At 47.6% G+C, this 142,514-nt stretch overlaps 2 protein-coding genes across 2 annotated transcripts; one reads left to right on the top strand and one right to left on the bottom strand.

Annotated features, from left to right (window-relative positions):
• The first annotated feature begins 71,099 nt into the window (after positions 1–71,099).
• On the top strand, positions 71,100–124,765 carry Larp1 (La ribonucleoprotein 1, translational regulator). Its single transcript, XM_052757566.1, has 19 exons — positions 71,100–71,486; positions 102,839–102,900; positions 103,129–103,194; positions 104,026–104,200; positions 104,774–104,902; positions 104,980–105,186; positions 105,285–105,447; positions 106,416–106,560; positions 110,685–110,859; positions 110,970–111,139; positions 112,418–112,810; positions 113,723–113,846; positions 113,941–114,146; positions 114,564–114,670; positions 115,441–115,592; positions 118,011–118,155; positions 119,691–119,800; positions 119,909–120,036; positions 121,259–124,765. The coding sequence occupies exons 1-19, from the start codon at positions 71,129–71,131 to the stop codon at positions 121,463–121,465; spliced, it is 3,222 nt and encodes a 1,073-aa protein (XP_052613526.1). The 5' UTR covers positions 71,100–71,128; the 3' UTR covers positions 121,466–124,765.
• Positions 123,760–136,043, bottom strand: LOC128122598 (fatty acid hydroxylase domain-containing protein 2-like). The gene is made up of 6 exons (XM_052758238.1): positions 136,015–136,043; positions 134,483–134,636; positions 129,264–129,469; positions 128,751–128,856; positions 128,307–128,473; positions 123,760–126,701 (listed from the first exon to the last, which is right to left on the bottom strand). The coding sequence occupies exons 1-6, from the start codon at positions 136,041–136,043 to the stop codon at positions 126,503–126,505; spliced, it is 861 nt and encodes a 286-aa protein (XP_052614198.1). The 3' UTR covers positions 123,760–126,502.
• Between the last annotated feature and the right edge of the window lie 6,471 nt (positions 136,044–142,514).

Raw genomic sequence — 142,514 nt, 5'->3', positions numbered from 1 at the left:
CTGTCAGAGAAGGCGAGCCTGGAACCTGTAAGGCTACAGTGACTCACTTCCTCCCAGGAGGCTTACATCCTTTCCAAACATCGGCGACAGCTAGGGACCGAATGAGTGTCCAAATACATGAGGACAGTCCACATTCAAACCACAGTGGTCTAGCCTGGGGAATGTGTGTCTGACGGTCTCTGAGTTCTTGGCCCTAGAAAGACAGGGTCATAAGAGTCTCAGAGAGAGAGGAGTGGGCCAAAGCAGAGGCTAGCCCACCCCCCACATATTCACCCCTACCTCCCATCCCCCACCCTGTGGAGGAAGCCAGGCCAAAGGTGGGCAGCGTTTCCTGTTTACAAAGCATTTGGTAATGTCTACATGACTGGCTGATTTGGGGGGTTCTGTTTGATTTGTTTCTTTGGTTCTTTTGAGATTGGGTCTCACTGTGTAGACCAAGCTACCCTCCAACTCACAGACATCCAACTGTCTCTGCCTCCCCGGGACTGATATTACGATTCTGTGCCACTGTGCCCGACTTGTTTTTGGTTGGTTGGTTGGTTGATAGGTTGGATTGCTTTCTTTCTTTCTTTCTTTTCTTTTCTTTGGGTGTGTGTGTGTGTGTGTGTGTGTGTGTGTGTGTGTGTGTGTGTGTATGTGTGTATGTATGGTTTTGGTTTGGTTTTTCTGAGACAAGTCTCTCTGTGTAGCCCTGGCTGTCCTGGAAAGCGCTCTGTACACCAGGCTGACCTCTGCCTCCCAGTTCTGGGATTAAAGGCACGCACCACCACCACCTGGCTTTGTTTTTATTTTTTGAGGTAGGATCTTGCTACTTAGCCCTGGCTGGTTTGGAACTAGTAAATTCCAAGCCAGGTTGCTTTTATTTAAGGCAATTCTCCTGCCTCTACCTCTCAGGTGCTGAGATTATAAGCATAACCCGCCCCCTGGCTCTGTCCTGATTATTTATTTTTCATTTCTATAGTTTCAAAGAAGACTTGGAGTTTATTAAGATATTTACAGTTTTTTAGTTTCTTACTGCGGGTGTGTGCTGACCAGTTTATTTAATTATTTGTTTGTTGTCAACTTGACACAAGTTAGAATCCCATGAGAAGGGATTGAGAAAATGCCTCTAAAGCTTGGTTTGTAGACAAGTCTGTCTGCCATTTTCCTGATTACTGATTGAAGTGGGAGGGCCCCATCCCCCTGCTCAGAGTGCCTGTGCCAACCACCGGCAAGTGTTCCCAGATTCTACAAGAAAGCAGGTAAGCAAGCCAAAGGTGAGGGAGCCAGTAGGGCAGCACTCCTCCATGCCTCTGCACCGTCCTGCCTCCAGGGTCCTGCCCTGAGTTCCCAACCTTGCTTCCCTCGTGATGGAGTGTGACCTAAGAGCTGGACATTGAAATAAATCCTTTCCTCCCGAGTTGTGGTATTTATTACAGCCATAGAAACCTAACTCGGGCGGGGGGATACTAACTAAGAGGTGGGGAGTATAAATGCACAGTACTTGAGTGTAAGTGTGGGGGGGAGAGATACCTACCTAAGAGGTGGGGAGTATAAATGCACAGTACTTGAGTGTAAGTGCGGAAGGAAAATCAAAAGTTCAAGGTCAGCTGAATGTAGTGGTTCATGTCTTTAGTCCCAGCACTGGGGAAGTAGAGGCAGGTGGATTTCTGTATCCCTGTGAGTCCTAGGCAAGCCTGGTCTACACAGAGGAAAGCCAGCACTACATAGAGAGACCCTGTCTCAAAAAGAAAGACTAATAATACGTTTTTATTTTAAAGGGGTTGGACAGTAGTGAGAACATGAACTGCTCTTGTGGCGGACCTGAGTTCAGTTTCTAACACCTGTGTAGGGCGGCTCACAACCTGTAACTCCAGGGCATCAGACACCCTCTTCTGGCCTCCTCAGGCACCTGTACACAGACACACAGACACACAGACACAGACACAGACACACACACACACACACACACCAAAATAAATCATTGAAAAAATTTTTAAGCAAGCAAAGCAGTCATGATGGCACACGCCTTTAATCCCAGCACTCGGGAGGCAGAGGCAGGTGGATCTCTGAGTTCAAGGCCAGCCTAGTCTACAGAGTGAGATCCAGAATAATTAGAGCTGCAGAGTGAGACCTTGTCTCAACAACAACAACAAAAGGAGATATTGACAAGCCTTGACACATGTGCTTTATCATGTATGACCAGTAGGTGGCAGCAAAGACAGGCAGATGAGGCTTCTCAACACGTAAATTTGGTTTTGTTTAGGTGAAAATTTATTCCTGCCCCGTTTCCCTAAGCATTTAAGGGATGCTCTTCAGAAACAGACAATTGATGAGACATAGTTATGTGCACTCTCATGTCCATGAGAGTGTCAGCGCTAGTTTACAAAGCAGGGGACAGGCTAGAAGTTGTCACTCCCCAAGATGACAGAGCTATAAAGTGTAACAGTTGAGTTAAACATTTGGTGTGACTGGACAGGGTCTCCCTGTGTGGCTCACTGGCCTCCAACCTGTGGCAATCCTCCCGCCTCAGCTTCCTCAGAGCTGGGTTTACAGCCCTGAGTCGCCACGCCCTACAGAAATCTTGTGTTTGGCTTTTGCTGGGGGCTGGAGGAGAAAGCTGAGGAAATACTGGGGAAATTGGAAAGCAGACGACACCTGACTCCCGAGACTGAGTGGGATGTGGTGTGAAGCTCCAGGGAGCAGCTGATTTAAAACATGATATGAACTTCCTCCCATGAAGCAAGGCACACATAAGGCCCCTCACCTGCAAGGGCTCAAGCTGACTCATCTCCAGAACCAAGACAACTGACTTTAAAAGCTATTTTTGAAAGGTGTAAGAAAAGGAAATGTAAGAAAAGGAAATAAAAACCAAAATTAAGATGGAAGTAGGGTGGGGACATAGCCTGTGCGTAAAGTGCTTGCTTACAGAAGTCCTGGCTTCATCCCCAGCACCACCTAGACGCTGCACGCTGAGACAAGCGATAACCCTAACTCTCTGGAGGGAGGGCAGGAAAGTCAGGAGTTCAAGGTCATTCTTGACCAACTAGAGAAGGACCTAACAGCTTGGGATATACGAGATCCCATCTGGAAAAGGGTGGGGAGCAGCTAGAGAAATAGCTTAGAAGCTAAGAGTGTTTGCTGTGCGTGTGTAAAGACCTGAATCAGGTTCCCAGCACCCACACAGCTGCTCACCAACATCTGTATCTCCAGTTCCAGGGGCTCTGACACCTTCTTTTGACCTCTGAGGGCACCAGGCACACATGCAGGTCAACACACTTGCTCATAAATTTTGTTTGTTTGTTTTGTTTTTCGAGACAGGGTTTCTCTGTGTAGCTTTGCACCTTTCCTGGAACTCACTCTGTAGCCCAGGCTGGCCTAGAACTCACAGAGATCCGCCTGGCTCTGCCTCCCAAGTGCTGGGATTAAAGGCGTGCACCACCACTGCCCGGCCCATAGATTTTTTTTTTTTTAATTAAAAGGTGGAAGATAACAAAAAGCAACTTAATAGGGAAAAATGACCGAAGAAGACCAAGTGTGGGTACAGCCAACCTGAGGACAAAGAAATTCTTGTTTCAAAATTACATTTAATGTTGGGCAATGGTGGTTCACTCCTTTAATCTCAGCACTTCGGAGGCAGAGGCAGGAGGATCTCTAAGTTCAAGACCAGCCTGGTCTACAGGGCAAGTTCCAAGACAGTCAGGGCTAGGAAGAGGAAGAGAATGCTTGTTTTTAAAAAAAAAAACACACACACACACACACAAACCTGGGCAGTGGTGGCACAGGCCTTTAATCCCAGCACTCGGGAGGCAGAGCCAGGCGGATCTCTGTGAGTTTGAGGCCAGCCTGGGCTACAGAGTGAGTTCCAGGACAGGCACCAAAGCTACACAGAGAAACCCTGTCTCAAAAAAAAAAAAAAAAAAAAAAAGCAAAACAAATAAAATTACATTTATTTTTACTCTTCTGTGCATGAGTGTGGAGGCCAGAGGATGGCTTTGTGGACTCTGTTCTCTCCTCCACATGTGAACTCGAGGTTGTCAGGCCTGTCTGACAGTCCTTTTACCCACTGGGCCGTCTCGATAGCGATAGTAATCCTGAAAAGAAAGTGCTGAGTAAAAATCACTGAAATTAAAAAAAAATAATAATAATCAAGAGCTAGGATGACGTGTGTGAGATGCTTCCCCCGGCTGGAGCTGCCTATCACTTGAAGCCTGGCTCCCCCTCTGCAGGTGAGCCCTCCAAACCAAGCAGAGAAGGGGGGAGGCTCCAGCCCAGGGCTCTCCTCCCTCCTGCTGGGGTCCGTATTGGAGGTCCCAGTGTGCAAGTCCCACGACCACAGCCAGATCAGACACCCCCACAAGTTGCTTCGAGGCTTTCTTTGACCCATGAGAAGTATACATGCTTTGGGATGTGGCTGCCGCAGGGAGAGGACTGGGGACTGCTGAGAAAAGCGGCTGGCAGGGGAGAGCAGGTGGACTTTCCAGCCCCCATCTGTGATCTGTGACACCCTGACGGCTCACAGGAGAGAAAGCGTGAAGCGTCCTTGTACAAGAATGGGGATTTCCAGACTAGAAGCTCTTCCTGGAAATGAGTCCACCCACCTCCCCACCCCGCCACACACACACACACACACACACACACACACACACACACACACACACACACCCCTGACACTGGAACGCCCTGGCTGCTCTCTGAACCCACTCAGGCATGAGCTCTGCTCTCCCATTCTACAGATAAGGAAACTGGAGACCAGAGAGGTGGAGGTAATTACCAATATGTGGGAAGTGGCTGCCGGGTGTGCTGGCTAGAGTCTGTCACACCAACACTTGGGGGACGGAGCCTACCTAGCAAGTTCCAGGCTAGCCGGGGCTACATAGCAAGACTCTGTCTCACAAAGACAAAATCTCAGTCTGGGATAGAGCCCACTGGGCAGAGTGCCTGCACAGCAGGTGGAAGGAAGGCTTTGCTTTCCGTTCCAGCACCACGTAAACGAGGTCCTAGAATCCCGGCACTCAGCAGCAGAGGCAGACAGATCTCTGCACGTTTAAAACCAGCCTAATCTACACCAGAAATTCCGGGACAGCCTGGTCTACAAAACGAGTTCCAGGACAGCCAGGGCTACACAGAGAAACCCTGTCTCCAGAAGAAAAGAAAGGGGAGAGGGGATGTGGAGATAGGAAATGAAAAGTTGTGAGTAGTGCTGAATGGGGAGGTCGTAAGTCCAGCTTATTGGCCTGGAGGGTCCTCTCTATCTTCTGGGGAGAAACAAACATTCCAGATAGATTCCCAAGGCCCCTGAAACGGCATCCACACTCCCACCCTTTCCTGGGGCTGTAGCCTTCGTGAATACAGCTGCAGGTTCTCACCTACTCCCACCCTCCCTGGCAGGGGCCTCTGACTTTTGGATGTGTAAACAAGCCCCAGTGGCCTTCTTGTCCAGGCATTGCAGTGCCCAGGCAGCTGTGCATGTGAGCATGTGGGGGCCAGAGGGTGCAAATGTGTCTCTGCACGTCCTCTGTGGAGCCAGGTGGAGCCAGGAGCCAGGGACACCTAGGCACTAGAGATGGTCAGGATGGTGTCTGGACCCAGCCTCCTTCCTTTAAGAGAACCAGGCTGCCACCAGGAAATCCAAGAGGAACCTGAGGACCAGAGAGGGGCTGACTTGTGCCTAGACCACACAGCAGACAGATGTGGGCTCAAAGACACAGGTCACACCTTTTCTGTCCTGTGGGGTAGGGGACCCCCCTGTCCCAAACAGCTCCAACTGCCCATCTCCCTACTGCAGACCCTACCTTCTAGATCTTTGACTGCTCCCATCCTCTGCCTCCACCTCCTGTTATCAGTGGAACCTGGGAGCCTGCTGATTCTCGGGAGGGACCCACCCTCTCTGGGAGGACCAGATGGATGGGCTGCTGTGGCCTGATATGCACCAGCTGGCCTAGAGGGCTTGGGGCTCCTGGAAGGCACCCAGCACTGCTTAGAAGAGCAGGAAGAGAGGGCTCTAGGCCTTAGGCAGAGCTCAGCCTTTGCTAGTACAGATGCACGCCTGCACAGGAGAATGTGTGAATTGCTCTCTGAGGACCAACCAGACTGTAATAGATGCAGACAGGACAGAAAATGAATGAGCCTGTAGAGCCATCTTTCAGACAGGATCCTGCAGCCCAGTGTGGGGCCACTTCTCTGTGTTTTCTTTCTACTCTCAGATTAACATTCTGAGATATTTTCTCAACTGGGGCTATATAGTCCAACAGTGTTGAGGCTCAGCGCACTGTAGGCCCAAGTCACATGACTCCTCAGATGTCAGGAGGCACACTGCTTATCTCCCAGAGCCTCCAGGTCCTCCCACGGAAAACTGATCAAAATAAACAAAAATGGCCTCCAGGTCCTCAGTGGGCAGGAACCCACCGCCCAGACAGTTCCCAGGAAACTTCAACTCAGCGGCTGGCATTTGACAACTGTCCTTAACTTCTTTTTAACAACTTAATGTTTTGGGTTTGTTTTGTTTTGTTCTTTTAATTAAAAACAGAGAGGCTGGAGAGTTGACTCAGCTGTTAAGGGTACTGGCTGCTCTTCCAGAGGACCCAGGTTGGATTCCCAGCACCGGGGTGGCAGCTCATAACCACATGTAACTATTTCCAGGGTGATGGGCAACCTCTTCTGGCAAGCATGTACCAGGCACACAAGCAGTACATAGACATACATGCGGGGAAAATGTCTGTACCTAAAAAGTAAAAATATATATATTTTAATTTTTAGTTAAAAATAGGGCCATGGAAAGGGAGTGGTGGCACCCATCTTTAATCACAGCACTAAAGAAGCAGAAGCAGGTGGATCTCTGTGAGTTCAAGGCCAATCTGATCTACATAGTAGCTCCAAGGACAGCCAGGACTACACAGAAAGACCCTGTCTCAAAAAAACAAAACAAAACAAAACAAACAAAAAAAAAACCCAAAAACAAAAAACAGAACCAGGAAGATGATTCCATGGGTAAAGATGTTAAGTCTGACAACTGAGTTCTATCCCTGGAACCTGTTAGAATTCTGCCCTCACTCCAGCTACATGACCGCACATGCTCAGTTCAGGAGTTAAGCAAAGGGTCTTGGGTCTTACGTCATCAGTGTGCACTGGCGACTACGTGCGTGGCGTGGTCACGCAATCAGCGCATGCCTGGCGTAGCTCTGTAAGCCTGCTTCACCCAGAGCCCTTAAAAAGCTGGACGCAGACTCCACCCTCTCTCTCTGCTCTGCTCTCTCCCCAATACCCACCATCTTTCTCTCTGCCCTCCGCACATGCTCTTTCCCAGGCCTGGTGCTTCCCCCACCCCTCCTCCTCCTAATAAAGCTCTAGAACTAATACTGGGTTCTGTCGTGACCGTGACCTTTCCACGGGGTATCATTCATTTCAGAACCCACATGGTAGAAGAGAGAATGCCTGTAAGTTGTCCTCTGACCTCCATTCACAGGCACACATAACAAACGAATAAATAAATATCTTAAAATAAAGTAATTATTGCCTTAAATTAAAGCATGGAGTGGTGGCACATACTGAATCACAGTACCTGTGAGCTGACGACTAGCCTAACCTACATAGTGAGTTCCAGGCCAGCCTGGGCTACACAGTGAGATCTTGTCTCAAAATTAATTAGTTAATCAAGATAAAAAGTCAAGTCCGGTGGGGCAGTCTTGGTGCACGCCTTTAATCCCCACACTTGGGAGGCAAAAGTAGGCTGATCTCAGTGAGTTAGAGGCCAGCCTGGTCTACAAAGTGAGTTCCAAGGACAGCCAGGAAGGTTACACAGAGAAACCCTATCTCGAAGGAAAAAAAAAAAAAAAGTCAAGTCTGAGGGTGTAGGTCAGTTGGCAGAGTGTTTGCTTAGCATGCATAAGGCCCTGGTTCAACCACCTACACTGCGTAAACCAGGCTGGGACATCCCTATAATCCTAGCACTTGGCAGGTAGGGGCAGGAGGGTCCCAAGTTTGAGGTCATCCTTGCATGAGATGCTTGAAACCCTGTCAGGAAAAGAAAAACCAAAAAGGCAAAGAGGAACACTGTTTAGTGGCTATTTTCCTTACTCGGGCCTAGAAATGGAGCCTAGTCTCTTCCCTTCTTAAAAAAAAAATTTGCTTTATTTTTAATAATGTGCATGTGTGAAGTTCCCTAAAGAGGCCAGAAGAGGGCATCAGGTGCCCCAGAGCTGGAGTACCAGGAGGTTGTGAGCTGCCTGACATGGGTGCTGGGAACTGATCTCAAATTCTTTGAAAGATCAGCCAATGCTCTAAACTGCTGAGCCATCTCTCCAGCTCTGTTTGTTGTTGTTTGTTTTAGTAAGATAAGCTCTCTTATAGCCCAGGCTGGCCTCCAACTTGCTAGGATGACCTTGAACTCCTGATCCTCTGCCTCTACCTCCCCAGTCCCAGTACTGGAATTGTGTGTGTGTGTGTGTTTGGGACAGGATTTCTCTGTATAACAGCCTAGGCTGTTCTGGAACTCCCTTTGTAGACCAGGCTAGCCTAAAACTCTCAGAAATCCACCTGCCTCTGCTTCCTGAGTGCTGGGATTAAAGACATGTGCCACCACACTTGACTAAAATGTACCCATCTTAAGAGCACATGTTGTGTGACAGAACTTTTCCTGGGGAGATGCAATGCACATGTCTACTCACCCCAGGTGGGGAGCAAGGTAGACCAAAGTATGAATATCACCAAAGTCCATCTTGGTGAACCAATGAGTTTTAATGGGGTTACTTACAGGAGTATGGGGGAGGGGTTACTTACAGGACCAGAAATGACTCAACAACAACTGCCTCACCAAAGCCCACCCCCATCATGGGTGACAGCTCACAAAGCTGGAACCTGGAGCACACTGCACTGCCTGAAGGCCACTCAACAGGCTGGGGGTCTTCTTTCCAGCTGCCTTAATTGGTCTAAACCTCTTCCAGGAGGCTAGTCTGGTCTCAGAGTCTTTGAAGCTTTGCTTGTCTGAGAGGGACTATCAGCATTTAGAACTTACTCTGGCAGGGGGCGGGGCTAATAAATCTGATCAGTTTCAGGGACTTACTGAAGCTAGTCTATGTTGTTCCTGCTTTAGGAGCTTCCTGTAGAACAGAATGTTTTCGTCACTGAGGAAACTGTTCCACAGCAGCCCAGTACGATACATTTTGAACAAGTTTGCGCTGTGTTATCACTGCTCCAGGGAGCTGCAGAACTTCATCTTTTTTTTTTTTTTTTTTTTTTTTTTTGGTTTTTCGAGACAGGGTTTCTCTGTGTAGCTTTGCGCCTTTTCCTGGAACTCACTTGGTAGCCCAGGCTGGCCTTGAACTCACAGAGATCCGCCTGGCTCTGCCTCCCGAGTGCTGGGATTAAAGGCGTGCGCCACCACTGCCCGGCTAGAACTTCATCTTTTGACTGTTCACCTCAGGCCCACTGCTGTCCCCAAGTACTTTCTGCCTTGTCTAAAATAACACAGGGGTCTTACAGCAGGTGACAAGGGGTGAGGCTGTTCTTGCAGTGTTATAGGACCAACAGTTCACAGATTCTGTTAAACTTTAATTTATTATCAATTATTATTACTATTATTATTATTAATTATATATTGAATGAAAATGAGGACATAATGTCCTAGGTATGGCTGAGAAGGTTTTATTGTAGATATGAGGAGAGTTCAGCCAGAGGCATCTGGAAGGGTTCAGACTGAACCAGGCCATGAGAGGACGCAAAGAGGGGGAGAGTGAGAGAGGAAGAGAAGAGAGAGAGGAGAGAAGAGAGACAGGAGAGAAGAGAGACAGGAGAGAGGAAAGGGCGCTTGGACCAAGAGAGGAGCCAAGGGTCAAGAGGCCAAGAGAGTGCATTGCAGAAGGTTTTTATAGGAAGGGGAAGCAGGCAGGGGGGTGTGTTGAAGACAAGCCCCTGGACTTGAGAGGTTTAGGGTTGGGGTGGGGGTGAGAAGTACTGGGAGGAGCCACAGGTGCTGAGGGAGACTTGTCCCTGGTTTCCTTGGGACCTGACAATAATTTTTGGTTTTTTGAGACAGGATTTCTCTGTGTAGTCCTGCCTGTCCTGGAACTCAACTGCTATCCAGGATGGCCTCGAACTCACAGAGATCCACCTGCCTCTGCCTCCTGGTCACTGGGATCAAAGGCGTGCGCCACCACACATGGCAGCATCGTTATTTTACAGTTCAGTCAGTAAACTCTGATCTATGCCCAACCCCTTGGCTGTTTTCTCCAGAAAACTCTGACTAAAACTCCCTGTCTCAAAAAAACAAATAGGCAGTCTTCTCTGAGAAACCCACACCATATTCTCACACTCATGGCTGTGGTGTGTTCTTTCCCAGAGCAACTCTGTTTATTATATACCTCTGAGCTTAAATCTATCTCTAAAAGCTCCTCTCAATAAACTTCAATGTGGCTTCAAAAAAAAAAAAAAGCCGGGTGGTGGTGGTACCTGCCTTTAATCCCAGCACTCGGGAGGCAGAGGCAGGTGTGTTTCTGTGAGTTCGAAGCCAGCCTGATCTGCATAGTAAGTTAGAGGGCAGCCAGGGCTACACAGAGAAACCTTGACTTGAAAAATCCAAATTAAAAAAAATAATAATAAATACATAAATAAACTCCAATGCTGTTTCCAAATAAATAAATAAATAATCCTGGCACGATGGCTTAGCCGGTAGAGGCACTTGCTGCCAAGCCTAATGACCTAAGTTTGATCCTCGGAACACACGAGGTGGAAAGGACAGAACCAACTTCCGCAAGCCGTTCTCTGAGGGCCTCATGCACATGCGCAGACGGGCACACGCTACAATAAACAAGCGAATAAATAAATCAGAAATAAATTAGACAGTGAGCAGCGTCGACAACACGGCTCAGGATTCAGAGATGACCTGAGCCAGAAATTTGCTCCTGGTGACGCCGGTACGATGTTCCACGCTGGCGACTCCAGGCCTCCCTCTGCTTCATCCCCACCTTGCCTGGCCCCCACGAGTGTCCATCACATCGGCCTCTGCCGAGGAACATGTGTGACTGCATGCAGGGTGTTCTCTGAGTCCAGGACAATCTCCGTGTGATCACACCCGAAAATGTGAGTTTTCCCCAAATCACTTCTGGTTCCAGGAATTAGGGCTGATGTCGTTTCTCAGCCCTAATTCGGGTGACAGGGCATGTACTCCTGGGTACTTGATTTAAACTCTATGTGTGTGTGTGTGTGTGTGTGTGTGTGTGTGTGAGAGAGAGAGAGAGAGAGAGAGAGAGAGAGAGAGAGAGAGAGAGAGAGAGAGAGAGAGAGAGAGAGAGAGAAGCTCTCTCTAAAGAAGAGATGCTGTCCCAAGATGGAAACAGATGAGCAGGTTTTAGCAAGGGTAAGAGTATCCTTGGGAGTGGGAACACAGGCACAGCCTAGAGGGTCTCACAGTAGCCCAGGCTGGCCTTGAACTTGCTATGTTGCTAGGGAAACTTGGAACTTCTGACTCTCCTGCCTCCTCCCAAATGCTATGATTCTAAGACTGTTCACCACCACACCTGATAGGATTTTCGTCTTTATTTTAAGAATGTGGAGAAACCACTACTGGGCTCTTGCTCGGGGTGTGACCACACCTTCTCAACTATCCTCTGATCATTCCGGCGGGCGGCTTCGAGGAGAGGAGGCTGTGGAGCAGGTGCAGGAAGAAGCAGGAGACGGCGGGGGCTGCTGGAATAACCCAAGGGAAGAGGGCTGCTGCTGTGGGTGCCTGCTGTGCTCAGGGGAAGCGTGCAGCCTGCCACAGACTAGAAGGGACAGAAGAACTCAGGCTGTCTGAAAAAGTAGTCACAGCATTGTACCGCCGACAGAAACCTGAGAGGTCAGTTTCCAGTTTTGGAGAAACCATATTCCAAAGAGGGTCCTGACCTTTACCTCCCCACCGTGGTGAAAGGCTGGAGCTAAGGCATGAATTCAATGAACTCTAAGAGACCAAGGTGGCCCCAGGCTCCAGGGAGGCTTCCTGGAAGAGGTGGAGTGGATCAGCATCCAGATAGTGCTGGTAGGTGTGGCTCATTATCTGCAGGCCGATGGCCAGAGTCACCGGTTCCAGACCAGCCTGGGCGCCTGTATTAAACCCCTGACTCCTTAGTGGGATAGTCCAAAGGGTAAGGATGCTTGCCTTACAAACCTGACTGTCTGAATTCCATCCCCAGAACCCACATACATGTGGAGAGAACAAACTCCACATGTGCACCTTGACACATGTACCCACATACACGTGCACCCACATACACATGTGTCATGAATACACACACAATAATACAATGGTGGTGGTGGTGGTGGTGGTGGTGGTTTTTCTTTCAAAACGGGGTTGCTCTGTGTAACCTTGGCTGTTCTGGAACTCACTCTGTAGACCAGGCTGGCCTCAAAATCAGAGATCCTCCTGCTTCTGCCTCCCAAGTGCTAGAGCTAAAGGCATGCACAGCCACCCGGCTCAATAACACAATTTTTAAAAAGACTCTTACCTCATGTGTCAGGTCATCAGTGATCAATCCCAGGAGCACCTCAGAAAGGCCCCCAAAGGACAGCCAACGGGAAGAAAGTAAACAAGGTGTGTGGCCTTCCCTATCTGTGGCTTTGGGCTCTCACATCTCACCTCTTCTTCCCGGTTCAGGAGCACCTGAGGCCTGTGAACTGAGTGGAAACCGTGCCTAGAAGCTTAAGTGGCTCAAAGATTTGGTGGGGTGAAGAATGTAAGTGTTAACTGGGTGTGGTGAGAAAAAGAAACTTACCAACTCCATAAATATCACCAAATCTAGACAAATAAAGTGACTCTCGTTCATTAACTGCCTGACACACCCTCAGAGATTTTGACCTGTGTCTTTTGGCTGTGTGCCCTAGATCACACCAAGAACTTCCCTCCCACTGCTTTGGAAGGGCTGGGGCAGCTGAGGGGCCCTTAGGTTAAGCCTCGGGAACTTAAACACACACACACACACACACACACACACACACACACACACACACACACACACGTTTTGCTTTGTTTCGTTTTGGTTTGGGTTTTTTTTTTTGAGACAGAATCTCACCATGTAGTCCTCCCTGGCTGTCCTGTAGACCAGGCTGGCCTTGAACTCAGAGATTCACCTGCCTCTGCCTCCTGAGTGTTGGGATAAAAAGATATGCGCCACCCACTACTGTCCGGGTTTATATGTTATTTTAATTTAACTTAACTTTTTTTTAAGCAGAGTCCTGGTGTTTAGCCCAGGTTGACCTTTACCTAGATACTCTCTTGCCTTAGCCTCTGAAGCACAGGGAGTATAGGCATTCAGTGCCACAACCAACTACATGTATATTCTGTCTTTTTGTCTTCCTTCCTTCCTTCGTTCGTTCCTTCCTTCCTTCCTTCCTTCCTCCCTTCCTTCCTTTCTTCCTCCCTCCCTTCCTTCTTTCCTTCCTTTTTGACAAGGTCTCACTGGGTAGTCTGCTGGCCAGGAATTCCCTATGTGGATCAAGCTGACCTCAAACTCAGTGAAATCTACCTGCCTCTGCCTCCTAAGTGCAGGGATTAAAGGCATAGACCTCCATTCTCAGCCAGACTGTTTTATTTACAAAAATGAAATCATGCTTGGGGTGGCAACAAAAAACTTTAATACTAGCACTTAAGAGGCAAAGGCAGGAGGATCTTTGTGGTTTCCAGGCCAGCCTAGTTTTCTTTTCTTTTCTTTCTTTTTTTTTTTTTTTTTTTTTTTAAGATTTATTTATTACGTATACAGTGTTCTGTCTGCATGCATGCTGGCAGGCCAGAAGAGGGCACCATATCTCATTACGGATGGTTGTGAGCCACCATGTGGTTGCTGGGAATTGAACTAAGGACCTCTGGAAAAGCAGTCAATGCTCTTAACCTCTGAGCCATCTCTCCATCCCCAGCCTGGTTTTCATAGCAAGTTCCAGGAGCACCAAGACTTTAGAGAGAGACCTTATCTAAAAATCAATAAATAAATGAGCTGGGCAGTGCACAACTTTAATCTCAGCACTCAGGAGGCAGAAGCAAGCGGATCTCTGTGAGTTTGAGGCCAGCCTGGTCTACAAAGGGAGTTCCGGGACAGTCAGGACTGTTACATAGAGAAACCCTGTCTGGAAAAAAAACAATAAAGAAACAAACAAATAAAGTCACATAAACTCCTACAGCATAAAATGGAACCACATGGGCCAGACCCTTTTCCTTGGTGTTCTCGCTGAGCCAAGAAAATCACTTATAACAAAGTCCACAGCTCAGATCCAGAGATGGCCAACAGGCTTGGATGCTGACCTCAGGCATCCCCTGTGAGTCCAAGGATGACTGTGAAAACCAGGAAGTGTGTACATAATGTTGCTATGAGTTTTCTGTTTGGGTGGCTCAAAATTGTGTTAGGAGCTGGGGAAGTAACTCAGGGATGGAACACTCATTTAGCATGCTTGAGGCCTTAGCACTCTGAGACATAAAGTATGATCAAATATAGATCTTCATTCTGGGAAGCTACGGCGACAGCATGAGGGGGGACCTGAGTTCGATCCCAATGACCTGGCTCACTGTGAAATGCAGCTGAGAAGGCCAGGAGCCTGTGGATCCTACGGCCCTTTATCAGGTCTATCACCATGAGCAAGCACAGTCATGGGGTATGTCTCCTGTCTCCCTTAGTAACGGGCTCCTGACTCTGTGGCTGACACAGTGCCTCTTAAGGGCTTTGGGCAGGCGTGTGCACAGTCCTGTCCCTCAAACATTTGGGAACCTTCACTGAGGGCATTCGTCCTCATCCTCCACAGAAGAGAGCTAAGATAAGCTAAGGAAGAGTCAGAACCAGGACAGGGGAGCGCAGGGGAGGTCCTGGTGTTTAAGACCCTTTCCTACTGAGCCCATGACATTCATCCCTGTTACATCCTTCCTCAGAGGGCAGCCTATGCAGGGCCTCCTCCTTCTCTCCCAGTCCCCCACCTACCTCCCAAAAGCCACTGTGGGGAGCAGTCCACCATGTGAACATCATAGCAGATGGACAGATCTAGAGATACATCAAGGCACACAGTGCTGGGGGGGGGGGGTGGATCTCAGTGGTATGGTAGAGTTCTTTTCCAGTATGTGCACAGTCCTCAGTTTTATTACCAACAAACACACACACACACACACACACACACACACACACACACACACACACACAGAATGTGAACACAGCACACACACACACAAATACAACACAATCTTACAGAGACATATGTGGATCCTAACAAGGACACTGACAGGCACACACCTGAATTTGCAGATTCAGGACCATACATATATTCAAACACAAACTCAGGAACCTGCGGATGTCTTATGCACATACTTAACACTGAGTGTCCCAAGACACAGACACACAGGTACATATACACATTCCTGGTACACAAAACTTGCACACAGCTACTAATACACTTATTTATATAAAGTACAGCTATGCACACTTCACTCAGTGATAGATACCTCCAAAACACATGTGAACAGACATACAAAAACATTTTTTTCATTTTCATTTTTTTTTCTATTATCAGCTTGATACAGTATAAATTCCTATCCTAATAGTATGTTTCACTGAGACTTGCCCAGTAATTGAGTAAAACCAAAACTTATTATAAGCCACAATCATCCTAGGGTCCCCCCCTGCTATGTAGCCTCCCTGGTTCTGTGGGTTGCAGTCTGATTGTTCTTTGCTTTATATCTAGTATCCACTTATGAGTGAGTACATACCATGTTTGTCCTTCTGGGTTTGGGTTACCTCACTCAGGATGATATTTTCTAGTTCCATCCATTTGCCTGCAAATTTCATGCTGGCATTGTTTTTCTCTGCTGAGTAGTACTCCATTGCGTATATGTACCACATTTTCTTAATCCATTCTTCAGTTGGCAGGCATCTAGGCTGTTTCCAGGTTCTGGCTATTACAAATAATGCTGCTATGAACATAGTTGAGCACATATCTTTATGGTATGACTAAGCATTCCTTGGGTATATGCCCAAGAGTGGTATGGCTGGGTCTTGAGGTAGATTGATTCCCAATTTTCTGAGAAACTGTCATACTGATTTCCACAGTGGTTGTACAAGTTTGCACTCCCACCAACAGTGGAGGAGTGTTCCCTTTGCTCTGCATCCTCTCCAACATAGACTGTCATTAGTGTTTTTGATCATAGCCATTCTGACAGGTGTAAGATGTTATCTCAGAGTCGTTTTGATTTGCATTTCTCTGATGACTAAGGATGTTGAGCATTTCCTTAAATGTCTTTCAGCCATTTGAGATTCTTCTTTTGAGAATTCTCTGTTTAGCTCTTTAGCCTATTTTTTAATTGGATTGTTCAGTATTTTGATGTCTGGTTTCTTTATATACTTTGGAGATCAGTTCTCTGTCAGATGTGGGGGTGGTGAAGGTCTTTTCCCATTCTGTAGGCTGTCTTTTTGTCTTATTGACCGTGTCTTTTGCCCTACAAAAGCTTCTCAGTTTCAAGTGGTCCCATTTATTAATTGTTGCTCTCAGTGTCTGTGCTATTGGTGTTATATTTAGGAAGTGGTCTCCTGTGCCAATGCGTTCAAGAGTACTTCCTACTTACCCTTCTATCAAGTTCAGTGTAACTGGATTTATGTTGAGGTCTTTGATCCACTTGAACTCGAGTTTTGGTGCATGGTGACAGATATGAATCTATTTGTAATCTTTTACATGTTGACATCCAGTTATGCCAGCATCATTTGTTGGAGATACTTTCTTTTTTCCATTGTATAGTTTTGGCTTCTTTGTCAAAAATCAAGTGTTCATATGTGTGTGGGTTAATGTCAGGGTCTTCAATTCGATTCCATTGGTCCGTATGTCAGTTTTTATGCCAGTACCAGGCTGACATAATTTAAACTAGTACAATTTGAGCTGAAGAGATGGCTCAGCAGTTAAGAGCATGTACTGCTCTTCCAGAGGACCCAAGTTTGAGTCTCAGCACCCATGTTAGGTGCTTCCTCTACTTCCAGCTGCAGGGTACTCTGACACCTCTGGCTTATGCTGGCACTTGCATATACTCACATACATCATACATACATAACTGTTGGTTTGTTTTGAAACAGGGTCTCTCTACAGTTCCAAGCTGTCCTGAAACTCACTATGTAGACCAGGCTGGCCTCAAACTCACAGAGATCCACCTGTCTCTGCCTCCCAAAGTGCTAGGATTAAAAGTATGCACAACCACACTCTAGAGATTTTGTTGGTTTGTTTTGCATTTTTTGTTTGCGTAAGCATTCAGACTCACCCCTTGGGGACCTGGCCAATATGCAGGCCCGCACTCAGGGTCCTGAGAGCTTCAAGCACCCCTTGTGAGTCCCTCTCCCCAGCTCCGTGGGGCACTTTGGCCGAAACCACCAAGGTCTCTCTTCCGCTGTTTTACAAAGTTTGTTTGTTTTTCCAAGGCAGAGTTTCTCTGTTTAACAGCTCTGGCTGTCCTAGAACTTGGCCTCAAACTCACAAACATGCACCTGCCTCTGCCTCCTGAGTACTGGGATTAAAGGTGTGAGCCACCACCACCCCCACATTATCACCCCCACCTACCACCACCACCACCACCACCACCCAGCTCCAGAGATTTTTTTTTTTCAGTGTGTTGGCATAAAGCCTGTAAACCCTGCCAGGCAGTAGTGGCACACACCTTTACTCTCAGCACTTGGGAAACAGAGGTTGGTGGATCTCTGAGTTCAAGGCCAGCCTGGTCTACAGAGCTAGTTCCAGGAGAGTCAAGGCTATGCAAAGAAATCCTGTCTCAAAAAAAGTAAGAAATTAAAAAACTTAATTTAAAAAAAAAGAAGGCCTCTATTCCAGCATTGGGGTGGAGACAGGGGTGAAAACTCAAGGTTATCTTCAGCTACAAGGTGAGAGACCCAGGCCAGAAGAGCTAGATAGGTGAGACCCTGTCTTAAATAAACAAATAGGGGCTGAAGAGATGGCTCAGCAGATAAGAGCACTGGCTGCTCTTCCAGAGGACCCAGGTTCAATTCCCAGCACCCATATAGTTCCTAACCATATATAACTCCAGTTCAGGAGGATCCGGTGCTTTCTTCTGGCCTCTTCAGACACTACACGTGCAAGTGGTACACACACATACATGCAGACAAAACAGCCATGCAAATAAAAAAAATATATATAGTTTGCCAGGTGGTGGCGCACACCTTTAATCCCAGCACTCAGGAGACAGAGGCAAGCGGACTTCTGTGAGTTTGAGGCCAGCTTGGTCTACAGAGCGAGTTCCAGGACAGTCAAGACTACACAAAGAAACCCTGTCTCAGGAAAAAATAAAATAATAAATAAAAATAATAAATAAATAAATCCACAAAATGCTATGTTTCCTTGACACATTCATCTTTTTCTTGTTATTTTTGTTTTAAAATGCTTATGTAACACTAGTTGACCTTGAATTTACAGTATAGCCCATGCTGGCCTCAAATTCCCAGCAATCCCCCTACCTCCTCCCAGTAGTCCAGGCTGTCCTTTCCTAGATCGCCTTGCCTTTGCTGGGATTAAAGGCATGCAATGCCACACTTAGCCTAAAAGATTTTAAATATTAGTTTAATTTTCCTACTTTATATTTTACTTTGAGGGAGGGTCTCACTACGTAGTACTAGCTAGCCTGAAACTATGCAGACTAGGCTGTTCTCAAATCCAACCATTCATCTACATTACAAAAACATTGCTGTGAAAACTTCTTTGCCCGTGCTTTCCAGATTCAGCCGGGAGGCAGATCCGTTTCACTTTCAGATCCCACCCGGGGTATGCGGTGTAGACCGCCTCAGGCAGCGCCCCACCCCACCCCCCCGGGTGCCAGGCTCCCCAGGCCTCCGCAGCCGGTGATTACCGCGGGAGGCCCAGTCCACCCTGACAAAGGCAGGGGGCTGGGGGTGTGGCCAGGGCGGCGCGTGCACAACCGGCGGGGATGCGGCTGAAAGGAGAAGAGGCGTGGTACCCAGCTCGCCTGCAGCTTCCCGAGCTCTCCACCTCACCCTGCCTGCGATGAGCGCTCAGCTTCCAGAATCAGGAGGAGCTGTGCTGTACCCCCCGCCCCCACACACTCCCGGTGCCCTCCCATCTCCCTCTCTGAATCCTTCGGTCCTCCTCCTTCCATCCATCCCAGCCCTACTCCCACCCTGGCCGGTCCCGCCCTGCGGCTTGGGCTGAGTCATCGCTCCGCAGCTCCCCAGAAGCTAACAGAGCACCAGAGAGTCAGTTGGGACTCTGTCAAAGCACTGGCCTGGGACGGGCCACCGCCCCGCCCCGCCCCTGCAGCAGCTGCCGTGAAGTAGTCTTTGGAAGGTCTCCCACGCAGAATGGACCCACTAGAGTACACTGAGCGGAGAAGGGTTGTCCGGGCCAGACATCGCACCTGGGCAGCCCAAGGACACATCTGGCCCGCACCTGGCTTTGCCCCACACAGTGTGACCAGTTGCTGGTATAAAAGCACCATATATTTGGTAGAAAAAAATCACGTTCCCAATTCCAATAAAGATAACCTGTTTCTAGTTTAGTGGGTTGTTGTTTTGTTTTGTTGTTGTTGTTCCCCCCCCCCCCGTGTGTGTGTGGGGGGGGGGTGTGTGTTCAGCCAGGGTCTCCTGTCTCAGGTTGTCTCTCAAATCATTATGTAGCCGAAAATGACCTTGAATTCCTGATCCTCCTTTCCTCCCCTCCCAAGTGCTGGGATTACAGGAATATGCCATCATCCTCACCTTTCTCCTTTTCTATACAAAGCTAAGACAGGAAAATGGGCCGCAGAAAACGATGAGGGTGTCACAGTGAACCCCAATTGTTAGATGGTTTGGCTCCATAATTAACCTGGAGGACAGAACAGCTTCAGTTATATTCCAGAAAGAGAGCAGGGGCTGCTGGGAGCCTTAACAGGAGTGTGGAGTAGGTGTTCCCCACACTTTCCCTTGGAGTAGCCATGAAGACAAGCCTGAGACAGACAGGAGGGTAACTTGACAAAGGATCTGGCTGCCACACGTTGTTTCCTGGTCATCTGGCCAGCGAGGGTCCAGGGTATGGTCTCAGGGTTGCAGAGACAATGGCTGTTTCACTTGGCTTTGGACATGGAATACTTCTGAGCTTGGAAAGAGCAGGTGCTGAGGTGGTAGGCCACACAATGAGGTTAGGCAGTTCCCGACTCTGCCTCAAGTGGTAAGGCCCTGGGCTCCAGGACTCTGACCCAGGGTGGACGGACCCAGGGGTCCTGGTGTGAGTAGCCAGCCAACCCCTGCGTGTTCTCCCATTCAACTGTAACCAAAACCCTTCCTTCCGAGAACAAGACTGAACCGGTGTCTCCTAGTGAGAGTTCTTTATCTTTAACTTACTATTATTTTTTAAATTATCTTGAGTATATGTGTTGAATGCAGGCATGTTCAGACCACAGTGCCTGTGCAGAAGACAATTTTGGGGGGAGTTGGTTCTCTCCTTCAACCGTGTGAGTTCCAAGAAGTGAATGCTTGTGAAACAAACATTTTTGCCCACTGAGCCATCTTGCCAGCCCTATTTATTAGTTATTACTCCTATTATTATTTGTAGCAAGCTTTTTGTCAGACTACCTTTGGACCAACAGCCCTCAAGTAATGACACAGAGACTTATTATTAATTATGAAATTAATTTAAACCTTCCCCCCCCTTTTTTTAAATCTATGTTCTTCCATGAGGCTTAGTTACCTCTTCTTAGTATGGCACGTCCAACTTGCTCTGAGTCTGCTGGTGAAATCAGGTACCTAGATTCCTCCCAGTTTCTCTCTCTCTCTCTGTCAGGAAGTCCTACCTGTTCTCTCCTGCCTAGCTATTGACCATTTCGATCTTTATTGATTTTTTTTATTTTTTTATTTTATTTTATTATTTTTTTTCTTAGACAGGTTTTCTCTGTGTAGCTTTGGAGCCTGTCCTGGACTCACTCTGTAGACCAGGCTGGCCTTGAATTCACTGAGAGATCCACCTGCCTCTGACTCCCAAGTGCTGGGATTAAAGGTGTGTGCCCCCACCGCTCAGCTCATTTAGCTCTGTATTAAACCAATCAGAAAGCACCTTAGACAGAGACACATTTTTACAGTGTAAACAAATATTCCACAACATTTCCCCTTTTTTGTCTAATTAAAAAGGAAAGGTTTTTAACTCTAATATAGTAAAACTATATATATTAAGTGCAATTATTAGGTATTGTCTAAATAAAAAGGAAGGGTTTTAACTCTAACATAGTAAAACTATATGCACTAAGAACACTTATCAGGTAAGAATTACATTTAAAATATCCAGTCCATTTGTATTTGGCAAATTTGGAGGAATTACTCCATTATCTATCCTATCTTAATGACTTCAAAGTTTTATACCTAAACTATTTTCTATCATAACTTGTATTACCAACCTAAAAATATCTTTTTAGACCTAAAAACACTTTCTTAGATAAACAACCTAAGTTTTGGGGGGATTTTATTGTTGCTGTTGTTTTTATTTTTCAAGACAGGGTTTCTCTGTGTAGCTTTCCTGCCTGTCCTGGATCTTGCTCTGTAGACCAGGCTGGCCTCAAACTCACAGAAATCTGCCTGGCTCTGCCTCCTAAGTGCTGGGATAAAGGCATGCACCACCACCACCCAGCCTCCATCATTCTCTTTTGAAGTAAGTTGGTGCTGCCAGGAGCAGACATGTCTCACTGTCATGAAAAGTCTTAGGTTATTAAAGCATCTTAAATGCCACATTCTGTACATGTCTGAAGTATTTGAAGACCATTTAAAATATATCTCTCTTTGACCCTGAAAACTTACCTACATGACTACAAGTTTGATTGTTATAACTAACTACTAAACTACATTTATTAATTATCCTAAACATTTTGTAATAATAGCCTTTAAAGATTAGAACTTTACATTACATTTTAAATGAGCTGCATAGGTACAATACCTTAAAAAGGAGTGAAAACATATATACAGTACGTTAAACAAAAATAAGTTTAAATTTATATCAATATACAAAAATCCATATTTAAGACTAGTAGTTGCTGTTTTGGTTTAAAAGTAGATTCAATAATCTACCCTTTTATCCTACCACTTCTATTTCCCCCCCTTCTTTCTTTTCAGAATGAGATCCCTGAATCTAATCTGTAGTAGAATATTATTCTAAGGTGTGTTACTTTTGTTTATGCTGCATTTGTTTAACTCTGTGAAGCTGTGTTACTGTGCCTGTCCAAAACACCTGATGGTCTAATAAAGAACTGGCCAACAGCAAGGCAGGAGAGAGGATAGGTGGGGCTGGCCGGCAGAGAGAATATATAGAGGGAGAAATCCAGGAAGAGAGAAGAAAAAAGATGGAGGAGTGAAAGGGAGAAGGAGCCAGAGAAGGAGGAGGACTCCAGGGGCCAGCCACCCAGCTACACAGCAAGCCAAGGAGAAAGAGTAAGATTTACAGAAGTTAGAGAACGGGAAAAGCCCAGAGGCAAAAGGTAGTTGGAATGAGTTAAGGAAAGCTGACAAGAAACTAAGCCAAGCTAAGGCCGGGCATTCATAAGTAAGAATAAACCTCTGTGTGTGATTTATTTGGGAGCTAGGCAGTGGGCCCCTCAAAAGAGACAATAAACAGTAAAAACCCACAACAGCACTAATCACCTTTGCTCAGCTTTCTCCCTGACCATGACCAACAACAACTTGCAACCAACCCCACTCTCCATAACCCATTGAACAACCAGAAACCATCCTACTTCTTGGGAATGTGGGCATCATGTTTTCTAGACTGCTTCCTGTATTCTGGGAATGACAACTTCTTTAGGGGACCCTGAGAAAATTGAAATAATGGTCAAGTCCTGGGAGAGTTAGCTGTATCATTTGTTGTCCAGTCTCTGTGAAATGGGAAAGCACAGGGCTTATCTAAAGTCCTGGTGAGAGTAGTCTGTGAGGCTGGACCATCTCGGCTAGCAGCTTTGAAGATGTTCTGGATGCAGAATTTTGAGGAAACTGAGAGGCATTCTGAGAGGCTGGATCACCTGGGCTACTTGTCTTTATCGGTGTCTGGTCCTTTTTTCTGAAAACACATAAACTTTTAAAGGTAACATATACATCAGTATTAACACAAGTGTGGAATATGTGGTGTGCACAAGGCAGCTAAAGATGATTTCTGTTTTATGTTTGAGCAGGTAAAAGGCATCTGTTAACTTTATAAGTCTGTTTGGACATAACCAAACCTCTATTCATGCCGTATGAAAGGATGGCATGTAATAATAAGTCAGGACTCTGTAGCCAACAAGATTTATCATGTCTCATCCATTCTCATCCAGTTCCCATGTTGAGAGATCAGCATATACATCATCTGTCCTGTAGTTTTTTGTTGGAGCCCACTAGGTTTCCTAGTGGCTGTACCCAGCAGGACTGCCTAAGAGGTTGATTGGACCACAGGCCTGGGTACCAGGTGATTGTAACTAGCAAGGGTGAGGTCTTTTGCTCCACCCCTTGGCATTGTTATAAATAGACCTTTGGAATAAAGTTCTGGGCCGCTAGTTAAGGATCCAGGCCCACCCACGTCTATCCTGTGTTTTCTCTCTGTTTCTCTCTCTCCTTATCTCTAACTAAGTCTCTTATCCCTCAATCCTCAAGAGTTCCTGGGGTAAATAAGTGTGGGATCTGGTCACCACAGTTTTTCTTTTGTTTCTTTCTGTTTGTCTGTAGCCAAGATTTTCAGGAGGTCTCTCCTGATCGAATCTGGTCTTTAATTTTGAAAAAAATCCATGGTTTTTTGTTTCCTGTAAAAACAAAAGCAAAGCAATGCTCTCCCCCAATGCAGCATATTTTCTGACTTCCATTCTGAAGTTAAGACATTCTTAAAATATATAGGTTGGTTTAATTTAGCAGTTTCTATAATCCAATGCCTCTCAGCAGCTATTATTTCTTGTTCATTAGCATTTAAAAAATTTAAAGTCAACAAAACACCATACAGGATCCAGACCTGTGTATTTCCCATCTTTATGTGACTTTTTCCTTTTATATTACTTTTCTCTCTTTAAAGATTTTATTATTTTTAAGCTATTTATTATTTTTTTCTATGGCTGTCTATGCCCATTTTCTTTTCTTTCTTCAGCATCTAAGCACATTTTTAAACATATTATATCTGTTTAGAGTTTTTTTCTGTCTGGACCTGACATTTTGTGCATCTGCAGCCTTTTCTAACCATGGCAGCCAAACCTTGAACTGCTAAGCAGTGGCTAGGCCCTCCTGTAACACAAATTGCTAAACAATCTTATTAATAAAAAACCTGGAGCCAGATATTAGAGTGAAAGCTGAAAGATCAGAGAAATAGAACAAGCCAGCCACAAGTTCTTACGGCTAGGAAATCCTCAGCCCAAGACAGAGCTACTTCCTGTCTACTCACACCTTATACACCTTTCTGTGCCCTGCCATCTGTGCCCTGCCATCTTATTTCCTCTCTCCACCCAGCTACATCACTTCCTGTCTATCTGTACAGACCTCTATGGTTAACTAGTGCTGGGATTAAAGGTGTGTACCACCACGCCTGGCTCTGTTCCCAGTATGGCCTTGAATTCACAGAGATGCGGATGAATCTCTGCCTCCTGAATGCTAGGATTAAAGGCATGTGCTATCATTGCCTGACCTCTATGTTTACTATAGTGGCTGGCTTTGTCCTCTGATCCCCAGACAAGCTTTATTTGTTAGAGCACAAATAAAATATCACCATACCCTCCACTGCTAGCACATGACCTGCGGCTGGTCCATCCCCTTCAGGTTGGTGAGAGTGGAGCCTCATGTCTGCAGAGCCAACCTGGAGCCAGTCTGTCCATCCATCCTAGCTCTGGGAAGTTTCTGGGTCCATGATGCAGTAGGCTTTTCTAGTCTCCTGCCGCTGAGTAGCGTACTGCCCATTGCTCATAAACCCAATTCAAGTGCTCGGTACCAGGGCCTCTTAAAGGAACCTCGCCTGTGTGTGCAGCAAGCACAACAAGCCTATTGGAATTTTTTTTTCAGTGCTTTCTCAGGCCCTGTGACGATTTACATGCTGCACTTTGGACACCAAATGTTTTTTTTGTTGGGACCATCAGCCCACAAATAATGACTCAGAGACTTATTATTAATTATGAAAGCTTGGACTTAGCTTAGGCTTGTCCCACTAGTTCTTTTTTTGTTTGTTTGTTTTGTTTTGTTTTTAAAGATTTATTTGTTATGTATACAGTGTTCTGCCTGTATGCCAGAAGAGGGCACCAGATCTCATTACAGATGGTTGGGAGCCACTATGTGGTTGCTGGGAATTGAACTCAGGTCCTCTAGCAAGAACAGCCAGCCAGTGCTCTTAACTGCTGAGCCATCTCTCCAGCCCCCACCCCCACTAGCTCTTATCATTTAAATTAACCCATTTTTTTTTTTAAACCTACATTCTTCCACATGGTTCAATTACCTCTTCTTAGTACTTCACATCCAACTTACACCAAGTCTGCTGGTGAAGTCGTGCACCTAGATTCCTCCTCCCAGTCCCTCTCTCTCTCTCTCTCTCTCTCTCTCTCTCTCTCTCTCTCTCTCTCTCTCTCTCTCTCTCTCTGCCCAGAAGTCCTGACTAGCTATTGGCCATTTAGCTCTTTATTAAACCAACCAGAAGATGCCTTAGGCAGAGACACATCTTTACAGCCAGATATTCCCCAACAATTTCTGACTATTATTACTGTATGTGTAATGTATGTGTGCCACAGTGCACATATTCAGACGAGAGGACAATTTTGTGGGTGAGGAGCCTGATCAGGAAGGGGGATAGAGAAGAGGCAGTTGACAGTCAAACCTCTCTCTGGGACCCTCCGGATGTACTATCGCAATACCCTCTTCCCATCTTTGTCCTCCCCTCAGACACAATGCCTCTCCTTAGGTCCTCAGGGGCCCTTGTAGTGTGGTTTAGTTAGAGCTTGGCGTTTGCAGGTGGGAGGAGAAAGCCAAGGCCACTCTGCTGTTCTGTATCAGCCTCTGCATGAATTAGAAGAGAACACAGCTCAGGCAAATGAGCAGGATGTGAGCTCTTGCCTGCTCTCCAGAGTGAGTACCTTTGTGTTGTGGACAGACTATACAGCCTGGTGTGGCAGCTGGTACCACTGCTTCCCTGGTGAGATCTACTTAATCCTCTTAAGGCCTGCTGGGCCCTGTCTTAACATCTCACAGCAGGAAGCATCTTGAGCCTTGTACTGGCTGTTCTCTTCCTCCCCGCGGCCAAGTTCCTGACACACAGCTTAAGGCAGGACCAGGACATCAGCACCTCTTGAGAAGCAGAGCATCCTGGTGGCAGCAGCGTCTGGAGGGGGCTGCTCACCTCACTGCAGGCAGGAAGCAGAGGGAGAAGAAGGGACTAGATATGTTTCCCAAAGTCCTGCCCCCACTTACCTAATTCACATGTGGTATTGATTTTGGTGTTTTGAGTTCTTTAACTCACAACTACTTACCCCACTCCTGCTGGCAGAAACCTCTATGCTGTAGAAGCTGCTGAGATTCTGGCAAGGAGGTACAGGAAGCCTGTTCTGGGGCTTTGAGAGGTTCTAGTTCAGAGATGGGTGGGGCCAGGATTGGAAAGATGGATAGATGGGCAGTGCTCCCAGAAAGCTGGAGTGTGGTCCTATAAGTTGCTGATCAGGGATGCAGTGTTGACATTGAACATGGTTTTATCTAGCCTTGAATGTTTTCAACCTCAGGCCATTCATAACCCAGCAAGGTGTTCCCTCTGCACCCTCCAGCAGAGCAGGGCACCCCGCTTCCTGCCTGCCCAGCCTTACCATAGCCAGAGATCATTGCCTTAGCAGCGCTCAGCAGACAGCATCAAACTTCCTACCGGAATGCTGCCCAACAACTATCACTACCTACCTGAGCTCCTGCCAGAAAGCTGTCCCTGAATCTAGCCTAGGTGTGTAGGAAACAAGGGACTGGAGGAACCCACTAAACACACAGAGGCAACTAGAGAATCCTGGAATGTGGGACAGTTCATAAGGTAACTGCTAGGGTCTCTTTTAAAAGATCTGTTGCAGGGCAGTGGTGATGAATGCCTTTAATTCCAGCACTCAGGAGGCAGAGGCAGGTATAGCCTCTGTGAGTTCAAGGCCAGCCTGGTCAACAGAGCAAGTTCCAGGACAGCCAGAGCTACACAGGGAACCCTGTCTTGAAAAAAAAAAAAAAATGTGTTTATTTCAGAAGCTAGAGAAATGGTTCAGTGTTTAAGAGCACTGGCTGTGCTTCCAGATGATTCCCACAACCCACATGGCAGCTTATAACTGAAGGTAACTCCATTTCCAGGGGATCCAGCACCGTCTTCTGAACTCTGCAGATACTGAGCATGCTCCTGTTACGCAGACATACCTGCAGGTAAAGTGTACACATGAAGACAAAACACTCATACACACAAACAATAAAATAAATCTAGCCAGGCAGTGGTGGTGCACACCTTTAGTCCCAGCACTCAGGAGGCAGAAGCAGATGGATCTCGGTGAGTTCAAGGCCAGCCTGGTCTACAGAGCAAGTTCCAGGACGGCCAGGGCTACACAAAAAAACCTGCCTTGAAAAAACAAACAAACAAATAAATCTAAAAAATGAGGAGAGTGAGACATGATCTCAGTCCTCAGTCCTGAACATAAAACACCTAAAAAAAATTTTTTTTTACTCATTTCAATTTTGTGTGTACAGATATGTTGCCTGCATGTATTGCTGGGTACCAAATCCAAGTACCCTAGTAGGCCAGAAGAGGGAGATGGATTCATTGGAACAGACGGGGTGAGTCACCATGTGGGTGCTGGTAACTGAATCTGGGTCTTCTCAAAGATCAGCCAATGCTCTTAACCACTGAAGCATCTCTTCAACCCCTAACTTCTAGGATCTGAAAGTCAGTAGTGGCCAGCACTGGAGAGGCTGAGGCAGGAAGATCCCTGAAAGCACAAGGTCCTCGTGGGCTGGGCTACATTAGTGGTTTAGTCACACACACTCAAAAAGTCCTAAACATTCATTTACTTAGCATGTACATGTGTGCATGTGTGTATATACAGGTGTGCAAGTGCCAGAGCTCCTGTGTGTGCGTGTGCGTGTGCGTGTGCCTGTGTGTGTGTGTGTGTGTGTGTACATGTATGCAAGTGCCAGGGCTCCAATATGGAGATCAGAGCATCTTGTAGGAGTCCCCCCTCTCCTTCTACATGTAGATTCCAGGGACGAAACTCAGGTCATCAGTCTTGTCAGCAATCACCTTTACTTACCATCCCAATGACTAGCTCGATGGCCCACAGCCACAGATTTTCTATTAGTGAAATCGAGTCAATACTGACACACAGTACCTCTGTACACACTAATATTAGTCCTGCCACGAGGATTCCAGAGAGCCCCTGGGGATAAAAGGGACAAAGTCAACTATAATAATACATAAAGTAATTTATATATGATCTGATTGGTAGATTGGTTGAGTGACTGGATCAGGATCTCCTGTAGCCCAGACTGGTTTTTTGTTTTTGTTTTGTTTTTTTTTTCAAGATAGTGTTTCTCCATGTAACAAACCTAGCTGTCCTGGAACTCACTCTGTAGACCAGGCTGGCCTTGAACTCACAGAGATCCACCTGCCTCTGCTTCCCGAGTGCTGAGATTAAAGGCCTTTGCCACCACCACCCAGTCCCCAGGATGATCTTGGACTGGCTCTGTAGCCTGACCTGGCCTTGAACCTGTGAGCCTCATGCCTCCACACACTCCCTTAAAGTGCTGGGATGATAGACTTTCTATTCCTTCTAGGTAAGTACATGTTTGTGTGGTTTGTTTGTTTGTTTGTTTTTGGTTTTTTGAGACAGGGTTTCTCTGTGTAGCTTTGCGCCTTTCCTGGAACTCGCTTTGGAGACCAGGCTGGCCTCGAACTCACAGAGATCCGCCTGCCTCTGTCTCCCGAGTGCTGGGATTAAAGGCATGCTTGTTTTCTTCTTTTTAATGTCCATTGGTGTTTCACCTGCATGTCTGTCTGTCTGTTCAGAAGCCCTGGAACTGGAGTTACGGATAGGTATGAGCAGTTATTGTGGGTGCTGGGAATTGAACCCAGGTCTTCTGGAAGAGCAGCCAGTGCTCTCAACCACTGAACCATCTCTCTGGCCTGGTTGTTTTATTAGGATTTATTTATTTTTTATTTTATGTATGTGAATGTTTTACCTGCATATATGTTTGCCATGTTTGTGTATGGCGCCCCCAGAGGCCAGAAGAGGGCATTGGATACCCTGGAAATAGAGTTACAGACGGTTGTAAACTACCATGTGGTTGCTGAGAAGCCAACCCAGGTCCTCTTCAAGAGCAGCCAGCGCTCTTAACCACGGAGTCATCTTTTTTTTTTTCTTTTTTTAGACAAAGCCTCATTATGTAGATCAAGCTGACTGTGAACTCACAGACACCTGCCTGCCTGTCTCCTGAGTGCTAGGATTAAAGGTATGCCCCCTTTCACCTCCCTTCTTGTTTTTTTGTTTGACATGGGGTCTTGCTATGTAGCACTAGATAGCCTGGAACCCCATCCACAGACAGGCCAGGCTGTTCTAGAACTTGCAGAGGTCTCGTCTCTGCCTCCCAAGCTACAGGTGTGCACCATGGCTGGCTTACATATACTGTCTATGAGCCTGACCTGTATCTGTTCACTGTGCTCAGGATCGGATGATGTGTGAACACACACATTTTAACTGAATTTTAGTGGTGTCATCTACGTATGGAGGGAAATGGTTTTTTAAAGCAGAGCTGGGGAGGTTGATAAAGATATTTTAATATAGGCTTAAACAAGAGAGTATTATGAGAAGTGATGTTGAAGCATGCCTTCGATCCTAGCACTTGGGAGGCAGAGGCAGGTGGATCTCTGAGTTTGAGGCCAGCCTGGTCTCCAGAGTGAGTTCCAGGACAGCCAGGGCTACACAGAGAAGCTCTGTTTCAAAAAACAGAGGGGGGGGGGAGGAAGGGAGGAAGGGAGGGAGAGGGAGAGGTGAGGGGAGCACTATGAGGAAGAAGGTGTGCTCAGAAAGGATCAGTTGAAAGAAACCTGCCACACTTCCAAAGCCTGGATGAATTCCCTGGGTGTGCTCACTCCACACTCCCAGGAACCTATTACTGCACTAATAAGAAACCTGAGAATTCAATGAATAATTCCTGAGCCTGTCGGGCCTTCTCTGGAAGGAGAGAACCACACAGGCAATTTCTTCCCGAGAGAAGTGTGGGGTTGTAGGGTGAGGGAAAGCCAGGGTTCTCAGTCTGGGAAAGGGCCCTGGAGACCTTATTGCCATCTGGTTCTGTGGGGACTTAAGTGGCTTCATCTGACTGCTCCTCTCCAGACGGGGGCATAGCGGCTCCTGTCATCCTAGCTCTTGGAAGGAAGAGGCAGGAGGATCAGGAGTTCATGGTTATTGACTACATCATGAGTTTGAGGCCAGCCTGGGCTACATGATACCCTGTTTCAAGGAACAGAGATAAACAAAGAGGCTCTCAGGAGTAAGTTCATCAGCAAACATGCTCTCGTGCCAACATGTTGGCAGAGAGGAAAGAAGAACTTGTTCAAAATACTGATTCTGGTGGTGGGCGAGACGGCTCAGCAGTTAAGAGCACTGGCTATTCTCCTGGAAGACCCGAGTTTGAGTCCCAGCACCCACATGGCAACTCACAACTGTCTGTAACTCCAGTCCCAGGGGATCCAACACCCTCTGGTGGCCTCCAAGGAAACCAGGTACTCAAGAAGTACACAGACCTCTGAGTTCGAGGCCAGCCTGGTCTACAGAGTAAGTTCCAGGACAGCCAGGGCTACACAGAGAAATCCTGTGGGGAAAAAAATAAAAATTAAAAGTAAAAACCAACAAAAAGAGAAAGAAGTATACAGACATACCTGCAGGCAAAACACCCATATGAGTAAAAAATAAATAAATAGTAATTCTGAGACCAGAAGTATAGCTCAGTAGTAGTGTTTGCCCTGCATACGTGAGACCTAGATCCGATCTCTGACCTTGAAAAAATAATGCATTTGTTTATTTACTGTGTGTGCGTACAAATCTCACTTCCTACCTTGTAGGTCCTGGGGATGGAGCCAGGTTGCCAGGCTTAGCAGAGGCTTTTACTAGATAGCCATCCTACTTTTCTTTTTGTTCTGAAATAAGGGCTATTGTAGCCTGGGTGGCCTTGGGCTGCTGAAGTGAAGAATGAGCTTGAAGCTACGGTCCTTCCCCTGCTAGCTATGGAGGGTCTGGGATCACAGGGCTATTTGCCTCCACTACCCCATTTTAAGCAGTGCTGGGGATCAAACTCATGGCCTCTGCTTTGGTAGACCGGCTTTTGCCCCCTAAACTATACCCCCAGCCTGGTGTTTTCTACTTTGAGACAGGATCTCATTATGTTGCCCTAGATGGTCTTGAACTCTCTATGTAGCCCAGGCAGGCCTTAAACTTTGCCTCTGCTTCTAGAGTACATAGAATTTCAGATGTTAATTACTCCAACAGGCCTGGTAGAAACTACATTTTATTTTATTTTATTTTATTTTTCAGTTAGTTTTTTCTTTATCAACTCTATGGGTTTTCTGCCTTTATTTTTTATTTTTTTGGTTTTTCGAGACAGGGTTTCTCTGTGTAGCTTTGCGCCTGTCCTGGAACTCACTTCATAGCCCAGGCTGGCCTCGAACTCACAGAGATCTGCCTGGCTCTGCCTCCCGAGTGCTGGGATTAAAGGCGTGCGCCACCACCGCCCGGCAATTTTTTTTTTAACACTTTAGTGATTCTTTGTGGATTTCACATCATTCACCCCAATTCCACTCATCTCCTTGTCCCCTCGTATCTGCCCTTGCAACCTCCCCCCTCAAAATAAAATAAAATTAAAAGAAAAATCTCATCGTGGAAGCTGTAGTGTGCCACAGTGAGTCACACAGTGTACCCTTTAGCCCATACGTCTTAACTTGCAAGTGTTCATTGCAGTGAGTCACTGGTCTGGTTCGAGGCCTCTGGCTTTTTCTACACTATCAATACTGGATCCTCCTCTTGGACATCCTGTTGCTGCCCTGTGTCGTGGAGATCCCACAGCTTTGAATCTGCAGAACTGGCCCCTTCATGTGCTCCAACAGGAAACTGCATTTTAAATAAAGCTCTCAGGCGTGGAGAGATGGCTTCCTGTTCTTCCAGGGGATTTGAGTTTGGTGTCCAGCACCCACGTTAGGAGGCTTACAACTTCCTGTAACTCCGCTCCAGGGTATCAGATGTCCTCTTCTGGCCTTTGCAGGCACCCACACGTAGACACATAAGTAAAAATTAAACAAAATAAATAACTAAATTAAGTACTTGAGTTTGGCATGATGACAAACACTCGTGATCCCAGTTCTTGGGAGGCAGAAGAATGGCCATGAGTTTGAGTCCAACCTGAGCTACAGACCTCCAGGCCAGTCTGGGTCATAGAATGGGATCGTGTTTTAATACATAAATAAGTAGCTGGGTGGCGGTGGCACACACTTTTAATCCCAGCACTCGGGAGACAGAGCCAGGTGGACCTCAGTGAGTGGAGGCCAGCCTGCTCTACAGAGTGAGATCCAGGACAGGCAGCTAGACAGAGAAAACCTGCTTCGAAAAACCAAATAAATAAATGAAGTATTTGTGGAGCCCTTGACATTGGGAACCACTGTGAGGTCAGAGTGGAGAGAAGGACTTGAAACATGTTCACTTTCGCTGGCAGAAAAACCCCAGTGGGGGTGTGTGCTTTGAGCTCACAGAGATGGCTGCCGTGATTCTTGCTGGAAAATACTGAGAGTGTGTGAAGCTGCTCTTGGCTTAACTGATATGTTTCCATTAGCCACAGAGACACTAGGCTCTGCGTGCGTTCAGAGGCACAGCCCCTACCTCACTAATCTAGCTTTCAAAAGACAACAGAGACACCATTTTGACACCTGTTGGTGAGGAATTAAATAGGAGAGAACCCAAGAAAACTGCAGCTGCATCTTGGTGACCCCATCAGTGGCTAAGCGCCCTTGAGACCTGGAACAGTTTTCTCCACTATATGAAAAACTAAAGCACTAGGATGTTTTCCCACGTTTTCGTTAATGAAGGGTCTGCATCCTCAAAAGCCTGGCTCATTAGCATACACTTACATTGTAGATTTGACTTCCCTGTGGGCTTTTCTAGCTGATCATGGGAAGAAATACCCAAAAGGGATGTCTAGTCTACCATGGTTTAAGAGAGAAAAAAGAGCCAACTAATAGTCCACCCACCTCATAAATATTCATAATTTTAACAACCCAATGGAGAATCCTCTGTACTGCACCCCATCTTGGGGCTGCCACCCCAGTCTCTGTCTTCTCTCTCAAGTATATTTGCATAAGCAGGCTCTGTCAGCAGGTATATATGTGCACCACGTGTATGCAGTTCCCAAGGAGACCAGAAGAGGGCATCAGATCCCCCAGAACTGGAGGTACAGATGCTTGTGGGTCACCATGTGGGTGTTGGGAATTGAGCTCAAGTCCTCTAGAAGAGTATCCAGTACTCTTAATCTCTGAGCCATCTATCCAGGCTCAATCCAGTCTCTATTTATAGTGTCTGCTTCGATGTATGAACTTCTGCTTAAGCTGTTCCTCTACTGAATTCTTTCCTTCAAGGAGACAAGCACTGAGAGATACCTATAATCATGTGACACACAGGTTTATTTTCTCTCCAAATTTGGGCCACTCTTCATCTCCTAAAGCAAAGTGTCTTAATCAGTGTTCTATTGCCATGAAGAGACACCACGACCACGGCAACTCTTACAAAGGAAAAGCATTTAATTGGGGCTGGCTTACAGTTCAGAAGTTTAGTCCGTTGTTATCATGGTGGAAAGCATGGCAGCATGCAGGCAGACATACTGCTAGAGAAGTAGCTACATCCAGATCCTCAGACTGCAGGAAGGAAGAGACACTGAGCCTGTCTTAAGCTTTTAAAACCTCAAAGTCGCCGGGTAGCAGTGGCGCAAGCCAGGCTATGGTGGCACAAGCCTTTGATCCCAGCACTTGGGAGGCAGAACCAGGCAGATCTCTGTGAGTTCGAGGCCAGCTTGGTCTACAGAGTAAGATCCAGGACAGGCACTAAAACTACACAGAGAAACCCTGTCTCAGGGAAAAAAAAAAAAAAAAAAAAAAAAACAAGCCAAACCCCTGTGACACACTTGCTCCAACAAGGCCAGACCTACTCCAATAAGGCCACACTTCCTAATCCCTCACAAGTATCATCTCTCCCTAAGGACCACACATTTAAATATATGAGCCTATGGGGGACATTCCTGTTCAAACCACCACACAAAGTAAATCAGGGCTGGGGATGTGGCTCAGTTAATAGAGGGTTTGCCTACCATGCACAAAGCCACTACGTAAAATAGGTGGAGTGTCACACATCTGTAATCCCAGAACTCAGAAGGAGGAGACAGGAGAGTGTGAACTGCCCAACCTGAGTCCTAGGAACGAGATTCTGGTCCACTATAAGGGCAGCAAGTGCCCTGAACTGCTGAGCCTCTGTGTTGACTTTTAGCCTGGTGCTCTGGGGCCCGCTACAGCAGCTAGTCCAAAACAGTGGCTTTGAATGTGATGACGATCTGGCTTTGGTATGTGCCACCTCACTGAGCACCAGGGTTGATTCTGCTAATCAGATTGGCTAGCATCTGCAGATGAGGAGAATGAACATTCCAAGCTTCCCAGATGATCTTTGGTCAAAAGTATATAAGCAGGGGTTGGGGATTTAGCTCAGGGGTAGAGCGCTTGTCTAGCAAGCGCAAGGCCCTGGGTTCCATCCTCAGCTTCGGGGGTGAGGGGGAGGCAAAATAACAAAAGTATACCAGCAGCTGTGCTCCCCCACCAGAACCTCCAAGCAAGCACCCCCCAGTAGTAGCCCCTGTAGGTTTTATCTGACAAAATCCAGACACGGAGGTTTTGGGTCACAGAGTGTACCCAAATTGCACTCAGAAGTTGTAGTTATTTATTCTCCCAGCAGCTGGGGAACCACACCCCATCCTTCCCAAATTGAGATTTGTCAGAGCTAGCAAATGTTAGCAGTTGAATAAGTGCGAATGAAATGGTATAAATACATTTAGCTCCTCATAATAAAAATTATAATAAAGGGAGCTAGAGAAATTGTCCAGAGGTTAAGAGTACATACTGCTCTTTCAGAAGACCCAAGTAAGATTTCTAGTTCTCACCTCAGGCAGCTCACAACTTCCTGTAACTCCAGTTCAAAGAGATACGACGCCTTTGGCCTTTGTGGGTACCTGTACCCATGTGCATACTCCAACTTGATTAAAATTAAATGAATCTTGCCAGATATGGTGACGCGCGCCTTGAATCTTGGCACTTCAGAGGCAGAAGCAGGCAGATCTCTGTGGATTCGAGGTTGATCTGGTCTACACAGAGAATTCCGGAATAGTCAGGGCTACACAGGAAGACCCTGAGCTTTTTAAATGGCTCAGTGGGTAAACTGCCTAGCCCGACAACCTGAGTTCAATCCCCAGGAATGGCAGAAGGAGAGAACCAACTCCTACAGACTGTTTTCCGACCTCCATACGGGTGCCGGAGCATCCACACGCACAATAAGCATTTTATTTTATTTGCTAAAAAGAGAACTAGAAATTCCAACAAAAATATTTTCATGTCTTACTCAAGCTCATAAGGAAAGTGTCTATTTAAATGGCATATTCTGTGACATATTTACCATAGCTAATTTAACTGTCTTTAGTAGTTAGACATGACAGACTTCTCAAGAGAAAATATAATCCTTCACTGTTTGGTGTTTTCTAGGATAAATGGCAACCTCGGAAAAGTGAATAAAGCTGTGTCTATTTAGGGAAAAAATTATGAAAATTAAGGACAAATAGTGTCTTCCGACCCGTTGCCGTGATTTTCCTTGCTGGTGCCCAGATCCTCTTGACTCACAAAGGAGCGTGTCTTCATGTCCCTCTGACGTGACTCTGGCTTCCTTGACTGTGTCACGGAATGCAGTTTTCCCCGCAGCAAAGGCAGAAGCAGCTATCTCCCTCTTCCCCGCCAACGTGCTGGAGCGGAGAAGCGGGTTTGGAGCAGGGACGCGCTAACCACTTGCTGAAGGGCTGGCAGTCCAGGAATGTGGCTAGCGAGGGCTTTGCTTTCTAACGCACAGGGAAACTTCTGTGTCCAGGGGCCCAGGTGTGGCCCAGCCTTGGAGGATTTGCCTAGCCCTGGGGGAGGCCCTGAGGCCAACAATAGCTGCAACTTGGCGATGGAAATTAAATGGCTCCTTTAAAGCCAAAGGCAAACTTCTTTTATTTATTTTTTTTCCCCAGACAGGGTTTCTGCCGCCACCACTGCCTGCCTAAGGACAAATTTCTGAAAGCAAAAGTGGGAAGAACTCAGAACGCACCGGTTCTCTCTCTGTCTCTCTCTGTCTCTGTCTCTCTCTGTCTCTCTGTCTCTCTCTCTCTCTCTCTCTCTCTCTCTCTCTCTCTCTCTCTCTCTCTCCAGGGTCTTATTATGTAGTCTTGGCTGGCCTGAATTCTGTTTCCTGAGTGCTAGAATGAAAGATGTAAGCTGCCAAGCCAGGTTTATGATTTGACCAAAGTATAGTCCCATGCCCACTCCCCCTCCCTCTCTCCTTTGCTTCTTTTTCTTTCTTTTTTTTTCCTCTCTCTCTTTTTAAATTTTTTTTTTTTTTTTTTTCTGAGACAGAGTCCCCCTTGGTAGGCCTGACTCTTCTGAGACTCTCAGAGATAGGACTGCCTCTGCCTCCCGAGCCCTGGGATGAGAGGCTTGTACCACCATGCTGGGCTCGGTCTTCTTTATTACTGCGTAAGGAAATGGTTTTTGAGAGGTGACTGGGTTTGTCCAGGACTGCCTCCTGCAAGTGCCTCCTTCCCTCCTTATCTTCGTGCTGGGAGAGAAACAGAAGCCCAGAGCTCACTTGCACTATCCACCCAACCTTCCTGCCCCAGTTCGCAGGGCCTGCAGCCTCACGCCCCTCCTACTCACTACACAAACCATCCCGGGCTAGGCCCTGAGACCAGCTGGTAGAGCGCTTGCCTAACAATAGATCCAGAAGCCCTGAAGTGACTTGCCAAGGCCCCACAGTCAGCGACGGAATGTGGTCCAGGGACACTACATGAGAAGCCCGAGGCGGCAGTGGTAGGGATGTATCCACATTCTGCCCTACACTGTCGGCTTTCCCCTCCAGGATGCCGCGGATGGGCAGGCCACCTCAACTCCTAGGACCGGATTTTGACTTTCTTTTTGTGTATTTGTCTGTCTGTGGTGCATGTATATTCAGGAGGTGCACATGACTGAGTGCGGCCTCCAGGCTATCCTCACCAGTTCCTCAGTCACTTCTCCGCCTTGTTGACTGAGACAGGGCTGAAGCTGGAGCTGAAGCTTGCTGGTTCAGCTGAGCTGACTGGCCAGTAAGTCCCCAGGCTTAGCCTGTCTCTGCACCGCTGTGCTGGGTTACACACATGTGCCACGGTGTCTAGATTTTTATGTGGGGGTCTTGGAATCTAACCTCAGGCCCTCAAGCTTGTACAGTGAGTGCTTTACCCATTAAGACATCTTCCCAGACTCGAGGACTCTATTTCACCATTTGTATTAAGAACAGGGCAATAACCTGGGCTGTGGAACTCACTGAAGTGAGTTCATCAGCTCTAAACACTGTAGTATGGGACGGCGTGTGTGTGTGTGTGTGTGTGTGTGTGTGTGTGTGTGTGTGTGTGTGTGTGTATGCAGTGTTTGTGTTTGTATAGAGGTGGATGTTTTTGTGTGTGAGGGGTGTCTGTGTGTGATGTAGGGGCACCATTTGTATGTGTGGTATGAGGTGTGTTTGTGTGTGTACGGTGTAAAGTATGCGTGTGGAATAAGGAGTTTGTGTGTTTGCATGTGTGGTGTGTATGTTTGAGCCAGGCTCACACTGTAGCCCAGGCTGGCTTGGAACTCATTGTGTAGCCCAGACTGACCCTGAATTTGTGGTAGTCCTCCTGGGCAGCTTTCCAAGTGCTGAGACTGTAGGCACGGGCTCCATGAAGATAGCATAAGTTTGCACTCTCCTCCTGGGGGATTAGTGGAGACCCAATCCAGAGCCTTGGGGAAATGTTCTATCGCGGTTCTATCAATGTGCTATCTATCGCCCAGCTTTCTGCTTGTTTATTTCCTTAAGAGGTCTCACTTGGCCAAATCTAGCCTCAAACTCCTTACATAGGGGAAGATGACCTTGAATTTCTGACCCTCTTGCCTTCCCCTCCTATTACAGAGATAGATGACCACCTCTGCCGGTGTAGCCTTTTGCCAGTTCTTTGCCCCAGGTTATTGCCCTGCTGTGGGTAGTAGAGAAGAAAGAAATCTGTGGGGAAGGCAGCGTCTGTTCATTACTCCCTAGAGTCGCGCTCTGCCCCCAGTCTGGCGTCTCTCACCTGCTCAGGTGAAGAGCTGGAAGAGCCCCATCAGCCAATGAGCTGAGGCGGCTCTCTTAAAGGCAACTGGCAGCTGGCACCAAAAGTGGTGTGACAACTGGTGAGCGCCACCCACACCAGGAGACAGCTTTGGGAGCTTTGGGAGTCACGCACTGTGACCCCATCGTGACCCTAGGACCCAGTCACTCCTGAAGGCTGCCCCCACCTCACCCAGGGCTGGTTTCCCAGGAGGATCTCATGCTGAGCCCTGGCCACCTCCCAGGAAGGAAAAACTGAGTGGCCTTGGCAGCTGCCCCAGAGAAGTCCACAGGTGACGTGGAGAAGCCATTTCCCTGTTCTGACCCCCTTCAGCAGCTCTGGTGAGTCCAGATGCCTGGGCTTTTGTGAGCCTCAGGACAGCAGGGTTTGGTGGGATCCCTGTCTAGGGGCAGAAAGCCTGGGGGCTGCTGCCTGTAGCTGCTGTGTGACCTAGAGTCAGTCATTTGGCTCTCTGAGCCTCCATTCCCCAACCTGGGAAAGGAGGAGCCCACGTCCCGTTTCGCAGTTTTCCTCTGTTGCACCATGCTTTGAAAATCTTTCCTGCCAACTTGTACTCGTCACGTAACTCGCTGTGGATGGCCTTCCACAGCAATTGCCGCCCTACAATGGTAGCCAGTGTGTGTTTTCTGGTCAGTGGGAACCTACCACTGAGCTGAGGCAAGGTTAGCCAAAAGTAAAGAAATGTGGCATTTTAGTTTGTCTTGGAGATCTTATCAGGGGTCAATATTTGATTTTTACTTGACCTTGTAAAATATGAGAAAGAGCACTGTGAGGAGATTTCAGAGTGGGGGCCATGAGCAGGAACCCCTAGATGTAGCACATACAGAGTTGAAGGACACCAGGCAGAAATAGCTTCCCATGTGGAGGCCAGCTTTGGTATCAAATGATGCTGTCTCAGATATGAGGTTCAGGGTTCATCCTTGCAGGTGGGAGGCCGGAGCTGAAAGCCTCCTGCGTGAGTGTAAATTGCTCCTAGGGAGCCCCATCAGCCCACCCAACCTCTGCCAGGGAGCTTTGGATGGGTGCAGTGAGGTCTCCCTCCAAGAGGTGCTGAAGTGTGGCTCGGAGACAAGTGGGACAGGCGACGGTCCTCACTGCACTGCTGTTGGTCAAGATGCTCTCAGGGAGTGGGCTGGGGATTTCAGGACAGCGCTACAGCTGTCCTACCTCCTCATCCCCTGGCTGTGTGACCTTAGACAAGCTGCCTAACTACTCTGAGCTTCAGCTTTCCAGCTGCAAATGGGAACTGTAAATGGCAATGCTTTATCACCAGGCTTGTTCTTAGAGCTAAATAAAATAGGATATTATATGGGTTAAATCTCGGTAATTTAAAGATAAAAATCCATTTTAGCCAGGCGGGGGTGGTTGCACATCTTTAATCATAGTACTCAGGAGGCAGAGGCAGGTGGATCTCTGTGAGTTCGAGGCCAGCCTGTTCTACATAGTATGTTCCAGGACAGCCAGGGCAGTTACACAGAAACCCTGTCTCAAAAATAAATAAATAAATAAATAAATAAATAAATAAATAAATAAATGCATGCATTTTAGGAACCAGATGTAGTGCACATGCTTTCAGTCCCAGCAGAAGCAAACAGATATCTGTGAGTTCAAGGCCAGCCTGATCTATACAATGAGTACCAGACTAGCCAGGGCTACACAGTGAGATATACCTCCCTGCCCCCCCCCACCCCGAAGAAAAGGATGTTTTAGAATTGAAGAAATCAAAGTCTAACATAGTGTCTCATACCTGTAATCCCAGAACTTGGTAGGAAGCTCACAGTGAGCTAGAGGCCAGCCTGGGTTACAGTGTGAAATCCTGCCTCAAAACCCAAAACATATAGGGGCTGGAGAGATGTTTCAGCAGTTAATAGCAATTGCTGCTGCTCCAAAGGACCCAAGTTCAGTTCCCAGCACCCATGTCAGGAGGTTCACAACCACCTGTAACTCCAAGGGATCTGATGCCCTTTTTCTGAACTCTGAAGGCACCTGCACTCATGTGCATTCACATACACGGGCATACACAATTGCTTTTAAAAAGCAGCAAGGCAGTTAGAAGGTAAATAAATGGTTAAACAACATAAAACTGACAGTATTTTCATCATTATCTAAACATTAAAATAGAAATTTCTACAGAAAACAATAAAAAGTAAAGAATCAATGAAATCAGGTAATGACTATTTTACTATTTTATAAAATACAGCCTTATATTAAGTATTAATCATTAATAATTGTGTTGGTAGCGGGGTGGTGGTGGTGCACACCTTTAATCCCAGCACTTGGGAGGCAGAGCTAGGTGGATCTCTGTGAGTTCGAGGCCAGCCTGGTCTACAGAGCGAGATCCAGGACAGGCACCAAAACTACACAGAGAAACCTTGTCTCAATAAACAAAACAAAAAAAGTAATTGTGTTGGTAATCCTTGCCTGTGATCCAAGGAGACAGAGGCAGAAAAATCAGGAGTTCAAGGCCAGTTCAAGACCTTGTCTCAAAAAAACAAAACAAAACAACAAAAAAACCCAAATAAGTAAATAAAACAAAGCAAACAATAAGAAAACCCCCTGTGTTCAGTCCTCAGAGCTTAGCTGCCTGTCTCCTCCTCCCTTCCCATTCCCCGTGAATCTCAAGGTGTGTGGCTTCTGAAGCTGGGGCAGTGGAGTAAGAAGTGACAGCTAGGACAGTTTCCCTGCACAGGGGGCTGCATGAACACACAGGAGCAAATGAACTTCCAGTGGAACACTCTCTGGCCCCTGAAGAGTCATGTTAGCCAGTCCCCTGCTCCAGGGCAGACCTAAGCAACACTGCTAAGTTGCACCCGAGGGAAGGCTTTCAAACAGCTTTCCTTGGTAACCCCAGCCTTGGCATCTCAATAATCCTCCCAAAGGGGTGCAGAGCAGAGTGTGTGTGTGTGTGTGTGTGTGTGTGTGTGTGTGTGTGTGTGTGTGTGTGTGTGTGTGACTGCAGTGAGTATTGAGATTAGAGTTTCAGGTGTGTTGAGCAACCAAGCCTTGAAAAAGGTTGGGAGAGTGTACGTAAAGCCCCAGGTTCATTCCCCATAAACTGGACAAGGTGGTGCGCTCCTATAATGCCAGCACTGAGGAAGTAGAAACAGGAGGTTGGGAAGTTCAAGTCATTTTCAGCTACCTAGAGAGTTTGAGCTGGATGCTCTGTAGGGGCTGGGGCTCCCCCCCCCCCCCCCCCCCCCCCGGGGAAGGCTGGGAGCACTCTTCAGGAGTGGCCAGGTTAGCTGGCACCTGCTGGCCTAGCCACTGTACATAGTGTTGAACTCAGAATAGTATCAGTTAGTAGTACTAGCTGCAACATCGAAGCCCAAGGAGTGGCCTAAGATACAGCTGCACAGAGGAGCATGGACCTAGGGCAAGGGGGGCCCTGGGTTCCACTCACAGCTAGGACTGTGTTGGTTTGTATGTTTGGAGACAGGATCTTGCTATGGAGATCATGATAACTCCAACTTTGTAGTGGCCCCCTTGTTTCTGACACCTGAGAGCTGAGGTTATAGGTGTGCACCTCCAGGCCTTGTGAATTTCAAAAATATTTTAATTAGTTAAAAAAAAATATTTTTTTTTTATTTTTTGGTTTTTCAAGACAGGCTTTCACTGCGTAGCCCTGGCTGTTCCAGAATTCACTCTAGACCAGGCTGGCCTCGAACTCGCAGAGATCCACTGCCTCTGCCTCTTGAATGCTGGGATTAAAGGTGTGTGCCACCAACGCCCAGCTGCCTTCCACTTTTCTAGAGACAGGAATTTTTTTTTTTTTTTTTGAGCTGAGGATCAAACCCAGGGCCTTGCACTTGCTAGGCAAGCACTCTACCACTGAGCTAAATCCCCAACTTATTTACTTTTTTTCGGTTTTTTGAGACAGGGTTTCTCTCCATTTTCTCCTGTAGACTTCTCTCCACCTTTCATCTATGCTTACCCAGCTGCTGCATAGCACTCTGCACTTCATTTGTCCACTTGAGACCCCAGACAGAGTACTGACTGGACAGGTTGCAGTATCAGCTAGGGGATGTTACCTCTGGCCTTGGTTCTGACCTGGGCTGGCTGCACTCTGAAATAACTCCCTAGGTTGCCTTTGAGGCCTCTGTGTAATCAGAAGTTTCTGTCCCACCAGCAACTCTCAAATACCCAGCAGCTGCTTCCCAAATTATCAGACAGAGGCTTATATTAATTATAAATGTTCAGCCAGTAGCTCAGGCTTATTACTAACCAGCTCTTATGCTTAAATTAACCCATAATTCTTATCTATGTTTAGCCACCTTTTCTCAGTACGGCATTCTCATCTTGCTTCTCCTGCATCTGGCTGGCGACTCCCAACTCCACCCTTCCTCTTCCCAGAATTCTTAGTTTGGTTGCCCTGCCTAGACTTCCTGCTTGGCTACTGGCCAATCAGTGTTTTATTAAACCAATTTGAGTGACAAACCTTTACAATGTACAAGAGGATTATTCCACAGCATTTCTGCATGCCAATACTCAGCTAGTGTTCATTTTCTCTTGCCTTTGCTGTACTGCCTGCCTAATGATCCTTGTGGTGTGGCTCTCCTGGGGACAGGAAGGGGTCCCATGGGACACTAATTCTCAACACCTGGACCAGAGAGGCTGGCTTCCAACTGCCTCCCTCCATCTGTTGTAAAACAGGAAGGGCTTTCCTACCATTCACATCCCAGGGCCCAGTTCTCACCTGAGTTTGCTGTAGGGTACATGAGAGAAAATGTACAGCCTAGCAGAGAGCATTCTCAGTTTCTCTGCTGTACTCCACCAAACACATGCACATACACACACACACACACACACACACACACACACACACACACACACACCAGAGAGAGTCTTCTATATAGCTCTTCACACCTGTCTAGTATCATATTTGAGTTCTGAGATGTGACCTTTTTGAGATTTTATTTATTGTTATTACTGTGTATATGGTAAATGTGTGTGAGTCGGGGTACACACGTCAGAGGACAACTTGCAAGAGTCAGTCCTCTTCTTCCACTTTTGAGATCCAGGGGTCGTACTCAAGTCGTCAGAATTAGCAGCAATCACCTTGTTGCCCAGCCATCTCACCATCCCTTGAGATCACATCTGTAGAGATCTACAGTGTCAGAAATAGAAATGTGGGTGATTTATAAGATGCAGACCATCTAGTAATAACATCAGCAAGTAGTTTTCACTATTTGTCATTTCATTAAAAAAAACTTTAAAAATGCTTATCTATGTCTGTGTGAGTATATATGTATGTGCATGTGAATGTGTGTGTGCGCGCGCGTACGCTCTCGCACATCCTCTATCACTCTCCACCTATTCCCTGACCCTGGGGCTTGTATTTTATCAGCTAGGCTGGAAACCAGCAAACCTGATCCTCCTGTCTCCTACTCGTTAGGTGCTGGAGTTACAGGCATGCACAGAACTTTCGCCTTGCTATGTGGGTGATGGGATCTGAACTCTGGTCTCCAAGATTGTGTAACACATGCTTTTAACTGCTGAGACATCTCTCAAGCCCTCCATCTGCCATTTCTAATGGATTAGTGAGTAGTGAAAAAGAAAAAAGAAAGAAAGAAAGAAAGGAAGGAAGGAAGGAAGGAAGGAAGGAAGGAAGGAAGGAAGGAAGGAAGGAAGGAAGGAAAAGACTTCCAAAGCTTCAGATGAGTGTGGAATGATCAGACTCTGAGATCTATTGGTGATGTCTACTGCCGATATGGCTGAGAGAATACCAGTGTGTATGCCAGAAATGTATCTTTGAGCCAGTCAACTTTCTCATTAGACAATGGAAATTGGCCTGAGAAGGGGAGAGGACTGGCCTGAAATCCAGCACCAAGCCAGGCAGAGCAGACCCAGAGGAAGGGCACACTTGACCTTGAAGCCACCCTTCCTCCCACTACAGTGACTTAGAGAAGAAAAATTAAGCCTAGGAAGGGAGATGCTCGAAGCCAGGAGCTCCGGAAAGCCTGGCTGAGGTGGGGTGAGGAACCCAGCTCCATGCCACCCGACTGCAATTTGCCAGCTGGTCTCCTCGGCTTCTGCTCTACTTCTCAGAATCCCTTTGCTCCTGTCCCAATTTCCTGTGTCATTTTCTTTGGCTTGAGAGTGCACACTGGAGCAGAGGGACCTCAGGGGACCCAAGCCCTAAATACCCTCCTTTGGCAGCCTTCAACTGGTTCCCCAGCTCCCCTTTTTAGGAAGAGAAGTCCCAAGGCAGAGGTTTTTAACTATACCAATGCCATAGACACTTCTGGCAAACTGGTGAAGTCTATTCGCCCCTTTCCAGCATGTTTTTAAATATGCAAACTAAAAACAGGTTTGGTGACACGAGCTTGTGATTCCAACACTTAGGATGTAGAAGGTTCAGGATCAAGTTTACACCATACCACGTGGGGATCCTGTCTCAAAACAAACAAGACAAAACCCTCCCCTGGTCCTGTGCTCCCCCATTCATATGACATAATGGGGTCATATGGGGTCACAGAAGCCAAGGGGTTTCCCCTGCTTCCCTTCGGTGGCAGGGCTGGTCCAGGGAGAGAAGGTTAAGCATCACGAAGGGCAACTTCCTCACACCCCCATCCTGTGTCCACGTCAGAGAAGCAGTCTTTCACAGCCAAGTTCAGGGCCAAGAGTCAGTATTAAAGTTCCTGGTTCTGGCTCTGCCTCGGAACTTCTCATCTGCAAAACAGATGACACCACTTGGTGCTGAGGTGACCTCAGCATCCTCCCGACAGCCACCTGTGATCCAGCCTGACCTATAGCTGCGTCAGTCATCCAGCCTGACACCTACCTCCTAGATGCCAGCCCGTCCGTCGGGGACGTCCCAGACACTTCCTCTTTGCTGTCACCATTACATCATTGGACTAGCCACACCTCTGACAGCACCCCCCTTCTCTTCCTAGAACGTATTTATGCATGGGCACATGGGTACCATGGTCTGTGCTGTGAGATCAGAGGACAAGTTGCAGGCGCCGGTTCGCTCCGTGCACCATGTGGGTCCTGGGATTGCATTTAGGTCACCAGGCAGAGTAGGGCAGCCCACACTGCCACCCTCCAGGCTCCCTACGTTCCTCTCCCTGGCACCTCCACTTCCTTGTGCACAGATGTGTACCTGAGTGAGTGCATGCCTTCCTTCAGAGAGCTGTGGGTACCGTTTGCCTCGTCCTCTGTGCCTTCTGTGTTACCCAGGATGATGGTGGAACTCCAGAGAGCTAGGAGCAGAGGAATGATCCCCGAACCTGAGATTTTCCCCCCACCAGAAGAGGGTAGGAAGAAATGAGGAAGAACTCGGGGAATTTAGATGGGAAGGGAGGGAGGGGTCGGGGTGAATCTGCCCATTGTCTGAACCAGGTGGAGTCTTGGTTGGTTAGTTTGTTTGGAGGCTGAGTCCCAGCAGTAGCTCAGGCTAGCTGACAGTTCCGGTCGTAGCTAAGGATGACCTTGAACTCCTGATCCTCTTGCCTCAGAGGTGTGCACCACAACATCCATTCTGAAGTACTGGGGATGGAACCCAGGACTTTGAGAGGGTTAGTCAAGTGCTCTGACAACTGAGCTGCATCCCCAGGCCCTCTTTTTGCCTTTCGTTTTTGTTCCGAGCTGATCCTTCTGCCTCTGCTTTCCAAGTACTTGGATTGCAGGATGTACCATCACACCCAGCTGGTGGATAGAAGGATTACTCTCAGAGACCAGCCCACAGCTCACAGAGCACAGCTAGGGAGAGCCGCCCACTCTCCATGCTTTTTGGAACCAGGTCGGGAGAGCACTGCCACGTAGTGCCGGAGTCACAGACCCTCGGATTCTTCGAAGGTCAGAGTTGGACTCTCAGCTGCCTTCGGGTTTAAGTTCCTGAGAGGAGAGTGGTGCCTGGAGCTAGAGAGTGACTTGCCTGAGGCCACAGGTGAAGCTGAGGCCATCTGGTCTAGAACTGACACCTGATTTCCTCCTGGCCTCATGCTCTGGCCTCCTGCCAGGAAGCTAATTATCTGGTCTGGGACTGACCTACAGTGAGTTAATGCAGTGACACTGGGCTGTGTGAGTCCTGGGTCTCACCAGGGATTGTCACGCCTTAACCTTAGGGTCTAACTGGGGGACAGAGACAGATTGTAATTCTGCTGAGATATAGCGTACTCCCAACATGAAGATCAAGGGGCCCCTAAAGAGACTGGAGTCCCAGCCTCACTCCAGACAGTTCCCTCTGGGTGGGCTTCATGTGACATCCAAACAGGATACCCCATGAAGAGGAAGGTTGGGAGGTGGGTGTGTTTGTCCACACCCAAATCCCAACACTTAGCTGAAGCAGGAAGATCACAAGGTCAAGGCCAGGATTGGCTTGTCTCTTAGGGCAAATAATAGGACTAGAGGGGCTGGGGAGATGGTTTGGTGGGTAAAGGAAACTTACGTGTTGAAAGGAGAGAACCAATTCTTGCAAGCTGTTCTCTGACTTGGCATTGAAGAACACACACACAATAAATAAAATGTAATTGAAATATAGAGCTGAGAGGGAGTGCAGTTGGCAGAATACCTGTCCAGTATGCATGAAGTTCTGGGTTTGATCCCCAGCACCACAGCATACAATGGTTATGGTGTCTACTGTTGGTTTGTGCTTTTTGTTTTGTTTTTGAGGCGGAGTCTTGCAATGCAGCCCTTGCTGGCCTTGAACTTCCTACCTCCAGGGAGTCTCTGGTTCCTAAGTGTTGAGACTCAAGGTGTGTGCCACCCCACACCCCTATATTACTCGCTTCTGTATTATTTGAACTACAGTGCAGAATCTGTGCCTACTTCAGGTCAAGGCAAGAGAAGTACATGGGATCCCCTAGAACTGAAGTTACAGACACTTGTGGTAGTAGGTGGTGGGATTTGAACCCTAGTCCTCCGGAAGAGCAGCCAATGCTCATTAATAGCTGAGCCTCTGCTTCTTTCTTCCCTTTCTGAAGACAGGGTCTCACACAGCCCAGGCTAGCCTAGAACTCATGTTTGTAGCTGAGGCTGGCCTTGAGCTCCTGATTGTCCTGTCTCCCCACTGCCTGGGATTGTAGGAGCATCCTCATCTTCCTACTGATTTTCGGGTCCTTGATGTAATGTAATCTTTAGCACTGTTTTTGTTGTGTGTGTGTGTGTGTGTGCTTGTTTTGGTAGTTATCATGTGTGGCTCTTCTTCTCTTTTAATTTCAATTTTGATTTTATGAGTATGGGTGTTTTGTCTGTTTGTATGTCTGTCAGCCACATGGATGCTTGGTGCCAATGAAGACCAGGATAGGGTACTGGATACTCTGGAACTAGAGTTACAGATAGTTATAAAAGTACTGGGAACTGAACCTGGGTCCTTTGGAAGAGCAGCCAGTGCTCTTAATGGTTGAGCCATTTCTCCAGGCTGTCACTTTGAGACAGCGTTCAATTATCCAGACTGGCTTCCAATGTCTGCTTCTGCCTCCCTTGTCCTGAGGTTACAGACCTGAACCTCCATGCTCAACCTCTTTCGTAGTTCTCTAATATCTTCTGATGTCCTGGAAATAGAAGATGCTTGCGGGGCTTGTATGTATTTTGTGTTTTCAGTGCAAGGAAGCTGTCTGCCTCTTTCCTATCTGAAAGTCTTCAGAAGTTGATAATTTGTAAACTTCTTTCACTTTTATCTGTAGTTGTAGACAGAGGAAGTCATTTTCTAGTTCTAGATAAGGGACCCAGAGAAGACAGCTGAAAGCCCCCTCACAAAGACCCACTAAGAGATCGGTGATCTGGCTGGCTGTGATGGTGCAGCCTGTTATCCAAGCTCGGGAGGTGGAGGCAGGAAGACCAGGATTTCAGGGTCGTTTTCAACTTCATATGGAGTTCAAGACCCTGTGTCATCTGGGCATGTTGACACATGCCTTTAGTATCAGCCCTCAGGAGAAAGGGAAAGTACATCTCTGCGTGTTGGAGGCCAGCCTGGTCTACATAGCAAGTTCCAACCCGGTCTAGGGCTACATAGTGAGACCCTATCTCGAAACAAACAAGAGGCACGGGCTCTAGCATCAGGCGGACCTGAGCTGACATGTCTGTTCTGACTCTGACTGTAACCACTGAAGCAGCAGATTCCTCCTCTGGTGGAATGGAAATGGTAGATGCTATTCCAGACAGAGCTGCTGGGGAGAAGGGGAGGCAGTGTGTGTGTATAAAGTGCTCCGAAAAGAAACTGGATCTGCATGCAGGAGGATTAATACGGCAAACAAGGTCCTTACTGCAGTTTGCTGCCCTGTGTGCATGCATGCGGGTGCCACAGCCCGAGTGAGAGCTCACCACCCTGTACTTCATTCAGGAAAGGATTCATGGTTCCCTTCAGGCATGGCACAGGATACCTTGACCAGTATAAAAGTGCATGCTTATAATCACATCATTCAGAGGTGGAGGCAGCAGTATTAGGACTTCAGAGCTAGTCTGGACTACAGGACACCCAGTCTCCAAAAAACTCAAAATGAAGCATCACAAAATACCAGCTCCAGTCTGGATGCTAATCTCAGGACTGGAGGGGAGGTGTGGGGTAGTGCTTACCACTTAGGGACCCTCTTAGGGCCTTCCTGCCTGCATCCCTCCTGCTGAAGGCCTCTCCACAGTCAGTGTGGAGGGAGATTCAGCAGTGATGACTTCAAGGAGCATGCCTGAACACCCAAGTCTCCTTCCCCTGATGGTCTCCAGCCAAGTCCGTGGCATGAGGGAGTTAAACCCAGAGTCCAGAGATAGCCAGCTTTGGGCTTGCATCTAAATCTACCCGCCCCTAGACAGGGTTTCCCTGGGCAACCCTGACTGTTCTGGAATTTGCTTTGTAGACCAGGCTGGCCTCAAACTCCCAGAGCTGGTGTTAAAAGGTGGTGCCACCATGCCTGGTACATCTAAATCTTTGTATAAAAACTTTTTAAGTTTATTTTTTTTAGCCAGGCAGTGGTGGCGCATGCCTTTAATCCCAGCACTTGCAGAAAAGAAGTCTAAACGTATCTGAACCCACAGGGAGAAAGAATAGAGAAATCTAGATGAGATAAACCAAATAAAGAGGGAAAAAATGAAGGAACAAACCTGTTTTGGGGACAGGACTTTACTATATATCCCAGGTTGGTCTTGAACTTACAATCCTTCTGCCTCAGCACACCACCCAGTGCTCTGATCATTACCTCCATGCCCAGCTAGAGGCAATGTCTGATGATAGTTAACCATTAAGAATTGCTAGCCAGGCTTGGGGATGGGGTGGAGAGATGGCTCAGTGGTTATAGAGCACTGGCTGCTCTTCCAAAGGACCCGGGTTCAATTCCCAGCACCCACATGGTGGCTCACAACTGTCTCTAACTCCAAGATCTGACACCCTCACACAGACGTACATGCAGGCAAAATACCAGTGAACATAAAATAAATAAATTAAAAGAAAAAATTACTATTCAGGCAGTGATGGCGAACGCTTTTAATCCCAGGAGGTAGAGGCAGGCAGATCTCTGTGGGTTCAAGGCCAGCCTGGTCTACAGAGTAAGTTCCAGGACAGAGGAACCTTGTCTCGAAAAACCAAAAAGAAAAAAAAAAAGAGTTACTCTAACCCTCCATAGAATAAATGAAAATGAAACCAAGCAAAGGCCTTAGGTGCTGAAATACAGAAACTCCAAGGTGACAATAAGAGCTTCTGAGAGATAAGGGAGGATACATGGCCTGAGCCCCCGGTCACCAGTTCTCAGGCTGGGGTACTGTAGACTAACTGAGGGCTTATGGAGAAAGGGGCACTGGATTTCAGATTCTCACATCCATCCCATCCATATACTTTGACTTGGCGCCTCTGGAAGAGGGTCAAGATTATGTCTCATAAGCAGCCTGCTACTGTGATAAGGGATGGCTCCTGCGGCGAAGGGGTGAGTCTGTTGTTCCTCTCTGGATTTTGGTTGGCCCTGTCTGTAGCTTACATCGGCCAGCAGATACTGGTTGAAGTGATGTTACCCTGTTTTATCTTGAAACAATCTTGGTTGGTGGGCTGATTGCTGAAGCCCAGGCAGGCCTTGGCTGTGTGATCCTCCTGTCTCAGCCTTGTGAGTGCTAAGATTTCAGGTGTGAGCCGCCAAGCCCCGCTGGAAGTGGTGTTTTGACATCTGAGCTTCTGCTTCAGGCTGCCTTGAATTTTCAATGGTTCCCTTGTAGTAGTTTGAATGACATTGTCCCCTGTAGTTTCAGGCACTTGAATTCTTTGTCCCCAGTTGGTGGTGCTGTTTGGGTTGGAGATGTGGCCTCCATGGAAGAAGTGTGTCACTGGGGCAGGCTTTGAGATAACCCCGTGCCATTCCCAGTGCACTCTCTCTGGTGTTTGTGGTTTAAGATGTCAGCTGCTGCTCCAGCATCATGCCTGCCTGCCTGCTTCCATGCTTCTCCACTGTGATGGTGACAGACTCCTAGCCTTCTGGAACCATAAGCCCAAATAAAACCAAATACAAGTTGCCCTGGTTGTGGTGATTTATCACAACAAAAGACGATAACTAATACAGACCCCTTTAATTACTCAGTTGCCTGGTAACCAAATTGAGCCTGTCCTGCTAGAGATGTTGGAAAAGGCCCAGCATAGAGTCCATAGAGTCATCACCAAACACCAGATATACAGATCCATCTCTCTGCATCCAACTCAGAGAGAGAGAAACCACATAGTCCTTTGAGCAGGGAAAGTCTGACATAAAGAACTATCTGGGAGCTGGAGAGATGGCTCAGAGGTAGAGCACTGACTGTTCTTCCAGAGGTCCTGAGTTCAATTCCCATCAAACACATGATGGTTTATAACCATCTGTAATGAAATCTGGTGCCCTCTTCTGACCTGCAGGGATGCAGGCAGAACACTATATGCATAATAAATAAATAAATATTAAAAAAAAAACTATCTGGAGCTGGGTGGTGGTGGTGCATGTCTTTAATCCCAGCACTCAGGAAGCAGAGGAAGGTGGATCTCTGTGAGTTCAAGGCCAGCCTGGCCTACAGAGCGAGTTCCAGGACAGCCAGGGCTACGCAACCCTCTCTTGAAAAAAATCTGGACATGGTGGTTCACATCTGTGATTCTAGCATTTAGGAGGTGGAGGCCAGAGGAACAAAGGTTCAAGGCCGTCCTTGTAGCATAGCGAATTAGAGGCTAGCCTGGGCTACGTAAAGTCTTGTCTAAACAACAATTAAGTCTGTCTAGATGTCTCAGCAGGCCTTTAAAAGTGCTTGTCACCAAGCCAAAAGGTATTAATCACAGCTGGCCTGGAATAGTGGAGAGCTGGCCTACACAGAGTCAAGAGGACCCTGAAAAGCACAGGAACTGCAAGCGGTGGTGGCGCACGCCTTTGATCCCAGCACTCGGGAGGCAGAGGCAGGAGGATCTCTGTGAGTTCGAGGCCAGCCTGGTCTACAGAGTGAGATCCAGGACAGCCAGGGCTACACAGAGAAACCCTGTCTCTTGGAAAAAACAAAAAACAAAACAAAACAAAAGAGTCAATTTCCAGCCATAGTGCTGACACAGAGTCTGTCCAAGGAGTCATACCCCAGAACTAGGATCTAGCTTTTTCTGAATAGCTCCTGTTTGTGTTTCTCTTAAAGAGCAGAAGGGGTTGCCATGACATGCTGCCAGGCCAGTGGAACCTAGAAGAAAGCATCTCTTGAAAATTGCTGCAAGGGTGTCCACTCGGGTGCCAAGGACAGTCAGTCTCATAGCGATGACTCGATGGATACATAGCTATACCACCCTGCTTTGGAGGGACTCATGGGAAAGTGCTCGGCGGCCCACTGCCCTGGTCACAGTGCTCTTGGAAGCTGACACTAGAGAAGGCACCTGCTCCACAGGACATAGGTATAGGAGAACTACCCCCACAGGTAGGCGCTATAACCAGGAAGCCTCTCCTTTTGCTAGACCTTCTGCTCACATGCGCCTCTCTGTGAACATGTGTGCACTTCTCTTGGCTATTCCCAGTAGCAGAATTACTGGGCTATGGGTCATTGTCATGGTACAATAAGATCTTTTTAAAAATCGAAGCCGGGCGGTGGTGGCGCACGCCTTTAATCCCAGCACTCGGGAGGCAGAGGCAGGCGGATCTCTGTGAGTTCGAGGCCAGCCTGGTCTCCAAAGCGAGTTCCAGGAAAGGCGCAAAGCTACACAGAGAAACCCTGTCTCGAAAAACCAAAAAAAAAAAAAAAAAAAAAAAAAAATCCGAAACGTAGGGCAGTGGTGGCTCACGCCCTTAATCCCAGCACTCAAGAGGCAGAGGAAGGCAGATCTCCAAGTTCCAGGCCAGCCTGGTCTACAGTAGGAGTTCTAGGGCAGACAGGGCTACACAGAGAAACCCTATCTCAAACCAATACATCAACAACAACAAAAGAGGTGAAAACTGAAACATGTAGGGGCTGGGGAGATGCCTCAGCAGTTAAGAGCGCTGTCTGCTCTTCCAGAGGACCTGGGTTCAATTCCCAGCACCCATATGTAGCTTACAACTGTCTGTAACTCCAGTTCCAGGGAATCTGACACCCTCACGCAGATATACACACAAGCAAAACATCAATAAAGTAAATAAATAATTTAAAAATAGTTTAAAAAAACAAAATATAAAACTGGACATGGTGGTGCATTGTGTAAAAGAATTTAAAAAATCAACAGATATGTCTGTTCTTGGAATGAAAGACATCAGATGAAGAAAAAAACATATATTAATATGGTTGATGGATAAAGAAAACAGGAGTGACTTTTCCTCTTGACATTCTGTGTCTCCCAATAATTGTGTCAAAACTTTGTACTCTTTATAATAATCAAAAGAAACATTTAATCCTATTGATCTCCAGAGTCTCACTCAAATGCCACTTCCCTTCAAGTAGTCTTAGCAGAACTCGATTGTGCAGTCTGTCAATGACTTACCTCTTTTTGATGATGATGATGATGATGATGATGGTTAAGGCAGGGTCTTACTACACTTCTTTAGTGCCCCTGGACCTCTTAATATAGAAGAGGCTGGCCTTTAACTCAAAGAGATCTGCCTGCCTCTGTCTCCTGAGTTCTGGGATTAAAGGTGTGTACATCTAAGATCAGTCTATTTTAATATTTTTAGACAAGGTATTATGTAGCCCGAGCTGACTTGGAACTCAAATTCAGAATGACCTTAAGCTTCTGATCCTCCCACTTCTGCCTCCTGAGTGCTGAGTTATAGGTGTGTACCACTATGTCTGCCATAAGTGGTACAAGGGGATTGAACCCAGGGCTTTGCTTGTGCTAGGCAAGCCCTTGACCCACTGAGTCACATCTCTATCTGGTCATAGTATTCCTTCTGCGCACCTCTATACAAATCATGTTTCTGTAGGATCTTAGTACCTTGCCTATGAAGGATTTCTCAAACATCTGATCCCTCTCTTCTGTCCCACAGACATTTACTTTCTTTTTTTCTGTTTTATTTTGTTGTTAGAGACAGGATTTCTCTGTGTAGCCCTAGCTGTCCAGGAACTCACTCTGTAGACCAGGCTGCCCTGAAACTCAGAGATTCTCCTGCCTCTGTCTCCCAAGTGCTGGGATTAAAGGTGTGTGCCACACTACTACCACCACCACCACCACCACCACCACCACCACCACCCGTCTAACAACGCTCCATTTTCTTTAGAGTGGCAAAATTTTGAACCCAGATTGCAGTCTCCATTCTTGTCGTGAAAGCTGCTATTGAAAGTGTTTAAACAAGAAGCTGACTGCCATGCAGGAAATACTTCCAAGCAGCTCACACGAGAGGAATCTAGTGCACTCATGGGATCTTCAAAAAGCGTCAGTGTGGGGATTAATGGGAAAAATACCAGGGCACAGTAGTACTCACCTTTAATCCCCGCATTCAAGAGGAGAGGCAAGCGGATCTCTGTGAATTCAGGGCTTTATGTCAAGACCCCGTCTGAGAGAGAGAGAAGGAGGGAGGGAGGCAGGGGGGGGGGGAGAGGGAGGGAGGGAGGGAGGGAGGGAGAGAGAGAGAGAGAGAGAGAGAGAGAGAGAGAGAGAGAGATCCAAACATTGGGGAACTTGGGCTTTGCGTTATGGCATGTACCTTTAGTCAGGTGAAGCTGACTGTCTGAAAGCCACTCCTGTCACACTGCAGTGATGAACATGGGTGAAGGTCCAGGCTAACAAATAGGATTTGATGTGAATGGTGGACGGTGGCATATCCATGATTAATGGGTTTTTTTTTTTTTTTTTTTTTTTTTTTTTTTTTGGTTTTTCGAGACAGGGTTTCTCTGTGTAGCTTTGCGCCTTTCCTGGAACTCACTTGGTAGCCCAGGCTGGCCTCGAACTCACAGAGATCCACCTGGCTCTGCCTCTCGAGTGCTGGGATTAAAGGCGTGCGCCACCACTGCCCGGCCATGATTAATGTTTTTAAATGTCTTCTTGAGGAGAGGGTACTACATCCCTGGAATCCCAGAACTCAGGAGGTGGAGGCAGGAGAATTAGAAATTCAAAGTCAGGTTGGAGAGGTGGTTGAATCTGTACCGCTGCTGTAGGCGTCCTACATTTAGTTCCCAGCACCCAACTCTGGCAGCTCACAACAATCTGTAACTCCATTTCCAGGCAATCTGATGCACATGCCTATACACATAAGTAAAGATAAAGCCAGGTAGTGGTGGCACGCACCTTTAATCCCAGCACTGGGGAGACAGTGGCAGGTGGATCACTGTGAGTTTGAGGCCAGCCTGGTCTGCAGAGTGAGTTCCAGGATAGCCAAAAGTACACAGAGAAACCGTGTCTCAAAAAACTAAAAAAAAAAAAAAAAAAAAAAAGAATCTTAAAAAAGAACATTTTAAAGAGCTAGGCTTGTCGGCCCATGCCTTTATGTTTACTTATTTTGTGTGCATACTGGTGTGGAAATCAAAGAACAATTTGCAGGAATCAGTTCTCTCCTTGTACTATGTAGGTACCTGGGAATCGAACTCAGGTCTACTGAGTTATCTCACTACCCTGGCCCATGCCTTTAATACCATCATTTGGGAGACAGACAGGCCGATCTCTTTGAGTTTGAAGCCAGCCTGGCCTACACAGAATTCTAAGCCAACCAGGAAAACCTAGTGAGATCCTATCTCAACATTGAATTGAGTTAAATTAAAATTCAAAAAATTAAAAAGAAGTTCAAGGCCAGCCTCTACTACACAGTAAATGTGAGGGCTGCATGTGACCCTGTCTCAAAAAAGCAAACTAGAACAAGAGATGCCTAAAAGAAGTTCAGGTTCCACGGGAAAGAATGCAGGGGTAGGTTAGCAATTCCTAACACCAGTGGGGATTTGAAGTTGGTGTTGTGTTTATTCCATACTCATCTCTAACAAGCCTTCACTTTGAGGTCCTTTCCAAACAGCCCCGTGCTCAGGGAACCCAGGCTGAGACCACTCCTCCCGTGTCTGCTGGCCATCAGATTCATCCCTCAGGCAATTCTCTTAATTCCAAAGGGGGAGGAATTTTAATTATCTGCTGAAACCATAGACTGTCTCCAGCAGTGCATGTGATAAATATTTAAATATTCTTCACATCTCTCAGAGCTCCTGAGAGAAAGAAATGTCTGTGAACAAAGTATTAATTACATACCCCAAATCATTCTTTTGAGATAAATTATACATCGTAATTACCATACTTGACAGCCTTCCCTGACTGCGTATTGCTCTACCCTCAAGTTGAAGCTGGTCCTGGTAGATGGGTGTAGTCATTGGTCCTGGTAGCCAGAGGAGGCAGAGAGGTGAGTGTCCTGGGCACAGTTAGTTCCACAGTCCAGAATTCTCAGCTTCCCAGGATGGTCTCACTTTTGGTTCTGTCTGAATCCACTTAAAATGTTATGCCATTTTAAATTCCTGGAAAGAAGCCAGGCAGTAGTGGCACATGCCTTTGATCCCAGCACTTGGGAGGCAGAGGCAGGCTGACCTCTGAGTTTGAGTCCAGCCTGGTCAAGTTCCAGGACAGGGAAACTCTGTCTCCAAAAACCAAAAGTAAATTTAAAAATTTAAAAAAGAGGAAGAAATGGAGGCTTGGAGAAAGGGAAAGAGGTAGAGAGATATTTCCAGGAGAAAGCTGGCCTTGGTATTATTTATTGATCAGTATAGCACATACAGGATGGATTTGCATGCACTATGGATCTGTGGCTATTGAAAAGATTCATTGTCAGGAAGACAGGTAAGGACAGGACTTCGGTGTAGTGGCGCTGCCCAACTCACTAACATGGGCTTTGGTGTGATTGCTATGGCTTTGATCATGACTGTGATGTTTATACATGAGTTTACACAAGCTCCTTACCCTCTCCTCATCTGCAGGATGGGCTTTGAGTGAGCCAGCTTCTCCTAGCTGTAACGTAAAGACTCAAAAGAACAACTTTAAGAGAGGAATTGTGGATTCAGGCTCACAGTTCCAGAGACTTCGACCCATAGTCCTCAGCTCTGCTGATTTAGGACCATGCTGAGGCAGAACATTATAGGAGCGGGAACTGAGACCGAGGCTGTCCACCCTATGACTAGCAGGACACAGAGACAGAGTAAGGGACAGGACCAGGCATAACCTTCAAAGGTTCACCCTTCTGACTTCCTCTAGCTAGCAACCACTACCTCTAAAAATAGTCCACCAGCTGGGGGGGGGGGGGGTCAAGCATTCCACACATTCCTCTGTGAGGAACATTGCATATCCAAATGCTAACCAGCTTTGTGATGTGTGTGTGTGTGTGTGTGTGTGTGTGTGTATACATGTAAGGGGGGTGCACATGTGTGTGCATGTGTATGGAAGCCAGAGATTGATGTCTTGTACTTCCTTGGTTACTCTTCACATTATTTCTTTGAGGCAAGGTCTCTCACTGAACTTGGAGTTCGATCTAGGGAGCATCCTAAGTGAAAAGAAGAAATAAAAAGGAAAGGAAAGGACATGACTGCTCCAAGGTACGGTGGAGAAGAAAGTTTATTGTAGCTATGTGAGAGAGCATAGTTAGAGGCAGGGATACTTGGGAGAGTCCAGAGTGGACATGACCAGACTGAGCTGGGCCATGTGGAGTGGGGAAGGGAGAGGAGAGAGAGGGGAACCAGGTGCTGCAGCCAGGAGGCCAAAGATCCAAAAGGGGAGGGTACCCAAAATGTCTGGATTATACAGGGAGGAGCCTCTGGGGAAGGGCAGCCCTGCCCCTGGGCTGGAGAGTTCAGGGTAGAGGGTGCTGGGGTATGCAAGCCATACCCTGTAACAGGTAGGGACTGAGGGACTCTGGGAGAACCTGGCAGCCAGGTCCAGCTTTGATATGTTAAATAGGCACCTCAGCTGTTTGTTCTGGGTTTGAAACTTCCTGTCTCCACCCCACTCCAGCACTAGAGTTACAGATACACAAGGCCATGCCTGGCTTTTTACCTGGGTGCTGGGGATCAGAATTCAGGTCCTCATGTTTGCATGGCAGGTGTTTAACCAACTGAGTCATCCCTGAAAACCCCTCAAATGATAAAAGGTTTAATAATAGTAATTACCTCAAAGAATTATCATATGAACTGATTCATGGATAGCACAATTGTGTTATTCTACGTAAGGAAATACTACCTTTATGATCTCTTTAAAATTTTTGGATTTCTATAATCTTATGACCCCAAATAGTGAGATTTTTATCTTCTGTAACAAGTTTCAATATATTTAAACCAACTTAAAAAAATTAATTTTATTTATTGTAAGTGACCTTGGTCCATGAGTTGAGGTCAAAGGAAAACTTACAGGAGTCTATTCGCTCCTTCCATTATGTGGGTCCCAGGGCTGGAACACAGGTCATCATCAGGCTGGCCATCTTACCAGCCTATACCCTTATAAGCTTGTTTTGTTTTTTTCAAGACATTATTTCACCGTTGTAGCGCTGGCGGTCCTAGAACTCACTACATAGACCAGGTTGGCCTCACAGAGATATCTGCCTGCCTCTGCCTCTTAACTGCTGGGATCAAAGGTGTGCAACACCACATCTGGCTTTATTATAATCTTAACATGGGCCCTTAGGAATAAGTTTTCAATTAAATACAAAAGAAAAACCTCAAAAATGTAAACTCTGCTTATTCAGTTTTATGGCTATTGAGACAGGCTGGAGGGGGGGGGGCGATAAAGTTTTGTAGCTATCTCAATAAGTAGCAAGATACTTGTTCAGAAAAGAACACAGATGAACAAAACTAGCTGTCACTCCTAAACAGCCATCATACCTTCTGAGATATTCCAGAGAGAATGACTCATAAGCATTTGAACAAAAAGAAGATGACAAAGACTTGATCTTACAAATGAGGCTACATTGTAACCAACTGCTTTTCAGTGGGGGAAAAAAAAGGCATATAGATTTTGTTGTCCTTTGTTGTTGTTATTGTTGTTATAGTTTTGAAACAGAGTCTCAGCTGAGCTGTGGTGGCCCTTGCCTTTAATCCTAGCACTGGGGAGGCAGAGGCAGGCGGATCTCTGTGAGTTTGAGGCCAGCCTGATCTACAGAGCAAGTTCTAAAAGAGCCAAGGCTACACAGAGAAACCCTGTCTCAAAAATTAAAAAAATAAAATAAATGAAGAAAGATAAAGGGAGAGAGTCTCCTGTAGCCCAGGCTGGCCTTGAACTTCTGAACTCTTGCTACAACCTCCCAAGTGTTAAAATTACAGGGGTGCACTACAATGCTTGCTTTATGGGATGCTGGGGATGGAACCCAGGGCCTCATTTATTTTATTTTTATGTGTATGGTGTTATGTCTGCACGGGTGTATGTCTGTACCCTGTGCAACCTGATACCAGTGGAGACCGGAAGACTACATCCTAGCTCATGGAAGTGGAGTCACAGAGGGCGGTGACCTGCCATGTTATGTGCTGGGAATCAAACCCAGGTCCTCTGGAAGAGAGCCACCAGTACTCTTAATTGCTGAGCCATCTCTCCAGCCCCCAAAATTAATGTTAAAAAACAAACAAAAAAAGGTAACCTTCAGTTTGAAGGCTAACGGCAGGGCTCCTCCAGCAGTGGGTCCACATGACGGGACAGGTATTAAACAAGGGTCATGTGAGACCCTGAAATGACTGGAGCCCCAGCATCCTCCTGACCTGTGCAGAGTGACAACAAATTCCTGAAAAAAAAAAAAAAATCAATAAGCAAAGATGGCAGCCAAACTAAGACCTGGTCCCTGTTGAGGTGGGGGGGGCACGGTGGCGCACACCTTTTATCCCTGCCCTACAGAGGCAGGTGGATCTCTATGAATACAAGGCCTGTCTGGTCTGCACAGTGAGATTCAGGCAGTCAGAGCTGCACACGTACAGAGCAAGACCTTATTTCCAAACAACAACAGGAACACACACAACAAAAACTCTTCTCAATGTTTTGGGTTTTTTTTGGTCAAAGTACTGAGAGGAATAAATGTTCTTAGGGGGTTCGCTTTGAGTTCACAGGAAGTTCCATAAATACATGGCTTGCCAAACAGTTGGCGTTTAGCTCTCTTTTTTTTTCTTTTTCTTTAAAAACAAAATTACAGCCAGGCGGTGGTGGTGCACGCCTTTAATCCCAGCACTCGGGAGGCAGAGGCAGGCGGATCTTTGTGAGTTCCAGGCCAGCCTGGTCTACAGAGCAAGATCCAGGAAAGGCGCAAAGCTACACAGAGAAACCCTGTCTTGAAAAACCAAAAAAAAAATTACATTTCTGTATTTTTTGGAGGGGGTGGGCATGTGCATGTGCCATGCTCACATGTGGAGGTCAGAGTAGAACTTGTGGGAGTCAGTTCTCTCCTTCCTTGATGTGGTTCCCACGGATGTCAAACTCTGGTCCTCAGGGTTGGGGGGAAGTCCCTTTCTTACCTGCTGAGCCACCCGGCCAGGCCCAGAATGGCTCTTTGACTGTCTGAGGCTAGTGTGATGTGCTCACAAAGCCAGGACTTCACAGAGGCAAGGCAGCCCTTGCATGAATGCGGTATTGTTCATTTCCAAAGCCTTCCTGTCCCTTTTACACTAGATCTACGTACTGGCTTTGTGCAGGAAGCAGACAGGATTGCTCTCGCTTGGCCCGCCATTCAGAGGAGATACTTGACGCTCTGAAAGGGGAAGTGAAGACGTGTACAGGTTGAGTGCTCCCATCTCAATGTCTAAACCCTAAATCTGGGTTCTTTGGGCTGGGTCCCACTTTTTCTTTAGTTAATCAACCAACCAACCAACCAACCAGTCCAGAAAACATCTGAATTCAAGACCTTCTAAGCAAGGGCAGCCTTCCACAGGCAGCATCTATCAGGGGAGACATTCCCTCTCCCTCTGTATGTAAACACTATGTAGTGTCCCAGTGGCCCAACACCATTTTCTCTGTTTGACAGTCAGGAAGCAGAGGCACAGAGAGGTCTAAGTCTTCCCATTGGCTCCAGCTTACACAGTATGTCAGCCTGCAGAGTTGGAATCCTACCTAGGCAGCCCATGCTGCACACTTAGGCCTGGGGTCTTCATCCCTACACTGTCCTGCCTCTTTGTACACTACACCATTGATGAAAATCTTTCCAAGGAAAGCCGACAGGCAAATGATAGGCTACAAGGCCCATGTCTGAGCACTTTGTGCAGAGTCAAGAGTGTTTATAGGCAGTTAGTTTTAAGGCAGAGGACTAGACCAAGTGACCCAAAGGAGGCCAAGGACCCAAAGGTCCCTTCTGACCTAGAGATGGCAGGATTTGATGACTTCTCTTCAAGAGTCTAGCCTTAGCTGGATGTGGTGGCACATACCTTTGATTCCAGCACTAATCTCTGTGAGTTCAAGGTTAGCCTGGTCTACATTGTGAGGTCCAGACTAGCTACAAAGTAAGATCCTGTCTCAAAAACAGCAACAATGAAAATGATTGCAGCCTTTCAATTGAGGATGGTGACAGACAAGTCCACCTGCCCTGGGGCTTCCAAGGCATCCTTCTCATCCCACCCCACTGCATACTATTCCCTCTTCGGCACTGGGTTCAGTGAGTGGGGAGTGTTAGGAGGGTGAGTCAGGTGCCTTTACCTGAGAACTAAGGAAAGGGAATAGCAGAGTGCTAAATGACAGGGTACTGAGCCAATGCTTCAGAAATGCAACACGCCTCGAGTGCTTGTTCGCCTGAGGCCCCGGTCTTCATCTCAGGGACAGCAGAGAGCCCTGCATGCTCAGCAACATGGACTTTAACCAGGTCACTTCATTTATGGAGGCATAGAGGCCCAGAGACGTGAGGCCACATAGCATTCATTCAGTACATTTACTAACAACTGACTTTGCCCAGCTTGGCACTTGGGATGCCAAGGGAAGCATAGAGCATCCGTAGCAGAGGAGTCCATGGTAGGAAGTCACACAAAGTTGCATTGCGATCTAGCTATGAAGAACAAGGAGCCTGTCAGGCAAACCCCTCTAGGGAGGTCTGTCTGAGAGGAGCGGTTGAAGCTGAGGGTTGAAGGTAGGCAATAAGGGCCCAGGGAGTAAGAATAAGCTGGAGTGCGTCTCCTGGAACTTGACTGGCAGGGATCAGCCTCAGGAGAGGAAGTCTAGAGCTGGGCGCAGTTTGGGAGAGATCTGTTTGTTGTGGTCGTTTGTTTTGAGACAAGGTCTGGTGTAGCCCAGGTTGGTCTCAAACTTGATGTGTAGCGGAGGATGATCTAAGCTTCTGGTCTTCCTGCCTCCACCATCTAAGTGCTGGGATTCCAGGCTTACGGCCCCAAACCCAGGTCCTGGAGTCACTTCTTATAATAGGAGGCTGTTAGAGGGGCTTTTTTTTCCCCCAAGACATGTAAACTGGGAACTTGGGAGGCTGAAGCAGGAGGATCACTGTGAATTCAAAACTAGCCAGTATTAGATAGCATTGCCCTGTGTCCAAAAAACAGAACAGAAGGAAGAGTGGAAATGGAAGGCAGGAAGGGGAGGGGAGGAAAGAGGGAGGAGGAGGGGAGAGGGAGGAGGGAGAGGAAGAGGAGAATCTATTGAAGGAAATAACAGTGGTCTACCAGTCCCAGCTACCCATGCAAATGAGCCTGCCTCCACCCTGCTTTTGTAAGCAGGTCTCTGTGTACTTTACTCAAGTGGTAATCAGGCCGCTCGCTCACTTTCACCGGCATTTCCTTCTTTCTCCATGTATCTGGGGTGGACACAGAGATCCAAGCACCCTGGAATGTGCAAGCTCTGTGACCTCATGCTATTCACAGGTGCAGGCTCTCAGGTGGCCTACAGCTCACCACAAGCTCCCCTCCCCTCCCTGGGATCAAAGGTCGTCACCATGAATGGTAAGGTGCTGCACTCTACATCAGAGCCATGCTTAATGCTATTTAGCCCTATAGTCCCCTCAATCATCTGATGCCACAGGTGTAACATTCCATGGAAACTGCTATTCAGGGTCTGCAAGACAGCAGCCACCATCCCGAGGACCTGAGTTCAATAAGCATGTAAAGGAAGGAGAGAACAAAGTCATGAATGTTATTCTGTTTCCACATACACATCACAAAAGATGAATGCGCGCACACACACACACACACACACACACACACACACACACACACACATGCTCCACAAAGTAAATAAATGAAAATGAAATAGTAGGACTGGAACATAGCTTAGTGGTAACCTATCACGGACTAGGATTTTCTTGTTGTTTGTTTCTTTTCTTTTCTTTTTCTTTTTTTTTTTTTTTTTTGAGACAGAGTTTCTCGGCATAGCCCAGGCTGGCCTCGAACTCACAGAGATCTATCTGCCTCTACCTCCTGAGTGCCGGGATTAAAGGCCTGTGTGCCACCACTGCCCTTGCAAATTTTTTAAAAAAGGGAGAGATGGCTCAGCAGTTAAGAGTACTGGTTGTATGCCAGACAGTGATGGCACACACCTTTAATCCCAGCACTCAGGAGGCAGAGCCAGGAAGGAGATCTCTGTGAGTTCGAGGCCATCCTGGGCTACAGAGTGAGATCCAGAACAGGCACCAAAACTACACAGAGAAACCCTGCCTCAAAAACCAAAAAAAAAAAGCACTGATTGCTCTTCTAGAGGTCCTGGTTTCCAGCACCCACATGGCAGCTCACAACCCTCTGTAACTCCAACATTTCTAATGTCTCAGATACCAGGCACGCATGTGGTACACAGACATACATACAGTTAAAACATGTATTCACGTACAATAAATATATCTTAAAAAAAAAAGACTGCTAGGAAGGATGGAAACTTCTAGAATATGTGGCTGAAGTTCAGGTGAAGAAAAGGGACTTTTTCTAGATTTCACTAGAAGCAGCAACAGGAAATAAGGAGAAATGCAGAGCTCTCTGCAGAGGGAAGGCTGAATGAGAACCTGAACCAGTGATTCCCAAAGCAGGTTCCAAGGAACACAGGAAACCTGTCATAAGGTATATATATGGCTTTGGGAGATGCTGCAGTCACTACTTCTAAGCAGTTGCCATGGGTGTTAAAGGTTCCAGGACCTCCGACAGCAATAGACTCATTTAACATTTTTATTTAATTAAGTTATGTATTTTGTGGTACTGAGGCGTTAATCCAGGGATTCGTGCATGCTAGGCAAGCGCTGTATTGCTGAGCTATCTATCTCCCCCTTGCTCACCCCGAGTTTCTCCAGATGGTCCGAAAATGGACTATATCTTTATGATTCTCCACAGTCTGTGTTATTAGGCTCCGCCCTTAACATAAAAGTGCCCTTTCCCAGCCTCTGGCTCACAGTGACAGAATGGATGTTAGCCTTTTATCCCGTTCCTGTGATTAACGCAGGGGCCCCACATCACACTTGGGGCTGTGACTGTACCTCCTCCACAGCCTCACCCTGACACCCTGAGAATCTTGAGAAGGAAGATGACAATCACTCAGTCTCTTCACAAACTGACACTGACCATGTTTGTTGACTGGATTTCCTGGACAGCACAGCTCACCCAAGATAGAGGGCAGCTCGTGTCTTTCCTCATCTCTACCAAGACAAAGGCCTAGGAAGCCTTGTCAGGGAAACTCAGAGACATCGCCCAAGGATGCCAAGGTCTGGAGCCAGCTGCCCGCTTCCCTGGACTCCCTTTAAGTTAGAACAAATCCTCCACCATTTCAAATTCTCTCTCAAGTCCAGCCACTTTCAAGAAGGCTTCCCGGCCTGCCTCTTTCCTGTCCTTGTCTCCTGGAGTCCTCACCACCCCTACTTTAGTCTCCAAGGACTCGTGTGCGCCTCATGACTAAAGGGATGGGGTCATCAGGGGATCTGAATGAGGGCAATGGGCTAGAGTCACATGAGAGGAGAGCAAGACCAAAGGGTCACTATGTGCTAGACCCATGGTTCCATATTTAAATTCAATTAAAAAACAAATACTGGGTTGGCAAGTGGCTAAGCAGGTAAAGATGCTTGCTGACAAGCCTCATGACTTGAGTTTAATTCCCAGGACCCACGTGATGGAAGAACAGAACTGACTCCTGCAGGCTGTCCTCTGAATTTCCACACACACGCAGTGTGGTGCACATGGCCATACAGTAACACACACACACACACACACACACACACACACACACACACACACAAATACTATACTTCTTTTTTTGTTTTGTTTTGTTTTGTTTTTCGAGACAGGGTTTCTCTGTGTCGCTTTGGAGCATGTCCTGTCACAGCTAGATCGTAATAATAGTTCCATTTTACTTTTTTGCAGAAACCGCCAACTGACAGTCCATAGTGGCGACACTAAATTACACTCCCTTGGCAGTGCAAAAGGCTTCCCTTTTCTCCACACTCTTGCCAACATGCTTTTTTTTTTTTTAATTTCTTTTTATTTTATTTTTTTCTTTTTGATGAGAGCTTTTCTAACTCAGGTGCGATGGAACTTCCTGGTTGTGTGGTTTGCTTCTCCTTGTTGGCTCAGAGTGATCTCCTATTGCTGGAGGGTAGAAGAGTGTGGGAGGAAGACAGCAGGGCATGGAAGAGGCGAGGGTCACGCTGTGCTGGTAAAAGAACACTGAGCTGCTGAGCAGAGGTGGGGCCTGTCAAAGTCCATCAGTCAGAGGGCAGCCCGAGGCTGTGTGGTGAACCTCACACAGGAGGCTGGCCAGTACGAGTCCCATCAGGAGGTAAGCCTGGGGTTGCCAACGGAGTCTAGTGGCTAGTGTGCTCGCCTAGTTTGTAGGAAGCCCCGGGTTCAAGCCCCATCACTGTAGGAAGTATGAACTGGTTACGGTGCTGTATGACCGTAACGGGAACTCTGGAGGTAGAAGCGGATGAGAAGTTGGAGGTCACCTTCAGCTTTGTTGTGAGTTTTAGGCCTGCCTGGGATACATGAGACCTGTCCTGAAACCACTGTGGAGGGCAGCAGAGATGCAGGATGGACAAAGAGTTTGCTTAAGTAGAATTGATGAGGTGAAGGTAGGCTGGTGCCAGGTGCCAAATGGGGGGGGGGAGGTGTGTGGAAAGCTGGCTTTCTGTTAGCCTTTCTTCACTGCAAACCATCGCAGCCTTCCCCTGAGCCTCTTTGACGTGTAACTGGGGTGCATCATCATACCTGCTAAGAAACAGTTGCTGGATGATTAGGTGTGATGACAAAAGTGTCCTTTCCCACTCGCTCCCACATGACAGGTCATGGAGGTGATCTCAGCTGAGCCTTTTCCCAGGAGCTGAGGTCATTGCACTGCACGCACGTGCCAGAGGGCCTGTGAGTCTTTGGGGATGGAAAATGCTCCCCAGCTGGCATTGTTTGTTCCGGCCAAGGTCTCTCCCCGTCTTAACCACCCCACCCCCAACCTGTAGGCATAGGCAGTACTGTACCCAAGAGCTACCAGAGGAATTGATCGGGAGAGGGGGTGGGGGTGGGGGTGGGGGGGGCAGTGCAATTTCTTTTATAAACCCAAGGTCCTTTGGAAAATTAAACTCACAGAGGAATAAAACCCTGTGTCCAAGGCCAGGTATGGAGGTGCATGCCTATAATCCTAGGAGCTGGGAGATAGAGACAGGAGGATTATAAATATGGTTGAGGATGGAGAGATGGGTCAGCAATTAAGAGCACTTGCTGCTCTTTCAGAGGACCTGGGTTCAGTTCCTGGCATATACATGGTGACTCACAGTCAAAATTCCAGAGGATCTGACACACTCTTCTGGCCTCCACAGGCACTAGAACATACATGGCACACATATACATACAGGCAAGACAACCATAAACATCAAAAATCCACCAAATAGTCTGGTGGCGCACGCCTTTAATCACAACACTTGGGAGGCAGAGACAGGCAGATCTCTGAGTTCGAGGTCAGCCTGGTCCACGCAGCGAGTTCCAAGACAGCCAGGGCTACACAGAGAAACCTTGTCTGAACACCCCCTCCCCCCCCCAAAAAAAAAGAAAAGAAAAAAAAATACCAAATAAATAAATATAAAACAAAACCAACTCTCTTGTATGAGCAAGTGCGCTGTAAGCTAAAGTACAGGGCGGGTCATTCCTCTTTCACTCATCCCTAGTTCCCTAGTCCTAAAATAAGACAGGCTAATGGTCCTGGACTGAGGGGGCCCGAGTCTTCCATAGCTCCAGAGTAGGGATGTGGGTTATCAGCCAGTCTCCCAGTGACCTGGTCTTCATTCCCAACTCTGTTTCAGTTCAGGAAGTTCTTAGCACCAGGAGCAAACATACATATTCAGCTGCATGAAGGTATTTAGACCCACTAAATACTTTTGCTTTTTTTGTCATAGGTAATCTAGGCTATCCTCAGATACAATACGTAGACAAGGCGGCCCTTGAACTCCTGATCTTCCTGGTCACACAACCTGAATGCTGGAGTTACAGGCATGCAGTAGTATGCCCGGCTCTAAAACAAGTATCTATATTAATTATTTGGTCCTGTCTAGTATTTAGAAAAAAAAAATTCTGTGTTCAGAAAACTATAGTATGTCAGGAATCAGAAATCTGGACTGAGCTGGGCAGTGGTGGCACACGCCTTTAATCCCAGCATTCGGGAGGCAGAGTCAGGTGGATCTCTGTGAGTTCAAGGCCAGCCTGGTCTATAGAGCGAGATCCAGGACAGGTACCAAAGCTACACAGAGAAACCCTGTCTCTAAAAACAAAAACAAAACAGAAAGAAAGAAAGAAAGAAAGAAAGAAAGAAAGAAAGAAAGAAAGAAAGAAAGAAAGGAAGGAAGAAAGAAAGAAATCTGGGCTGAGATGTAGACTCAGCAGTTCAACGCTGGGCCTGGAATGCTCAAGGCCTTGAGTTCAATCTTCATAGCACTTCAAATAAAATAAAAAAGAAAAAAATCACTGGAATCATTAGCCTGAATTACTCAGTAGTATCATGGTACAGCATGTGCTATAAGCATTCAAGAAGAGACTGACATTGAATGTTCAGTACTGGGGGGAAAAAACCTGATCCGAGTCCCATCTCCTGTATTACAACCCAACTCCTTTCTCCAGCTGTCCTTTCCTGGAACTCACTTGGTAGACCAGGCTGGCCTCGAACTCACAGTGATCCGCCTGGCTCTGCCTCCCGTGTGCTGGGATTAAAGGCGTGCGCCACCTCCCGGCTCCCAGCTGTCGTTTTGGATGGTGCCATATGTAGCCCAGTTGCAGCACCAGCCTTCAGTACTTTTTCTTATTTTGTATTTTATTTTTTATTTTGAGACAGGGTCTTTTTATTTAGTTCCAGCTAGCCTAGTACTCTCTCTTTAGCCCGGGCTAGCCTCAAACTCTCTGCAATCCTCTTGCCTCAGCATTACAGGCATGTGCCACCACCCCTAGCTTGCCCATTATTATTATTATTATTATTATTATTATTATTATTATTATTATTATTATTATTTTCAAGATAGGGTTTCTTTGTGTAACAGTCCTGGCTGTCCTGGAAATTGCTCTATAGACCAGGCTGGCCTCGAACTCACAGAGATCTGCCTGCCTCTGACTCCAAATGCTGAGATTAAAGGTGTGTGCCACCACTGCCCAGCTTTATTATTATTATTATTATTATTATTATTATTATTATTATTATTTTAAGATTCTATTTTATTTTGTGTATGTGTGCTTTGCCTTCTAGTATGTTTGTGTACCACATGGGTGTCTGGTACCCAAGGAGGACATCTGAATCCATGCACCTGTAGTTACAGATAGTTGTGAGCCACCATGTGGGTGCTGAGAACCAAACTTAGGTTTGAAATTATTGAAAGAGCAGCCCGTGCTCTTAACCACTGAGCCTTTGCTCTAGCCTCAGCCCTCCATTTTCTTATTTATTTTCCAGACAAGGTTTCTCTGTGTAGCCCTGGCTGTCCTAGAACTCACTCTGTAGACCAGGCTGACCTTGAACTTAGAGGTTGCCTGCTTCTGCCTCCTGAGTGCTGGGATTAAGGTGTGTGCTACTACTGCTCGGCTTTCCAGCCCTCTGTATTTTAATGTAGGAAAATTGGATTTTGTTCTACCATAGACTGACCTGTGCCCTTGGATAAGCATCTTTATTTCTCTGAACTTCAGTGACTTCATCTTCAAAACAAGAAGATGAAGTCATCATTCAGTTTACTTTCTCAGGGCTAAGTATCTCTAGTTGAGGATAGTCTTAAAAGGTCTCTTAAATTCTGCTCCCCTCAATGCCTTTCTCTGGCCCCGGGGAGGGCCAAAGCAGCCATCTCAGAGCTCCAGTTCCTACCCAGCAGGGCCCGATCAGCTTTGTTGGCACTGACACCGATTGCTGGGTAGATAAGCCAGCTAGTTATATGCTGAACAAAACCCTGCTATGTCTACATGTTGAATGGGGGTACAACTCCCATTACGTGCTATCAGAACTGCTCCATGCCAGGTGTGGTGGCACAAGTCTTTAATCCCAGCACTCAGGAGGCAGAGACAGGTGGATCTCTGTAAATTTGAGGCCAGCCTGGTCTATTGAGTGATTTCTAGGACAGCCAGAGCTACATGAGACCTTGTCTCAAAAGAGTTCAAGGTCATGACCCTGGGCCATGTGGTTAGTTTGAGGACAGCCTAGGTTACATGAGATTCCGTCTCAAAACATGGCCACTAATGACAATTATGTCAATGCCGAGCCCAGAGAAGGTCTAGTGTAAATACCACCTTCAGAAAGTATTTACCAATACGTAAAAGAGCACCCTGGTGGAGATGTGTAATGATGTGCTCTGATCAAGGGTATACATGCCACTTTTGTAAAATCCTGCTTAAATTCTCGTGTCCCTTTAAACCTTGTTCATTGGCACCTCTTCAAGCACTGGCCTTAGTGTGTGCCTTATAATGGGGGCACTTTGACTGTTCCACTGACCCTTTCCATCAGGCATTAGTTGCCCTTAATTTTCCTCTGAGAGAGGGGCACTGAGAGAAGTGTAGAGAGCTGTCCCGGGCTTTCAGGCCAGTGACTGGAGTTGGAGCTGGACATCAGATTGCTATCAGCACTTCTTCCAGTATTCCTGATGATCATAATACCAAAGCCTGGCCTCCAAGAGTCTTCAGGAAGCCTTGCCCTCCATCCAGGAGACTACCTGTCCTTTAGTCCTTTTGGAGATGGCCAGTCTTCCAGGTGGTTAGGGATATAGGTGAGTGTGGGACTCCTGGGAAGGCCTGCAGTCTTAAGGTTCTCAGATTTCTAGACCCAGTCCCAGAACTTCTCCCGTTCCAGCTAATCTTGTCTTCTTCACTACCTCGTGTAGTAACTACCAGCCAGCATTTGTTTCTCGTGCTTACTGTGCCTTTCCCCACCTTACACTGTAAATTCCGGGAGGACAGGTGCGTGTTAGCCTGGTTTATTGGCAGACCTTTCTAAGAAGTCTGCTGCCCGCCCCCCCCCAGCACGAAGTCAGTAAATATTTATCGAACCGAATGACAGTGAAATTTGAAACCACCTGGAATAAATAGTTCCTTCATTTTACAACAGAGCCACTGAGAGCTGGGAAGTGGACCTGATCGGATATCCTAAACTGCAAAGGGGTCAGGGTTAGGATACAAATCTCAAAGCTCTCGGAGTCCCCCAATTGTCAGTTCAACTCCACCCTAAACCATTTTTTAGAAAAAACACAAGCTACTTGAAAGAAAAGCCATTTCCTGCTCATAAAACACGGTGATTCGGGGGCCTGGATAAGGTGGGCACTACTGGGAATTCCGTTCACTTTCCAGGTGCTCGCTGCCTCTAAGGGGTAAGAACTCACTTGGACCCACTGCGGGTGCCCTGGCTAGGCAGCGGCTGGGCCAAGGTCACCAGAGTGGGGCCAGGAGCTATCTACAGGGGGCAGTCAAAGAACTCCTTTGCAGCATCTGCCAAGTCAGGGCCGACGCAGGAAAAGACCTCTTTGCCGGAGTCCTGCAACCCACATCGCCAGCGTTAGCAGGCCGACTGGCCGCGTGGCCAGGCCCCATGTGCTCCACCTGCGGCGGCTCTTGGGCGCTGGCCCTTTAAGGTTCCTCCCCCACCCCCGCCCTCCCGAGTTGCATCAGGCACGTGCTCGCCCCCGTCCGCTTGCTGCGCCGCAGGAATGGCCGCCGGGGGGGCGGGGACGGGGCGGGGTCTTCCGCCGTGCGCGCGCCCGCCCGCCGCCGCGCCGTCCCCGCCCCTCGCGCGCGCCGCGTCTCGAGGCGCGCGCCCGCCCGCCGCCCGCCGCGGATCGCGTGGTCTGGCTCGGCTCTCCGCGCCGCTCCCCCCCCCCGGGCCGTCCGCACCGCTGCAGCCCCCCGAGCCGCCCCGGGCCGGGGGCGGGGGGACGCAGGCCGGGGACCCAGGCCCGCCAGGCCCGCCAGGCCGGCCAGGCGCGCCGGAGCCTTCTGCCCGGCGCGCCGCTCCGCGTCCGCCCGCCCGCGCCGCCCCGCGTCCGCGCGGCCCGGGCCCCGGCGCCCCGCCAGCGGCCTCGAGCGGGGCCCGCGGCGCGCCCGGCCGCTCCGCGCAGATGGCCACTCAAGTGGAGCCGCTGCTGCCGGCGAGTGCCGCGCTGCTGCAGGCCGACGAGCACGGCCTGGCGAGGAAGAAGCCCGCGCCTGACGCCCAGGCCGAGCCGGGCCCGGGCGACGGCGGCGGCGGCGAGCCGGACGGCAGCGCCCGCAGGCCAAGGCCCGCCTGCGCCAGGCCCAGCCGCGACGGCGCGGAGCGCGAGAGCCCGCGGCCACCCGCAGCCGCCGAAGCCCCAGCGGGAAGCGACGGCGAGGACGGCGGCCGGCGTGACTTCGTGGAGGCGCCGCCGCCCAAGGTGAACCCGTGGACGAAGCACGCGCCGCCGCCGGCCGCGGTGAACGGACAGCCGCCTCCAGGTGGGTCTGCTCCGCGCGGCATTGGCCCGCGCGGTGACGCGGGCGTTTCCCTCAGAGCGGGGCTGCCGGGGCAGCAGCGGTTGGTGGCAACGGCGCGCCTCGGGCCTTGCTGGCCGGACCGGGCCGGGCGGGGCCGCTCGGTGTGCGCTCAGTGTGCCCTGTGTTCCCTATGTTCCCCATGCGTGCTGGCGCCCCGCGAGTGCGTGTTCGGTGAACATGTGTCACGGCTCTGAGCGGGGCCTGCCTTTGAACTTAGCAACTTTGCGCCTCGGGGAGCCTGGTGAGGCGTGGGGAGTGCGGGCTCTGGCTGTGCCTCGGAGCCGGTGGCGGCCTGCGGCGACGCGAGGGGCGTGTGTGGCGGCGAAGGAGTGGCCGGGCCGGTGCGGGGCGGGCGGGTGACAGTTGGGCGCCATGCGCCGCGCCGGGGCTGTTCCCTGCGCTCGCCGGCCAGGGCTGCGCGCGGGCCTCCCCTCCCCCTCCGAGTCCAGACGGGAGGTGACTGGGGAATCCCGATCGAGTGCGATCGGCTTGGTCAACGAGGGGCACACGGCTCGGGGACAAGGCTCTGTGTCTTGGGGGGGCACACAGGGCTCCCGCCTGTGTGTTCCCTGGTGTCTTGTAGTGAGCGTGGCCCTGGAGTTTCACCGTCAGAGTCCCAGCACTTTTATTTATTTATTTATTTATTTATTTATTTATTTATTTATTTATTTATTTATTTATTTATTTATTTATTTATTTATTTATTTTTAAAACTCCCTTAAACCGTGGGCACCCAGAAGTCAGAGCTAGCCGCTTTCAGGTTCCAGAGTGCAGGGAAAGTGCAGGCCTAGCCCTAGAGGAAGCCAGCACAGCCCATCCTCAGCAGCATATTGGTTGCCCTTTCGATTTCTCTTAGGGTTGCTTCATTAGGAGGAGGGCACATGGGGTGGGGGGTGTGCTGTAGTACCAGTGTTCTCTTCCTCTCCTTCCCTTCCAGAATCCTCTTATGCAAGGGGCAGTGCTGAAACCTCCATTTTCTTTCAGATCCTCGCTCTCCGCCCACAGAGTGGGGGAAACAACTTTAAGACGCTCTTTGGTCCTGCCCCTCTTTAAACCCAGAGGTATAATCATCCTCCCGAGCCGCGCTCCTCAGAAGTTTAAATGAGGCTGTTCACTCAGGCCGCCGCGCTTAGCTACTGGTGAACCTGCCTTGTGGGTTTTAAATCAGCTGTGACATCAGGCAGGATTGGGTGCCCGAGCTGGCATTTTGTGTAAAGCCAAGGGCCCTTGATAGCTTGCGTCACTGGGCTTATTGATCGTGGGAAGAAGACAGCTTGACTGGCATCTCAACTTTCCCTCCGGATAAAGCCAGACACAATTTAAGTGACCAAAGAACAAATTCTAGGTAGGGTAGATATGTTCTGTTCCTTTTTTGTTTTTGTTTTTGTTTGTTTTGTTTGTTTGTTTTTTGGTTTGTTTTTCGAGACAGGGTTCCATTAGTAGTCTGTTCTGGAACTCGCTTGCTCTGTAGACCAGGCTGGCCTTGAACTTACAGAGATCGTTTGCTTTTGCCTCGGGAGTGCTGGAATTAAAGGCCTGTCCTGTTTTTGTTTCTTTGTTTTTTTATTTTTGAGATCATAAAACAGTGGCTACCAGTTGGTTTACAATCTTTGGAGTAGTCTTTTGGCAAACTACCGGAATTAATCCAGTAGCTTCTGCATTTAAGCTTGTTAAGGCCTTGGTGCTTTGTAGAGTGAATTCTGTGATTGGGTTGTCTGTCTGGTAAGGTTTGGTCGTGGCCTTATCTCACAGCCAGTGGGATCTGTAGGTCCTTTCTCAGCCCTGGTTTATTTGCAGAGTGGACGTGTTTATAGTGACACTTGTGGAGTGGCTGTGTGGTCTTGGGAGTTTTGTGTTCTGTAATGCATATGTTTTTTGGAGTCTACAGAAATGAGTGTCTCATAAGCAAGCTAAGCTTTCCAAAGCTTGCTGCAAATGCCTATTTTTAGCCTCCTTTTGGCTCTGATGGCTGCTGTTTTAGTTTTTAAGGAACACAAGCAGTAACTAGTAATAAAATAATGTTTTACCATCTCTTTCCTCCCATGTGGAGTTCTCAATCTAGTTTAAACTCCCAAGGTTTGTATTTTTTTGGAGGGTTAGTGGATGGGTGAGGGCATGGTCTTAATGTAGCACAGGGTGGCCTGGAACTTATTTAATCAAGGGTGGTCCTGACCTTATTCTCCTGCCTCTGCTTTCCCAGTGATGAGATTACAGGAATATAACACTATACCTGGTTTTAGGTTTATAGTTTTTGAGACTAAGTTTCACTGTCACTGCCTTGACTATCCTGGGATTCACTTTGTAGACCAAGCTGGCCTTGAACTCACAGAAATCTACCTGCCTCTGCCTCCTGAGTGCTGGGATTGAAGGCTCGAGCAACCAAGCTCAGCAGGTTTATAATTTTAAATGTTGAGATTTTGGACACCCTCCCCAACAGTTCCCTAATTCAAGCCACACCCCCTCTGAACCTATAGAATGCCTGTGTGGAAAGAGATACATAGGTTCCAGGCTCAGATGTGTTCACAATGCTATCTATACCACTTGATAGCAGAGTCTGTCACCTTCCTCATTTGTACAACACAGATTAACTTAGGATATGCCTGCCTCAAAAAATAGTAGTGAGCACTCACTGTAATAACTGACACCTGTGTGTGATTTAGTTCAGTGCAGTGGTCCTCAGCCTTACTAATGCTGTGACCCTTTAATATACAGCTCCTCATGTTATGGTGGCCACCATCCTTAAAATTATTTTTGTTGTTATTCCATAACTGTAATTTTACTACTGTTGTGAGTCGCAATGTGAATACCTGTGTTTTCCAGTGGTCTAAAGTGACCCCTGTGAATAGATCCTTCACTCCCCGAAGGAGTCATGACCCACAGATTGAGAACCACTGGTTTAGTGCCTGGGAGATTATGGGACCTCAGGAACTTTTATCTGGATCTCCATTTTTTATTTTGTTTTTTTTTACTTGTGAAAAGAAATCAGTCAAAGAATGTACATGTTTTGTTTTTGTGTATAGCTCAGCACCCCCACAAGAAACACGGATTGCTTTAAAGTTGACCTTGAACTGGGCATGGCGGTTCACACCTATCAACCCAAGGGAGGTTGAGGCAGAAGAATGACTGAGAGTTCAGGGCAAGCTACTGGAGACACTACCTTAAAAAAAAAAAAAAAAAAAAAAAAAGGAACTTTTGACTCTGAGTTGATGAAATAAAAATCCACAAAAATTTACCTTTGCTTGTTTTGGGATACAAAGCATATGTATGGACAGCTTTTTTTTAAAAAAAAAAAAACACATTTGTTTTGTGTGATGGGGTGCTGGTGAATGAAGGTCAGAGGACATCTTACAGGAGTCTGTTCTCTCCTTCCACCATATATGGGTCCTGAGGACTGAATTCAGATTGTCCACCTAGGTTGCAAGTGCTTTTATCTGCTTAATCATTTTGCCAGCCCATGGTATAGACCTCCCTTCCCCTTTTCCTCTGTGTAACAACCCTGGCTATCCTGGAACTTGCTTTGTAGACCAGGCTGGCCTCAACTTGGATACCTGTCTACCTCGGCCTTCCAGAGTGCTGGGATTAAAGGGGTGTCCCACTACACCTGGCTGGTCATGAGAGTCTTATAGGTTGGTCAGTCACTCAAAGAAATTACTACTTTTTTTGTTTGTTTTTCAAGATAGTGTTTCTCTGTGTAGCCCTGGCTGTCCTGGTACTTGCTCTGTAGACCATGCTGGCCTTGAACTCATATCCTACTGCCTCTGCCTCTGGAGTGCTGGGATTAAAGGCACCCGACTCCAAATCAAGTTTTAATTTGTCTCAAATTTTAGTTAATTTGCATCTCCAAGTCTCTGGAGAGAGCTCACGCGCGCTCTCCAATACAGCAAGCAGCCTGTGTGAGTTTGTTGTGGATCTGCCTCTCACTGGGTATACTGAGAAAGCTTGTGCCTGAGCTGGGGATAGAGTCTGAGACTTAGGTGCCTCATTTGTGTTTGTATGAGTCTCTTTGATGATTGCTGATGATTGCAGAATCAGGGTTACAAAGCCCCCTAACTCTTGGTGTCCTGGGACCCTGTCCTGCCCCTGCTGCTAAACTAGGGCCTCACAGCATCATTTAAATCTTTAGACTTCTGGCTCTGGAAACTGGGTTTACACTTTTGGTTCCCTAGCTAAGTTTCTAACTTGCTGTGTAATCTTGGAATTGTGCACCTCCCTGAGTCACTGTTAGTTTACTCCTCTAAAGGAGAGTAATGGTAGTGGTTTTGAAGAGTTGTAAGAATTGAAGGTGGTTAATGTTTACCAAGTCCATGGCACATGTGCCAGACACAGTGGGAACCCCCAAGTGTTGCTATAGTAAACACTGTTTAAAATTATTTTTGTGGGGCCAGTGAAATGGCTCAGCAGATAAAGGCACCTGACACCTTCTACTAATTCTGATGACTTGAGTTGGATCCTCAGGACCCACATGGTTGATACCTGCAAGTTGTATTCTAACCACACATACACATTTGTAATAGTTATCATGTACTAATCCTGCTTTTGATTGAGCTCCAGTCACACACCCTGTGGTCTCTCTGCCTTGTTTCTTTATCTGCAGTGTATTAGATTAGGCCTAAATTTTGTTGTTGTTGTTTTGTTTTGTTTTTGTTTTAAAGATTTACGTATTTATATTGTGTATACAGTGTTCGGCCTGTATGTCTGCCTGCAGGCCAGAAGAGGGCACCCGATCTCATTACGGACCTCTGGAAGAACAGCCAGTGCTTTTTTTTTTTTTCTTCCATTTTTGCCCCATTTATCTTTTGTTTGAGAACCTCAGACAAGCATGTAACAATTTTTTTTTTACATTTAAAAAGATTGATTTATTTATTTGTGTGTGTACTTTGTATGTATGCAGGAGCATTACCTGAGTAGGCCAGAAAAATCATCAAATCCCCTGGATCTAGAGTTACAGATGGTTGTGAACTGCCATGAACCAAAGCCCTGTCCTCTTCAAGAGCAGCAAGTGCTCTTAACTGCTAGGCCATCCCTCTGGTCCAATTATTATTACTGCTATTTTTTGTTTTGTTTTTGTTTTTTTGTTTTGTTTTGTTTTTTAAGAGTTTTTATTTGTGTATATGTGTTTGCGTAATGTTATAATCTTTGAGACAGATTGGAGTGTCTTTATTTCTAGTCAGGACCAGAGAGAGAACTCAGATTCTATTCTGACCCAGGGAAGTAGCTTAACCTCCTTGGGCCTTAACTAGTCTGATACCTCCATCTTCCTTCTGTTCGCATATTTTGGATCTTGGGAAAGAGCAGCTGTTTCTCCATACACCTGTGTGTGTTGATGGGAGATGGGAGGTTGTGTCTGAAGGTGATTGTGAAGGACTGTCTTCCCTCAGCCAGTGCTCTTAAACTGCTGAGCCATCTCTCCAGCCCCAGGCCTAAATGTTTTAAGGTTCTAGTGTTAAAACTGTTCTCCCTACTAGAACCCCAAACTCACTTCCCACCAAAGCTAAATTGAAGCAGAGCTTTTAGTGCATGTTTCCTCAAATCTGCCAATGTGGGGAATTCATGTCTTGACTCCAAGCCCTGTGAAGGCTGGAGAGAGAGACTTGGTTTCATGAACTGAGGTTGGTAGCTTGGGAAGGCATGTAGTGGAGTGATTGGCCTTACTGTGTGGTGAGAAAGCTCATAACAGCATGAGTGAAACACCTCCCACCCCAGTGCATAGAGAAAATAGGATGACCTTGAAATTCCCACCCTAACACTCCATCTCCCAAGTGCTGGGATTAAAGGTACTTGTGACTACCTAGTTTATCCAGTGTTTCTCGAGAAATTCTGTATAACATATTTTTTATCAATAAAGAAGAGGGCTTTGAGAAGGGAATGAATGTTAAAGATGAAAAGGTTGAAGTCCAGTCATGAATTGTTATGAATCTTGTCTAGATCTTCATTTGACCAAACTGGGCCATGAAATGTTTTGAAGCAGGGTATGGTGGCTCATGTCTATGCTCCCATCACAGGGATACTGAGGCATGAAGAGAGTTCTAGATCAGCTTGGGCTACACAGTGAGATCTTGTCTCAAGCAAACAAACTCCCACACAAGTCCTTTTGATGACAAATGGGAGATTTGAGAATTTTAGGTTATATTAGGTTATCCTAATTTGTTGAGGGCATATGGTCATTCTTTGAGTTTGTTGGTTCATTCTTTGAGTTTGTTGGTTATATGCTTTTGCAAATGAGTACTAAGAACAGTTTGAGTGAGGCTTAAGGCCTTTCCTCCCTGGTTCATGTCACTTTTTCTTCTGAAGAAGGCACAGTTAGGATTCTTTGCTGGGAAGGGGAGCAGCTTTCCAGCTACCTGCCCAACAGGGAGAGGTGATTGGGAGGTGGCTCTGACTTTTGGGGATGGGGTAGTCACAAGCCCTCTTGAACTTTGAACCTCCTGAGAGACTAAGTCTTTGCTGATTCCTGTCTGGGTCTGCAGTGAGTCCCAAACCAGAGTCAGCATTTTATGCTGTTACTCAGCATCCAGTCTTCTCTTCCCTGGGAAACAAGCAGAGAGAGAAGGAGCAGTGCCCCAAACCACAAAGCCCTCTTAAAAATGGAGAGCTTGGCAGATGGGAGTGCCCCTGTTCACAAAAATCCAAGAGGAGCTCGGAAGAGTAATTAATTAGGTGTTGGCTCTGCAAGAGTTGCAGTCAAGGCTCACAGACCTCTGCTGGCTGGTCCACGGTGATCTCAGGGAAGGCAGTTAGGTGAAGGGAGAAGCTGAAGGAATTGAAATTAGAACCTGGGCAGAGTCATCTATACCTTCCTGGTTTACCTAGCCTCTTCATTCCTTATGCAGTGCTGCCTGAGTCCTGAGAATCAGGTTGATGGTACAGCATCCTACACAGGCATAAGATGCATTTCACAACCAGATTTGTGTAGACTGAGGGCTTGCGGGAGGGGGTATTCTTTGCCTTTCTTAAATAGGGGCGAGTAGCCAGAAGTTGGTGAGTTTTGATATGGCCGGTCTCCTGTGGCTGGTGACCTGAGATGCCTCCCTGAGGGTTTTCCATGAAGTAGTCTTGCTGTGACACCTTTGCCTTTTGGCTGAATCTTTGGACTGACTGAACTCTAGATGTGGGAGAGGGCCTCCCTGATGAAATGTGTAAAGCTGGCCAGGTGGTGAAGGTCTTCTTCATCTTAGTCTGGGGTACTGTTCACATAGCTGTTGACCACCAGAGCCCCCTGCATCCTACAGTAACCAGCATGCATAGTATTTCTTTGGCTGGTTTGCTTTAAAGGAGTCACCATGTAGTCTCAGCAGGTGTTTTTACCCTAATACCCATATGAAGAGCAGACTCACAAGAGATTGAACAACTGTCCTGAGTGTGCAGAGAAACTTGAGGCCATCCTGCACTCTGTTGTCTTTATCAAAGTACATCTAATTCACCAGTACAATCCTTTCAGATCCTAAAATTTGCTTCCAGATCTAGATGTTTCTCTCCACTCTGTTGAGTGTGGGAATTAGACATCATTTCTTACTTAGGTTGTCCCAGCAGACTTTTAACTGCCTTCTGTTAACTCTTGCTTAGAACCTTGGTGGCTTTCTCAGAACAGGACTCCTTAGCCCATCCTAAGATTTCCTGAGCTGGTTCCCCCAACCATTATGCACTCCACACCACTTTCTTCCTTCCCAGCAGTACTATAGTGTGTCTGACATGACATGCTTCTGCTTTGGGCGTTTGTTTCTGGAATGCTCTTTCTCTGGATTGTGGTAATGGTGAGGCCTTCCCAGACCACCCTGCATAGTCAAAAAACTCTGGCCCTCCATTGTATCTCATCCCCCTGACTCTGCTGATCTTTGTTAGCTTTGTCTCCACTTGGTCAAGGTGTCCCCAGCACTACAACCAAGGCTGATAGGTTGTAGTGGGCAGCTCAATGAACTCACACTGGTGAGCAAGTAGATAGAAAGCGTACATTGTGGTTTTGCTGTGTGTGAAGTGCTGAGGGTACTGTAGTGGATAGGAGGACATGTACCCTAAGTTCAGTGTGTAAGAAAAGGCCGTGTGGGGAGAGTGTGTGTGGTACAGCGGGGACATCCAGTGCAGCGTAGCTCAGTTGCTGGGGAGCAGGGCTGAGCTGACATACGTAGAAAGGGTTGCTGAGTGGGGTTGCTGAGAAGAGCCTGTGATCACTTCATTTTTGGTTGAGAGCGGGGTGGGGTTCAGGGAACTGAGTTCCTGTGGTTGGAGTGTAGCCATCTACTAGAAAGGTGGGCAGTCCTGCTTTATAGGAGTGCCAAGTCCCAATTTAAGTGAAAGGTCATGGGGAGGGAGCCTTAGAGGATTTTTAGTGAAAAGTGATGTGGTGATGACCTCTTATATTAAGATAAATGGTTTGGGTTTTCATGTCTGATCCTTTGGACTAGAATTCCCAGATTACAAAAAGAAGCCCCCATGTTACACTACTCCTCAGCCACTCTGCAGCACAGCCCTGGACTGTTGCAGGTGCAGTTTCCTCCATGTCTGAAGTCAGCTGAATTAACATCTGTGTTGGGAACAAGGAGTTTGCCTTGATCCCAGACAGGCTACTAAACTAAGTGCCTTCCTGAGAAGGCTGGCCTAAGGAGGTAGGCTTTGTTTCCAGACCAGGCCCTAGTAGTCAGCTTTGCTCTGGTATCTGTGTCCTGGCATTTGGTTTTCCTCTTCCTCTTTGAAGAGAATAGGGATTATTAAAATTGGGAGGGACTGCAGAGATGGAATCCTCTTTTACAGGGTTCTTCATAGGTTGGGCTGCTGTGAGCACGGATGGCAGTGGTAGAACAACGTAGATGCGGATGTTCGGGCTTGAGGGTCCATTCTTGGGCTGCCTGGGTTACTTTGGCCTGAGACAGGAAGAATATCTAGAGGAGGAGACTGTCCAGCTCTTGGTGGACATGGGAACAGAGTGAGGAAGGGACTAGGCACATATCCAGTCACCTACTTCCAGTTAGGTCTCCACTTCCTAAAACATCTCTAAGATCTCCTGAAATTATGCCACCAGCTGAGGACCAAGCCTTTAACATGTGAGCCTCTGGGGGACATTGCATATTCAAACCATAGCACCCACCTACTAGGACCACTTGATGGTGAGCTTAGGTGAGTGTGTATAAGTGCTCTGCAGGAACCTGGCTCAGAAACTCTTGAGGGCTTGAATTTAGCCTTTCATTTTGCTTAACAGGATATGTTGAAGCCATTCTTCTCATAGCCCAGCATCCTCTATTCCTTGATCCCTAGAATTTGGACGTGAGCATAAAAAGGTAGTTCACATCACCATCCTCTAGCTGGTTTTCCTGACCCTGCCCTTTGCTGGCTTATTATGGAGGTGGATTTAAGGACCTTGCAAGAAATCCAAATGTGGGTGGTGTCTCTGTCTGTCTGTCTGTCTGTCTGTCTCTTTCTTTCTCTCGATGTGGGTGCCTGCCTGCCTGTGATTGGAGGTCAGAGGACGACTTGCTGGGGTTGGTGCAGGTGCATGAGTGTCCCAGTGATCAAATTCAGTTCTCCTTTATGTGCTGAGCCAAATTGTGGCTCTTGGAATTTTTAGTGGAAGATGAGCCTGGATGCTTTGTGGTAAAATTGTCCATTTAGTGCTTTGGTGTCTTTCCACAGCTTTGAATTTGTTGCAGAGAGCTCTCCTGTGTATGACACAAGGCCAGTTGGTATTAACGGCATTGTTTTGGAGTTGTCTTACCATTTCAGTGACCTTATGGTTAAGTTTTGGTGCAGGAGTTTCAGGGAGCATTGGTGGATTTTGGCTTGGTCAGTTGGTAACTTTGAACAGTGTCCCCAAGTGAACATAGTTTGAATAGTTTAGATGGTGATTTTTTTTTTTTTTTTGAAGAACCTGTAGCAACAAACTGGCGAAGTTCTAGTTTGTTGATTCAGAAAGTTTTTAGACTCTGTTAGCTGCCAGCCCCTCCCTCCCCAATTAAATAGTAAGCAAGATAAATTTGCCATGATGAGGCTTTTATTCTGAAAGAAGGAAGTCACAAGTGGGCTAGGTGTGGTGGTACACATCTTTAATTCTGGCTCTAGAGATGGAGGCAGAAGGATTGCCCTGAGCTTAAGGCCAGCCTGAGATACTGCAGCAAGAACCAGGCTAGCTGGGGCTACAAGCCACACCAAAAACAAACAAATAGCTGGGCATGATGGATGGCATTTGCCTCCCAGTCCATGGAAGGCAAAGGCAGGTGGATGGGTCTCTCTGAGTTTGATGGCAGCATGGTCTACATAGGGAGTTCCAGGCCAGCCAGGAGCACATAGTGAGACTCTTTTTCAACATATAAAAACAAGTCACAAAGTGTCTGTCCACATCCTCATGCCTGGTCTTGCCTCCTGACAGGTTTCGATTGATTTGCTTTAAGAACGTTTTTAGAGGAACCATCCATATTTTAAAATTGGGGAAATTAGACTGGGTGCGGTGGCATACTCGCCTTTAATCCCAGCACCTGAAAGGCAGAGGTAGGTAGATTTCTGTGTGTTTGAGGCCAGCTTGGTGTACATAATGAGTTCTAGGATGGCCCACGGCTATGTGAAGAGACTGACTCTGTTTCAAAAGACCCACCTCAAAAAAAAAAAAAAAAAATCTAGACGCTTAGGGATTTCCAACTTTGCTTTAAAGAGCAACAACAACAAAGACAGTGCATAAAGCTTTGCTGAATTGCACGAGAGCACTGAGTGAGGGCATGGTCTGGAGTCAGTGTGCTGTCACTGACAGCTGGTGGCCAAAGCACAGCCACCTCAGGACTACTAGCTAGTAGCTGTTTACCTGCAGGGCCTTGAATTTTCATCCTTCATCACAATGGCTTCCTTCCAGCCTGAAGCCTGTGGTCCCAGATACTGTGTTTCCTCATCAAAAGAGAAAGGACAGTGTTCTGTCCAAGGTATAAGCCAAGAAATGGCCTTGGAGAACAGTTGAGAAGTTGTTGGATAGGACTGGAAAGCTCTCCACAGAGAGCTGCTTAATCTTCTCCTGAGGGAGAGGGAATGTGGTGAGGACATGATACCAAGAGCACTGTGGCCTGAGGCCCTGGAGCAAAGCTAAGGATGAGCTTGCCAAGGAAACTGTTGTGTTAGGCCCCAGCTAGCCTTTGCTTCTTTGCCCCTCCTGTGGACTAGGTATAAATAGCATCATTGGTTTCAGTCTTTTAAGGCCCCTTCTCCCCCAGTCTCATCTTGTAGGTGTGAGGACGACTAAGCAGGTGTTAACTACCACAGTGGAAAGGAGAAGGAAAGGAAGATCCCAGTGCAGTGTCGTCCTTCTGTTTGGGGAAGGAGATAAGGCTCCTCTGAGCATTGCTCTCTGGACAGAGGCTTCTCCCAGACAGTGCTGGCCTGTGCTACACCCTGCAGGGGAGGGGAAGGAATCAGGCAGGGGCATTGGAGGATCAACTGCTAGCTCCAGCTGTGTGTCTCACTGAGATACTTGAGCAACTTGACTGAATTTCCCCACTTCCTTTCCTGCTTCCTGTGAATGGGAGTTGCTTAGCCACAAGCTCTGTCAAGGCTCTTTCCCATTAGGATTAATTTCACTATATCAGTTGAGTCAGAAGTTAAGACTGACTGTTGATCTCATTCAGAGAATCTCCTACTCAGATCAGACCAGCTTTCTTCCAAAAGCTAGGCTAAGGCAGTAGTACTTTAGGTATGTGACATTGTGCTCTAGGCTTCTGGCTCATGCTGGAGTAGGATTGGTTGTCATAGGTGGTGAGTACTTAGTAGCATGCAGACAGTGGTAGGCACTTCTTGGAGGGAACGTGAGGATTCCTACAGCTTGTGTGTGGTTAGATTGAGTCATTACTGAGATATATCTCTTCTGGTCTGAACATGTACAACCTAGGGCTGGTAGAATCTGGGGTCTAAGTGTCAGCCAGCTGAGCAGAACAGAGGTGGACTAGTACAGTGCTCAGATTTATCCAAACAGATCCCATGGCTTGAACCTGACTTTTGTGTGACAGGAACTGCTTGGCTCTCAACAGCTTGAAAAATCACAGTCAGCCATTGGTTTGAACAGCCTACTAAGAGTTGGGCCCTGGGAATTCTGCTGTGCACTAGAGAGAGTAGCCTGACCTTATTGTTTACATTCCCACAGGGAAGCAGTGAACTAACTACCAATTATCTGTTCCTGCTTAACAAATCACCTCCCAAAATAGCAGCTTAAAGAAACAGCCATCTTGAGGGCGTGTGTGCAGTCCTGTTATCCCAGCTACTTTGGAGGCAATTTCATAGAGAAGTACTGGGCAGTGTCTAGGAGCAGCCATTGTTAAGGTGTTGGCATGATCAGAGTGATCATTCTAGCCAGAGAAACTGCAGACACTTAGTATCCTCCAAGGATAGAGATGGAGGATGAGGAGGGCTCAGATATTTAGGGAATTCTGTTGTGGAAGCTGGAGAGCAATGACACTGAAGTATATATGCTTTAAGGTTCCTCAGATTAATCCCAGCGCTTGGGAGGCAGAGGCAAGTGGATATCTGTGAGTGCAAGATGAGGTCAGCCTGGTCTACAGAGTGAGTTAGGACAGCCAGGGCTACCCAGAGAAACCCTGTCCTGAAAAACAACAACAAAAATGTTGAAAGATTCCTCAGGTTTGTAGAGAAAGGGGTGGGGAGCAAGGTGGAAGCAGAAAGGCCTGCAGGAAACTCAGGCAAGTCCGCAATAGACCTTCATGAAGGGAATGGTGCCAGAGCTACTTGTTGGAGATTCTCGTTCCACAGATACATTATGATACTTAGTAGCGTGTATGATCCAGAAATGACTGAGCCAAAATTACAAGATGGTAAGGGTTAAAAGTTGTTTTTCAGCCGGGCGGTGGTGGCGCACGCCTTTAATCCCAGCACTCGGGAGGCAGAGCCAGGCGGATCTCTGTGAGTTCGAGGCCAGCCTGGTCTCCAAAGCGAGTTCCAGGAAAGGCGCAAAGCTACACAGAGAAACCCTGTCTCGAAAAACCAAAAAAAAAGTTGTTTTTCAATGTGTTGTTTCTTAGGGAATTTAAACAGTCCAGAAGGTTGTTTTGTTTGATCTAAAGCAGGACTTGAGTCATGGTATTCAAGTGAGATTTCAATAAAAATTTTTTCCTTTGCCTTCTGTCAGAGCAGAATGTAGGCAAGGTCTTTGTTTATACCTGCAAGTCTGCTTTCCTAGGAAATGTGTGGGCTGCGGAGAGGGCTCAACTAGTTAATAGCACTGGCTGTTCTTTCAGAGTACTTTAGTTCTTTTCCCAGAACCCATGACCACCTGTAACTCTACTTCTAGGGGATCTAATGCCCTCCTGGTCTCTGGGACCACCTGTAATTCTACTTCTAGGGGATCTAATGCCCTCCTGGTCTCTGGGGGTACTGCACTCACAAGTACATAAACACACACACACACACACACACACACACACACAGTTTAAAAAAAATGTTTTGTTTTTTGAGACAGGCTTTCTCTGCATACTCCTAGCTGTCTTAGAACTCCACTCTGTAGATGAGGCTGGCCTCAGAATTCAGAGACCCACCACTGCCTGGCACTACAGGAGATCTGTGGCTACAGCCTTTGGCTTCAGCTGCTCCAGTATCTGAGTGGGGCCAGTGAAGCTCCGTGCTCTGGGGTTGGTGGATGACATAGAACACTCTAGGCAGCTGGAAGATGGAGAGTCTGTCCTCTTGCCCTCCTTTCCAGAGATATTGTGAGTAACCTTTATCAGAGGGGTGTTGTCGTCCCAGCACTGGGGAAGCTGAGAGAAGGAAAGAAGCCCAAGGCCAGCCTTTGCTGCACAGCGGATTTGGGGGCCAGTTTAGCCTACATGAGATGTCCTCAAAAGACTCAAACAGTAGAAACTTTATGAGACTGTGATGATTAGGTTGAGAGTCAGGTCTTCTTTTCTTCTTTTGAAGACAGGGTTTCTCTGTAGTCCTGGCTGTCCTGGAACTCTCTCTGTAGACCAGATTGGCCTTGAACTCACAGGGTTGGGATTATAAAGGCCCCTCCCAAGGGTGGGTGTGTGCCACCACCACCTGGCCAGGTTTTCTTTTCTTTTCTTTCTTCTTTTTAAAAATATATAGCTTATTTTTATTTCATGTTTATTGATGTTTTACCTACATGTATGTCTGTGTGAGAGTGTCAGAAGCCCTGGAAGGGAAGTTATAGACAGTTGGGAGCTGTCATGTGGCTGCTGAGAATTTAACCTTGATCCTCAGGAAGAGCAGCCAGTACTCTTAACCACTGAACCACCTCTCCACCCCCTTTCTTTCTTTCTTTTTTTTATTTTATATGCATGGGTGTTTTTATCTGCATGTGTGTGTATGAGGGTGTCAGATCCCATGGAACTAGAACTACTGACAGTTGTGAGCTGCCATGTGGGTGCTGGGGACTGAACCCAGGTCCTCTGGAAGAGCAGCCAGTGACTATTCTTAACCACTGAACCATCTCCCCAGCGCCCTTTCTTTCTTTCTTTCTTTCTGATTTTTTTTTTTTTTTTTTAAAAACCAACTCACTGTTTCCCTGTGGAATGCTGTTGCTTACTTCCTTTGAACATCTCAAGTGCCTAGGGGCTGAACTAATCATGCCATGTCAATCAGACAAAAGGGGTTTTGGGTTTTTTGGTTGCAGATCTCTTGAGCTGGTATCTGCATACCTTTCTAAGCTCCTACTGGGTGGAGTTGGAATGGGCACCAGCAATAGCAGGGCAAAGAATCACAAATCCTAGATAAGTTACAGAAGGATCATGACCCTGGGTCTTAAAAAAAAAATGTGTGTGTTCCTGCAGAGGCCAAAAGTATCACTATCTGGGGATGGCATTTGTGAGCCACCTGATGTGAATGCTGGGAATCTAATGCAGATCTCAAACTCAGGTCCTCTTGAAGAGCAATACAGATTCTTAACTGCTGAGCCATCTCTCCAGTCCCAATGACCCTGGGTCTTAATAGTTTTCTGTTCCTCTCAGGACAGAGACTGCTGTGTCAGCAACTGCTGTGGGTTGTTGTTAGTGCTACAGTGCAGTCCTGGCTGTCATGGAACTCACTATGTAGGCCAGACTGGCTTGGAACTCTGCCTCCCATGTCCCAGGATTAAAGGCATATGCTGCCATGTTGGACCTTGCTGTGAGTTTTGACCAACTGGATAAGACTTCATTAGTAGGTCCAGAGCAGGCTGAGATGAAAGCATAGAGAAGTCAGTTCTGACTTTGGCCTTCTTTTCTCATCTTTTCTCACAGTGGGTGTTGTGTACAGTACTTAGCCAAGCTGCTGTGCCTCTGTCAGTTTGCCATACAGTCTAGTTAAAGTTTTGTGGTACCCTTACTTCTTACATGCTTGTCAGAGCTCTGAACCTCTACCCATTCATTATCACCATTCATTTTTTACCACAGTCATGTGGGGCCTAGTTCTGAGCATGATCTTTATTTTATAAGAAAACAGGGGACTGGCAAGATGGCTCAGTAGTTAAGAGCACTGGCTGCTCTTCCAGAGGACCTGGGTTCATTTCCCAGCACTCACATGGTAGTTCACAACTGTCTGTAACTCCAGTTCTAGGGGACCTGACATCTTCATACAGACATACATGCAAGCAAAATACCAATGCATATAAGCTTAAGGCCATGCAGTAGTGAGTAGTTGAGATTTGCCTGTAACACATTTACTCCAAAAATTAATGTCTTACCTGTTGCCTAGCCTGCGTTCTCCCTAAGAGAATGCGTGTGTTTACATATTATGTACATACATATGCATATATCTACAAAACTTGAGCTGTTTCTGGAAGGAGAGGACCTATACTTAACTTTAAGCATCAGCCCAGAGGCCCCACTGCCCCTTTGGCAGGCTGGGCTCTCTGGGCATAAGACTAGTGGGTATGAGCCAAGTCTTGGGAACTTTGGATCCTGCCAGGGAGCCTTGGCCCTTTTTCTCCCCAAGAGATGTTCTTTTTAGTTATGTTAGGGCCATACAGATCTTTTGGAAAGAGAGCTGCTGACCTTGGGGCTTTTTCAGGTCTAGCCTAAAGAGTAGCAAGGGTGGGCTGGCTCTCCACAGGCTTTATGAGGTCCTTGGGTCACTAACTATTGTGTTCTTGGCCTTTTAGCTTTTTGAAGTGTATTTTTTTTTTCCCCTGAGCCAGGGTTTCTTTGTGTAGCTATGGAGCCTATCCTGAAACTCACTTTGTAGACCAGGCTGGCCCTGAACTCACAGAGATCTGCCTGCCTCTGCCTCCCAAGTGCTGGGACTAAAGGCGTGCGCCACCACCACTGCCCAGCAAAAATCTTTTTAGATTACTCAGGCAATAGCAATTTATTATTAAAAAAAAAAAAAAAAAAGTCCAAATAGATTTTAGTAAAAGGAAAACTGTGGCATTGTGTCCCACCAGCGACCATGAGTACTAGTAAGCGCTAATAGGATTACATCTTTCTTTAAACCAGTACTGCCTGCTAGAAATGCAGTACAGTGAGCTGGGGATGTTACTCAGTTGGTAGCATTTGCTTAGCACAGATGAGGAAAGTTCCTGGCTCCCAGCAGGCTTGGGAGAGGGAAGGCAGGAACTCTAGTCAGCAGCTAGACAGCTGCTGCTTGTGGCCATCACTCTCTGCCTACCCGATTTGGCTCCCTGAGCTCTGTGGGAGGTCACAGAGTCATGCTAAGAATTCACATGTGCATATGCCCCTGCCCTGGCTGAGAGAAGCCTGGCAGCATAGGCACACTTCTTACCTTCGCTACCATGCAGGACCAGTGTTCTTTCTTCCATACCTGCTGCCTTCTCAGAGTTCTCATAGCCTAATATTTGTTTTTTTTGAAAGCAGCTGTAGAAGAAATCAGTGGAGGGTAGGCAAAGACCCTCATCTGGGCTTGTCCAGGAAGTGCCTCCAAACCTCCAGACACCATTGGTAGATGCTGACCAGCAGTGCTAGAGTGGGTGTATGATAGACTCCCTCTAGGGCTGCCCAGCATTCATGTGGAAGGGCATCCTCTTGTCGTCAAGGTGCACAGAAGCCAGTTTTCCTTGTTGCTTTGTCCTCTCATTCCCAAAATGAAACATTTTTTGGGCTGCTTCACAGGGCACTGTTTGCCTGCTGCTAGACAGCTACCCCTTTGAAGGAGGCAGCTAGTTTGCCCTTGTAGTGACTATGACGTGTGTGCATGGATAGCATGCCATGGATAGTGGCAGTGAGCAGTGTAGATGCTGTTAGAGTTTTTCTGGGACTGCAGTGCTAAGTCGGGCTATCTGTTCTCTACTGTTCTATTACTTGCCCCAAGGCAAATGTTGCTCAAGGTGGCAGTGGCCTACCAGCTACACTGTCCTACTGGTAGCTGGAACAGGTGAGCTAGGACAAACCAGTACCAAGCAGCTATCAGACCACCATCCAGGTCTCCTTCAGAGTACTTGGTTGGCTTGCATTTGTTCTTTCTGGCTTTCCTTCATTTCTTGGGGAGAGCCCAGGCTTAAGAGTTGTAAGTCTTGATTTAGGGCAGAGTAGTCTCTGCATGGAGACAGACTGATCCCATTGTCAGCCTTGTCAGCTCATACATACCAGATCCTGTTTGTGGTCCTGCCTTCACCTTTCCCTAGCACATCATATGCACATGTCATTGAGAGAAGAGTGCTGTTCATCCATTGCTGACTGGAAGCACTCAATTGGTGGCTGTTGCTCTTATGCCTGTAACAGGCATAGGTCCCAGACTTTTTTAGCCTCTTGCTGCCTGAGATTCTGTAGAGCGATGTTAGCCAGTAGCATGAGCCAGTCACAGGTAGGCTAAAGATTAAAACCTCATATGCTGAGCACCGGGAATGGGGATTGGCTGTTCACCATTGTTTCCCAGTGGCAGGATCCCAGGCCTGGGATCTCAAAATCAGTTAGTTTGCTGGCAACTGAACCCAGAGCCTTAGAAGTACTGGGTGAGGGCTTTATCACTGAGCCACATCCATGATCCAGTACACCATTGAGACAAGTCAGCAAAGTCATGTCTCAATTTTGTGGAGTGGGAAGACAGCAACTTATTCTAGTGAGACAGGTGTAGTGGTGGTGGGTGAGGAAGTACTTAGCACTGGTCATCAATGGGTAAGGAAAGGTAACTTAGGTCCCATTCAGTTTTCCCTGGGCCTGAGAGCAGGGTTTAAATACATATCCTGGCTTTTCACCTTGTTTCCCCCTTCCAGCCTCCTCTTTGACATTTTGATCTGTGGGCTTTTTAGTGTCCGCACCCATTCAATTCTGCTTCTGGAAGCAAAATTCTCTGGGGCTTTGGTTTATGCTCGAACCCAAGACCTTGCTGTTTAGTAGGCCATAGGGCATCATTGCCTTTGTGATAACAAGAGCTTTGACTTTCACCGTCCCTCAACCCCCCCCCCCCCCACAGGTGAACTACTTTCAGAGAGCTAACTTTCTGTTGAGTAGCCTGATTTCCTGTAAGACTTGCAGGCACAGTAAAGTGTGGTGGTTAGAGTTAGAGGTTCATCTGGTCTACATAGTGAGCTCTAGGATAGCCATAGCTGCTTTGAGAGACCCTGTCTCAAAACAAAACAAACAAAGTCTGCAGACTTGAGCTTGGAGTTCTTTGGGGGCATTAAAAACAAACAAACAAAAAACTCTTAGCGCTGGGCGGTGGTGGCACATGCCTTTGATCCCAGCACTTGGGAGGCAGAGCCAGGTGGATCTCTGTGAGTTCCAGGTGAGCCTGGTCTACAGAGCGAGATCCAGGACAGGCACCAAAACTACAGAGAATCCCTGTCTCAAAACAAAAACAAAAACAAAAAACAAAAAACAAAAAACAAACAAACAAAAACCTCTGGCTTTCCTGTGTTACTTAGTTTTCAGATCTCTGGAGTCACATACTTTTCTACTCTGTGCTCTTCGGCTCTTAAATTCTTTTGGCTTTAGCTTTGAACCTCCTCCTCCTCCTCCTCCTCCTCCTCCTCCTCCTCCTCCTCCTCCTCCTCCTTTTAATAATCTTTATTTCTATGTTATGTGCATTAGTGTTTTGCTTGCATGTTTGTGTGTGTGAGGGTGTCGGATTCCCTGGAACTGGAGTTACAGTTGTGAGCTGCCATGTGGGTGCTGGGGATTGAACCCAGGTCCTCTGGAAGAGCAGCCAGTGCTCTTAACCTCTGAGCCATTTCTCCAGCCCCTTAACCTCTTCTAGAACAAAGTCTTTTGCTGTGTGGATTGTAAAGGTAATGCATAAAGACTTATACCAGGAGGCTTGATTTCCCAGAGTAAGTGCTTAGTAAGCAGTAGTAGCCATTATTTTAAGGGACTTGGACATAGGACATTGAGTAAGGCAAATAGCAGATTTAGGGGGAAGAAAAGGTGGAAACTGGCTATACAGATGACACAGATGGACAGTGACTTTTAGAGTTTTTGTTCTCCTGGCACAGCCACAGTTGGGAGGTTGGTGTGAAGCTAAACCTCAAGCCTAGCCCAGACCGACTGACTCCCTGTGACCTCGTGTTTGCCACAACCTTCAGCTCCTCAGCCTCGTCGTTCTTTATTCCTGGCTTGAAGTGCAGACTGGTTAGTAAACTCTTCTCTGGTTCTATGCTCACATCATTAAAACTTCCTGATCCCTCTCCTTATTAGGTGTGAACCCCCAGCAGGGCTGGAGGCCAGGCCCTTTTTCTGCGGCAGGGAATTTGTTAAAACTGGAGGTTCCAGCACTGCATACATTCCTAGGTAGATTTTTGGGATCTGGAGAGAACTTGTCCCTACCCGTTTGATCCTTAGACCACAGAAGTGCCATGTTACTGTATATCTCTGGTCACGTTTCCACAGCTGTGAGGTGAGGATTTTTCACACAATTTTCTGCTCTGGAATCTAGTTGAGTAGTGAAGTGGGGAGGACTTGGGGCCTGTTTCTGTAACCTCTCCAACCATCTTTTTGTTTTGTTTGTTTTCCAGACAGGGTCTCTCTATAGACTAGGCTGGCCTCAAACTCACAGAGATCTGTCTGCCTCCCAAATGCTGGGATTAAAGGCACACAGCTCTACCATCTTATTAGTATTATTACCATTTTTAAAAGAAGCTCTTAATTCACCTAGCAGAATGTAATATAAAATAAAAAATATAATAGAATAGGAATCTAGCTGTACTAGCTCCTAGCTTAAGAAGCCCTGATTTCAAAATGTCAGATGGTGTGGTTCTGGGTAACCCCTACCAAATTATAGTTTAAGATCCCTTGATTTAGTGTCAAGTTATGTCCCAAAACATCTTGGAATTGTCTACTCTGTTGCTGCTTGGTCAATGTGGGGGACGGCATTATATACCCAACATAGTCTTTTTGTTGTTGTTGTTGTTTTTTCTTCCCTGTTTGGTTTTTTGAGACAGGGTCTCACTATGTAGCTCTGACTGTCCTGGAACTCACAGCGACCTGCCTGCCTGCCTCCCAAGTGCTAGGATTAAATATGTACCACCATGCCCAGCCCTAACAGATTCTTGTTCCCACCATTCTGAGCAGAAAGTTCTAGAGGGTAGAATGAGTAATCTACATGCCGATGAAACTTCTCAGATGGTAATTCTTACACATTTGAAACTGGGGCTGAGGTCTTTAAGCTCTAAGTTTCAAAGGAAGCTTGTCTTCATGGGCAGCTGGCTGCTTTTGAGAGAATCAGTGTATAAAGTAAAAATCATCATGAGGGAAGCCTGGAAAGACTGTAGGCTACTACCCACCCCTGGGGTGGGGATGTGTTCTTGACATGTATCCACAGCAGGGACTGTAGTACACTCCAACCACTTTTGAGTTTTGAACAGGAGGTAGTGGTCCATCCTTCTCTCTCATGCCAGGTTTAGCAACTAAGAATATAGAATACCAGTTAAGTTGGCTTTCAGATAACTGAATTTTATGAGTATTTTAAGTGTGTCCTGAGTATTGCATAGGACAATTCTTATTGCCTACCCTAAATTCAGATTAACTGGATGTCTTGAGTTTCAGTGCACTGTCTGCCAGCCACACTTTCCCTGTTTCCATCCTTGTGGGTCCTAAAAGATTTGGAAATTGCCCAAAGCAATGAAAAAGGGTTGCTGTACCTCCCTGAGCTCATTTCACGTTAACTGCTGTGAGTGAATGTCATGCAGTCCCAACAAGCAGCCTGCCTGACATGTTGTGTGCCACTTTATTAGTCATTGATGATGTGTTGCCCAGTTAAAGCTTATCAAGTTCTGGGGTATATGAGCTCTCTTGGTTCATTTTGACCCATCTGCCCAGGCCTTGTGTGTTATGTTGGCAGTTGGTTAGCACATTCAAAGATGGGTTCCACAGTCCATGCCTTTAACTCAGTGGCTGGGTAGGGACATCATTGGTGGGATTGGTTAGGTGTGGGAGTCAGGTCTACTCCACTGTTTTATTTTTTGAGACATAGGGTTCACTGTGTAGCTGAAGCTAGCCCCAAACTTGCTGTGGTAGCTCAGGTTCTCCAAAGACTTGTAATCTTTCTGCTTTCCTGCTTGGATTATAGATGACCTGGCCATTCGTGGCTCTCCCTCCACATCTGTGGAAAGTGTAGTTATGCAGTAACTCAAAGGCATCTTTAAGCAGAATCTGGAGACTGTGGGTAGAGCAACATTAGTTGCTCCTTTTTTTTTTTTTGGTCCTGCTGTCCTAGGCTTCTCTCCTTCTCTGTTGGGACATAGCACACAGCACTGAACTGTTTGGGTTTTAGGAGCCAGGGCTGCTGCCATAGGATAAGTTAGCATGTGTTCCCAACCTGCCCAGCTTGATCTATTCCTGTTCTGTAGTGACTTAAAGCTTATAATTGAGGGACTTTAGGGCCCATCCTAGTCCATTGCTCCATACTGAAGAATAAGGATGTTCAAGCACCCCTCCTTTTTGGTTAGAATTCTGGTGCATGTGAGGAAGCATATGGATAGTAGAAGCTCTGTCAATGGTTCAGGGAAAGCCCCTCCCCTACCCCATGAATGGGAATGAGTGCATACAGCTTTTTTTTTTTTTTGTTTTTTTCGAGACAGGGTTTCTCTGTGTAGCTTTGCGCCTTTCCTGGAACTCACTTGGTAGCCCAGGCTGGCCTCGAACTCAGAGAGATCCGCCTGGCTCTGCCTCCCGAGTGCTGGGATTAAAGGCCTGCGCCACCACCGCCCGGCCGAGTGCATACAGCTTTTTGCTGGGGAGAGTATTGAGAAGACTCTATATTGGGAAACTGCAACTTCATATCCCAGGACCACTTCAACAGCAATTCACTGCTGCTGTGGCCCCCAGGTTGCTTCCAAGCTGCAGACTCCCAGTATGCAATGAGTATTTTCGGTTCCTCTTCAATCCTGCCTGCGTTGGGTGTCAGCATATCCACTCCCATAATCAGGGCAGTAGAAAGTAATTTCTTGGAGAGCCAGAAGCCTTTCCCAGCAGTCAACTGCTTGAGATTCCTGGTACAGGGCTGTAGAGGTAACTCACATGTGTGATCTTTGGAGGCCGAGGCAGGGAGATTTGACAGTAGACAAGGCTTTTTTTGCCCCTTTATTTTTATTATTTTATATGTATGAGGGTTGTGCCCACATGTGTGTCTGTGCCATGTGCATGCATTTTATTTTATTTTTGGTTTTTTGAGACAGAGTTTCTCTGTGTAGCCCTGGCTGTCGTAGAACTTGTTTTGTAGATCAGGCTGGCCTCAGACTCAGAGATCCTCCTACCTCTACCTTTCAAGTGATGGGATTAAAGTCATGGGCCACCACCATCCCTCTGCAGCCAGTGCTCTTAACTGATGAATCATCTCTCCAGTCCCACCTGGACCTCTTAGTTAGACCCTGTTTCAAAGATGAACAAAACAAAAGAGTTTGTATACTGTAGGCGGTTGCTCATCACCAGACAGAAATTATCTGTGTTAGGGTAGCATCATCTTGGGGACAGTGACAGTCAGTCCAGCTTGCAGCAGAGCACCCTTGTGTCTGTGAAACAGAATGGGGCTTGGGAGTGACTTAGGAAGCCACAGGGCTATAGCGCATGGAAGTGTTTTCGGGAATGAATTTTGAAGCTAAGGGTGATGGTGCATGCCTTTGCCTTTGATCCCAGAACTCATGAGGTGGATGTCTGAATTCCAGGCCAGCCAGGGCTATATCGTGAAAGGAGTGAAATTTGACAGGTGGCACTCACCTGCAATTAATTCTAGTAATTGAGAGATCGAGACAGAAGAATCAGGAGTCCAGGCTAGCCTGAGCTACTTGAAACCCTATCTTAATCTTTCCTCGAATAAACAGTGACTTAGCTAAACAGTATCAGCCTGTGGAATTTTGCTGTTTGCTTACATAGGAACTAAGCCCCTCTTGGAGCATTAAGCCTGTGTTCAGGACAAGGGGAGTATTCCAGCCACAGGATTGGTGGTGGGTTATAGTACTGCCTGGGGGTCTTTGCAACCAAAGCCTATGGATTGGGAGTTTGTTGTGCTGTTTTGCCTACTTCACACTTTCCCACAGATGGCCTTGGGTGCTTAGATTGGTGTGAGAATCCAGCTGTGTGGGCCTGGCTGCTTGGTTGCAATGCATAGGGTCACTTACCTCTATCCCTGAGAGTTGAGAGGTAACCATATGTTTGGTCAATATTTACTTACAGTGAGCTTTTGACACAAAGACCGTAGTCCTGGATGCTGGGGACCTGCACTTGTAGAGCTCCCAGAAGTTCTCTGTAAGACACTTGGCCAGTTTGTAAGGCAAGATGTGCTGGGCAGAGACTACCTGGGTTTCAGTCCTACCTCGGCTACCTGCTAGTTGAGTGAGCTTCTTTGAGCCTTGGTTTCCTTGTAAGTTAACTGTCATAATGATACCTACTTTCTTGAGTCGTTGTGAAACATGAGCTAGCTGTGCACATAATGGAGTTTAGCACTGTAGGCTGTGTTGAGCTAGTGATGATAATGGTCCCTCCCTCCTGAGTGAGATAGGTTCATAGATGCCAGCACTTCAGGGGTCATTGGGCCCTTGGAATTCCTGACACGATAGGCTGAGTTAGAACCTAATCTAGAATTGCTTACTAGATGGCATCTTCCTGTTGGGTAGTGGTGGAGGAGGGGCTTCTTGGAGGCTTTTACAATAAGGCTTTTAGTATGGTGAAGGAAGGATCACGTGATCCGCTTTGCTTCAGCATACCATGTGTGAAAGGAAGTCTCTTCTCTGTTTGCTCAGCACTAGAAGGGTGGCATCCTTTGGAAGAGATTCAGTGGTGTCTTGTTAGAAGATACCCACCCAATCTTTGTATAAGTCAGCATGCAGCTAAAGGTGGTATTTGCTGATTTGACTAGAGTCCAGTAAGTGCTTCAGAAAAGGCCAATCAGGGAGCTGGGATTTCAACCCACTTTTGGGTAGAGCTTCAGGAACTGGTACCAGCTGTGGGGGTGGCCATAGCTACTATTAGGCTGCAAGGTCTCTGTCTGGGCAGGAGGAGTGGGAGCACTGAATGCACGGGTCACCATAAGCTAAAGATAGTCCCCTAGACTTGGCCAGGCTAGCAAGCATCATGTGACTGCTACCTAGCACCCCACTCCTCCAGCCCCCCTCAGGCCTGTGGACTCATGCACAATACCTACTACAAGGTGGATGTTGGCCTGCAACTTCATTTCTTCAGGGCTTCAAGATGATCTGACCTTCCTCCTCCTCCTCCTCCTCCTCCTCCTCCTCGGAGTCCCTCCTGTGTTTTATCTGCAGACCTGGGGGCTGGGCAGGAGGGGTAGGGTAGAGGAAGGCCTATAAAATGGCAGTCCAGGCCACAGAGAGCCCATGCAAGGTATGGAGGCTAACCAGACAGTCTTTTTACCCTGTAGAGAAGCCTCCTGTTGGGGAGTTGCTGGAGTTTATAGGAATGGGACAAAGATAGACTTGTCCACCTCTAGATTCTGACTCTTGACTCTGCCTAGGCTGGCCTGGGAGGGAGAGGCATAAGTGGGTCACCTCCCTCCCTGTGACTTCACTGCCTTCCATAGTCAGGGCTCTGAGCTGGGGTGAGGCAGAACCCTGTGCTCTGGTCCAAGGTTTGACTGAGGAATCTTCCTGGGGCAAAGTCTGGTGGAGGACCTGGGGGGGGGGGGGTGGCGGGAGAGGCTAGCAGATGATCAGGTCACTGGCACTCAAAGCCAGTGTTGTTTGGCCTGCTCTGTGGCCCCTAGCTTCTTTCCCACTTTTTCCTGGTGGTTAGTCATGGCCCTTAATATCAGAATACACACTGGGTCATTCTGTGGCTTGCTGACTCCGACCTTGGCCAACACTTCTAAGCATATATCTTGATTTTCTTGTTTATAGGACCAAGAAAAGGAATGAATTCATCTTTATCTTAAAGATTGTGAGACCCAGCCAGGCACACGCCTTTATTCCCAGCCAGCACTCAGGAGGCAGAGGCAGGCAGATCTTTGTGAGTTTGAGGCCAGCCTGGTCTGCAGAGTGAGTTCTAGGGCAGCCAGAGCTGTTACACAGAGAAACCCTGTCTCCAAAAAAAAAAAAAGTGAGACCCATGTCATGTTTAACTGTAGCTACGATTGTTAGCACCTCACACCTTGCTTGGGATGAGGGTTTTGGTGTTTTTTTTTTTTTTTTTTTATTGCGTTTTCTCATACCTGCAGAGCCCTATCTGGATTTTATTGCATGCATCTGAGGAAGCTGCTGTTGGGGGGGGGGCAGCAGTGCTCTCAACCATGCATCTGATAGAATTGGTGCCTGGCTTGGGCCCAGGGCCTCTGAGAGCCAGTAATATCTAGGCTGCTAGTTTCTCTTTTCTCCAAGGTGGCTCAAGAGTAAAGGCCAAAAATTGGAACCAGGACCTCTCTGAGTAGTCTGCTGGGGCCAGGCCCTGAACTAGGTAGACTCTGTGCTTGCTGCTGTGAGAATAGCTTGGTCCTTGTACTCATCAGGAAGCCTGTTACCTGGAGAGGCCATTTGGTAACGGGGTAGTTAACATGTACTGTGTCTGAGAGTGCCTAGTAGAGGGTCTTGGCTTTAACCAGGCTCTGGGGGCATCTCTCAAAAGGACATTGGCTTTGGCCTGGTGGGGAAGCCAGGGGTAGGGATGGGATACCTGGCTGGCTTGTGAATCTCAGGCAGCCAAGTCCAGCGGTCAGGCTAAACTCACCCTGTTAGACAGTGGTCTGTAGGATATAGTAACGAGCACCAGGAAATCTAGGACCTCCTGTTCTGGTCCCACTCTGGCCACCCACTCCTTCCTGTAGACTTACCAACTAGCCCGTCCCATCTCTCCATCCATACTGGCCCATGGTTTCAATCCAATATTTCTTCCCTTACTCAGTCTTTATGCCATGACCTCACAGAGTTGGATCACTACATACCTTCTCCACCAAAAACCTTAATTATTTTCCATGTGGTTGAACCAAGTCCTCAATGCAACTCAGGTGTACCCTGTGGTAGCCTTTGTTACAAAATGTTAGCAGCCTTAGGTCTCTCTAGTATTGGACAATACAGAAAATATTTGGTAGCCTTTGTACCAGGTTTTTGCTGGGCTGGAGGGATTCCCTGGGGTCTGGACTTTCTTCCTCTTCCTGAGTAAAAAATTGAATTCTGGAAATTCAACTGAAGGAGCCCTAGGCCTTTCCTCCTCTAGCAAAGCCAAGCTTTATGCCAAAGCCGTGTGGGGAAAGGGGCCAGGTTGAGTAGTCAGCAGTACATTTCCCCCATCTTTTCCTGTTTCAGCTGTAGAATTCTGAAGGTTTTCTTCTTTTCCTGGGGGAAACACTCTGGAGCCCAGCTATCTCTTGTCTGGGGTAGTGTGAGGATATCGGTGCCTACTCTGCACAGGTCTCTCTGCCTGCGAGGCAGGCTTGGAGGTCTGATTTGTAATCTGGGGTGGGAATTGAAGCAGACTGTTCTAGAGATCTCCTGGAATGGTGATTCTCCCCTTTTGAGAAATATCTTGGTGACCTTCTTCACTGCTGAGGGTGAAGGTTATTGGTAAATACTAACTTCTCAGGATGGGGGTTCAAATTGTAACACATTTGTTGAGTGCCTTACTGTGTGCTGGGCTTCTGTGTTTTGTTGACTTAAATGTTCCAGTGGGTCCTCTGACAGAAGTATTATCTCACCTCTCACAGAGGAGGTCTAGACTCAAAAGGGCTCATTACGTGGACATAACTGTGCTTCTGGCTTTCCTAGGTGTTTGAGTGGAGGGCGGTACACTGGAAAGTGGAGGCTCACAGACAAAACCTCTGTAATCAGCCCTGCACTGGAAGGACAGGGACTCCTCCCATCTGCCCTGCAGCACCCACCACTAACCACTTGTCCTTTGTTTCATTCCTTCCTCTGAAATAATGGACTCCTCCCATGCCCTCCACTCAAAAAAACAAACCTTAAAATTGAGTGAAAAGAGTTTGCTATGTAGATAGCTTCAGGAAGAGGCCTAGGTGCCTCCTTTCAAAAGTAGACTATGGCTTTCAAAGGAATATTGGTATACTTTTGCTATTGTTCAGGGTTTTTTTTTTTTAATTTGTTTATGCACTTTCTACTAAATGTTTTAATCTTTATTTTATTTTTTATTTTATGTATGTGTGTGTTCCCTGCCTGTGGAGACCCAAAGAGGGCATTGGATTTCCTGGGACTGGAGTTAGAGACAGTTTATTTTTTGAGCCTCCATGTGGGTGCTGGAAATTTCACCTGGGTCCTCTGGATGAGCAACTGATGCTCTTAATCACTGAGCCATGTCTTCAGCCCCTTACTTTCTTTCCTTGTGTGTGCATAGTACACATGTGAAGGTCAGTTACAGGAATTCGTTCTCTTCTTCAATCTTAGGGGTCTACTAGGTAGTGGTGGTGACTGTGCACGCCTTTAATCCTAGCAACTCGGGAGGCAGAGGCAGGCAAATCTCTTGAGTTTGAGGCCAGCCTGGTTCAGGGCTGTGCAGAGAAATTCTGCCTCAAAAGACATCCCCCCCCCTCAAAAAAATCATATAGGTTCTTGGCGGCGGCGGGGGGGGGGGGGGGGGGGGGATGATTGAACTGAGGTGCTAGGTGTGGTAGTGAGCACCTTTACCCACTGAGTCATCTGACTGACCAGCCCCGTGTGTTTCATGTTACACACACACACACACACACACACACACACACACACACACACACACACCCTTCTCTAGAGTTGACTCAATACTTGGTGATTTCTCCTCTTCATGTACCCTGTAGCTTCTGATTGAGGAGGAAGCGGACCTGGGCTTACCATGTCAATGTTACACTACCCCCCTTCTCTGTTCCCAGACTGTGGTAACTAGTTGGGAGAAACAGAAAAGAGCCCTACATTACAGTAAGAAGGGGCCTTCTTCTACTGCCAGTGACTGACTGGGATCCCATGGGGTTCCTTATAGGCTGATCTGGCCCTTGGCTGGTTCTAGGAAAATCCTTCCCCTTGTTCCCTATCTGCAAACAGTGGGGTTAGATCTGCCTTATATAGCTGTCTTCTTGTGTAAGTGACAGTGGTGTGTTCTGAGCTTGGCTTGGGTTGGTGGTGGCAGGTGCAGGTTTTAGAAGACAGAGGTAGGAGGGCTGACTTGGCTTGGTGCAGGATGACACGGGGGTCAGTGTCAGCATCAGCACAAAAGATTTGTTTTTCTTTGGAAATGATTTTAGTTGTCAAGTCCTGCTGGACTAGTGTTGTCTGTCTCTACCCCTCACCCCCCCACACACGTGTAGTGCATATGTGCATGCCTGTGTGCTTTCTACAGTGGGTGGCTGGGATGAGACCCAAAGGATGATGCATGTATGATTGAGGTCATGCAGAAGCCTAGTTCTCTCTTCCAGCTCTTGAAGAGCACTGGTGGCAGCTCATCAGAACATTGCTGGATTTCCCGGCGTCCCATGTGGTTTCCCCTCCCAACTCTGGGACTTGTTGGAGGCAGTCTGAGGCTCTAGCAAGGAGCAGGGGAAAATGGGACACTGTGGATCCTCTTGGTGAGCTCTCTGGGGATGGAACCTTCTAACAAACTCCACATAGGACTGATTTAAGACTGTTCTATGTGACCCAGGAAAGTGTGAGGCCGCTTTAACTTAACTTCCCTGTCCCTCAGGTGATACTTAGATAGGAATGAGCAGGCTCCTTGAGGCTTTCTCTCTGTACTGGAGACAGAACTTGCAGTTCATGGCCGTGCTCAGCTGAGATCTCAGGGTGATCCCAGCAGTACTGCTCAGTGTTGAGAGTTTTTTATAAGCAATAAGCTGGGCAGTGGGACACACATCTAGAATTTCAGCACTTGGCCGGCTGGGACAGGAGGATTGCTGGAACTTTGAGGCTGTTTTGGGTTACATAGCAAGACCCTTCCTTTAAAAAAAAGGAAAGAACTTAAGGGTTTTATTGCATTTATTTGCTTGCACGAATGGGAGCTCCATGGCATGCCTGTGGAAATCAGAAGACAGCTTGTTGGAGTTAGTGTGTTCTGTTTTCTGGCAACATGCATTTTTTGTTTGTTTGTTTATCGAGACAGGGTTTCTCTGTGTACCTTTGGAGCCTGTCCTGGAACTAGCTCTGTAGCCCAGGCTGGCCTCTAACTCACGGAGATCTGCCTGCCTCTGCCTCCCGAGTGCCCCACCACTGCCCCACTGATGTGCTTTTATTTACCCAGACCAAGACATTTAAAAAGACCAGTGTCTGGAGAACTTTTACCCTCTTTACAGATACATCTTCAGTCTACCTCACTCCCAGTCTTTATGTATTTGCTGGTAGGTAAACTTTGTCATTAGCCCTGGGGCCTGCTTTCCTGCTAGCATGCACCAATGCTGTGAGCACATGAAGAAATTACTCCAGTTAGAGCTCAGGTGGGCACTAGCCTGGCTCTGGGCTGAAGCAGGTGAAGACCTTTTTGTTTTTTTTAACAGGGTCACTATGTATCCTTGGCTGTCTTGGAACTTGCTATCTAGACTAGGGTGGCCTTACTTAAATTCCCAGAGATTCTCCCCTGTCTCTCTCTCAAGGGCAGGCATTAAAGGCATATGCCACCAAATTCGGCACAGGTGAAGATCTTTAGACTAGTCACAGAACTAATAGATGGTGGGTAGCTTATCTGGGTCAACCTGGGGTCACAGGACAGTGGTTTTGTTACAACTGAGATTTTCTAGTATTCTGCTTCTCAGTGCTGGAGGGTAAGGGTACTGGGGGCTGGGCTCTACAACCCCAGCTATTGGAAGGTGTCTATCCACCATTAGGGGCAGTGGCTCCAGTAATGGGCTGGAAGCCAGGAGTACATTGACCTCACAGTTAGGAACTGGGCAAGGACACTTTCTGCTCATTAAAGGACATGGTCTGTTGAAGAACCTTCTTGTGAGGCCAGCTGGGCAGATTCTGTGCTTGGAGGCTGAGACAGTTCCTGACCTGGCATGGCAGGGGAGGGAAGCAAGAGCCAAGTGGATAAGCAGAATCCTGTGAGTCTCTAAAGGAGGGAGAGACAGACACCCTTGGTTTTCAGAACTGTGTTGGGAAAGTATGTGCATGTAGACAGGAGCAAACTAACCAGAGCCACTTCCTTAGAAAAGAAAGACATTGCACATTGTGTTCTTTAAAAGCCATCTTCATCTTTGTAGATATACCCTTCATTCCTAACACACATCTTTCCAGAGTTTGCCTGCCCTGTGGGTGTGTGGATGTGTGAATGAATGTACACATCCTCATCTGTTCTATAGGAAACATTATTTTGTGACTATCTTCTTTCATTGTGTCCCTCTCCACATAATCTGAGACCATGATATTTTAATGACTGTGGTGAAAGTGGATAGACTTAATTGGTGATTTCAGTACTGTTGGAGCTGAAATTGTGCATAGCTCTTATCTCACATTATTGGGGTTAAATTTAAAAGATGGAACTGGATAGACATGGTGGTGTGCTTGTGAGGCAGAGGCAGGGGGATCTCTATGAGTTCAGCCTGGTCTACATGGTGAGTTCCAAAACAGACACTTGTGATATGCTGTCCAAACAGACGGAACTGTGGAGTCAAATTGGCATATATGCTTTCTTTAGGGACAGAGAAGCTGGTTCTTGCCTCAACTGTAGTCAGTGAGGACAGAGCAGGCCTTGGTATGGCCCTGGACTTGTCCGCTTATGTCTTCAGTTTCCCTTTCTCTGCTCATGCAGAAATTTATAGAGAATTCCATTTCTTTCCCTTACAGATTTTGTCATAGGTTTGGAAGCTGAGTTACAGTGCATCCTTGGGCATGGGCTTCCTTCCTGAGCCTCAGCTGGCATTTCATAAGAAATACATACTTGGACTCTAAGGGTTTCCTCACCTCAGAGTTTGACTCCTGGGGGCAGGGCTGTCAGCACATGTTCTTGCCCTCTCTTCAGTGGCTCCTCTGGGAACCGGCAGGTGCATGGTCGGATGGGTATGGTGGTGACACAGGCTCTAAACAGCTGTTTTCTCTCTCCTTGTTCCCATAGAACCTTCTGCTCCAGCCAAGGTGGTGAGGGCAGCTGCTCCTAAACAGCGCAAGGGAAGCAAGGTAAGAAGCAAGGAGAGTGACTCCAGTGGGTGACTCCTCTTCTTGTTCTAGTAAGCACTTCTGGTCCCTCTCTGGAGAGCGTGGAAGCCTTTTCTGGGTGCTCATGCATGGTGTCTTGAGTTTACAAACTGAAGTGGTCCCACTCTCTCAGAGAAACCAGAGCTTGGGTGTGGGGCAAAATGACCAAGGTAGGGTAACCCTGGGGCCTTCATAGACTATGTCTTGCAGGTTGGTGACTTTGGAGATGCAATCAATTGGCCTACACCTGGAGAGATAGCCCACAAGAGTGTGCAGGTGAGTGTGGGGAGGGGTTGACAGGTTCAGATATTGTCTTTATAAACTCAATTGACTTTTGTCCAAGAGCCATAAGCCTCACCATTTTTGAGTTTTGAAGATGAGTAGTTGGCAGGGCACTGTAGTATATTTCTGTAGTCCCAGCTACTCAAGAGGATGACTGCTCAGTCCAAGAGTTCAAGGCCAGTCTGGGTAACATAAGACAGACACACACACACACACACACACACCCTTCTTCTGATCTGAACAAACAAATGGAGACTAGTTCTATAAGGTGGGCAGCAAGCAATAAAATAATTAAGATTAACTTCATGTGAGCCTAGTTTCAGGATCTGCCAGGCAATGTTCATTTCCTCTCTGCCTTCCAGTGATCTGACCCCAGAAGTTAGTAGTTCTTGATGGTCCAGTAGATTAGGAGACAGCTGTGTTGTAGTTTTCCAAAGCCCATATTTCTCCATTACTGTGCCAGGATTTTCTGAGTGATTGAGGAGAGATAACAGGTCAAGCACTGGTTCCAGATTAGCTCCCCTAGACCCTAACAGAAGAGACTCTTGGTCAGTTCTGTTCTTCTCAGTACTTGTGTTCTGAGCTAGTGACCACCTCAGAGGGTCATACCCTTACTGTAAAGGTGGTACAGACAAGCCAGGGTCAGCATCTCGTCCATCTTCACATTTGGGTAGGCTAGAGAAATGAACTGTTCCTCCTGCTTCATGGCACGTGTGGCCATGTCTTGTAGTGTGTAGCCTACCCTAACACATTCCCAGTGACCAGGTGTGTCCCTCCTCCAGCCCAAGAGGCTCTAGTATGCACTCTCTCCCTTGCCTACTGCAGCCACAGTCCCACAAGCCTCAGCCTGCCCGTAAGCTGCCACCCAAGAAGGACATGAAGGAGCAGGAGAAAGGAGATGGAGGTGATAGTAAGGAGAGCCCGAAAACAAAGTCAGATGAATCAGGGGAGGAAAAGAATGGGGATGAAGACTGCCAGCGAGGCGGGCAGAAGAAGAAAGGTGAGTGCACCTGCTTGGCCAGGACCTGGGAGGTATGCTTGCAGAACTTGTAAATGACGTAAGTCTGATGGCCAGGAGGTGACTCACTGCTTGGAATAGCTGTGTTTTAAGCCTTAGTACATCTACTCTCAAATGGACTTTTACATTGCTCTGAGTTTCTAAAATCCACCGAAATGATGCAGGCTTGACTGCTTTTTCTCATTAACCCTCAAGCCAGGCATGAGGTGGCCAGTCTGACTCATTCTCACTTCAGCAGCATCCTCTCTCCATCCTGTCTCCTGTTCACTCCACCTAAGCTGATCACTTCTTACAGGCAGTGATGTGGCCCCGGGTGTGAAGGGAGCCTGGAAAGTTAGGTGTCCTGCTCCAGAAAGTGATTCTTACACTGAGAGCCACTGACCTCCTTATTTTAGAGATTTGAGAGAGAGAGACAGAGACAGAGACACAGTATTTAAAAAGAATGTGCCTATGGCTACCAGATGGATAGTTTTGGGCCAAAATTTTTGGGGAAGGAAAAAAAGCCATGTAGGGAGGGGCCTGCCATGCCTCTCACATGCCCATGCTGTCCCTCAGGGAACAAACACAAGTGGGTTCCGTTGCAAATAGACATGAAGCCTGAAGTACCGAGAGAGAAATTGGCCTCACGTCCCACTCGCCCGCAGGAGCCAAGACATACACCTGCTACCCGAGGGGAGCTCAAAGGTATGTACTGCTTGCTATGGAGGGTCTGGATGAGGAGGATACTCTCGGGATTTACCTTGTGTTCTTTCTCACCATAGGATCTGAACCTGTCACCTACATGCCTGTATCTGTGGCCCCACCTACCCCAGCCTGGCAACCAGAGACCAAACCAGAGCCTGCCTGGCATGACCAGGATGAGACATCGAGTGTGAAGAGTGATGGGGCCGGTGGGGCTCGGGCTTCCTTCCGTGGCCGTGGACGGGGGCGTGGTCGTGGACGGGGCCGTGGCCGGGGTGGCACACGAAGTACGTGAAGCCCCTTTGGGCTCCAGGATGTCCAAGGGAGTGCGACAGGGGTAGTAGTCGTGAATCTTCCTCTCTGATGATGCTCGTTTCTCCTGTAGCCCACTTTGACTACCAGTTTGGCTACCGAAAATTTGATGGCACAGAGGGACCCCGTACCCCCAAGTACATGAACAATATCACCTACTATTTTGACAATCTCAGCAGCACTGAGATTTACAATGTGGACCAGGAGCTGCTCAAGGACTATATCAAGCGCCAGATGTGAGTATGAAGGCTCTTCTGGTCAGTGCTGGAATGGGGCCCAGAACAGGGCCTAGTGAGCGATAGTTGCAGTAGCCCTGTTTAAACTGTGAAAGATGGCTTTTCTGCTTTCACAGAACACTGTTCATTACAAATGTAAAACCACATTTACCTTAAGAAAAGTGGAGACTCCCATTAACCGGTGAGCAGCCTGGTTCCCTTCTGTACTCCGAGAGTTACAAAGCAGCCCATCAGCAGCATGGTGGATGCTGGCAAGCGTGTCCTTGAGCTGTCACTGTTGCCAAGTTATTGCAGGCTCTTCTTGTCCCATCCTATAACTTCTGCATACTGGAGTCCTATGAGCTGGGTCTCCTTTCCCTGTTTTATAGGGGAGCAGGCAGTCCAGTAACTCCTCCAAAATCACAGTAAGTAGCAAAGCACAGGATTAAAGCTCTTTCTGTCTAAATACTTTGCCCTTACTCATTCTAATGTGCTGGCTCACAGAACAGAGGAGAACCCATACAAGGAAGTAGGCAGTGTAGTGTTAGTGTTTTGGGAACAGAACAGTGTTGGAACTGAGTTTCAAAGGAGGATTAGTTTGTTGGGCTCACCTATGATAGCTGAAAGGTAGAAAGGGTGACTTTGACTCAAAGTAGCAGGACATCATTTTCAGTCCCACACCAATGGTTCTCAACCTTTCTCATGCTATGACCCTTTACTACAGTTCTTCATGTTATGGTGACCCCCAACCATAAAATTATTTTGCTACTGTTATGAATCGTAATGTAAAGTATCTGTTTTCTGATGGTCTTGTAAAAGGGTCAGGTTGTTTGACCCCCAAAGGGGTTGTGACCCACAGGTTGCGAGCCTCTGCTTTAAGCTGTATGGTGGGAGAGGAAGCGAGGCGGCCAGAGATAGGAGATTGCCGGGGTGAATAGGAAGCAGGGGAGGCTCATAGCCCCTCAGTGATGCCTTTTTTCCCCACTTAGTGAATACTACTTCAGCGTGGACAATTTAGAGCGAGACTTCTTCCTGAGACGGAAAATGGATGCTGATGGGTTCCTTCCCATCACCCTTATTGCTTCCTTTCACCGTGTACAGGCCCTAACCACTGACATCTCACTCATCTTTGCGGTATGTCTTCTCCCAGGGGTTAGGGTGGGAAAGTAAGGTCGTCCCTGTGAATCCTGAGGTGATGGGCTAAGCTCTGGAAGAAGCCCCACTAACTGCATCTACTGAGACCCAAGGGGTCCCCATAGGACAGTGAACATTCACCAGCTACAGCACGAGTCAACCATAGCTGGTCTTGCTGTGTACCCCTTATCTGCTTTCACTTACCTTGTAATCTTCTAGAAAATCTAGCATTTCAATAGCCACACTATCACTATCACACCTACAAATATTAAGTTATTTAATATTACCTGATGCCTTGTTTCAGATTCTCCCCAGTTGGTGCCAAACATTGTTAAAAATGGTTTGTAAAGATCAGAGTCCAGATCAGATCTGTGTGTTGACTTGTACCTCCTTCATCCCTTTGTTTTTCCCTTGCTATTTACTTGTTGGGTAAATTAGGCCATATCTCCTATGCAGGATTGCATGTCCCATGGGACAGAGGCATCATTTCACATACTCATCTGTAGTCTGTTCTAGAGGCATGATGAGAATTGGGGCTTTATAAATGGCTAGTGTCTTCTTTTGGATGGCATGTTAACAGTCTATCTTCTGAGATAGAAACTGCTGGGTTATTGCAGAGACAATGTCCTTAGGGGTTGCAAATGGCGGTACTCTAATCCTTTTAGTCGACCTTTGCTTAACTAGTTTGAGGAGACACTTGCTTGTCAGTTGTTCACTTACCAAGGGTAGAACAGAAAGGACAGATCTAGGAGCTTGATCCTCTTCACCCTGTAAACAGTTTCTGGAACTTGGAGTTGGTTCCCCATATCCTTCAAAGGTAACTGGTAGGATCTCAGGACTTCCTCTTTTTTTTTGGTTTTTCGAGACAGGGTTTCTCTGTGTAGCTTTGCGCCTCTCCTGGAACTCACTTGGTAGCCCAGGCTGGCCTCGAACTCACAGAGATCCGCCTGGCTCTGCCTCCCGAGTGCTGGGATTAAAGGCGTGCGCCACCACCGCCCGGCTTCAGGACTTCCTCTTTAGCACTGTATGTTATAAGCAATATGGATTACCCTATATTTTTTTTTCTCAGTCCTTTGTTAGATCACACTTTACTATATTTGGTCCATGAGGCCATAGTTCACCCTGTTCCAGGTGGATTGCTTTTGTTGTTGTTGTTTTGGGTTTCTGTTTTTTTCTAAAACAGGATTTCTCTATGTAATCTCCCTAGCTATTCTGGAATTCTCTCTGTAGACCAGACTAGCCTTGAACGCAGAGATCTTCCTGCCTCTGCCTCCCAAGTGCAGGGATTAAAGGTGTGCGCCACTGCTGCTGCTGCCGCTGCCGCTGCCGCTGCCGCCGCCGCCGCCGCCGCCGCCGCCGCCGCCGCCGCCGCCGCCGCCGCCGCCGCCGCCGCCGCCGCCGCCGCCGCCGCCGCCGCCGCCGCCCCCCCCCCGCCCCCGCCCCCGCCCCCCGCCCCCGCCCCCCGCCCCCACCCCCCCACATTAATTCCTCTTTACAGGAACTGGAGTTTAGACACCACACTTTGAGTCATTGCCTTGCTGTTGCTACTTGGTTGTTAGTTGCTTCTAGGTTGAGTACAGTACAGTATGAGATGATTATTTTCCTTTCCTTTTTTAAGATAGGATTTCTCTGTGTAGCCCTAGCTGCCCTGGAACTTACTTTGTAGACCAGGCCTCTGCATCTGCCTTCCAAGTGCTGGGATTAAAGTCATTTTTCCACCAGACCTGGCTATTTTCCTTTTAAGACAGAGTCTCACTATGTAGCCCTGGTTTTCCTGGAACTTGCTATGTAGATCAGACTGGCCTGAAACTCTTAGAAACCTGCCTACCCCTGCCTCCCAAGTGCTGGATTAAAAGTGTGTGCTATGGCTGGCTTCCACTTTTTTTAGTTCCATGTCCCAAATTCCCAATTAATTTGTTTTAATCCACAATATGTACATACTGTTCCTGTAATAATTCATTCATTACCACTGCAGACTGACTTTTGTTTTCTTTTTGGCATTTTACATGGTCAGATAAATGTTACTCTAAGTCATGAAAAATACTTTTTTTTGACACTGTGCCTTTAACTTGGTATGTATTAGTTTCTTTTTACTCAAGTTTTGAAGGTTATATCAGCCATCATAATTTTTAATTTTTTAAGATTTTTATTTATTATGTATACAGCATGTATGACTGCAGGCCAGAAGAGGGTACCAGATCTCATTATAGATGGTTGTGAGCCACCATGTGGTTGCTGGGAATTGAACTCAGGACCTCTGGAAGAGCAGCCAGTGCTCTTAACCTCTGAACCATCTCTTCAGCCCATCAATTTTTAAAAAATTTTAAGTAGAAAACATTGATTCAAAGTCTACATGATATATAAGTATTAAAACTGTCATATTTGCCAGGCAGTGGTGGTGCACGCCTTTAATTGCAGCACTCAGGAGGCAGAGGCAGGCCATGGTGAGTTCCAGGACAGTCAGCACTACACAGAGAAACCCTGTCTGGAAAAACAACAACAAAAAATGAATAAATAAAATAAAAACAAAGGAAATAAATAAAGAAAAACATACAGATTTATGTGCATACAATTGTTGCTAGGTGTCACAGACAAATTCTTTTTTTGTTGTCATTGTTGTTATTGTTTTGTTTGTTTTCCATTTTTGAAACAGGGTTCGTCTGTTTAGCCCTTGCTGTCCTGGAACTTGCTCAGTAGACCAGGCTGGCCTTGGACTCAGAGAGAGCCACTGGCCTCTGCCTCCCAAGTGCTGGTAAATGGTGATATGTCACAAATATTTTATCACTTCTTTGATTTACTTTATGTATCTGGGAACTAGCTGCAAAGTGGTGCAAAATAGAAGATCCTACCTCCTTTTTTTTCCTCACAAGACGGGGTTTCCCTGTGTAACCTTGGCTGTCCTGGAACTCACCACCCCATTCTTATTTTAAGCTGCATAGTACACCTCCCATGGTGTTTCATCCATTAAGATAGAATCATGGTGGTTTCTAGTCCCTTGGGAGGGAGAGGAAATGAGGGAGGAGGGGTATGTACGTATGGGTGCTCTGTTTGTATGTATGTCTGTGCATCATGTTTATGTAGTGCCTGCAGAGGCCAGAAGAGGGCGCGTGCTGGCTTCTCCTTGGGACTAGAGTTAGAGATGACTGTGAGCTGCCATGCGGGTGCTGTGAATGTAACCCAGATCTTCTTGGAAGAGCAGTCAGTGCTCTTAACTGCTTTTACTGATCTACAAACAGCATATGTCTATAACAGATGGCTTTGTATGTTTAGCTTTTTGTCTGGCATAGATTTTAGAAGTAGGGTGGCAGATCCAAAGGTGAATGCAAACTAATTTTGCAAGACACTGCATAACCCTTTCTAGATGTGAATCTTCTGCACTCCCACCCGCAGTATCTCTGTTCTTCTTCCCTTGGTCATAATGACGATGTTACCACATGTTGAGTCTTCCCTTCCCCCCCCCCTCAAAAGATTTCAAAGAGTTTACATAGAAAATCTCTTAAACCAGGTGTGGTATTGCACACCTTTAATCCCAGTGCATGAGAGACAGGCAGGAGGATCTCTGAGTTTGATGCCACATTGGTCTACAAATTGAGTTCCAGGACAGCCAGGGCTACACAGAGAAACCCTGTCACAGAAAAAAAAGAAAGCAAGAAAGAGAAAAGGCCTAATCTTCACTTTTATATCCAGAGATAACAGCCCATGATAATTTTCCTGTGCCTCTTAACAACAGTTGTATTACATATATCTGTTTTTTTTTTCTCAAAATTCAAATAAAGGACTGGTATTTGCCCTGACCTATTCCTGTCTTATGGTTTAAATTGCCAACATGATGGTAGGTGCTTTTCTTACTACAGTCACTGTCACTGTGAACAGCCTTTTACCGAAATCTTGGACATATGGTCTCCTTTGTGCAAGTGTTCTCTGGATTTCTGGAAGTTGACTTGCAGGCTTGTTGAGTGACAGTCTTCATGTTTGTACTTCTTACGTGCCTGTCTGTCAGGGAGAATGTGGCCAGATGTTTACTACTGCTGCTGTCCTGAACCAGGTGCTTAGGGACCTGCTTTTCTCCAGCTCTCTGTTTGCCCCAGGTGGTCCTCTTCATTCCTGTCTCTCCTCCTCTGCAGGCTCTAAAGGACAGCACAGTGGTGGAGATCGTTGAGGAGAAGGTCCGCAGGAGGGAACAACCTGAGAAGTGGCCACTTCCTGGTCCCCCTATAGTGGATTATTCACAGACCGATTTCTCTCAGCTTCTCAACTGCCCAGAGTTTGTTCCCCGCCAGCACTACCAGAAGGAGACTGGTAGGTGCCCCAGTGGTGGCTAGATATCATCTCAACCTCCAATGTGCAGTCACCTCAGGACTGCCCTAGAAAAGACTAGGATGATGAAGCCTGGCTTTTCCTCCCTTCAGAATCAGCACCTGGCTCTCCCCGTGCTGTTACCCCGGTGCCAACCAAGACAGAGGAGGTCAGCAACCTGAAGACTCTTCCCAAGGGCCTGTCTGCCAGCCTCCCAGACCTGGATTCTGAGAGCTGGATTGAAGTGAAGAAAAGGCCTCGGCCCTCCCCAGCACGCCCTAAGGTGGGTGAGGCCTGGCTTAGTCCTGAGGGTCTAAACTGAAAACCTAGGTGGCCCTGGGTCCTAGAAAGAGGAAAGCAGTGTGTGTTGACTCCAGGTAGGATCACTGCCTTCTCTCCAGGCCCATTCATTTTTTCCACTTCTGCAAGCTCAGCTCCCTCTTTGGAGACCTTTGGTTTGGAGACCTTTGTGAAGTGGCCTCAGAGCTGACCTTGGACTTGTCTTCTCTATAGTTCTGTCCTTCTGTATGTGTTTTGCCACTGTGTCTGGCTCTCCCATTTTCTTTCCCTCTCTGTGTCTGCTCAATCCCAGAATATCTCACTGTTCTTGGCTTCAGCCAAGAGAAGTAGTGTTGAGTAGACAAGTACCTTCCAAGGCCCAGGCAACTGTACAAGCTCTGGAAAGATGGGACCTAGGGGTAGCCCCATTTCTCCTTCATATCTTGAACCTTAAAAGAAGGGAATTCTGTGGGAAGTGCTTGGCCCACCAGAGAATTGCTTCTTGGGTGTATACTGTGTGGGAGACATGCCTCTCCTGGTGTCAGTCAGATACATTCAGTCTGTCACCACTGAAATGTTTCACCTTGCCTTTGGAACGTGCTGTCTTTTCTGCCTAGCCCACTCTGTTCCTTTAGTGGCCTGTTCTAGGAAGATTTTCCTAACCACACCCAACTCTGGGTGGCTCAGCATCCTCCTTGTGTGCTTCCTAGGCCTGTTAAGAGCCTTCGTTGAACCATGCTGCAGATGGCTGCTGGTTGCTTTCTCCTGCTGAGCTGTGAAGTTCCTAAGTACAGGGTCTTGTTTTGCTCGTCCAGGCTTTCATACAGAGCTTGGTACTGTTGGGTGGGTGCTCACTCATCGAACCATTGAATATCTGCTATGATTGGGACCAGTGTAAGTACTGAAGGTACTGAAGCAAGGCTGCTTGCCTGAAACTGTCTGCCAAGGTGTTGAGTAGACACATGATGGAAGGTTCATCTGAACTGTGCTTTGTGCCTGCTTCTAACAGCCAGTATGTGGGCTGTGAAGGTAAACAGAAACAACTGTATGTGAATGACTGTGTGTAACTGAGTAAAGGTACTGGGCTCCTTTGAGGTGTTTCTTTCTCCATGAAGCTGAGTCCAGAAAGGACACCTGTGATTTACTGGAGTTGCCAGGGTTACATTTGTGATGTTTTTGAACTGAGAGACTAGAGAGCTTCTTAGACAGCTAGAAAATCTGGTCGAAGGGCCTCATTTGTCATTCCCAGGTCATTCCCCTTTGGTGTCTGTCCCTATTTCAGAAGTCAGAGGAGCCCAGGTTCTCCCACCCAACTGCTCTGCCTCAGCAGCTTCCCTCCCAGCAGCTGATGTCTAAGGATCAGGATGAGCAAGAAGAACTAGACTTCCTGTTTGACGAGGAGATGGAGCAGATGGATGGGCGGAAGAACACCTTCACTGCCTGGTCCGATGAGGACTCTGATTATGAGATTGATGACCGGGATGTCAACAAGATCCTCATTGTCACTCAAACACCACCTTACATGCGTCGGCACCCTGGGGGGGACCGCACAGGCAACCACACTTCTCGTGCCAAGATGAGTGCTGAGCTGGCCAAGGTCATTAATGATGGGCTCTTCTACTATGAGCAAGACCTATGGACTGAGAAGTTTGAGCCTGAGTATTCACAGATCAAGGTGAGGCTCAAGCATAGCTTGAGGGCCTGGGGTTCTTGTAACATGTGGAGAAGAGGAAGGTTGGCCACATGACTTTGGGCAGGTACCTTCATTATAGCCTTTTGTCTTTGTATATGAGAAGGTGATGGATGATTGATACTAACAGAGGAAATGTGTATGTGTACAGTGTAAACAGCATGTGGGTGACTAACTGTCCTGTCTAACCATTCATTTTGTTTTTGTTTTTGTTTTTGTCTTGTTTTGTTTTTTGAGACAGAGTTTCATTGTGTAACTTTGCGCCTTTCCTGGAACTCGATTTGTAGACCAGGCTGGCCTCGAACTCAGAGATCCATCCGCCTGGCTCTGCCTCCCGAGTGCTGGGATTAAAGGCGTGCGCCACCACCGCCCGGCTAACCATTCATTTTGATGTTATACAGTTGGCTAGACCCTTGTGGAAGATAAATAAAAATTAGACTATTATCTCTAATCAGACATATATAAAAAAAAACACGTCTTTTTAGGGATTCATATTAGTGGAAAATGGAGAAAAGAGAGACCCTTGTGGAGACATTTCTTGTCAGTTTTTTTGGAGTGGCTATGTTTGGTGCTTGGGGAGCTTGTGAACAAGTAGTAATGTAGAGATGAAAGTGGCTGGCAGTGTCCTCCCAGCTGTAGAAAACTCAGGAAGTGTCAGGGCAGTCTGCAGCACATTCCTTGATAGCTGCTGCCCAACTGTGCAATGCCTAGGAAGAGGAGCAGGGTCAGCACTGAGATCAGTACCCTAATGCCAAGGCACCTGGGATGGTGGTAAAGACTAGAATCCTGTGTGTGGACAGGGAAGCCATCGTCACCAGTTTTCTGCTAGTCTTGATTCCTGAGCCAGCCAGAGCATCTTAGTGACTAACAGCTTCCCCACCTACCTCACATCTACAGCAAGAAGTCGAGAACTTCAAGAAAGTGAATATGATTAGTCGGGAGCAGTTTGACACACTGACCCCTGAGCCCCCTGTGGATCCTAACCAGGAAGTTCCTCCTGGACCACCTCGGTTCCAACAAGGTGAGGGATGGGTACCTGAAGCCCAGTGTGGGTGAGAGGTATTGAGCCCTAGCCAGAGATTTCCCTGCACATTGACCCCATTCTGCCTCTACAGTTCCTACTGATGCCCTGGCCAACAAGCTGTTTGGTGCTCCTGAGCCCTCCACCATTGCCCGTTCTCTACCAACCACTGTCCCAGAGTCGCCAAACTACCGAAACGCCAGGACTCCCCGCACTCCCCGGACCCCTCAGCTCAAAGACTCTAGTCAGACATCACGGTTTTATCCAGTGGTGAAAGAAGGGCGGACCCTAGATGCCAAGGTAAGGTCCTTCAGCTGGGTGGAGTCCTGCCTGCTTTTCTGCCTTGTCTGAGCCAACAAAGGGCCAGGATCCCCTCAGACAGCATCCTTAGACTGAGAGCTCACAAAGTAGACTTGAGTATAGGCATGGCCTGCAGAGGCTGAAGGAAGGCAGACCAGATGAGAGGCCTCAGGCACATCTCCCTGCTTTTTCACCTCAACTGTGAGATAATGAGAAAATGTTTTTGTAGGGTTGGGGGTATAGTTCAGTGGTATTGTTCTTGTCTAGTACACAAAGCCTTGTGTTCAACCTCCAGTTGTATCAAAATAAGAAAATGCTTTTGTAAAATGGAATGTACCACTTGTATACTAAGGGCTGCTTGATAATACATTATAGTAGTAGATGTGTAGATAACAAGTTCTGGTTTCATCTTTACAGATGCCACGAAAAAGGAAGACAAGACACAGCTCAAACCCCCCCTTGGAGAGTCATGTGGGTTGGGTGATGGATTCCCGGGAGCACAGGCCCAGGACTGCTTCTATTAGGTACTGTGACCGGGGCAGTCAGGCTGCCTGTGGGGCATGTAGGGTACATGGCACTCACCTACTGAATCTAAATCCATACAGCCGTGTGGGAAGCTTAGCCCAAGGCCTGAGAATTGGAAGCTTCTTTGTGTTTTGTTCTTTTTCTTTTTAGACAGGGTCTTAACTATGCAGCCCTCATCAGCCTGGAACTTAGTTATGTAGACCAGCTTGGCCTTGAGTTCATAGATCCACCTGCTCACAAGATTCTGCCTCTAGTGCTGAGATTAAAGGCATGAGCTACCATGCCTGACTGTTAGTAGGCTGCCACCATACCTGACTATAAAGACATGCTGTCATGACAAGACTGGGTTCCGTCCCCAGCACCACAGTATGACTCAGCCACTCAGTGTAGGGCCCAGACACTTCATTAATTTTTGCCAAATCTATTTTTAAGTAAGGTTTGGGAGTCACCAGTCTGCGTACTTGGCTTCCCAGGGATGCAGACACTAGAAATAGGTAAGGATTTAAGGAAAGTTTCATACTGTGAGTTCCTTTGGCATTGATAGATCTGTCTGTCACCCCTGGACCAGGGTCCCAAGCCCTGTGAACCCCAATGACCTCTCAGAACTCTCCCAAGGTCACTGCACGGCTGTAGGTGGCTGTAGGTTAAGGCCAGTGCAGAGCAAAACTGTACCCTGGCTGGTAGGTCAGAAGGACGTCTCCTAATCTTAGAGTGGGGCTACATGGGAAATTTGTGACTGGTGATGCCATCATTCTTGTGGCTTCCATAGCTCCAGTCCTTCCGAAGGAACACCTGCAGTTGGCAGCTATGGCTGTACCCCTCAGTCACTGCCCAAGTTCCAGCATCCTTCCCATGAGTTGCTCAAGGAAAATGGCTTCACACAACATGTCTACCACAAGTATCGGAGGCGCTGCCTTAATGGTAAGTAAGGGCCAGCCTAGTCCCTGGCCGTTGCTTAGTGACCCACCCAATGTCCCAGGGTATAAAGGCTAGAGGGAGCAGGGCAGGGCAGGGCAGGCAGCAGTTGACTTTTTCTTGACCTTGGAATAAGAAATGGCGTGGCATTGCAGAAAGAAGTACTGAAGTTCCTCGCCATTCTGGAAGCTCAGTAGGAGGGTCTTGGGTTGCAGGCCAGCCAGTCGTGAAACTTGTTAGACTTCGGGGAGATGGTTTCTAAATGTAAGAAGTTAAAAGACTACAGTGCCCTGAGTGTTCTAACCCTTATCTTCACCCTCAGTATAGGAAATGCCAGGTTTTGCTCATTCTGGCAATATTGCTGGATCAACTGTTGCTGGTGTCCCAGACAAAGCTTTTATGGTTGGGCTGAGACTGAGCAGGGCTTTCTTGGTAAAGATTTGGGTCCAGGTTAGCTCACGGTACTGTTGAGTGGCTCTGGAACGCAGACAACTTTTCTTTGGAAGAGGTTGTAGGAAGTGAAGAAATTGTAACAAACTTTTGTTACCTGCAAAGCCTGAATGCTTATTCTCTGTCCCCTTGCTCTGGAAGATGGTAGAAGGAGAGGGCCTTGGTAGAGCCTCTGGTCATAGGAGATACCTTGAAGGTGTAGGGTTTTGATAGGGTGGCCTGAGGATATGCAGGTCAGTCTGTTACCCCTTTGTGGCTTGGTACTTGCCTCAGTATTTCTTTACTCTGGGAGTGAGAGGTGGGTGAGGGTGTAACATACGATTCATATTGTGTGTACAATACAGAATTTGAACAGTGTTGTTAGTCTTTGGAGGAAGTTGGAGTTTTCAGTTGTGGTGGCACTAAATTATGTCCCTCCCCATCTTAGTAACCTTTCTATTATTGTGATGAGACACTGTGACCAAAGTGACTTATAGAAAGAAGAGTTTAGGCCGGACGGTGGTGGCGCCCGCCTTTATCCCAGCACTCGGGAGGCAGAGCCAGGCAGATCTCTGTGAGTTCGAGGCCAGCCTGATCTACAGAGCGAGCTCCAGGACGGGCACCAAAACTACACAGAGAAACCCTGTCTTGAAAAAAACAACAAAAAAGTTTATTGGAGGTTTATAGTTTCAGAAGCTGAATCCATGACCATCATGCCAGGAAGCACAGGAGTAGGCAGGCAGGTATTGTGCTGAGGACTTACATCCTTATCAGCAGGTGGAAGGCAGAAAGCGAGCAAGAAGTAACTGAGACTAGTATGGGCTTTCAAAACATCAAAGTCCATCCACAGTGACACCCCTCCTCTAACAAGGTCACACTTCCTAGTCCTTCCCAAACAGTCCACCAACTAGGGACCAAGTATTCAAACGTGAGCTTATAGGGGTCATTCTCATTCAAACAGCCAGAGTCCCTAACCTGAGCATGGGCCTCTGTTTTCCCCACATGCTCCCAGACCTTCTCCTTACATAAGAAGGTGTAAGGTGGCACCTCTTATGCTCATGATGTTTGTTCAGATCCTCTTTAGCTGGCTTATTGTCACCTCACTCTATGGTAGGAGTTTGGGGTTTTGGGGTTTTTTTGTTTGTTTGTTTTTTCTTTTCAAATATATTTTGAGTTAGGATCCTCCTGTTTTTGAGGCAGGGTCTCACTTGAACCTGGAGCTCATAGATTTTACTATCCTGGCTGCCTGGTAAGCTCCAGGGATCTGCTTGTGCATGTGGTTCAGGTTAGCCTTTAACTTTCTGTTAGTCAAGTCTGACCTTAAACTGCTGCCTCCATCTCCCAGGTGCTGTATTTTATGTATATGTGTATTTTACACACATGTGTGTCTGTGTACCATGTGCGTGCCTGGTGCCCTTGGAGGCTAGAAGAAGGTGTTGAATCTCTTGGAACTAGAGTTAGAGATGTTGCTAGCCACCTTGTGGGTGCTGGGAACCAGACCTAGGTCCTCAGCAAGAGCAGCTAATGGCTTTTAACTGCTGAGCCATCTCTTGTTTGTGTATACTTTTATGTTAACATGCTATACTTGTTAGTACTAATTTGTTGAAAAATGAGTTGCTTGTACTTTAGGCCTTGTTCTGCCTCTTCCTCAAAGTCAGTGGTTCTCAACCTGTGGTTCTTGGCCCTTTCAGGAGATGGGGGGCGGTCCGCATACCAAATATTTTCATTACGATTCATAACAGCAGCAAAATTAGTTACGAAGTAGCAATGAAACCATTTTATGGTTGGGGTCACCACAACATGAGGAACTGTATTAAAGGGTTGCAGCCTTAGGAAGGTTGAGAACCATTGCTCTATAGCAGGTTGAGATTCAGCTAGACAGATGGCCAGGTCAGAGGCCAGTGCTGCCTAGCAGCAAGGCCTGCAGAGTAGTTAGTTCTGAGTGAACAAAGGGCAGTCTGGCCTGACTTCCTCCTCTCCTGTCTTTCCCATCAGAGCGGAAGCGCTTGGGCATTGGCCAGTCTCAGGAGATGAACACCCTTTTCCGCTTTTGGTCCTTTTTCCTCCGAGATCACTTCAATAAAAAGATGTATGAGGAGTTCAAGCAGCTGGCACTGGAGGACGCCAAAGAAGGCTACAGGTGAGTGGGCCAGGGACTCTGTATGGCACTTGGAGACTGGTAGGGCCCCAGTGAGTCAGCTGCCAGAGCTGAAATTGGAAATTTAAAGATGAGCAAGGTATTCACACACTCCAGTTTCAGAGCTTAAAAGGTTATGTGGTTTGTGTGCACAGTCTCCTTTCTTTACCGCTTTGCTCCCTGCTCTGCTCAGTTCTGCCTTTATGTCACAAGCAAATCTACCTGTGGGAGGCCAGGGGTGCTTAGCACATAGGGTAGGCTCTTGACTCCTGCCCAAAAGCAAAGGGGTCGTCCTCCCAGCACTGGGAGACACAGTGTTGTAAACGTGGTCAGTACCATTCACTGTATTTCTTTTCTTTTTTCTTCCCCCAAGACAGTTTTTCTGTGTAGCCCTGGCTGTCTTAAAACTCACTGTGTAGACCTCAAACTTAGAGATCCCCCTGCCTCTGCCTTCCGAGTGCTGAGATTAAAGGCATGTGCCACCCCTACCCCATTCAGTGAATTTCAGTGGGAACTTTTAACAGCCTAAACCCATTGTAACAGTTCTAGAGTTTTTCTAAACCACTTCTCTGTTCTTAGAGGTTTGTGTTTTGTTTAATAGTGCTGCTGTTATGTGGGCAGGCTTTCTCTGTGTTCCAGTAGCCACTCAGATTTATCATGAACTACAAATGCTCAGCCAATAGCTCAAGCTTGTTACTAGCTAACTCTTACATTTTAAATTAACCCATATTTCTTATTTACCTTTTGCCACATGGTGGTACCTTCTTTCAACACGGTCATCTTGCTTCTCTCTGTGACTGCTCACAACTCCCAAGACTCGGCCCTTCTTCCTCCCAGCATCCTCTGTGTCTTGTTGTCCCGCCAGTACCTCCTGCCTAGCCACTGGCCAGTCAGCTCTTCTATGAAACCAATCAGAAGGCACCTGGGCAAAGACACATCTTCACAGTGTAAAAAAAGATTCTTCCGTAACAGCTGTGAACAGTTTTATGTGCCTGTAACATAGGAATCTGTATTTTCCTTGATATCACATTCCTACCTAGTGGTGAACTTTCTGACTAAGGTAAATGAACAAACCTGCTGATTGGTGTGGGTCAGAGAGCTGGCACAGGGATATGCACCTTTTCCTGTGAACAGATAGACAGGAAATAATTTTGGCTTCATGGGCTGTGCGGTCTGTCAGGGCCACAGCAATAGTTAGACACAGAGAGCACACAGGTCAGTGTGAGTGCAGGGTGTGGTAGGCAGAATCGGCTGAGCCCTGGCAGAATGAACACTGGTTCTTCAGGGCTGGTGTTAGTGCTGCTGGAGGTTTTTCTGTGGGCCTGCCATGTTTCCGGTGTAGGATAGTTCACTGTCATAACGGTTCCAGAGTTCCTTTGCTAGGCCAGCAAAGTGTGTGTGTGTGTGTCTGTGTGTCTGTCTGTCTGTCTGTCTGTCTGTCTGTCTGTCTGTGTCCCCGTCCGTGTGTCCGTCCGTCCGTCCCAGTCCCATGTTCTAGTGGGCATTGGGTCAAGCTCACCAGCTTCTGTCCTCCACAGATATGGTTTGGAGTGCCTTTTTCGATATTACAGTTATGGTCTGGAGAAGAAGTTCCGACTGGATATATTCAAGGATTTCCAGGAGGAGACTGTGAAGGACTATGAGGCTGGTAAGAGTCTCTCAGAGCTGCAGGAGCCCTCCTGGGCCTTGTTGTATTAGGCCCCACCTCTCTCCCTTCATCTCAGCTCAGCTTCCCAACCTCTCCCCTTCTTTGCAGGCCAGCTGTATGGATTAGAGAAGTTCTGGGCCTTCTTGAAATATTCCAAAGCCAAAAATTTGGACATTGACCCCAAACTGCAAGAATACCTCGGCAAATTCCGACGTCTAGAAGACTTCCGAGTGGACGTGAGTGAAAGCCTCTCTTCTGACTCCTAATTGTCCTGTAAAGAGCAGCGTCCCTCATCCTGTATGTGAAGTGATGGTGAGAGTGGACAGCGGTGCTCACTAGAGTTGTGGGTTCCCAGCCTCCCTCCTGCTGTCCTGCTCACCCACTTGCCCAGGCCCACTGCTCCTAGTTTGTGTCAGGATCAGGACCAACTGCCTGATAAACGTACTTGTTCCTTCCGGAAAAGATCCGAAACTTGCAAATTAATGTCCGGTTCTCCATTGTCTGAAATAGTGTCTGGACAGTGACATCCTGTGGTGAGTCTAGGTATTGCTTCCGAGTGTATCAAAGGCTGCCTTTAAAGTCAGCTTGACTCATCATGGTGTCTGTGCTAAGATAGTCTATGGTGCTAGCAGTGTACCTCAGTGGTGAGTACATGTTTAACTCATTCAAGGCCCTGTGTTGATGACCATCACCAAAGAAGACAGAAAAGGCTTTAACCAAAAAGTTTATGATGTAGCAATCTCTGTTGTCCTCTTGAGAACTTTTAGCAGAAAGTGGTAGGTGTAAGTAAGTAGCAGCAGTGGTCCTCAGTTATTTTAAAACTGATACTGTTTGCAGTGCCCAGACTGGTGAGCCAACTGTTCTGGCCACTCTGAACCTCTAGAATTATCATCAGTGTACAGATGTGTAAATTGGGTTTGTTTACACATCCTCTTGGGGAGGAGAGTGTGTGCAGAGAACCTGTAGGTAGCTGGGTAGACGAGTTAAGGTGGACCAGTGGCTTGATCCTGGTACATGGAAGGTACTTTTGGTGGCCTTAGTAGGGCAGACTGAATCACAGTCTTCGTTGTTGGCTTATGGGCCTAGTTAGGGCTGGAGTAAGACAGTCCAGTGTATGTGGCCCTATGGAGCCAATACATGCACCATGATGTATACCACATACCACAGGTCATTTCCTAAGTAAGAGACCCCTTCATAGAAGAGGACAAAAATTTGTAGGATTAAAACCTGATCTTTAGGATATAGACCTAAATATAAGAGGCCTTTGACAAGTTACTTTTATGTGTTTGGTCAGTTACCTTATTTTTGGTAGTGTCAACATGAAAGGACAGGATGGACCCTACTTCATTGGTAGAGCAAACCACTGTCTACATTTGGAGGTGGAAAGGAGGCCTCTGATTGGTCCTGAAAAGTGGTGTGGCTAGTGCTCTCTGACCACTTGTGACTCCTCTGTTACAGCCCCCCATGGGCGAGGAAGGCATCCACAAGCGACACCCAGTGGTGGCAGGAGGCAGCGGTGAGGGCAGGAAGCGGTGCCCTTCCCAGTCTTCCAGCAGACCTGCCGCTGGGATCTGCCAACCCCCTCCGACACCTACTGGCCAGGCCACTCGGGAAGAGGCCAGATGGACAAGCCAGCACTCGGACACACTGACTTTGGGAAAGTGATATGCCCAGAAGCCCCTTGGGGTTTGGGATAGAAGGGGTGGGGTGGGCGAGGATCCATGGGGGTGCCCAGTCCCAGGAGAGTGGACAGAGAAGGGACAGGCCTGAAGTTAACTAGGATGGGCCTTTGCACTAAGTTGCGGTGTACACCATTTGGGCTATTAGTGGTGCCCCTGGGCAGGAGCCTCCAAGTACCCCTTCCCCTCCTGTCTCCATGACTTCCATCTTAACTTCTAAGGGGGGAGGGGAAGGGGGGAGATTTTTTTATATATATATATATATATACATATACATATATATATATCAAGTTTTAAATTATTGATAGTTTGTCTGGATTACCAAAATCACTCTTCAGCCCTTCTTGCGGCTGTTAGGCCGACCCGTCTCCCCGCCTCTTCCGCTCCCCTCCAGCCAACTATGCAGCCCACCAGAAGGCTCTGGCGGTGCCCGTGGGCCCCAGAAGCACCAGCCCCTCGATCAACTGGGGTTTGCCATCACCGTGTCCCTGCTGTTCCACATACCCTTCTGCCACCTCTGGGGGAAGGAAACCAAAGGATCTCAGAATGGGGTTGGGGAGTTTCAGCCTCTCCTACCCTCCCCCCCCCCCCCCCAGCCCAGAGACGCTGCTCACACCAGAAGAGACTATTGAAAGATGATTCATTTTATTTTTTTTCTCTGACCTTTCCATCCTTGGGAAAACAGAAAACAAAAACAAAAAACAACAACAACAACAAAAAAAAAGGAAAAAAAGAAAGAAAAAAAAAGACAAAATCGACCACTAAAAAATGACAAAAAAAGTCAGAACCCACCTAATTCATAGAAAGTGACGTCTTTTCCCTCCTTGGAATTTTTCTTCTGTTCTGTTTTTGGAAATAATATTTTTTTAAAAGTTGCCTTATTGTGGAGCGGGAACCTGAACTAATGCCCAAATGCCTGTTTTCCTCCTCGAGCCTCCGAAGAGCTCCACCTGCCTGGGATGCCCCTGGGCTTGGACTAACTAGAACTTTCCTCGGGACTGAGTTGCATGTACAGGGCCTCCCGCCTGGAGGCCAGAGAGTTGGGGGCAGCTCGCTCAGAGCTGTGCCAGGACACCCTGCCGTTTGATCGTCTCCAGCTGACGTCCTGTGTCTGCACACTGCTGCCACTGTCCTTGTTCTGCTTGCTCCATCTCACCAACCCACCCTGCCCTTCCCTCGGAACCCCAAGGCCAAGTTTGCTTCAGACTGTTGTAAACAGAGTTGTTCTTGTCTGGTACACACTTGTCCTCAGCCCAATTGTCTCCCCAACGCCAGGGCAAGGAGGTGAACACCCACTGATGACCACAGCTTAGATCTGTGTCTGACCTTAAAGACCTTTGACCTCAAGGAGGTTTGTCTCACAATTCGGAGAAAGGTGCCATTCTTCAAGGGTCTGGTGTGGTCTTCCCATCTTAATACTCCCACCCCCTGCAAGCCATCTCTACCCACCCTTTCACTGACCCTGCCTGGGATCAAGGGGTGAGAGGAACCCAGGGCTGGGGGATCCTGCCGTTTGGCGAAGCCCTGTGGCAGGAAGGTATATGTGGACATAGAGTATACCTGACTTCTCTTCTTAAGCCACCATCTACTTGAGCTGCCCTGCACATGCTAGAGGAGTGGCTGGAGGCTGCTGTCACCTCGAGTTGGGGAGGGTGATGAAGGACTGAGCATACAGGCTGGGGAGACTGAATGCTCACCTCCACACTGGAACCTGGGCAGCGCAAGGGGGTTGTGATCTTCTTGCTCGGTTACTGAAATTTGTGTGGCCCTTCTCATCACTGAGTTCCTCTGTTGTCCCAAAGGCTGGGACTAGGACACAGCATCCCAGGCTGGCTTGCCCTCTGTCTTTGGGTACCTTGTTGCTTTTAACTTGTGCCCTGCCCCACTCCCGGTGCTTAGTGTGTGCGAATCCCATGTCAGCTCCTGTGACTCAGTTGTCTCCAATGATACAGGAATAGGAACTGCTGATGGGATCTGAGACCTTCCCTGAAGTCTGGTACCTGCCCTGTGGTGTACCTTCACCAAATAGTGGGCTCCCTTCCCTTCCCTTTCTTTCCCCTTCCTTTCCCCATCAGCCCTGGACTGTGTCCAGCACCACAGAACCTCAGGGCTTTGAGGCCCCGGGTGAGGGAAGGTCATCCCATCTAGACTAGTAAGGCTAGGTTTGCCATTCTCTCCTTGATCCTCTCAGGTCCTCTGAGGGAGGAAGCCCTTTTGGGGCAGGAAGGCAAGGCTATCATCTCAATACAGGCTGAGGAGGGGTGGGAATTTTTGTGTGTGTGTGTGTGTGTGTGTGTGTGTGTGTGTGTGTGTGTGTGTGTGTGTGTGTGTGCGCGCGCGCGCGCGCGTTTGTATTTGTTGTGACATGTTAGGAGTTGACGTTGCAGAGTAGTTTACATCTTCACCTTCTGAAGACACTTGAATTTAGGACCGATGTATCTGTGACAAGTATGCCAGGAGTGGCAGGGGCCACCAGAGCAAGCCACTTACCCATCACCATCTTCCCACGGGATCCAAGACCTGAGACAGAGACAGCCTGCCAAACTGAACCGCCTTCATCCTCTGCCTGTACAGGGTTGGTCATCAGCCTGGGCCCAGCAAAGGGCAGACTGTGTTTTGCCCTCTGAGCCTCAAGGCAAATGCACTACTCAGAGAGAAGGCTGCCTGGCCCTGCTCCAGCCTGGACCCTAGGTTCAGACAGAGGTGCTGAGCCCCATGTCATATTGTTGAATGTTTTTGTTCTGTTGCTCTTTCCCACTCCTTTTTGATGACATGTAGAAAAGAAAGCAAGCTGCTTGGAAGGTCTGGAAGCAAGGGAAAGGGCGTGAAGACAAGGCTAATGGTGGAGTGTACCAGAGGCCTGGGGTACCTGGTCCCCTGGATGGGAGCCCCAGGCTACCTCTCTTGTTAAAGGGCCCCTGGATCCTCCCCAGCCCTTCTCTCTCCTCCAGCTATGGGGATGGCAGAGGCAGGAGAGAACTCTCAGCCCAATTCTCACAGGAAAGGAAAACTCGTCATGGGCTTTTCAGAGAAGGTTCCACCTTACGCTCGTACATTGTCTTTACCATGTGGTAGGATGTCACATTCAACAGGACAACAAAATGTAAAATACTTGAATGAGCTTGTATCATAACATTAATATTATTGAGAGTGTCTGCTTCCCAGGCTGAAGTGATTCATTCATTATTCTGGTCCTGCTCTAGTCCTTTGTAATTGGTGGTAATTATTATGCTTTTCTTTTTAATACAAAAAAAATGTATAAAAATAAAAACTTGAAAAGGCAAAACACTGGCTGGTCTCCCATCTGGGACACTGCTGTTGGGTGAGAGAGGAATCTGGTGTGTGTCCCCAGATGGAGAAGCCCACACTATCTCTGCATGAGCATAGTGTACCGTGCAGCCTCTTTTAGAGACTGCATCTACCTAAGGCAGGGCCCTTGGTGCTGCAGTGCATCCAGATGCTTGGCCAGCCTTGACCTTCATGGACCCTGCATCCTCTGAGGCTGTGGTGGCTGGCTCCTCAGTTGTGTGGCCTTACTTCCCTGGTGTTTTGTAGGGTGTGTATCAGGGAAGGGAGCAACACAATCCACTGGAGTTAAATAGAGACTTTATTTACATGCTTCTCCTTTGTCATGCTATTATGGAGAACTTAAGACCTTCACCAATATTAGACCTTATGGGGATAGGCCATGTACCCTTCAGGGAGCCTCATAATCTCCATGTTCTACTTCCTGTCTCTGCCCCTTTTGATGATACTACAAAGAGCATTTCGGAGATGTTCGGGTGACGAGAGGAAATGGCTGCCTGCCATCCAGAGACAGAGGTAGAGTGGGGGAGTGGACTCATTTTGAAGGAATGTAAAGGCGCACGTTACCAAGGCCAGAGGAGGTTGGGACTACTTGCAGAATGCTAAGTTGCCAGCTTCTGTTCGCCTCAGTGCCACAGGATGGAGTCCTGTTATAGACAACTGGCTGGTCAGACATTGACATTGTGTTGTGTTTGTCTAGGCTGCCTCTGAACTGGGCCTAAATCCCCTGAGCAGCTGGGACTATAGTGCAAACCGCTGTACCAAGCTGTGTTAAGAAAAGGATTTTATTTAAGCCACAATAGGGAGTCTTGACTAACCCTCCAACTGAAAATGTAAGCTCAGCACAGTTGTGCTGAGATTTAGCAAATGGTAGTGGAGACAGCCTTCCAGATCCAACCTAGTTGCCAAGTTCTTGGGATCCCAGGCTTCCTAAGCATGCGCTGCCAGGGTGGGGTTCTAGAACACTGGACTAGAAAAGCTCACTGCTACCTAACCTACTCCCTGACATGTTTACTGCTGATTAGCCGTTTAAAGGAAGATGGGACTGCCTTTGGGCCCTGTTCTATGAGGCTCATTGTTGGGGGAGGAGATTATTTTGGGTTTAGAGAGCACTGACCTGGGTCTTCCCCCACACCAGTTCAGCCCCAATAACAACAGGCGAAGGCACAGGGGCTGGGGTGCGCGTCATACTGAGCAGCTCTTGTGGCCTGTCATTGTTTCTTCTGAAGGATTTGTATCTTTGGAGGGCAAAAGTCACCCAGGCTTTCTTGGTAGGAAGCAGGGACCACATCTAGCATGTCAACACATGTGGCCTGTGACTACCACAGGGTGCCCTGGCTATGGGTGTGAAAGAAGTGTGTGGAGCCAGGAAGCCTCCAGTCCCACTATCACCCCATTCTCCGTATCCAACCTAGGCCTCAGGGGAGCTAGCTCTTTGGGGTATTGGAGCCGAGGACCAAGGATTTCCCTCAGGCTCTCAGTGACTTTTCTCCATTGGATGGCCTCCAGCCCAAATAGCTAGTTCTTCTTTCCTAAGTCAACTCCTGGTCCTAACGAACATGAGAAGTAGTTTGAGAGAAGCCCAGATCATACCATGGCCTTGTCCCGGCAGGAAGCATGCATTCCCTTTACCCTAATGGTACAGTCCTCAGAGTATGGTGGCCAAAGGAGGCAAGTTGTTAAGGGCGGCATGGCCCCCAGGCAGTCTCCACACCTCCTACTTGTGAGGAAACACTCTGGATGGTCCAAGCAGACTACTACTCTCCATCTTCTTTGGAGGATCAGGGATGCTCTCTGAAAGTGGGGTGAAGCCCAGCAGGAGGACATGTCTCTCGTAGGCCTTGGTCTGCTTAAACATGATGTCAGTCCCATGCAGGTGATCCAGCACCCCCAGCACCCCATAGCACTGGTTGAACCTGAAGGATGGAAGAGAATGTCTCAGCTGAACCTAGTGGGAAGCTGTGGTTCTCCCTGGGTCCCAGCCCTCCTTCCCATGCTTAGCATCACCGTGCTGCCCGGCTATAACAGCATCCTGGAGCATTGGAAGTGTTCCCTTTGAGGGTGGTCTAGGGTTTTTGTTAAAGTTGAGAGCCACTGTGTGATTATGAACTGGAGTATTGAACCCTGGGCCTTTCATATCGTGGGCAAGTGCCTGCCCGCCCTCTTCTGGGTACTGTGCATGACTACTTGCACAGACACCAGAGTGTGGGGCATTGATGTCGTCCACTGATCTTAGCTCTCTTTACCTTGTTCTTCCTAAACCGGAGTTCACCTCTTCACCAAATCCACTGACCTGGGTTCACCAAATCCCCAGCTATCCTGTCTCCTCAGTGCTAGGGCTGTAGGTATGCACAGGACCAAAGCAGACATGTGGTGGGTGCTGAGATACCTCACTCTAGAGACCCACCAGCTGAGACCTGGGATTAAAGGCCTGCCACCACGCCCTTCACACCTCTTTTCTTGGGGGGGGGGTGTTTCAAAACAGGGTTTCTCTTTAGCAGCCTTGGCTGTCTCAGAAATCATTTTGTAGACAAGGCTGGCCTTCAACTCAACAGAGGTCCAATACCTGCCTCTGCCCCCAAGTGCTGGGACTAAAGGCAGCACCACCATGCCTGGCTCCTTATCCGCTTTGACTGGGACTCCGGTGTGCAGAAGCTAGAACTTCATGCGGACCTAGGCTTGTTCAGACAGGGTGAGGGGTTCCTTGCACCAGAACACCTTGGAAAACATTAGGAGGCAGGCTCCCAGGCCATGATTCACAGACACTTTGGTTGGTTTGGAATGGAACCCAAGAACCTGTGTTCTAAGTGTCTGTTGTCTTAGGATGCTCGTAGATGGTGCTTTGAAAAGCCTGGGATGAGGCCTATTTTTGGTGTGGAACCATGAATCCCAGCACTTAGGAGACAGGCAGGAGGATCTCTGAGTTTGAGGCCAGCCTGGTCTACATGAGAAGTAGGATAGCAAGGACTACATGGAAAACTCTGTCTTAAAACCAAAGAAAGAGCCCACATTGCATAAAAGTGCCAAATTTTTATGCACACAGGTTCCAGGAGATGATTCAAGGCTCATGAGAGATTCAGCAGGCCCAGAACCCAAATAATGGTTAAAATTCCAAACTGGCTGGGCGGTGGTGGTACAAGCCTTCCAGGACAGGCACCAAAGTTACACAGTGAAACCCTGTCTCGAAAAACAAAACAAAAAATTTCCAAACTGCAGGAAGGACCTGGTGTCAAAGGGAAAGGAAAAAAGATGGAGGTCACCGGGCGGTGGTGGAGCACGCCTTTAATCCCAGCACTCGGGAGGAAGAGGCAGGTGGATCTCTGTGAGTTCCAGGAAAGGCACAAAACTACACAGAGAAACCTTGTCAAGAAAAACGGAAAAAAAAAAAAAAAAATGGAGGTGGTTCTACCTAGTTATCATCTTCCCTGTACCCAGCTGTCCCCTTGACTGGCTCACATTCAGATGGAGACTCCACTGTCTGCAGACACTTGGGTCTTGCAACAAGGGTGCTGTTGGCTTACTTGAGGTGGTGGTAGTCGTGGAACTCAGGCGAGCGCAGGAAAGGCAGGTGGTAGCCACAGTGGGAGATAGTGGCGCTGAGGAGGACCAGGGACAACCACACAGTGATGGAGGACAGGTGAGAGCCCATTGCTAGAGGACCCACCATAACTGGCAACATGTTGGAAACCTGTAAGAGAGAGGATTCCAGGAGATGGAGGGACCCAGCTGGGTGTTCACTCTGGCCTGAGTGGTGCTGCAGGGAGACCTTGGCTTGTAACTTAGGACACTCAACTCAGCTTCACCTTCCTCTGGAGCAGAGTCAGTGTATAGAAGGTTGGGGAGAATAATGTAACACACACTGGGCACCTGGAATAGCTAAGAGATGGCAGCTTTTCAGTGGGAAGAAAGATTACAAGGGCAGAGAACCACCAGCCTCCATTCTGAGCTCCAGGGGCTGTATTTACCACGTGTTCAATAGGGTGGGCATAGAGTGAGATCACACCAATGGGTGCTGTCCATTCATGATGTTTCTTGTGAATTTTCTTGTACAATGTTGGGTGGTGAAGGAGCCTGGAAAGATAATTGAGAGTTGGTAATTGCCAACCTGCCCTTTGCCTCCATCCTGAGCAGATCATCAGAAAGCAAAGGTGGGAATGAGGTCCACATCTGAGGAGCTGGCATCAACTCCTTGCCCTCCTCTAGTCTGACTGTGGACGATAAGGCAGGCTTATGTTGCCTGGTAACCCCAGTGGTGAAGGAAACTGATGCCATAAAGGACTCTCCGGAAGTGGATGGGAACTGACCCGATCTCCCAAGCAGGGCAACTCTTCCTTCACTTAGCATCATGTCAGTTGGAGATTAAGTTGTGTCTCAGGCAATTATGGGTGTGGGGCCTGAGGACAGAGACATTCAGTGGCCTCTGCTGACCAGGGAGCTGTCCCAGGGTGAATCCAGCTGTGTGTCTGTAAAGAACTCACCGGTGTGAGTAGTAGAAGAAGATTTCCACCATGAGGGTGAAAAAGGCCAGCTCCACGAGGAACCAGTGGAAGGTGGGCAGGTCTCGGCAGCAGGGGTCTCCCCTCCACTTGAAGAAAGGGTAGAAGATGATCAGCATGGGAAGAGAGATCATAGTCTGGTTGAAAACAGCTGTGCGGATAGACTGATGCAGTTTCACAGGGTCCACCTGCCGGGAGACAGAAGGAATGGAGAAAGGGGACATGTGAAGTAGGTCTCTACCTGACCTGCTCAGGGTGGGCTTCTGGGAGTAACTGGGGTAGTCCACAGTCAGGGTCTGGCTATGGTGAGCAGTACATTCCTTGCCTGTCCTCGAGAATATCCCACAGAGCATAGGTTCTGTGGGCCTGGGTCCACTACTGCTGAGTTCTGGCCTACAGAACACCCAGTGCTCTACAAGGACAATGAAGCAAATACCAGTTAAACACATAGGAAGAGATAAGCAGTGATGATTGGCTTAGCCATCTTGATGAAGGATTTCAGAAGAGGTCTCTGACCTCAAGGCAGGCTAGACTGTCCTAGCCACATAAAGGGAACAAGGCATCTGAATGGGTGTGAGGCCAGCATGGCCAGGTCCCCCATCTCAGCTCTGCTTGTGGCCAATCTGAGATGCTGAACAGATGACACACTAGTCCCAGGAGAAAAGGATAAATGGTCACTTTGCATTGCCTAAGAACTGTCAGCCTCCACCCAGTGCCCTGGTGGCTGCAGGATACCCCTGGGTATCTGAGAATTAGGACTAGAGAAACAGGATGGAGGAGTCAGCAGAAAGAGACTAGAAACAATAGGAGTCACCCAGTGTCTCAAACTTGTAACAGTTTAGGAAAAAGTTACAGAGTAAATGGTTGAATCTGAAATGGTGTGTGGATGAGTCTCCTATATTTTTCCTACATTTCTCGCTGTTTTAAACTTCCTTACTATGGGAATGCCGGTTGCTGTAGGCTTAAGGAAAAAAAATATAAATATAAATATATATATATATATATATATATATATATATATATATATATATATATATATATATATATATATAAAAACAACTTCCTTACTATTAAATGCTGGGAAAAAGACAGCCAAGAGGAAGGTCAGAGACTGCATAGCCCGTTCTGAGAGGACATGGACAGTTCTGAGAAGTGCATAGACACCTCTGAGAAGACAGTGTAGACCGCTCTGAGAAGTGCATAGAGGACTCTGAGACAGTGTAGACAGTTCTGAGAAGGTGCATAGAGGATTCTGAGACAGTGTAGACAGCTCTGAGAAGTGCATAGAGGACTCTGAGACAGTGTAGACCGCTCTGAGAAGGTGCACAGAGGACTCTGAGACAGTGTAGACCGATCTGAGAAGTGCATAGAGGACTCTGAGACAGTGTAGACCGCTCTGAGAAGGTGCACAGAGGACTCTGAGAAGACAGTGTAGACAGCTCTGAGAAGTGCATAGAGGACTCTGAGACAGTGTAGACCGCTCTGAGAAGGTGCACAGAGGACTCTGAGAAGACAGTGTAGACAGCTCTGAGAAGTGCATAGAGGACTCTGAGACAGTGTAGACAGCTCTGAGAAGTGCATAGAGGACTCTGAGACAGTGTAGACAGCTCTGAGAAGGTGCATAGAGGACTCTGAGACAGTGTAGACAGCTCTGAGAAGGTGCATAGAGAACTCTGAGACAGTGTAGACCGATCTGAGAAGTGCATAGAGGACTCTGAGACAGTGTAGACAGCTCTGAGAAGTGCATAGAGGACTCTGAGAAGACAGTGTAGACAGCTCTGAGAAGTGCATAGAGGATTCTGAGACAGTGTAGACAGCTCTGAGAAGTGCATAGAGGACTCTGAGACAGTGTAGACAGCTCTGAGAAGGTGCACAGAGGACTCTGAGACAGTGTAGACAGCTCTGAGAAGGTGCATAGAGGACTCTGAGACAGTGTAGACAGCTCTGAGAAGGTGCATAGAGGACTCTGAGACAGTGTAGACCGATCTGAGAAGTGCATAGAGGACTCTGAGAAAGTGTAGACCGCTCTGAGAAGTGCATAGAGGACTCTGAGACAGTGTAGACCGCTCTGAGAAGGTGCATAGAGGACTCTGAGACAGTGTAGATGTTCTGAGAAGGTGCATAGAGGACTCTGAGACAGTGTAGACAGCTTGAGTGCATAGTTGACTCTGTAGAGAGCTGTGCCTCATGGGAAGCATAACAGGAGGCGGTGTGGACTTGGGTTAAGTGGGGCAGGGGCTGGTTTTGGATTTGGAAATGGTCTTGGCTGCTGGAGAGATGACTGATTACCAGCACTGGCTGTTTTTACAGAGCACCCAGTGAGATTCCCAGCATGCATATGGTGGCTCCTTACTGTCACTCTGGTATCTTCTTGTGGACTCTGGGTGCCCCATATGTGTGGTACACAGACATACATGCAGACAAAGCACCCACACACATTTTTTAATGTATTGAAACAGTCTCATGTAGGGAAAGCTGCTCTTGAACTCCTGATCTCTCCTCCTACCTCCCTCTTGATGCCACCATTCCAGCTGTGTGCCATCACACCCAGCCAAGGTTTGTGTTTTACTTTTTTTTTTTTTTAAAGATTTATTTGTTTATTATGTATACAGTATTCTGCCTACATGTAGGCTTGCAGGCCAGAAGAGGGCACCAGATCTCATTACGGATGGTTATGAGCCACCATGTGGTTGCTGGGAATTGAACTCAGGACCTCTGGAAGAACAGTCAGAGCTCCTAACCTCTGAGCCATCTCTCCAGCCCCCTGTGTTTTACTTTTTAGAGATGGCAAAAGTAAAGCATTTACGTGACAATTCAAAGAGAAATTAGCTGGGTTTTGAAAGAGACAGAATAGTAAGAAAGAGGGAAGCATGCAGAGTCATTTCCTGGATCAAAAAGGACAGGAGCCAGGAGACTGGCAGGCACAACCCAGAACACAGCAGGAGACCCAGTGCTGTTGGAGCTGGTTATGGGGCTTTCATTCCCTTGGTGCAGCAGAAGCCAGGTTAGGAAGGAGAGAATGGGAGAGTGTCTGTGTGGGCAGGCTAGGATGCTAGGAATGCCTGCCGCCATCAGCTCCCACTGCAGCCTGTTCCTAGGATCCTTCAAAAGTCAGCACCTCCCACAGCTAGCCAGGGACTAGATGGTCCCAAGCTCCTTCCTGATGTGTCCTCAGAAAGTCTGAAGCACAGGTGTGCTGGCCTTGGAGTTTCATGGGTGAGCTCTGCCTCTGCGGCCTGGAAAGCTGAAACTTGAACAGGTCCCTCACCTCTAGACCTTGGCCTCTGGGAGAAGCCCCCACACGGCCTACTGCTCTCGAGTCACTGCATACAGAAAGGTTTCCAGGTGGCACATGATATCTAGAGCTGTAGACTGCTGAGGATCTGTAGGAGCCCTGGAGCTGGAAAGGCCCAAGGTGGGGCTGGGACATGGCTCAGTGGGTAGAGGGCCTTCTTGGTGTCCTTGAGCCCTGGGATTGATCCTCAGTATCATAACATAATGAGGTGGAGGAAGGAAGATAGGAGTTCAAGGTCATCCTCAACTATATAGGAAGGTGGAGGCCAGCTGGGCCCAATGAGACCCTGTTTGGGTTGGGAGAAGGGAAGAAAGAGGATGTTCTAGTCTATGTCATGTGATACCCAGGGTCCATGACAAAGCTTCATCTGAAACATGACAGACCCCACAGCGCTCAGCCTGAAGATGAAGGCATTTAGTCATGGTGGCTGCTCAGAGACAGAAGGTCTGCAGATGAAAGGGTCTTACAGGCCAAATACTGACACAAGGGCTTCCAGGCTGTTCTGCCAGGGGGAGCTGGAGGGAGGCTCCCAGCTCTCTGGTAGCTGTCCTCTCAGGAGGGGACCATTTCACAGGGCTCCACCAGGACTCCTTTCCACCCTACTGCCTTCAGGGTCAGGCTGGGCAGACTCCTTGAGAGCAGAGGTGACTCATTGGGCACCTGGGCAGGTTAACAGCCAATTGCCAGGAGAGTTGGGTGGGGCTGAGGGAACAGCTTGTTTTCCTAATCAACCTCTGCAGGGTTGTGTAAGGGAAGATTGTCTGCAGGTTGTCAGAGCAGCAGGCAGGCAGGGCCAGACTGCAGTGTGGTGATTCAGCCCCTACAGTGAGCAAGTGCAGCTGCTAAGAAGCTGGAGCTATTCCTGCCTTCCTGTGGTTGTCTTGACAGCTCACACTGCTGGCTGCCTTGGATGATGGTGGTGCATGCCTTTGATATCAGCACCTGGGAGGCAGAGGCAGGCTGATCTCTGTGAGTTCAAGGCCAGGCTGGTCTACATAGTGAGTTCCAGGACAGGCAGAACTACATAGAGAGATCCTGTCTTAACAAAAAAATAAATAAGGATTTGCTAACATGACTACCTCATTCATCCACGGTCTGCACCACCATCTGCCACAGTGAAGTTTCCTCCCTTGGGGCAGTGGATGTCTGGTTTCAGATTCATGGTCCCTGTGCCATGGGTAAAGTGCTGCTGGTGTTTCTGAGACAGCCCAGGCCAGGCTGAGGCAGTCATTTCTTTCCCTAATACGCTAAACACAGTGTCATGGGGCAGCCTGTGCTGGGAATAAGGAGACCAGGACATTGGTGTAGACTGGTCACTGGCTGAGTGGCCTTTTCATTTTCTTTTTTTATTAGGGTGTGTGTGTGTGTGTAGGTGCCTCTGTGTCCTGATGAGCACCTGAAGGTCAGAATAAATGAAGTTTTTCTTCTTCCTCTGTGTGGGTTCCAGGGATCAAACTCAGGTCTTCGGGCTTGGCAGCAGATGACCTTACTTGCTGAACCATCTCACTGGCCTTTTCTTTTAGACAGGGTCTCATGTAGCCCTAGGTACATTCAGACTTCTCATGTAGCCAAGGATGACTTTGAACTTTTACCTCCTGCCTCCCCTCCCCTAATACTTGGATTATAGCTGCACACCTCCACATGTGCATATATGCTCTTTGGGTGGAACTCAGGGCTTCTTTCAGGCTAGACAAGCACTCTACCAACCAAGTACACACTCTCTCTCTCTCTTTCACACACACACACACACACACACACACACACACACACACATACACACACACACAAACACGCACAAACGCTCCCTTCTCTCTAAGCTGGATTCAGGTCACCTGGAAGGTAAGTCATCTTCTTGCCCTGACTCTGGTCCCGGCATCCCCAGACTAACAGCTGCAGTGACACTCACCGGCTCGTTCTTGCCCAGTTGGATGCGGTAACGGGAGATGAAGGTGGGTTTCCCTGTGATGTCCACCACCAGCAGGAGGCCATTGAAGCCCCAGAAACAGAGCCCAGGGACGAGGAAAGTACCTAGGCAGAGAGCAGAGGGACTTAGAGCAGTCCTGGGTACCACAGTAGCTCACTAGGAAGTGACTGAACACCTGCATGGATCTGTCCCTGCCTGGTGACACACTGCTTGTGTCCTAGCCATGGACCTGGAAAAGTCACTAAATGTCTGTATTTGTTCTGTCTTGTCTGTCTGTCTTTCTGACTATGTGTGTTCACCCCTCCCCTGTGTGTGTGTTTGTGACAGGGTCTCTCTGTGTAGTCCAGGCTGGCCTTGAACTCATTTAACTCCTGGCTCGGCCTCTTAAATGCTGGAATTAAAGGTATGTCCCACCACACTTGGGGTATTGTGTTTTGTTTTGTTTTGTTTGATTTGTTTTGAGGCAGGGTCTCAGTCTGTCCTAGGCTGCTCTGAAACTCACTGTATAGTCCAGACAGACCCCAAACTCATGGCAATCCTCCTGCGTCAACTGCCTGCTGGGATAAGTGTTGCTGCTGTACCCTCTAAGCACAGTTACTGATGACACTCCCTTTAGCTCAGAAGAGTGTTCCTATATGAATGGTGAAGCAATTTGGACACCTGGTCTATTATTCCCAGTGCTGACACTCTATGTATATTTTAGAAGTTGGACAGTGGTAGAGCACGCCTTTAATCCCAGCACTTGGGAGGCAGAGGCAGGCAGATGTCTCTGAGTTCAAGGCCCTCCTGGTCTACAGAGTGAGTTTCAAGACAGCCAGGGCTGTCAACACAGAGAAACCCTGCCCCACCCCCCAACAAAGAAAGAAATTTTTAAAAAATACTGATCGAAGGCAGGAGGCTCAGAAGTTCAATGGCCATCCTCAGCTACATAGCCCATTCTTGGACATCTGGGATACTTGAAACCCTATGCCAAGAAGAAGAAAAATAGAGCCTGCAGGATGGCTAGTGGTAAAGCTCTTGTTAGACAAGCCTGATGATCTGAACTCCACCCCACAAACCACATTAACGTGCAAAGAGAGCAGTAACTTCAGACCTGTCCTCTGACCTCCACACACCTAATGTGGAATATGCATGTCCCTGCCCACATCCCACACACAATAATAAATAATAAGAAAATGCTGACCAAGTCACACTTAATGTGGCTGTATGTTTCACGCCCACATTGTCATATCTTTAATCTCCCACTTATGACAGTATTCAAAGGGATATGACAGTGTTATCTAACTACTGTGACCTCTTACTGGATTGAGAATCCTGAGGGACAAGGACACTGTTTCACTGTCTCTATCTCCTTCCTTTAACCCTTCCCTTTCCCATCAAACACGGTGTCTGGGGTCGGAGGGCTGTAGGAAGGACATGGCCAGTGTGGGAAGAGCACTGGTAGACCCATTCTGCAGGATAGTTGGAAAGACTCTGAAGTGAAAAAGAAAGAGACAGAAAGGAAATACACATACGTTTGTGCGTAGAGATGCTGATACAGCATCTTTAAACCGAACAAGAAAAGCTGCTCAGTGGGGCCGAACGCCTATAATCCCAGCACTTGGGAGGCAGAGGCATGTGGAGCTCTGAGTTTGAGGCCAGCCTGGTCTACAGAGTGAGTTCCAGGACAGTCAGGGCTACACAGAGAAACTTTGTCTGGAAAAATCAAAATAAAATAAAATGAAATCACAGGAATACCTGGGAGATAGAGAGACATGGCTCAATAGTTAAGAGCACTGGCTGCTCCTCCAGAGGACCCAGGTTCAATTCCAATTACCCACATAGTGGCTCCCAACCATTTGTAACTCCAAGGGAAACCAATACCCTCCTCTGACCTCCCAGCTCTTGTATGAGCATGGTGCACGTACATAGACTCAGGCATACACACAAACACATACAGGAAATAAATTGTTTTTTTAAATCACAGGAAACATTTAGAGTAGCCTAATTGTCTGTGAGTAGGAGATGACCTAAGAGTCCTTCACATGACAGATCAGGGCTGGCCCTTTGAAATATTAAGCCCTTGCTCATGTGCCAAGATGGTACAAGTATTCAGCGAAAACCTTCATTAAAAACAGCAGGTTGGGCAGGTAGTGGAGCATGCTTTAATCCTAACACTCAGGAAGCAGAGGCAGGAGGATATCTGTGAGTGCAAGGACAGCCTGGTCTATAAACTGAATTCCAGGACAGCCATAACTACATAATGAGACCCTGTCTCAAAAAACACAACAAGCCTGGCAGTGGTGGTGCACGCCTTTAATCCCAGCACTTGGGAGGCAGAGCCAGGTGGATCTCTGTGAGTTCGAGGCCAGCCTGGGCTACCAAGTGAGTTCCAAGTTCCAGGAAAGGTGCAAAGCTACACAGAGAAACCCTGTCTCGAAAAAAAAAAAAAAAAAAAAAAAAAAGCCACAACAAAGTTGAGCAGAGGTAGCTACAAGTCTTTAATCACGGCACTCAGGAGGCAGAGCTACCAGGATCTCTGTGAGTTTGACACCAGCCTGGTCTCCAGAGGGAGATCCAGGAGAGGCACCAAAACTACACAGTAAAACCCTGTCTTGAAACCCCACCCCCCAAAAAAGGATAAAATAAAAACCCACAACAAACAGCAAATTGAACCCACAAGCAGGTAAAGCCTTGCAGCAAGCTTGAAACCTGAGTTTAATTCCCAGCACCACATGGTAGAAGGCAAGAACCAACTTCTGCAATTGTCCTCTGACCTCCACATGCATGCTCTGGCATGCTCATGCCTCCTTCACAGGCACATGAAATAAATATAATAATGATATTAAAATGACAACAATAAATGATAATGAACTAGTATGGGGAAAGAACAAGTGTGGAGCCCAACACACAGCCCTCAGCCTGGATCCTCACCTGTAAGGAACAGCATCCACTCGTTGCCTTCAAATGTAGACAGCAGTTTCTCCCACTGGGTCTGCCAAAAGTAGCCAGAAGCACCCCAAAACCTCTGAAGATGCCTTGGAGAGAAAAGCATTTACGTGTTTGTGAGCAGACTGGGAAGCCAGCTCTTTCATGCCGTGCCTCTCACCCCAAAGGTCTGAGGCACACTTACCATGTGACTGAGTTCCAGAAGGCTACAGACAAGAGCAGCCCAGAGCCCAGGATGAGAGCCATCCTCATCATGGAGCCCCAGATGTGTTTCTCCTGCAGGAGGTGAGGGTGTCAGGCCGATCAGGCTCCTGCTGGGAGCAGGTGGATGACCTTTCCCTGTCTGTGGAAGGTCCTTCCCTACCAAGGGCTCTTGGCTGTGTCTGGGTGTGTTTGTGAAAACCAGGACTCTAGACTGGGGGAGGGAAGAGGATTGCCCCAACTTCAAGATACTGTTGAGCAATGTTGCCGCCCAGATCTGGATGGAAAAGGCATTGAACAGCTGTGCCATGTGTATGTCATCAGACCTCATGGCAAAGGTAAAGAGCCACTCAATGTGCCCTGGAGTCTCTTTTTCAATGGTCACAATTACAGGCAGGTATGGTGGCACACAACTGTAATCCAAGCTCTTGGGAGGTGGGCACAGGGAGATGAAGAATTCAATGTTGGCCTGGGCTGCTTGAAACCCTGTCTCAAAAAGTCCACTGACAACCACTGGATGATGGCCCTTACACAATCTCCAAAACGTTCTAAACTAGAGGTCATAGAAGGCATGAAGACCAAGTAGCAGGGTCCCAGGCCTCTCCCAGTGTCACACCCACATCTCTTGTACTGTAGACAAGCAGGGCAGTGGTGGAGCACGCCTTTAAATCCAGCACTTTGGAGGCAGAGGCAGGTGGATCTCTGAGTTGGAGGCCAGCCTGGTCTACAAAGTGAGTTCCAGGATATCCAGGGCTACACAGAGACACCCTGTCTCAAAAAACAACAAACACATAGGACATACTGGATGTAGGGTCTCTATGATGTGGACACCAGGTCTCACTCCAGCTAATGACTAGGACAGACACGGAACTTTCACGGAGCTGACCTGAGAGGACACTACTTTCTTCCAGACTCAAGACCTGAGGGCCATATGGTTTCATTGGTCCATTCCAAGAAACCTGAATCTTCAAGTCAGCTCTCAGCCCTGTCTATTCTACTCTCCATCCAAAGATAAAAGTCCTTTTCACAGCCAGTGAAGGTACACGTTAGGGCACAGCCTCAGGAATGCACTCTCTCGTCTCTCCTTTCCTACTCTGAAGTCTCTTTCTCTACCTGCCCTCTGTCTAGATTGGATTGCCCCAGACCAATCACAACTTGTAGTGTGTGTGTGTGTGTGTGTGTGTGTGTGTGTGTGTGTGTGTGTGTGTGCGCGTGCGCGCGCGCGCGCGCGCACATGCCAGATGCCATCCCTGGGTGTTGATCCTCAGGCCTGCCCACCTTGTCTTTTGCAACAGAATCTCTAACTGGGACCTGAAGCTCACTGATGAGGCTAGAATAAAATAAATCCTGTTTTAAAATTACAAAAAAATAAAAAAGAAAGGGTGAATTTCATCTACAGGATTGCTCAGGAGGGTTTCCTGAGCTCTGCAGCAGGCCAGATAAAGGACAATGGTCCCCTTGGAGTTCAGGGACATGCAGTGTAGAGCTGAGCTGGGTCAAAGGATGTCCCTCCACCTCTCAGTGCATGGCAGCTTTATTGTCTCTACAGCAGTTGAAGAAATGAACAGTTCCAAAGCTCAGGGCTGAGGCAGAGAGCAGAGGGTCAATGTAAAAGGTTATGGACTTTCCAGCTTCCTCTCTCTCTCTCTCTCTCTCTCTCTCTCTCTCTCTCTCTCTCTCTCTCTCTCTCACACACACACACACACACACACACACACACACACAGAGATAGAGATGAGAGAGGAGAGAGAGAGAGAGAGAGAGAGAGAGAGAGAGAGAGAGAGAGAGAGAGAGAAGCAAGTACATTGTGTAGTCCTAAAGGGGTTTAGAGCCTGGTGCTCTGTGCCTGGTCACTAAAATGAAAATATCACCTTGGAGCAGCCACCCCTGAAGCCTTGGACTGTATAGAAAACATAAAAGAGCCAGGGACTGGTGGCACACATCTTTCATCCCCACAATTGAGAGACAGAGGCCTGTGAATCTCTGATTTTGAGGCCAACCTGGTCTACATAGAAATTCCAGGATAGCCATGGCTATGTTGAGACAAAAGGGAACAAGAGACTATGGAGCCCCCAGGGAGGGGCTGCCCTTAACCAGCACAGTGGGAGAGCAGGTGCTTACCTGGTTGGACTTCCCATGATGTCTTGGGCTTTCCATGTCTCCTCTCATCTGGAAGACAAAGTACAGGTTTTGGAGTCCCTGCCACATGCCGCTGGGGAGGGGACAGTGAAGGAGGACAAGGCTGGCACCAGACAAACTGATCCTAAAACTTATGCTGGGGAAATGAACAGTAAAGAGCTAAGAAAATGCCAGAAAGAAAGAGTGTTGGGAGGGGCAAAGACAAGGACTGTGACTCTTCCAACACTGAAGGCAGAGCTTCATACAAAACTGACTGGGGCTGGAGAGATGGCTCAGCAGTTGAGAGCACTGGTTGCTCTTGTGAGGACCCAGGTTCCGTTCCTAACACCCACAGGATGGTTCAAAACCATCTGTAACTCCAGTTCCAGGAGATCTGATGCCCTCTTTGGCCTCCTTAGGCATCAGGCATGTATGTGGTACATATACTTACATGCAGGCAAAGCAATCATACACTTACATCCTTAAAAAAGATTATGTGCAGGTGTTTTTTGTGTGTTGTGGGTATTGCACATGAGGGCAGGTCCCTGTGAAGCCTGAAGAGGCATCTCACAGAGTTACTGGAGGTGGGGCTACAGGTCATTGTGAGACAATGAATGTGACTTCTGGGGCCTGAACTGGGTCCTCTGAAGGTGAGGAACACTCTTATTGACTGAGTCATTTCTCCAGCGCTGCCCTTTCCCTTTTCTGTACTTCTTGGTTGTTTTATTCTATTTAATTAGGAGTGTATGTGAGTTCTTCTCAGTTGTTGACTTTTGAGTCAACAGTTCTCTGGGAGGAGTTGGCCTGGGGACAGCTGGGGCATGCTGAGAGCCCTCGGGGTCTAGTGCCTGCCTTGATTTGCCCCTGGCCTGGCTGGTGAATAGCCTGTTTGTTTTATGACAGAGCTTTTTTTTTTTTTCAATTTCAAAATTTGTGTAATCATTTTTTTTATTATTATTATTAAGAAATTGTCGGCGCTGTAGAGATGGCTCTGGGTTTAAGGCACTGGCTGCTCTTCCAGAGGTCCTGAGTTCAATTCCAAGCAACCACATAGTGGCTCACAGCCATCTGTAATGACATCTGGTGTCCTCATCTGGCTTGCAGGAATACATGCAGGCAAAACACTGTATATGTACTTAATAAATCTTTTTTTAAAAAAATTATTTTAAAAAAAGGAAATTGTCTATTCATTTTACATACCAACCACAGATCCCCCTCTCCTCCCTCCTCCTGGCCCCCAGCCTTCCCCTCTAACCCACCATCTATTCCCACCTCCTCCAAGGCAATGCCTCCCGTGGGGTGTCTGCAGAACCTGGTACATCCAGTTGAGGCAGGTCCAAGCCCCTCCTCCTGCACCCAGGCTGCACAAGGTATACCACCATAGGCACTGGGCTACAAAAAATCCACTCACATGGAGGGTGAGTTGGGGGGAAAGACAGGGAGCAGGAGTAGGGAGGAGAGGTGTATCTGTGGTTGTTATATAAAATGAATAGAAAATGTCTTAAATTAAAAAAAAAAAGCCCACTCATGCACCAGGGTTGGATCCTGATTCCCCTGCCAGGGGCCCCCCTAAAGAGTTCAAGCTAAACAACTGTCTATGCAGAGGGCCTAGTCCAGTCCCATGGGGGCTCCATAGCTATTGGTCCACAGTTCATGAGTTTCCACTAGTTTTGCCTGGTCGTTTCTGTATATGTCTCCATCATGATCTCAATGTCCCTTGATCACAGAATCTCTCCTCTCTCTCATCTACTGGACCCCTGGGGTTTGGCCTGGCCATGGATCTCTGTATCCGTGGATCTCTGTATCTGCTTCCATCAGTTACTGGATGAAGGCTCTATGATGACAGTTAGGGTATTCACCAATCTGATTACCGGAGTAGGTCAGTTCAGGCACCCTCTTCACTATTGCTAGTAGTCTAATGTGGGGTCATCCTTGTGGATTCCTGGGAACTTCCCTAGCACCCTGTTTCTCCAATTCCCCTGATATCTCCCTCTATCATGGTATCTCTTTCCTTGCTCTCCCACTTTTTCCCTGTTCTAGCTTGACCATCCCATTCCCCTATGTTCTCATCCCCCATCCCATGATCTCCATATCCCCCTGTCACCCCCAGATTGCTCATGTCTATCTAATCTATTTCTCTTTCACTGGGCGGTCTACTCCTCCCTCTTAGGGTCCTCCTTGTTAGCTATCTTCTCTGGAGCTGTGAGTTGTAGTCTGGTTATCCTTTGCTTTACATCTAGTATCCACTTATGAGTGGGTACATACCATGTTTGTCCTTCTGATCTGGATTACTTCGCTCAGGATGATATTTTACGTTCCATCCATTTGCCTGCAAATTTCATGATGCCATTTTTTTTTTGTTTTTTTTTTTTTTTTACTGCTGAGTAATACTCCATTGTGTAGACAGAGCTCTAATAAGTCTGTGGAAAATATTCAGCTTCTAACTGTAAGAGACAATGAGCTGTCACCTCACATTGATTAGGATAGCTATTGTGAAATGCAATACAGGGCTGGGGGTGTGGCTTAGTGACTGGAGCTGGTGTGTAGCACTTAGGAAGCTCCGGGTTCCAACCCCAACAGCAGACAGGTTGATGCACAAATGCCTGTAATCCCAGCACTCAGCAGTCAGGAGGACAGGAGTTCAGAGTAAGGACGTTTGATGGGATCCAAGTGTGGTGGGACACAGTTGTCATCTCAATGCTGGGGTGTCAAGGACAAAGGGACCCCTGGGCTCATTGGCCGGCCAGTCAGGCTAGCTGAATCAGAA

Source organism: Peromyscus californicus, unplaced genomic scaffold (genome assembly GCF_007827085.1).
Source record: "Peromyscus californicus insignis strain IS unplaced genomic scaffold, ASM782708v3 Scaffold_3__1_contigs__length_106647218, whole genome shotgun sequence".
Taxonomy (NCBI): domain Eukaryota; kingdom Metazoa; phylum Chordata; class Mammalia; order Rodentia; family Cricetidae; genus Peromyscus; species Peromyscus californicus.
This window is presented reverse-complemented; position numbering and strand designations above follow the sequence as displayed.

Excerpts from the sequence above, each read along its gene's own strand:
- LOC128122598 (XM_052758238.1), bottom strand. The coding sequence starts at position 136,043 with ATGCTGTATCAGCATCTCTACGCACAAAC. Across the intron at positions 128,857-129,263 it reads TTCTTCTACTACTCACACCG|GCTCCTTCACCACCCAACAT; the intron begins GTGAGTTCTTTA and ends TTATCTTTCCAG. Across the intron at positions 128,474-128,750 it reads CCCACCCTATTGAACACGTG|GTTTCCAACATGTTGCCAGT; the intron begins GTAAATACAGCC and ends TCTCTCTTACAG.
- Larp1 (XM_052757566.1), top strand. The coding sequence starts at position 71,129 with ATGGCCACTCAAGTGGAGCCGCTGCTGCCGGCGAGTGCCGCGCTGCTG. Across the intron at positions 102,901-103,128 it reads AACAGCGCAAGGGAAGCAAG|GTTGGTGACTTTGGAGATGC; the intron begins GTAAGAAGCAAG and ends TATGTCTTGCAG. Across the intron at positions 104,201-104,773 it reads AGGCGGGCAGAAGAAGAAAG|GGAACAAACACAAGTGGGTT; the intron begins GTGAGTGCACCT and ends GCTGTCCCTCAG.